At 32.3% G+C, this 144,179-nt stretch overlaps 2 protein-coding genes and 3 long non-coding RNA genes across 7 annotated transcripts; 2 read left to right on the top strand and 3 right to left on the bottom strand.

Moving 5' to 3' along the window:
• Positions 1 to 45,102: 45,102 nt before the first annotated feature.
• On the bottom strand, positions 45,103 to 51,615 carry LOC131179939 (uncharacterized). Its single transcript, XR_009148935.1, has 2 exons — positions 51,404 to 51,615; positions 45,103 to 47,089 (listed from the first exon to the last, which is right to left on the bottom strand). It is a non-coding gene; the product is annotated as an uncharacterized LOC131179939 (long non-coding RNA).
• On the top strand, positions 45,255 to 50,574 carry LOC110658267 (uncharacterized). Of its 2 annotated transcripts, none has more exons than XM_058147228.1 (8): positions 45,255 to 46,264; positions 46,351 to 46,483; positions 46,861 to 47,076; positions 47,372 to 47,527; positions 47,717 to 47,969; positions 49,046 to 49,446; positions 49,802 to 49,918; positions 50,016 to 50,574. In XM_058147228.1, the coding sequence occupies exons 1-8, from the start codon at positions 45,255 to 45,257 to the stop codon at positions 50,349 to 50,351; spliced, it is 2,622 nt and encodes an 873-aa protein (XP_058003211.1). In that variant the 3' UTR covers positions 50,352 to 50,574. The 2 variants fall into 2 exon arrangements, with proteins under 2 accessions (XP_058003211.1, XP_058003212.1); XM_058147229.1 differs by having other exon boundaries at positions 49,052 to 49,446.
• LOC131179940 (uncharacterized) lies at positions 49,703 to 50,539 on the bottom strand. The gene is made up of 2 exons (XR_009148936.1): positions 50,407 to 50,539; positions 49,703 to 50,327 (listed from the first exon to the last, which is right to left on the bottom strand). It is a non-coding gene; the product is annotated as an uncharacterized LOC131179940 (long non-coding RNA).
• Positions 51,616 to 53,980: 2,365 nt separating the features above from the next.
• Positions 53,981 to 88,923, bottom strand: LOC110658268 (microtubule-associated protein 70-1). Of its 2 annotated transcripts, XM_021815807.2 has the most exons (11): positions 88,546 to 88,923; positions 86,666 to 86,751; positions 73,256 to 73,321; positions 72,974 to 73,144; positions 72,591 to 72,761; positions 72,328 to 72,483; positions 72,074 to 72,220; positions 70,960 to 71,031; positions 70,345 to 70,863; positions 70,069 to 70,244; positions 53,981 to 54,274 (listed from the first exon to the last, which is right to left on the bottom strand). In XM_021815807.2, the coding sequence occupies exons 1-11, from the start codon at positions 88,778 to 88,780 to the stop codon at positions 54,256 to 54,258; spliced, it is 1,818 nt and encodes a 605-aa protein (XP_021671499.2). In that variant the 5' UTR covers positions 88,781 to 88,923; the 3' UTR covers positions 53,981 to 54,255. The 2 variants fall into 2 exon arrangements, with proteins under 2 accessions (XP_021671499.2, XP_058003213.1); XM_058147230.1 differs by lacking the exons at positions 86,666 to 86,751; positions 88,546 to 88,923 and adding an exon at positions 74,162 to 74,348.
• Positions 88,924 to 94,631: 5,708 nt separating this feature from the next.
• LOC131180249 (uncharacterized) lies at positions 94,632 to 96,584 on the top strand. Its single transcript, XR_009149048.1, has 3 exons — positions 94,632 to 95,017; positions 95,760 to 95,816; positions 96,385 to 96,584. It is a non-coding gene; the product is annotated as an uncharacterized LOC131180249 (long non-coding RNA).
• The last annotated feature ends 47,595 nt before the right edge of the window (positions 96,585 to 144,179 follow it).

Genomic DNA, 144,179 nt, shown 5'->3' on the forward strand with positions numbered 1-144,179 from the left:
AATGCTAGAGTTATGCCACCGATACCACCTCCACAGCAGAAGTCTCATCTGGAGAAGATCAGAAAATTTGGCGCTGTAGACTTTCTAGGAATGAAAGAAAATGACCCCGTGGCAGCTGAGAAATGGTTGGATAAAACCAGAAGGGTACTGAAGCAACTCTACTGCACCCAGAGTAGAACCTGGAGGGTGCTGTGTCCCTGCTCCAAGATGATGCATATCAGTAGTGGGACACAATATCCAATGAGGTGCAGCCAGATCAGATAACATGGGACTTCTTCCTTATAGAATTCAGAAAGAAGTATGTTAGCAGTCTATATTTGGAAGAGAGAAGAAGTGAATTTATCAGACTAAGACAGAGGCAGCTATTAGTGGCAGAATATGAGCTAGAATTTGTCAGACTGAGCCAGTATGGAAGGGAAATAGTACTTACAGAAGCTGAAAGATGCAGAAGGTTTAAAGAATGATTGAATGACAACATCAAAATTATGATAACAGCTTTAGGGACTTCAAATTTTGCAAAACTGGTGGAAACTGCACTGAAAGTAGAAAGAGTCAGAATTAATGAGCAGAGTAGAAGGGATAGACAGCAGAAGAGAGGTTCGGGTCAGACCAGTGCATCATCTACTCCTGGTAAGAAGTTCAGAGGTCCTCTTGCTCAGAGTACTAGTCAGCCACAAGGTCAAGGCCAGTCCCAAAGGCCCAGATCTCAATTCACACCGAGCAGAGGCCAGTCCACACCATCAGTGGGTAGCTTCCCAGGGATGGTGTTCAGGGGACTAGCCCCAGTAGTCTCTTCAATGTATCCACACTGCCAAAGGTGGCACAAGGGGGAATGTTGGCGAGTGACTGGGGGTTGCTTTCGGTGTGGGTCTACAGAGCATCAGATTAGAGATTGTCTAAGGAGTACTACTACAGCTACTCCAGTATTAGCAAATAGGCCTGCCCCTGCAGGTCCAAGGGGTAGAAGGCCTGGTAAAGCTGAGGCAACTGGTACATCACAGAAGCTGGCAATAGAGTCAGTTGAGAGGCCAGAGGCTAGGGCACCTGCAATGGCGTATGCCATAAGAGTTCAGGAGGAGCAGGACACTCTAGATATCATTAGGGGTATGTTCTCCCTCTACAACACATCTGTACATGTATTGGTGGATTCGGGATCCAACCACTCATACATATGCATTAAGCTACCAATAAAAACGAGAATCCAAGTAGAGGAAAGTGACCAAGACATTCTGGTCACTAATCCACTAAGCCACAGCATGGTAGTGAATAAGGCGTATAAAGGTTACTCATTGAGGATTCAGGGGTATGAGTTCTTGGTAGACCTAATTGAATTGCCTTTCTACGAGTTTAACGTGATCTTGGGAATGGATTGGCTATCGCGTCTTCAGGCAATAGTTGATTATAAATTAGAGAGGATTTTTCTGAAAACTTCTAAGAATGACGAGATAACAGTTGTAAGAGAAAGGACAAATTTTCTGTGTAATGTCATCTCAGCCACTGTTGCAAGGAGACTGATCAGGAAGGGTTGTGAAGCCTACCTGGCGAATGTGGTTGATACTAGAAAAGCTAGATCTAGTCTCCATGACATTTCCACTGTGAATGACTTCCCTGATGTCTTCCCTGAAGAATTGCGTAGTTTACCACCAGAAAGGGAAGTGGAATTTGCCATTGAGGTACTGTCGGGTATTGCGCCAATCTCCATTTCTCCTTATAGGATGGCACCCACTAAACTGAAGGAGCTAAAAATCCAGTTACAGGAGTTACTGGATAAGGGGTTCATACGCCCCAGTGTTTCACCATGGGGAGCTCCAATGCTATTTTTGAAGAAAAAAGATGGGACTTTGAGATTATGCATTGACTACTGGCAGTTAAATAAAGTAACTATGAAGAACAAGTATCTATTGCCAAGAATTGATTATCTGTTTGATCAATTGAAGGGAGCAGGCATATTTTCCAATATTGATCTCAGATCAGGGTATCATCAGCTATGGGTAAGGGATGCAGATGTGCCTAAGACTGCATTCAGGACTTAGTATGGGCACTATGAATTTCTGGTGATGCCGTTTAGTTTGACAAATGCACCAGCAGCTTTCATGGACCTTATGAATCGTATCTTCCATCCATACCTAGATCAGTTTATAGTGGTCTTTATTGATGATATACAGGTGTATTCTAAGAATAGAGAAGAAATAATGAGCATTTGAGGATTGTTCTGCAAACTCTAAGAGAGAAGAAGCTATATGTTAAGTTGTCCAAGTGTGACTTTTGGTTGAGTGAGATCTCCTTTCTTGGACACATAGTACAGCTGACGTAATTAGAGTAGATCCTAAGAAAATTAAAGCAGTGATGGAATGGAAGCCTCCTAGAAATGCAACTGAAGTCAAAAGTTTCTTAGAGCTAGCTGGGTATTACAAAAGGTTTATAAAGGGGTTTTCTTTGATAGTTGCTCTATTGACCAAGTTGCTACACAAGAATGTGAAATTTGATTGGGATGACAAGTGTTAAGCTAGTTTAAAAAGGTTGAAGGCTATGTTAACAGAGGCACCAGTGTTGACATAGCCAGTATCTGGAAAAAACTTCATGGTCTATAGTGATGCCTCACATAATGGGCTAGGGTGTGTATTGATGTAAGAAGGGAAAGTGGTTGCCTATGCTTTCAGGCAATTAAGGCCACATGAACAAAACTACCCTACTCATGATCTCGAGCTAGCAGCAATCATATTTGCACTGAAGATATGGAGGCACTACTTATATGGGAAAAAGTGTTATATTTACACAGACCACAAAAGTCTAAAATATTTGCCAACCTAGAAGAAGCTCAACCTTAGATAGTGAAGATGGATTGAGTTCCTGAAGGACTATAACTGTGTAATTGACTACCATCCTGGGAAGGCAAATATAGTTATTGATGCCTTGAGCAAAAAATCTATTACAGCACTGAGATCTTTGAATGCCTGTCTGTCATTGGCTCAAAATGGAGCTATCTTGGCTAAGTTGCAAGTAAGACCAAACCTGCTGCAGCAGATCCGGGAGGGACAAAAACAAGAAGAGAAACTAATGGCTATTTTGGGCAAAATCACAGAGGGGAAGGAGACAGAATATGGAGTAAGAGAGAATGGGTGTTTGTACTACAAAGGAATAGTGTGCGTACCAGATAATGAGGAACTGAAGATCAGCATTTTGAAAGAGGCACACACCAGTGTTTATGCTATGCACCCTGGAGCACAAAAATGTACCATGATCTGAAGCCTCACTACTGGTAGCCTGGTATAAAGAAGGACATAGTCAACTATGTGACAAGATGCTTGACATGTCAGCAAGTCAAGGTAGAACATCAAGTTCCATCAGGTTTGTTGCAGCCTATAAACATATCTGAATGGAAATGGGACCGGGTCACTATGGATTTTATCAGTGGTCTACCTCTCATTCAAAAGAAACATAATGCAGTATGGGTGATAGTGGGTAGGCTAACCAAATCAGCACATTTTCTGCAAGTTAGGACTGATTTCTCACTGGAGAAGCTAGCAGAATTGTATATCAGTGAGATAGTTAGACTGCATGGAATTCCACTTTCCATCATATCTGATAGAGACCCAAGGTTTACATCTAGATTTTGGAAGAAGTTCCAAGAAGCCTTGGGCACACAATTCCATTTTAGCACGGCTTTTCATCCTCAAACGAATGGACAATCATAATGAGTAATCCAGGTAAATTTTGAAACTCATTGAGTTATTGTAAATAACAAATTGAAATGATAATAATGACATGAAATATGTGATAGGTCCTTGACGACATGCTGAGAAGTTGTGTTATTGAGTTTGAGGGAAGTTGGGATAGATACCTCCCACTGGCAGAATTTACATACAATAATAGCTGCCAAGCTAGCCTTCAAATGGCTCTGTATGAGGCACTGTATGGGAAGAGATGTAAAACACCATTATGCTGGACTTAACTGGGCGAAGATAAACTTATGGGATCAGACCTGGTGAAACAGACTGAGGAGAAAGTGAAGCTAATCAAAGCCAATTTGACAGCTGCCTCAGATTGACAGAAGTCTTATGCTAACTTAAGGAGAAAAGACATAGAATATGAAGTTGGCGACAAGGTGTTTCTCAAAGTATCACCATGGAAGAAAATATTGAGGTTTGGGAGAAAGGGTAAGTTAAGCCCTAGGTTCATTGGCCCATATGAAGTCATTGAATGTGTGGGTCCAGTGGCCTATAGGCTAGCTTTACCGTCAGAGTTGGACAAGATCCACTATGTATTTCATGTATCCATGCTAAAAAGGTACAGATCAGACCCTTCACATGTCATCTCCATGGAAGAAATTGAAATCCAACCGGACTTGACATATGAAGAGGAACCAATACGGATCCTGGCCCGAGAAGTGAAGGAACTGAGAAACAACCAAATCCCACTGGTGAAAGTGCTTTGGAGGCACCACAACACTAAGGAGGCAACTTGGGAAAACGAAGAGACAATGAGGCAACAGTTCTCTCAACTGTTTGCATCAGGTAAATTTCGAGGATAAAATTTTAATTAGAGGGAAAGAGCTGTAACATCCTCACTTTAGCTAGTCTATACATTCTACTATTCCGATAACTAATATCGGTCTGAGCAGCCAGAATGTATGGAACTATATTTAGACTAGAGTGAGAAGTCATAAATAACCCAAATAGTGGTAAGAAAAATTTAGGAAAAATTTTAGAAATAAATGCACTAAGGTTAAATGAGTCGTAGCTCCAGCGATGGGTGACCTAACGAGAAGCTACTGTGAAGACAACTAGCAATCCTAAACCTCGAGGAAACCCTGTGAAATAATTTCTAGAACTCTAGAGAAAGATTATTGGGGTTTCGATGATAATAAATTGCTAAGAAAACATGAGGAAAATTAAATCAATCGGTACAGGAGATTTTGGCTCAATAAGCTAAACGAAGGACATTTTGGTCATTTCATCTTCAGAGATTATTTTTGACCAACTTTTCCAATTGAGTAAGTGAGATTTATGTCATAAAATATGAATAAATATTGATGAAAAATTAATTAAAAAAATAAGTAAAGAAAGAAGAAAGGAAAAGAAAAAAAAATGGAATTAAATTAGATTTATGACATGGGCATGATGTAATTAAAAATCCCTAACCAATCAAAGTTTGACAAACACATTAAAAGAGATAAAAAGAGAATTAAATTAAATAAAAATTGGTCATCTTCCTCATTTGGTTAATCTTGGCCGAACCATCTCTTGGGTTTTCCTCCATGGATGCTTCTTGAAGCTCCAATTTCCCATTAAAATTATTCATATTTTCCCAATTATCAAACACAAAAACTTGATTTTAGACCTAGCTTAAGAGATTAGAAGCAAAAGGGAGAAGAGAAATTGAAGTTGGCAAGCTTGGGATTGGTTCATTAAGAGGTTAGTGTCAAATCTTTCCTCTCTCTCTTCATTCTTAGTTAGATACTTGATTTAAGTTAGAATTTGTAAGAAAATGGAATGAAATTCATATGTATCTAAACCGTCAAATTTTGGCAGCCAAGAGAGGGTGAGGGTTTTGAGGGTTGAGTTGCAATTAAGCTTGTATATTAATGTCAATTAATGTGTATACATGAAGTAGAGTTGAAATTTTATGAGTTTTGCATGAGATTGAAACTTTGATCAATTAGGGTTTGTGATAAATTGGGGTTTGTTGTGTTTTGAAGCTTAATTGGAGTTCTAATGGTCAATTAGTGACCTTTTGATATGGTATGACCTAAAAAAAAAATGACTATGGCAATGCAAATTGATTTGGAATGCGGCCCCTATGGTGCCAGATTTTCTGGACTTGAGTCCAGTGTGGTTTGGTTGTAATATCTGGACTTGTGTAGCTCCAATTGGTGCAAGGCCAATTGGAGGTGAAACTAGACACATAATGGCACATTGTTTATTGAAAAAGCCCTGTCTAGAAAACCAACTTAGGATGACCTAAAATCTGCCTAAATCCGGGTAACTAACCTTCTGGACCTGGAAATTAACCAAATAAATAGTGTTTATTCAAATGGTCATAATTCAGTGTAGAAATGTCCCATTGACCTGATTTTTATGTTAATAAAAAGCTTAGACAATTTAGAACAACTTTCATGAGGAACATAAACCCAAATTCTGACCATAACCTAATGAAATTGTCCCCCAAAATCACGACACCAAAACTGCCAGAACCAATTTCTGCCCAGAAATTCTGGGTAATGGCCAATCCGGCCTACCATGGGAAAAATGACATAACTTGAGCTACAAAACTCCAAATGGAGTGATTCAAAAAGGGAATTAAATAAGACATAATAAGGAAAAACTTCGATGAAGATAATGTGGTCAAATTTCTACTATATAAATGTCCAATGGAATAGAAAACATAAGCCATGGAATCTGAAAATTTGAAATAACCTTTAATAAGCTTTGAAATGAAATTTACAATAAATGCCAACAATTGGAGAATTCAAAATGTGGTATATCGGTGTCATTAGAACAAATATACCTATTGTTAATGAAAAAGTCAATATTTTGGTTGACTAGTAAGGTGAATAGTAACTCCTAAATATCAAATACAATGAATTACACAATTAACTTTGTAATATGCCCTAGTATGCTTAGTATGATTGGTTTGGATAGGTTGGCATGCCAATAGGGTTCTAATAGCAGTACTGCATATGGTTTTATACCATTCCATGATTTATGGCATTTAGTGCCATTTTGTAATATTATGGTCTATAACCATTCTGCTATGCTTGATACACTTGGCCTTGTGCCCAATGATTATTACAACTTATTAGCTGTTCTGTTGCACACCTGGAGACACTTTGTGACCGATGGTGTGATGGCTCGAGGTACTTGGTACCCAGTGCCAGTTTACCCATTTATCCAATCCGATCAATTTTCATAAGTTACTTGGGCAACTAAATTAATTTTTAATAAATTATTACCAAATAATGAACATAAAAAGTATCAAATTGATAATATTATTGATAATTACCAAAATTTTAGGTTGCATAAAATATCAAAAAAAATACCTGCATATTTATTTATTTTAGTTTATTTTTATTTTATATTGGCACCACTAAGCCGTATTGCTTAGCGCATCACTGTTTGCCACGCATAGGTACTAAAGACACAGACAGAGAGCCCAGCAGACCTCAGACTGGGTGAGATTACAGATCTGCGTGAGTCCAGGCTCACCTCCATTATAGTGAATCCTTGGTAGGACCCTTAGGCATCTTTTGGATTTTTGTATTTTGCATTTTGTAACAAATATTAGTTTTTGTTATGTACATTATAAACTCATGTAATTATATGATGATGTTATTATCTATAAACTTTATTAATAATTAAAGTCTGAGTATTTCTTTATGAATTGGGCTTTAGTATGATATGAAATAAATTGGGTTTTGAAATATTGAGATGAATGAGAAATTATGAAATTGTGTTGGTGGTTGACTGGAATTAATGATATGATTATATTTGAAGTGTTCAACAGATTCAGAAGAACTGTTTTTCCAATTTATAGTCTGCACTCTGCCGGATTTTCTGTAAAATTTGCGAAAATCTCAAATTACTCAAAATTTCAACGTATGACATAAATGTTATAAATTTCACTTAAAAGCTTTTTAATCAATAATATAAGAACTGGAAATTGTAATAAATAAGATAAGGTGCTCCGGTAATCTATGTGACATGCCTTGCTCGGCTTCATTGTAGACAGGTGAAGGGTATCACATAATTTGCCAGATACCTCCCACTAACAGAATTTGTATACAATAATAAGTGTCAAGCTAGCATACAAGTGGCACCCTATGAAACATTGCAAGGGAACGGATAACTATGGATTTTGTGATGAGACTTTCGAGGACACAGAATAGTCATGATGCAGTATGGGTCATAATTGATAGACTAACCAACTCTGCTCACTTTTTGCCAGTCCGGATGGACTATAGTTGGAGAGATTGGCCAGGCTGTATATAAATGAGATTGTAAAACTGCATGGAGTGCCAATATCAATTGTATCAGACAGAGAGCCCTAGGAACTAGATTGAACTTCAGTACGGCATTCCACCCACAGATAGATGGCCAATCTGAGAGGGTAATTCAAATATTGGAGGATATGCTATGGGCTTATGCGATTGAGTTTGAAGGTAGTTGGGATATACGCTTGCCTTTGATTGAGTTTGCTTATAACAACAACTACCAATTAAGCATTGGGATGCCTCCATATGAAGCTTTATATGGCAGAAAGTGCAGAATTCCCCTATGTTGGGATGAAGTAGGTGAAAGGAAGATGATTGGGCTAGAAATTGTTTAGCAGACAGAGGAAAAGATCAGATTGATTAGAGATCGACTCAAGGCTGCGTTAGACCGTCAAAAGTCCTATGTTGATCTGAAGAGAAGAGATATTGAATATGCAGTGGGTAATAAGGTATTCCTTAAAGTTTTTCCTTAGAAGAGGACATGATGAGACAACATCCACAGCTGTTCAGAAACTGATGCTAGGTAAAATTTCGAGACGAAATTTATTTTAGTGGGGGGGGGGGGGGGGGGAGGGGAGAATTGCAACACCCCTATGTTCGGTAATGTGTTCTACTGTTCCGGTGACAGTGTCTGTCCGGACAGCTAGAATGCCTAGAACTACACTTAGATATGGGTGAGGAGACATAAATAATTAAATACAAGAAAAGAAAATACAAGAAAAACAAAGAAAAAATAATAGCAATGAAATGTAACCAAGTTAACGAGCCGAGAACCATAGCGATGGGTGACCGCACCGAGAAGTTGCGGCGTGGACCATTGACTAGCCCTGGACTGCGAGGAACCCTGAAAAATATTTTTAAGACTTAAATAAACATCTATTGAAGTATAAATGTCATTAGAAATATCAAAGAAAAATTAATTAATTAGTACAAAGAAAAACGAGAAATCGAGAAAATGATAAAACTCGGTGTTACCGAAAAATCGTGAATACAACCCGAACAGGGGCATTGTGATCATTTGACACCCCAAGTTGTCTTTTGACCTAAATTTCTATTAAAAATAAATGATATTATACTTGAAAAATGTCATGAAAAATTTAATTGGTGGTACATAATTTAAATAGCAAAAGATGGGAGTTAAGTGTGGGAATGTGAAAACTTTGATTAAACAAATATTAAACTTTTATTAGTGGTCCACTAACTCCACTTAAGTGGACATGTAATCAGCATATTGTAGACAGAAACTCATCTTCTTCAACATTGCAAAAACCAGCTGAAAATGGAAGAAAGGAATTCCTCCATGGCCGAATTGTCCCAAGCTTCATGTAAGCTTGTTTAAGCCATTTTTCCCCTAAGTTCCTTCATTAACCTTGCTCCCCACATCACAAGGAAGACTTAGATAGCAATTTTAAGAAGTTTAGTGAAGGTTTTGAAGAGTTTCAAAAGTGGTAAGTATGTATCTCTAATTATTGTTTCATTAAACTTTGTATGGATGTTATGGGTAGTTGAATTGTGGAAGGATTTTTGAAATTTGATGAGTTAAGGGAGAGGTATATTTTTGGCAGCCATGGAACTTCAATAAGGGCAGTTTATCCTTGCATGTAAATGGTAGATTAAAGTATTGATGTAAGTATTTATGTGTGTAGGAATAAATTGGATAATGTATATTAGATGTATGTGATAGTACACTTGATTTTGAAAGCTTGGAAGTTAATTGAAAGGGATGTACAATTCGGCAAACTTGAAGTGTGAACCAAAATGTGTTGTTTCATATTTTGGTTTATGGAATTATATTGTTGAATTATGGTGCTTGTTATGGCAGCATGTATATGTGTATTAAGGTTTGATTTTGGACATGTAAATGAGCTTGTCACGTGGTTAAATTGTTTGTAAATTGGACTTAGAAAATTCTGGACTATAATGTGCATATTGAGTGTGGTTATAAGCTGCCAAAATGACCAAAAATGAGTTGCTAAATGTGTTTATGTTATGGTACAAAATAGAAATGGCATGAAGGAAGTGACTTGGTAAGTGTTGAATGTGTCCTTTGGTATGTGATGAAAAGTATGTTGCAGGGCAGTGTATGTTTTGGCTTAGAACCTTAAGAGTGTGGCTCCAATTGGTATGAGACCAGTTGGAGGTGAAACTAGGCACAAAAAGTGCCAACTTTCATGAAGGAAGCTTACCAAAATTCTGCTTGGAAGATGACTTAAAAAATGACCAAATTCGGATTAGTGCATTGAAAGCCTGAAAATTGACCATTTGGGCAGCAATTAGTGTTTTGGCCATAACTCACTTAAAATAGGTCCAATTGACGTGAAATTTTTACCATGAATAGTTGAGACATATATCTAAAATTCTTATGAAGACGCCAAAGCCCAAAAATGACAAAACCAAGCCAAATAGCTTGCACAAGTTCGGGTCCAAAAACTGGCCGAACCAAAAGTGACCTAAAAATAACCTAAAATGACCATTTACAATTTACTTTTTTTTTAATTTTATTTTTACAATTTACTTTTTTTGTTATTAATCTCTGGGCTCAAGGCTCTTGTTGATTTTAATTTCTGTAATTTAATTTTCATATTATCAACCTCTAGACCCAAGGCCCATGTTAATTTTCTTTTTTGCAATTTACTTTTTCTATTATTAACCTCTAGACTCAAGGCTAATGTTGATTTTAATTTTTGTAACTTACTTGTCATGCAATCAACCTTTGAACTCGACGCCCACATTGATTTTATTTTTTCAATTTAATCTTATGCTATCAACCTGTGGACTCAAGGCCCATGTTGATTATATTTTCTACAACTTAATTTTTATGCTATCAACCTCTAGACTTAAGGTCTATATTGATTTAATTTTCTGTAATTCACTTTCATGTTTATCAAAGCAATTTGTTTTCCTGTTCATCAACCTCTCAAGCTTATTTCATATATCAAGTGTGAGTCACATTTTCTTTTTAAATTTCAACCTATTAACTTTTGCATTTCAAATGTTCTTGAATTTGACATAATTTTAGGTTTCACTCGTCTAAAATATGAGTCTATGTCTTTACATGTTTCTAATTTGGAGGAAACTCAAAATTTCTTTTCTCTTTTCCTCTAATAGAAAACATGCAAAAAAGGGCAACTATAGGCACCATATTTTGTCTAGGCCAATAAAAACTTTTTTTTAGACACTATCTTTTGTCTAGGCCTATAAAAAATTTTTAAAAATAATAATAAATAAAAAACTAAATTAATAGAAGAAATATATGCACAAAAATGCAATTTTATTAATTGGGTTGTTATTTTCACTATTACTTTAATTCTAATTTAATTTTCAATTTTATTTTATATTTTGACTTTAGTTTTAATTTTGATTTTAATTCTCTAGCTTATTTAAGTTTGTCTTTTTAATGGAATTCCACTTTCATTTTAATTCTAGTTTGTAACTTAATAATAATAATGAAAAAGTTTTGAACATCATTTTTATGAAGATTTAATTTCTTGCATTGGATTTATAATTTTTTATTTTTAGAAAAAATTGAAGAAAAAGAGTAAAATTGTTGCTTTTAATACATACTCTTAATTTTATTTGAACTTTATTTCTTAGCCATTAGATTTAGGAGAATAAAAACAAATTTGATACCTTTTAATCCCAATCTTTAATTTTTCTTAGGGTTTAATATCCACCCTTAGATTAATGAAGCATTTTGTACACTTTAATCCAAGCCCTTCATTTTTGTAAAGATAAATCTAAACCCTTAGATCAAAAACTAATAAAACAAAATAGTCCCTTAATGACAGCCATTAAATATTTAGGGAATTAATTTTAGACCATTAGATGAAGAGTTTGTTAAAAAGAGAAAAATGACAAAATTAATACTCTTTAATTTTAGCCCTTAATCTCTTTTTGTGGGGACAAATTTTCCACCATTGGATAAAAATTAGTTAAATAAATAAAAATAAAATGTACAATATAATCTTGGCCCCTACTTTTTGTAAGGATAATTCTTAACCTTTGGATCAAAGTAAATACAACAAAATAGTCATCAATTTAATCTTAGCCCTTAATTCTTTCTCTCTTTAATTTTGGATCATTAGATTTAAAAAATTAAAAATAAATGAATCAAAACTTTAGTACCTTTTAATCCCAACCCTCTATTTCTTTCTTAAAATCTTAACCCTATATTTTAGGGTTTTAGCTTCCTATAAATTCATAAGTTTTTTCTCTAAGGGGAGGTGGGGAATTAGGGAAGAATAGTTTAGAAAAGAAAAGAGAGAGAGAGAGAGAGAGAGAGAGAGAGAGAGAGAGAGAAAGAGAAAAATGGTCTTTTAAAGCTTTTACCCATAATTGAAGCTCCCTAGCTCTTGGCACTTAGTCTCTGAAATGAAACTTTTAACCATTTGAACCTCCTCTCTTCTCACAAAACCAATACCTCACTATACAAACCCATTAGCATCTCATCTCCTTATTCACATAGCCTGAAACCAAAATCATTTTTCATCAATACATCCATTTTTTCCACTAAACAGCTAGAACTGCATTCTCTTTTAGGCCACCCTCTATCGTAACACCTGTCAAGCACAACTCAGCCTTCACAGACCTAGCCTCACAATCATTTCTTCGAAGATGAATCCATACATGCCCATAATAGTCCCTGTATAAGCATACGCAGAGAAGATCCATTTCTCTTGATTTATTTACATGCCAATATTAGATTCAGCAACCTCATAGAATCTCTTCGTACATAGCAGCACAGCCCTTGCGTTGCCCAGACACTAATTTATAGATTAATAGCTCGACCTATTTCCCTTCTCGAAGTTATTTACCATAAGGTGGAGCTTTCTTCATTAATCTATTGTCTTTATTTTAAAAAAAAAAAAAAAAACAGCTGTTGTTGTGATAAATGATGTATGAATAATTTTGTTAAATAACCATTCTCTCATTATTATTGATGGGTATTGATTTCTCTATTTTGAACATTTTGGAGGATTTGCATTTTTCATGCCTTAATCTATTATGCCCTTATTTTTTCTCTTGTTGATTCAAATTGCTCTAGTTTGTTGTGGTTTAAAATCGAATGGATTCTAAGTTAATCATGTCATATACTTTCATTAATGTCTCTTAATGTTATTTATAATATAATATATTATTTAGTTGTAATTAGTTTTTAGTTATTGGGTGAAAATGTCTAATGAAATTGTCTTTTATCTCTTGGTTTTGTTTGGGGTGTAACTAATTTTGTTGCTTTTTCTCAAAAAGGATTTCTTATGCATTTTGTTATACTATTGGTGAGTTGAAACCTCTTTTTGATACTATAGTTTATACTTTATTGTGAAGAAAATTGTTGGTGTGGTAGCATTGTTGTTAATGTCTTGTTTAATTTAAAAATTAGTATTATGGGTGAGATGTTGAGGGATATCAAAGGATAATAAAGTGATTGATTAAAGCAGATTATATGTTTCTATATGCAGGTGTTTTCTTGTAAACAAGCTTGGTTAAGATTGTGGGGTGATAGTTGTGTTTTACAATACATATAATAAGGTGTTCTTCTTTTTGAGAACCTTGTAATGGTTTGGTATATTTAAAGAGCCTTTGGATGAAAACAACATCTAATGTATTAGTTAAAACCTTTTTTATGACATTCTACAGCATGTGAATGATGTTTATGATTTCATTAATTTTGAATTTTTATTCATTTATGCAAAAATATAATACAAGGATTTAACAAAAGATATAAAAAAATGAGGAGGGAAAGAGAAGAAAAGGTCAAAAGAGAGTCATTCTTTGAACCTTTCCTAAGATTTATTTAACAAGGAAAAACATTTTTATACTCTTTTATGCTCAAGGGATTGTTCTTCCTTAAACCCTTCCAAAAGTTTAATTTATTAAAGCATACACTTTTATGGTCTTAGTTTCAAGGAAGAGTCCTTGCTTGAACCCTTAAAATCCTATTTTCCTTTTTATACTCTTTTATGCTCAAGGAGAGTACTTCCTTGAACTCTTCCCAAAATCCTATTTATTATACCTTTTTTATGCTATTGGGTTTAAGGGAGAGTTCTTCCTTGAACCCTTCCCAAAATTCTATTTTTATATACTCTTTTTATGCTCTTGGGTTCAAGGAAGAGTCCTTCCTTGAACCCTCCCTAAATTTAGATTAAAAAAAAAAAAAGCACACAACCTTTTCATGTTCTTGGGTTCAAGGGAAATCCTTCCTTGAACCTTACTAAAGTTTTAATTTATTAAAATATAACTTTCTCTTATTTTCTTTGGTTCAAGGGAGTGTCCTTCCTTAAACCCATATAAAATTTTTTTCTAAGCATACCCTTTCTTCTATTCTCGGGCCAAAATTTTATTAAATATAACATTCTCCTATTTTTGGTTTAAGGGAGAGTTCTTCCTTGAACCTTTCCCTAAATTTTAATTTAAAGCATTTCTTTTTTATTTTGTTTTGGGAAAATTTCCATTAACCCATACCCACTATCCTTCAAAAATTGATTTTAAATTTTACCTTTTAATAATTTCTTATTTTTAGAATCATTCTACATAAATATCGATCTTAATTTTTTAAACATATATCGATCTTAATTTTGATTTAATTAACTCATACAGGAATGGTAGTACTTTAATTAGCATACTATAAATATTTAATTATTCTTTACTTGATACCTAACTTAGGATTTAGGACTTTGCTAGTAAAACTTTTTTTTATTATATATTCTGTTTGTGTTGAGAAATGAGATGTGTGAATAGATGTGCAGGCCAAGATGACAATTTTTTTGCAAGTTGAGTTTTACTGAAAATTAGAAAATATCCTATTTTTAAGGAAAACTCTGCCGGATTTTCAGGAAATCTGTGAGTAATAAATGTATGTGCGTATCAAATATGCTAATACTTTGTCAAAAGGAATTAATATAGATAAGGATTGACAGTCGATTATACCGATGATGGGACTTTGATTTGTTAGCTAAGAGTTCTTATTAATGAATCATGTAACACCCCTCACCCGTCTACAGTATAGCTGAGCAAGGCGTGCTACACGGCGTGCCGGAACACCTAGTCTGTGATTATTTCATTTCTTGAACTCAAATTGATTTTAAGAAGTCTTTTATGTAATATTCATATCATGCTGATACTATTGTCATACTTTGATAAAATCAGTGTTTCAAGATTGGTAATAAAAATTTGGCAAGGTGCCGTCTATATTTAGGACAAATCGTCTCATTCAAACTTGTTGAAATCAATTTAAAATGATGATATCAAAATCTCAAATATTTCACGCTTCTATTTCTCAGTAAAGTCAATAGACTTTTACAGTCATTAAACAGTTCCATAATACAGTCCATAATAATTTAAATATATATAGAAAATCTCCATGTCATTTAATATGTACAAAATATTACAAACTTTAGAGTTTTCATAACATTAGAAAATACATGGCTGAATTTCAAATATACAACAAAAGTACAAAATACAAGATATCCTAAGTCCTACCATGTATGCAATGCAGTGCAGATGACTCTGGACTCCTGTGCAGATCTGATGTCTCACTCGGTCGTAGGTCTGCTGGGCTCCCCAGCTGTATCTCCAATACCTACGCGTTACAAAAGCAACGCGCTCTTAGTGGTGCCAAATATAAAGAAATATACACTAAAATAAAGTAAATAAAGTGTTTACAAATTTTTGGTGGTGCTGTATGTCAGTAGACTGGATTTAGGTATTTGAATTTAATAGTACTTGAATTACTGCCCGTGTAGCCTATATACTGAACAGACTGGATAAACGGATATACTGGCACTGGGTACCTAGTACCTCGAGCCGTCACACCATCGGTCACAAAGTATCTCCCGGTGTGCAAATAGCGTGGCTAAAAAGCCATATAGTCAATGTGGCGATAAGCCAAAAATAAATACACAATATGTATAGCCGTAGGCTATTAAAGTCACAGTGCGGCATAATAAGCCGTAAAAACACAGTATGGCATAAAGCCATTTACAGAACAGCTGTTAGAATCCTATTGGCATGCCAACCTATCCATACTAGTCAACTAGGCAAACTAGGGCACATTATTAATTAATTATTTAATTCTTCAATTTTTGGAGTTTACTAACTATTATATATTTCACAAGTCAATGCATATGTTGACCTTTTTAGGTAATATGGATAAGTTGTTGTTAGTAGTATGCCCTAGAGCATATCATTTAGTATGTATCTTGTACATATTTTATTAATAAATGGCATTTCCACTTTTCTGTTTATATAATATATTTATGTGTAATAGAAAAGGTCCATTGATATTTTGTTAGAAATATTATTCTTAAGTTGTTAAGAATATGAGTGACAATATTTCTAGCACAAAGTATCATAAATAGGTTCACAATCGAGGATACTTCATAATAAGGACATGACTTATCCAGAAAGATTGTATTCATGTTTGTTCCCAAGTTATTTATATGAGATATAAATAAGATGGAATGGTGAGTCTCATGCCATATAACAAACATGATAGGCACTTATAAATGATAAGTAGGCCGAACCAGTGACATTTATGACAAGCACATGGAGTTTACTCTTGTCAATGTTTTGTCATAAATCATATCAGTGCATATAATCTTTAGACCTGAGATAGAACAGTTATCTTGTATATAGGTAGTTTGAGTTTGATACTGTTTTCATACTTGTACTATGTATGGGTATATGGGCATGTGTTGGCTCCTACTAGTTATATATGGAGGTAGGTGTTGATCAAGATGGAATCTGTTCCTCTAAGTAAATAGAGATAAAATCCTATGTTCATTTAATTGTTCTTGATGTTTCAAGTTCCTGCCCAGGACAGATAGATTTATTCAGAAAAGAGTTTCTGATGAGAAAATCTTTTAATCAAGAACTGGAATTAAAAGAGAACATAATATTCATAGCAAATGGAGTTTGACATAAACCATGACTCCAGCTTGAGTTGGGATTTTGTAACAGAGAGATTCTAGTGCATGGTAACATATGATTATAGGTTCATTTAAGGTAAACCTTATTACTAATTGGGTGGCCATGGCATGCTATGCTAGGTGTTAACCATGGTCTATGAGGTTCATAAAATGATTTAGAGAAATCATTTATGGTAAGAAAGAGTTCTAATGATATTAAGAGTTGATATCATGTCTCATTGCCAATTAGTGATGAGCCTAGTAAGTTATACACATACACAAGTTATCACCTATTTAAATATGATTTAATTAATTAATTAAAGAGTTTAATTGATTAATTAAATAGGTTTGGTTTGCAATTAGATTACAAAGTCCCTAGCATGACTTGAAACCAAATCTAGATTATTGGATGTATAATATAAATTAAATTTATATTTAAAGTGTTTAAATATGAATTTAATTGATGAGAAATTAATTAATAGAGATTAATTAATTAATTTATATTTGATATAAATTAATTAGAAGAAGAAAATAATTATTTTGGGTTAAGAACTCAAAATTAAGACACAGGGGCATTTTGGTCATTTCACAGTGTGACACGTGGCACCATGAGATGGTGACACATGGGATTACACATAAGCTTGCCAATTGTTTTTTTTTTAATCATGTAAGATGATTAAAATCAAGATTAAATATAGGTTTGACACTTGGCACAATGTGATTGGGTCACTTAAACCTAGAGCTAATCAAAAGGTGACATGTGGCTAGGGTTTAATGTGTTAACCTAGCTATTTAAGTGTGGTTATGAAAAGAAAAAATAACCAGCAGCCTCTCCTCTCATTTGTCACGCCACTTTGAGCCTCTCCAGCTATTTCTCTTCATCTCTCATCAATTCAAAGAGATTAGCCATCAATCTCTTGAATTAAGAACACTAGAAATTGTTTCTAGTGTCCTGTTTACATCTCTAATCTCTTAAAAGGCAGAACTTGAATTTCTAATTAATAGAAAAAGCTTTAGAGGCTGTTCAAGGGCTGCCATAGGTGTTCTTGGTGTGGACAAGCTAGAGGGACAACATTTGGTGTCCTGAAGACGAATCTCAAAGGCGCAGACTACGAGTGCATCAAGAGGTTAGTGTAATCGTTCTTGATTTAATCTAGGGTTCTAAAATTAATCTGATTAATTTTAAAATCTTAAATGGAAAATACAGATCCAAAAACATATTAAAAGAGTTTTAATATGTTGTTTATCATTGAAATCAAATAGATAAAAATAAATCTTGCATGGTGCATGTGACCCTAGGTGAAAATTTTTGAATTCAATGGTATAATCTTGTGTTTTTCACGCTTCCGTTCCTTCAGTTGTTTCTAGCATCAATATGTCACAATTTATATCTCAATCTGCTGCCAATATAGTGCAATTTACCATTTTTACAAGTTGGCATTCATTGCCAAAATGCTTCAAGCATCATTGTATGCAAAATGTCAAATTCTCAATTTTTTTGTGTGCTAGATTGGTCTAGCTTAAAGTCTAATTTCCCTTGGTTTTTAGCTTCTGGTCAAAGAAGCAAAATTGTAGCTCTATGTCTTATTGCATGCGGGGAAAAATTTCAGGTCATTCTGAGTTGTATAGACCAAGATATGGTCAATTTACTAAAGCTGGGCAGATTGCACCTTTAGTGCAAAATTTGATCAATTTTAGGTCACTTTTGGTTCGGCAGTTTTTGTACCCGAATTTTTGCAAGCCATTTGACTTGGTTCTGGCCATTTATGGTTTGGTGTCTTCATAAGAATTGTAGATCTATGTCTAAACTAACCATGGTAAAAATTTCAGGTCAATTGGACCTGTTTTGAGTGAGTTATTGTCATCCCAAGGACTACTGTTCATATGGTCAAAAATATGGGTTGCAAGGTTGCTAATTCGGATTTGGTCATTTTTAAGGTTAGTTTCTAGGCAGAATTTTGGCAACATTTCTGCATGAAAGTTGGCCTATTTGGTGTCTAGTTTCACCCCCCATTGGCCTCATACCAATTGGGTTCATAGTTTGGCACTTATGGCCTAATTTAGGTACTGCCTTCAATACACAACCTGCACAAAGCACATACACTTCCAATTTGGTATTCCTTCTCCTCCTCATTACTTCAATATTCAATCAATAACACTTCCATATCTATATTGTACACAATTCCAGCAACACTTTTGGGTAGAATATTCAAGTGCTCAATGCACACAATTCACCATTAAGTTCAACACTCACTTCCACCAAAATTCAACATATCTCAATATCAATATTACACATACACTTCAACATAATCATACTTCAATGTAACTTACACTTGCTGCCCACAATTTAACATTAGCATATATCATTAATAACTACATGTTCACACACAAATTCATGCTATTAGGGGCTGCCAAACATGGCAGTTTGCTCAAGGTATCAAAGTTCCATTTCACACCCTTAATTCAAACACTACATGCACATACTTAGATACAAACTTACTACAACTTTCATTTGAATTAATTAACCTTCATTTCCATTCATTAGAAGTAAAAATAACTCAAGCTCAACAAAGGTTCATGGCTGCCAAAAATGGACAAGTCCATTTCTCACTATTTCTTTCATTTCTCTTCACCAAAATACTCACCTCAACCTAAACACAAGGTTTACTAAAGCAAGGGAGAGGTTTTGGACACTTACCACTTGTGAGCTTCCTTCAAACTTCACCAAATCTTGTTTTTCTTGTTGCCAATATCTTCCCCAAGGTGAGTAGGCAAGCTTTAATGAAGGAACTAAGTAGAAAGGAGGGCTTGATCAATGGTGCATGGTGATGGAGGGAGTTTGGCCATGGTAGACTTCCATGGAAGTTCAATTCATCCAAAACTTTAAAGGTTGAAGATGAAGATGATAATGAGTGCAATCTGCTGTCCCAAAGCATATTTTAGTGTCCCAATATTCAAGTTAGTGGAGCACTAAGCTCATTTTAATATTTAATTAGTTAAAGTTTCCTTATTTGCTCATTTTGCACCATTCTTTTACTATTTACATATTGTATCCCATTTTAATTTTTTTCATGACATTTCCTAAGTGCAATATCATTTATTCTTAATGAACATTGAGGTCAAAAGGCAACACTAGGTGTCAAATGACCAAAATATCCCACTTCGGGTTATATTATTGATTTTTCGGTAACACCGATTTTTGTCTGTTTCTCGATTTTTCATTTTTCTTTATACTAATTTACTAATTTTTCTTTGATATTTCTAGTGTCAATTACATTTCAATAAATCTTTATTTATGTCTCAAAATTAGATTCAGAGGGTTCCCCGTGGTCTTGGGGTCGTCAACAGCCTTTCCAGTGCAGTCACCCATCGCTGCGGTGCTGGCTCGTTTAACTTAGCATCATTTTCTCTCTTTCATTTTTGTTTGATTTTTCTTGTATTTTCTTTTTATTTATTTCATCATTATATGTCTGTTCACTATCACCGAAGTGTAGTTCTAGACATCCTGACTTGCCTGGACTGTTATTTGACTACTGGAGCAATAGAACGTACAGAACACGTGCAATGGGGATGTTACAACTCTTCTCCTCTAAATAAAAATTTCGTCCTCAAAATTTACCTGATGTGAAGGGTTGAAGGAACTATTATCTCATTGTCTCCTCGCTCTCCCATGTTGCCTCTTCCGTGTTGTGGTGTCTCCATAGGATTTTCACGAGTGGAATTGTCTTGTTTCTGAGCTCTTTTACCTCTTGTGCCAAGATTTTAATTGGTTCTTCTTCATATGTCAGGTCAGGTTGTACCACAATTTCTTCTGCTGAAATGACATGTGAAGGATCTGATCTGTATCTTTTAAGCATCGAGACATGGAACACATTATGTATCTTGTCCAGCTCAGGTGGTAAGGCTAATCTGTAGGCTACTGGTCCCACACGTTCAATAACTTCATATGGGCCAATGAACCTAGGGCTTAATTTTCCCTTTTTCCCGAATCTCAACACTTTCTTCCACGGTGATACTCTGAGAAATACTTTCTCGCCAACTTCATATTCAATGTCCTTTCTTTTCAAGTCAGCATAAGATTTCTGTTGGTCTGAGGCAACTTTCAAATTGGCCTTTATCAGTTTCACCTTTTCCCCTGTCTGTTTTATCAAGTCTGGCCCCACTAGCTTATCTTCACCCAATTCAGTCCAACATACAAGTGTTCTGCATTTTTTCCCATACAGTGCTTCATAAGGTGCCATTTATATGCTAGCTTGATAGCTATTATTATATGCAAATTCTGCCAGTGGAAGGTATCTGTCCCAACTTCCTTCAAACTCAATAACACAACTTCTCAGCATATCCTCAAGGACCTATCACATATGTTCGGTTATTATTATCATTATCAATTTAATTATTGTTTACAATAACTCAATGAGTTTCAAAATTTACCTGGATTATTCTTTCTGACTGTCCATCTGTCTGAGGATGAAAAGCCATACTAAAATGGAGTTGTGTGCCCAAGGATTCTTGTAATTTCTTCCAAAATCTAGATGTAAACCTCGGGTCTCTATCAGATATAATGGAAAGTGGAATTCCATGTAGTCTAACTATCTCACTGATGTACAATTCTGCTAGCTTTTTTAATGAGTAGTCAGTTCTGATTGGTAGAAAATGTGCTGATTTGGTTAACCTATCCATAATCACCCATATTGCATCATGCTTCTTCTGAGTGAGAGGTAGACCACTGACAAAGTCCATAGTGACTCGGTCCCATTTCCATTCAGGTATGTTTATGGGCTGTAACAAACCTGATGGAACTTGATGTTCTGCTTTGACTTGCTGACATGTCAAGCATTTAGTTACATAGTCAACTATGTCCTTCTTCACACCTGGCCACCAGTATCGGAGTTTCAGGTCATGGTACATTTTTGTGCTTCCTGGGTGCATAGCATACACACTGTTATGTGCTTCTTTCAGAATACTGGTTTTCAATTCTTTATCATCTGAAACACACACTCTTTCTTTATAGTACAGCCACCCATTTTCTTTCACTTCATATTCAGTTTCCTTCCCCTCAGTGATTTTGCCCATAACAGCCATTAATTTCCCATCTATCTTCTGCCCATCCTGTATCTATTGTAACAGATTCGGCTTCACTTGCAACTCAGCCAAAATAACTCCATCATGAGTTAAGTATAGTTGGGCATTCAGAGATCTTAATGCTACAATAGATTTTCTGCTTAAAGCATCAGCGACTACATTTGCCTTCCCAGGGTGGTAGTCAATCACACAATCATAATCTTTCAGGAATTCAATCCATCGCCTCTGTCTCAAATTAAGTTCCTTCTGGGTTGGCAGATACTTCAAACTCTTATGGTCTGTGTATATGTAGCATTTTTCTCCATACAAGTAATGCCTCCATATCTTCAATGCGAAGATAATTGCTGCTAACTCTAAATCATGAGTAGGGTAATTCTTTTCATGTGGCCTTAACTGCCTGGAAGCATATGCGACCACTTTCCCATCTTGCATGAGTACACACCCTAACCCATTGTGTGAGGCATCACTGTAGACTACAAAGTCTTTTCCAGACATTGGCTATGTTAACACTGGTGCCTCTGTCAACATAGCCTTCAGCCTCTCAAAACTGGCTTGACACTTGTCATTCCAGTCAAATTTCATATTCTTGTGTAGTAATTTGGTCATTGGAGCAGCTATCAGGGAAAATCCCTTTACAAATCTTCTATAATATCCAGCTAACCCCAAGAAACTTATGATCTCAGTTGTATTTCTGGGAGGCTTCCATTCCATCACTGCTTCAATCTTCTTGGGATCCACTCTAATCCCTTCAGCTGATACTACATGTCCAAGGAATGCAATCTCATTCAACCAGAACTCACACTTGGACAATTTAGCATACAATTTTTTCTCTTTTAAAGTCTGCAGAATAATTCTCAAATGCTCATCATGTTCTGCTTTATCCTTGGAATACACCAGGATGTCATCAATGAAGACCACAACGAACCGATCTAAGTATGGATGGAAGATACGGTTCATAAGGTCCATGAATGCTGCTGGAGCGTTTGTTAACCCAAATGGCATCACCAGGAATTCATAATGCCCATACCGGGTTCTAAATGTAGTTTTAGGCACATCTGCATCCTTAACCCTTAGCTGATGATACCCTGATCTGAGATCAATCTTAGAAAACACACCGGCTCCCTTCAACTGATCAAACAGATCGTCAATTCTAGGCAACGGATACTTGTTCTTCATCATACTGCTTTATCGCCAGAGTCAACACATAACCTCAGTGTCCCATCTTTCTTCTTTACAAATAGTACTGGAGCTCCCCAAGGTGACACACTGGGGCGTATGAACCCCTTGTCTAGTAATTCTTGCAGCTGGATTTTTAACTCTTTCAATTCAGCAGGTGCCATCCTATACGGAGCAATTGAAATTGGACCTATACCCGGCATAATCTCAATAGTAAATTCAACTTCCCTTTCTGGTGGCAAACTAGGCAATTCCTCAGGAAATACCTCAGAGAAATCCCCTACTATGGGTATGTCTGACAAGTCAAGTTTACCCTGCCTAGTGTCAACCATGTGTGCCAGATAGGCTTCACACCCTTTTCTCAGCCATCTCCTTGCAACTGTAGCTGAGATGACATTGGACAAGAAATCTGTCCTTTCACCCACTACTATTATTTCTTCGTTCTCAGCAATTTTCAGAGAGATTCTCTTCAATTTACAATCTACTATTGCCTTATGATGGGATAACCAGTCCATTCCCAAAATCACATCAAACTCATGGAAAGGCAATTCGATTAAGTCTGCTGAGAACTTTTTCCCTTGAATCTTTAATGGACAGCCCTTATACACCTTGTTTACTACCACACTGTGGCCTTGCGGATTTGTGACCAGGATGTCTTGGTCACTTTCCTCCACTGGTATTCCCTTTTCTATGGGCGGCTTGATACAAATACATGAATGAGTAGATCCAGGATCCACTAATGCATGCACAGAAGTATAATAAAGGAGGAACGTACCCTTGATGACATCTGAAGCATCTTGTTCCTCCTGTGCCCTTATAGCATATGCTCTGGCTGGTTTTCTGCCTTCTGCTCTCTCCACAAATTCTCGATGTGTTTCGTGAAGTATCGCCGCCTTTCTTACCCTACTTCTACCCTTGAGCCGAGGGGCAGGCTTATCAGTTGATACTGGAGTGGATGTAGCAGTTCTGCGAGGACAATCTCGGACTAAGTGGTCTGTAGATCCACACCGTAAACAAGCACCTATCATCCTCCAACATTCACCCTTATGCCATTTTTGGCAATGTGGGCAAGCGATGACATCTTGGGGCTGGTCCTCAGTACTGCTTCTGGAGAGCTAGCCATTGAAGGTTTGGACTAGACTATCCTTGGTGCAAACTAAGATTTGGCCCTCTGTGGATCGACTCGACTTGGTGCTCTACTAAAACTCGAGTAGGCGAACCTCTCGAATTTCTTGCTAGGGCGTAAGATGTACCGGTCGACCTCGACCTCTTTTCTCGCTGTCCCTTCTGCTCGCTCATTCATTCTAACTTTTTCAAGCTTCAGTGCAGCTTCCACCAACTTTGCAAACTCTGTAATCCCCAAGGCTGTAATCATTACTTTAATGTTATCATTGAGTCCTTCCTCAAATCTCTTGCATCTTTCTGCCTCATTAGGGACTATTTCCTGCCCATAGCGGCTCACGACAAATTCTCTTTCATATTCAGCCATCACAATCGTCTCGCGTAGGGTAATAAACTCCCTTCTCTTCTCTTCTAGGTACACATCGCCCACATACTTCTTTCTCGAACTCGGAGAAAGAAATCCCAAGTTATCTGCTCGTGGCACCTCACTAGTTATCAGATCCCACCACCGGTATGCATCATCCTGCAGAGTGATACAAAGAACTTCCAAATTCTCGCTCGAGTACAATGAAGTTGTTTCAAGACTCTTCCGATTCTGGCCCAACCGGTTTTCACCGTGATGTAATCATCTTCTCTTTTACCCAGAAAGTCCACTGCTCCAAACTTCCTAAGTCTCTCCATATGAGATTTTTGATGTGGAGGTGGTGGTGGTGGCATAACTCCTGCCATCTATCTAAAGAACTCAGCTATTTGCTGAAATGTGGTTGGTGCATTTAGTACTGGTGGAGCAGGTTCCCTCCTGTCTCCTGGTTCAGTCATAGATGGAGCATGACTTTCCACTTCCTCATCGACCGCTCTCTGCGATGTGGAGTCCATATTCTGATCAAAATAACAAAACAAATCAAAAGATCTGCATTAGAGTCATCTTAACACTTACAATGCAATGCATGATGTGCAATCTATCTAGGTCTAGAAACGCCTAAACAGTGCTCTGATACCACTAAATGTAACACCCCTCACCCATCTACAGTATAGCCGAGCAAGGCGTGCTACACGGCGTGCCGGAACACCTAGTCTGTGATTATTTCATTTCTTGAACTCAATTTAATTTTAAGAAGTTTTTTATGTAATATTCATATCATGCTGATACTATTGTCATACTTTGATAAAATCAGTGTTTCAAGATTGGTAATAAAAATTTGGCAAGGTTCCGTCTATATTTAGGACAAACTGTCCTTCCAAACCTGTTGAAAACAGTTTAATATGATGATATCAAAATCTCAAATATTTCACAGTCTCTATTTCTCAGTAAAGTCAATAGACTTTTACAGTCATTAAACAGTTCTATAATACAGTCCATAATAATTTAAATATATATAGAAAATCTCCATGTCATTTAATATGTACAAAATATTACAAACTTTAGAGCTTTCATAACATTACAAAATACAGGGCTGAATTTCAAATATATAACAAAAGTACAAAATACAAGATATCCTAAGTCCTACCATGTATGCAATGCAGTGCAGATGACTCTGGACTCCTGTGCAGATCTGATGTCTCACCCGGTCGTAGGTCTGCTGGGCTCCCCAGCTGTATCTCCAATACCTAGGCGTTATAAAAGCAACGCGCTAATCAATTTTGCTTAGTGGTGCCAAATATAAAGAAATATACACTAAAATAAAGTAAATAAAGTGTTTACAAATTTTTGGTGGTGCTGTATGTCAGTAGACTGGATTTAGGTATTTGAATTTAATAGTACTTGAATTACTGCCCGTGTAGCCTATATACTGACCAGACTGGATAAACGGATATACTGGCACTGGGTACCTAGTACCTCGAGCCGTCACACCATCGGTCACAAAGTGTCTCCCGGTGTGCAAATAGCGTGGCTAAAAAGCCATATAGTCAATGTGGCGATAAGCCAAAATAAAATACACAATATGTATAGCCGTAGGCTATTAAAGTCACAGTGCGGCATAATAAGCCGTAAAAACACAGTATGGCATAAAGCCATTTACAGAACAGCTGTTAGAATCCTATTGGCATGCCAACCTATCCATACTAGTCAACTAGGCAAACTAGGGCACATTATTAATTAATTGTTTAATTCTTCAATTTTTGGAGTTTACTAACTATTATATAATTCACAAGTCGATGCATATGTTGACCTTTTTAGGTAATATGGATAAGTTGTTTCCAGCATCAATATGTCACGATTTATATCTCAATATGCTGCCAATATAGTGCAATTTACCATTTTTACAAGTTGACATTCATTGCCAAAATGCTTCAAGCATCATTATATGCAAAATGTCAAATTCTTAATTTTTTGTGTGCTAGATTGGTCTAGCTTAAAGTCCTATTTCCCTTGGTTTTTAGCTTCTGGTCAAAGAAGCAAAATTGTAGCTCTATGTCTTATTGCACGTGGGGAAAATTTTCAGGTCATTCTGAGTTGTATAGACCAAGATATGGTCAATTTACTAAAGCTGGGCAGATTGCACCTTTAGTGCAAAATTTAGTCAATTTTAGGTCACTTTTGGGTCGGCAGTTTTTGTACCCGAATTTGTGCAAGCCATTTGACTTGGTTCTGGCCATTTCTGAGCTTTGGTGTCTTCATAAGAATTGTAGATCTATGTCTAAACTAACCATGGTAAAAATTTCAGGTCAATTGGACCTGTTTTGAGTGAGTTATTGTCATTCCAAGGACTAATGTTCATATGGTCAAAAATCTGGGTTGCAAGGTTACTAATCCGGATTTGGTCATTTTTAAGGTCAGTTTCTAGGCAGAATTTTGGCAACATTTCTGCATGAAAGTTGGCCTATTTGGTGTCTAGTTTCACCCCCCATTGGCCTCATACCAATTGGGTTCATAGTTTGGCACTTATGGCCTAATTTAGGTACTGCCTTCAATACACAACCTGCACAAAGCACATACACTTCCAATTTGGTATTCCTTCTCCTCCTCATTACTTCAATATTCAATCAATAACACTTCCATATCTATATTGTACACAATTCCAGCAACACTTTTGGGTAGAATATTCAAGTGCTCAATGCACACAATTCACCATTAAGTTCAACACTCACTTCCACCAAAATTCAACATATCTCAATATCAATATTACACATACACTTCAACATAATCATACTTCAATGTAACTTACACTTGCTCCCCACAATTTAACATTAGAATATATCATTAATAACTACATGTTCACACACAAATTCATGCTATTAGGGGCTGCCAAACATGGCAGTTTGCTCAAGGCATCAAAGTTCCATTTCACACCCTTAATTCAAACACTACATGCACATACTTAGATACAAACTTACTACAACTTTCATTTGAATTAATTAACCTTCATTTCCATTCATTAGAAGTAAAAATAACTCAAGCTCAACAAAGGTTCATGGCTGCCAAAAATGGACAAGTCCATTTCTCACTATTTCTTTCATTTCTCTTCACCAAAATACTCACCTCAACCTAAACACAAGGTTTACTAAAGCAAGGGAGAGGTTTTGGACACTTACCACTTGTGAGCTTCCTTCAAACTTCACCAAATCTTGTTTTTCTTGTTGCCAATATCTTCCCCAAGGTGAGTAGGCAAGCTTTAATGAAGGAACTAAGTAGAAAGGAGGGCTTGATCAATGGTGCATGGTGATGGAGGGAGTTTGGCCATGGTAGACTTCCATGGAAGTTCAATTCGTCCAAAACTTTAAAGGTTGAAGATGAAGATTATAATGAGTGCAATCTGCTGTCCCAAAGCATATTTTAGTGTCCCAATATTCAAGTTAGTAGAGCACTAAGCTCATTTTAATATTTAATTAGTTAAAGTTTCCTTATTTGCTCATTTTGCACCATTCTTTTACTATTTACATATTGTATCCCATTTTAATTTTTTTCATGACATTTCCTAAGTACAATATCATTTATTCTTAATGGACATTGAGGTCAAAAGGCAACACTAGGTGTCAAATGACCAAAATACCCCACTTCGGGTTATATTCCCGATTTTTCGGTAACACCGATTTTTATCTGTTTCTCGATTTTTCATTTTTCTTTGTACTAATTTACTAATTTTTCTTTGATATTTCTAGTGTCAATTACATTTCAATAAACCTTTATTTATGTCTCAAAATTAGATTCAGAGGGTTCCCCGCGGTCTTGGGGTCGGCAACGGCCTTCCTAGTGCAGTCACCCATCGCTGTGGTGCCGGCTCGTTTAACTTAGCATCATTTTCTCTCTTTCATTTTTGTTTGATTTTTCTTGTATTTTCTTTTTATTTATTTCATCATTATATGTCTGTTCACTATCACCGAAGTGTAGTTCTAGACATCCTGACTTGCCTGGACAGTTATTTGACTACTGGAGCAATAGAACGTACAGAACACGTGCAATAGGGATGTTACAAATTGAACTCTTTAAGTATTAATTGACATACTTCTTTTGAACTGAAGTCTCAAATGAAGAGAGTGAAAATCTAAGGCCATGTTAATTTAATTTTAAATTATTTTTAATCATATAGGTAAGAGTATGTATTTTTTTTTGAAATGTTCACTTCACACATGACATTATCTGTTGTTTAGGCACCAATAATGAGATTAATGATAGGTAAGCTGAGAGTCCTCATTACTCATTAGAAATCTCTAGGAACCAAATAATACTTTTTTTTCGAAATTAGAGCCCTAATTTTGAAGAGAGAGGAATTTAATTAAAAGAAATAAATCATGCATGACATTACGATGTTACCTCCAACTCCTTTTAAACAAAAATAAATTTTAATAAATTTATTCCTTCTACTTTAAAAGAAAATTAATATAAAACTTTTGAATTATTTTCTATAAAAATGATACATAAATTTTGCTTGAAATCTATTTTATCACATATTTTCTCAATAAAATCTAAACACTTGTACTCATTAGAAATACCCATTTTCTTTAAGAAAAATGAAATGGCTTAATAAAATAAATCGAAGTAAAATGAAAAGACTTCTACTTTTAATAATGTGACAAAAATAATAAAGAAGAAAAAAAATTTTAATTTTTAGTAAAATTTAAATTGCAAGTTTATTTTCCTACCTCCCCTTTTATTTTCAAACAAGATTTAATTTAGAGTAATTTTTTTTTTTTTTTTAGTGAAGGACTCAAGGTCCACATTTTTTTTTTTGGCTTACTTTTAATACAAAATTTAATTTTCCTCAAATGATTCAAGATTTACATTTTAATTACCTTGTTTTTGCCTATAAATTGTTTTTATTATAATCATTTTTCATTAAAATTTGTCTATTCTCAAACTTGGAAGCCTCATTTTTTTTTAAAAGGACATTCTTTATTTGAAAATTAATAATTTCAAACTAAACATTTTTTTCTTTAAAATTACTTAAAACGTAAATTGTTTTAAGAAATATATATATATATATATATACACACACACACACACACACACACACACACACATATATATATGGAGTCAAAAATCACTTTTAGGGTCGTTTCACTTACTTTTGTATTTGATTTATCCTAATAATGAGACATTTATGTGTTTCTACATATATGCATTTTGTCTTTTATAGAGCAAACATAAGAAACAAATCTCATAATTTAAACTCCATTTTAAGATTATTGACATTAATTTATTGAGCACATACTTAAATCTACCTATCCTATTTAGGGATGAATGTGGGGTGCCTAATACCTTCTCTACACATATACGGACTCCGAACCCTGGATCTTGTTTGCTGGATTCTCAACCCCGCAAGTGCAAGAATTGCAAACAAGTAATAAAGTAGTGAGTAGAGTATCGTCCCATAAGGAATTTAACTAGTAAGTACCAGACTACACAGTGATTTTGGCTATCTAGGCTATCGAATAAAATGGGGAGTGAAATTTGTCTATTTTGAATACTGGGAATAAAAAGGGTAATGAATTTAAAAAGGAATAACCTATTTTGAAATAATTCCAGAATTAAGATTTCACATTTTAACCTTATTATGGATGTAATCTTGTCTATTTATTGGATTGAGAATCGTTTACCTTGATGGAAATTAATTCAGAAGTATCTTAGATCCTCTCTTAAGATATCTAAGGTGTATTTCAATTAGAGCCAAACACTACTTTCGTTGGTGATTAGTCCTAATCAAAATCCTTTAAGATCTATGATTAATTTTGAAACTCCACAAATGTTACCAGCCTATCTCTAGGTCAGATTTCCTAGGTCTAAAATCTTAATTTTCTAATATTAATCTTCACCTTTCAGTTCTTTAATTAATATCTATAATCAATACTAAGTGGGTACCAACACATAGCATGTATTAAGATTGCAAGAAATTAAATCAAGGAACAAATCTCAAATCCAATAAATAAAACTCAATATTTGTCCATGATAATGATTATAAGCGTTACTCTCCTAATTCCAGAATATGGAAATTACGCACTCATGGTGAGTTTAGCAAACATAATAAAAATAAAATAAAAGAACAATAAAAGTCCGCTTAAAGAAATAGAACAAAAGGACCGAAGAGAATCTGCAGCTTTGATCTTGTGGCACTTCAGCTGAAGGCTCCTCCTTGATACTGATACACTACTCTTCTAGGTGGCTGTGGGAAAATGATGACGGTGTTATTATCCGACTGTGGATCCCCCCTTTTTCTACTTTCTACTACTTCTATTTATATTCAGTGCCTAGGGTTAGGTTTTCAGAGTCCCAGCAGGATTAGAAGTCTCTTCTCTCTATTAAAAACTAGAGCTAGAGCTAAATCAGGAAACTGGTTATTGGCTGATACACAGCCAATGTGTCACTACACGGCCCAGGGCTGTGTAATTCACTTGAGCTTCAAAAACTGCATCTCATATTGGCACAGGAGATTACACAAGGTATTGCTAGTTACACGTGTCTAAGTACACGACCTGTGTTCTTTTTCTCTTCAGAGCATTCTTCAATCCGGGCCAAGCAGAGACTTACACAAGTCTCCATAGTTTACACGAGTTGTGGTACATGGCCTGTGTACTTCATTTCTTCCTTGGCTCTTTAGTTTTCTCTTGGCAGTATGTTACACGGGTCTGTGGCTTTGCTTACACGACCCGTGTAAAGTGTATCAGCAACACTTATCTTTCCTTTGGTCTTTCCAAGCTTTCTTTTGCACTCCTATGCCTTGGAACTTCATCCAAACACCTGAAATGATGTAAAAAATATGAAATTTAGAGCTTGATAATGGAATTTACAAAAGTTGATGAAATTAATGATTATGCATGAGATTTCTTATCTAAATGCTGTGAAATAATATACAAATGTGCTTAAAAACATCTGTATAATACAAGTATATCAGATCTCTAGATTACAAGTAGTAAATAATTTTTCTAAATTTCTTCAAAATTAAAAGGTTTCCTTTAATTTTTCCTCAAAATTAAAGTGGCGACTCCTCACTTTCCACTTCAGTGAGAATTGCTCGGCGATCGCAAAACCCTCACAACATATGTGAGTGAGAGATTAAAGAAATATGATCTAGGTCACCCATAAGGGTTAACACATATCCATTAATTTTATTTGTTAAATAAAAGAATGAAGGAGAACAATATAGTTGCATGAAACATTGCCTAGACAAAAGGCCAAAGGCAGGCCACACACAAACACACATATAAGGGGATAAAACCATGGCAAAAAAAGTTATCAACTGTAAGAACAAAATTTTTTTTATAGAAAGCAATAAAAGAAAAACAATGGCACCTAAAACTCAATAGAAAAAAAGTAACATTTTTAAGTTTATTGCAAGATCGGTTCATGGTCCTTAATCTTTCAACAGAAACTCTCAAAAACTTAGATTGTTTTTCTAACAATTTAAAGGTATACTTAGACTGTGAAATACTTGATTTAATTTGTGTTTAATATGTGATTATTTGAAAGACCAATGAAACAAATATGTTGAAGATCTTCGAGTTATATGAACATGGGTTAAGGTCCATATTTTTAGTTTTTCTTTAAGATCAATATCAAGTAGTACGAAATATAAGGTATTTTTCACAATTCAATTAATGCTAACCATTGAAATAAAGTGATTCTAATCAGATGGAAGAATCAACTAATAAATGTAACTAAATCTTAAGAGGCAATCTCTTAGAAAAAAAAAAAGAAAATAATATGGCCCTAACCATATTTGAACATGCATATATAACCCACAACCAACCTTATATCACTAGTCCATATTTAATCAATGTTACCAATGAATTAAACATAAAATCCACAGTGTAAGTGTACCTGGATTGCAAATAATTCCCAAAGAAATTGATGCGAAAGAAATCACAATGAATAAGAGCACCTTGTAGCACCAAAGTGTGCACCACCTTTGTTCCCTTATATTGTCTAAATCCACCCTTTTTCAACCATTTAATTATGCTAAATAATGCACCAAAGGAGAGCAAAATATTATGCCTTTCTTGAGAAATCTTTAGATTGGTTTTTTTAGTTTTATATATATTACCATTAAGTCATAAACTCCTTTACATAGCGGGAGTTATATTGCACTCATAATGCAATCATGATTACTCAAAAACTAAACGTTATAGGGCTTTAATTATTCGAGGCTCTAAACCTCTATTACTTGGGCCTTTATGTTATAGACTCTAAGCCCAACATGGGTGCACTTATTTCCAACATTTCCCTTTCACACATGATGGGATTGATTTTCTTTCTCAATTACTGCAATCTTCATATTCAATAAATAGACTAGTTAATCAGTGCATATTTCGAGAGTTCATGTGCTATATATTTCTTAGAATAATATAGCTTCTCGAATGGTGGAAATGGAGTAGATGCTGTACTTAGATCATTATATCACATTTACATCTCTTCCAGTCTCATTGTATGCATTTTAAGTTCATAATTATGTCATATCCATTAATAAACATAATTAATTGGTCTATTAATAAAAACTTAATGTGATATTACTTAATGATCTTCTTCTTCTCTCAATGCTCTCAACCATAATTTAACTCGCTTTTCTAGGAATGCCCCACCAAGCTGTATCTTTCATATTCATTTGGTAACACCCTAAGATAGTAAGCATCAAACTAAGTCTCAAGTAACAGATTAGAGTCATGAGGGTACAGACAAAGATTATTCATAATCTTTTAAGGTCTAACCTTTAACTTGCATTTTTAGGAATGCCCCACCAAACCGTATCTTTCATATTCCTTTGGTAACACCCTAAGGTAGTAAACATCAAACTAAGTCTCAAATAACATATTAGAGTCATGAGGGTATAGACAAAGATTATTCATAATCTTTTAAGCTCTCACATAATTACAAGTAATGATCTTTATTTATATTTCCCTAGCTGGATACAAGCACGTGTGGCATGAATCACATGTCATGGATTAACTCCTTTCTCACAGAGCGTATGTGTAATGCCCCAAAAATTTAAAGAAAATAAATAATTTATTAATTGCTTCATTTTAAGATTCATTTTATTATTTAAAGATGCTCTTATGAAATTATTTTGAAGTTCTAAATTCAAGTTTTGAATTTTAAATTTGAACATATTTAACTTAGAATTTTATTATAATATTATTTTATACTAATAGCATAAATGATAAATATATTGTTGTACTCTAAAAATAAATATTATCTTAACTATATGAAATTGATTTTAATTAAAGTTTTACTATTCTTGTATTAAATATATTTTATATTGTTCTAATATATTGTGTGTAGTATTATTGTTATTATTATTATTAAATTTAATTTAATTGTGCTATAGTATTTTGGACTACATCAAAAAGAACTTTGAACCTTATTGAAAGAATAAAAAAAAAATTAAGAATTTAAAAGTAAATAAATAAAAAAAAACGTGCAGCAACCAAACCCCTCCTCCCCCCCCCCCCTCTCTCTCTCTCTCTCTCTCTCTCTCTTCTTTCTTTTATTTTTCTTTTTCTAGCCACATCTTCCTTCTTTAGTCACTTTTTCCAACATTCTTGGTATCAAATTGCTCCTTTCCTCATGGCATTGCATAGGCACTAAGTTTACCCAGTATCATTTTTCGGTTTGCACGAATCGAGCTTTGAAAGTTTTAGCCCATTTTGACTCCCGAACAAATTTCTTCCAAACTAAAATTTTTCTCAAAAATCCAAGTATATCATTTCGTTGTACACTCCAAGAGTTTCGAAAAGATGCCAATTGGAGAATTTTTCAACACAAAAAAAATTTCAAGACCCATAAGCTTGATGGTGAGATTTCAGATCTATAAAGCTATTTTTTGGGTTAAATAAAATTATTTTCTGACTCCTTATGTTGTGAGCTTCGTGAAGGAACTTTCGTTTCGAAGAAATTCTACCAACGCCCGAGACTACAATTTAGTTAGAACGCATGGGCTCAGGGACCCATCTTGAAAGTAAGTCGATATTATAGTTGTTCCTACCATTTTCAGAAACCTCAAATATGTTCCAAGTGTTAGAATTAGCATAGGTAACCCCAAATACAAACTCACTCTTTTTGCCTTAAGTTGAGATATAGTTCGATAATTAATAAAATATCTAAGAGAGTCTAAAATGCAATAATTTCAATTGTAATATTAAGACAATATTATTAAGGACCTCTAGAAATATTTATAGAATTTTTGAAATTGAATTGAATATTTTTAAACAATAGTGAATTTTAGGCCCTAAGCTGAAGTTAAGCAATAATCCTAGTTAATCAATTTTGGCAAGCCTTGAATGGAGGTTAGGTGTTGTGTTGTAGTGTGAGCCTGAAGCCTTTGGGTTATTGAGATATAAATTGTATTTTCTTGCAAAAAGGTTAGGTCATTGGTATAGGGGAAACTCTGTCAAATTTTCAGCATAAACCTAGAAAGTCTTTCCTTTCTTTAATTAATTATTATTGGTCTATTCTTGATAGTTCTTTTGTATATTTGCTTAGATGATCCAAATCAACCATCTTCTTCTTCCCAGCAAAATCAGTAGGTGTTTGGTCTCACTATGAGTTAGATATTGGCTATTTTTATAATTTTAATATTATTCATATATCTAGCATGATCATGCTTTTTAATAAATATTTATTTATGAATATAATTAGATAAAATATATTAAAGGCATTCATGCTGCTATATATTTAATTAATGTTAATTACTTGTGTTTGTTTCCTTGAGGATAATTTGGAGTTATGTGTGTCTCTGTGTGTGTGTGTGAAGTACATTATGGATATGGATTGGATGGGTAAACAAGGCTTGAGCTGGTCTTGTTAGGACTCAATCCTTATGGATATGAAAAGTCAAGGTGAGGCATGGCTTTGAGCTGATCTCGTTGGCTTCTACATATGAATTTAAGCGAAAGTCCAGCTTGAGTTGAGCTCACTGGCAAGTTTTGGAATAAAAGAGCTGGATAGGTGATCAGCTTCCATAGTTTGTATGGAAATGTTGTTTTGGGTGCATGTGTAGCTCAAAATTATCTTCTTGTGTGAGAATTAGGTGATTCGCTTGATATAAGCGCTCAATGTGCATTTCATACTTAAGAATGAATTAGTTTTAGATAGCTATAGAAATTATATTTATAATTAATATTTAAACTCTCTAAGTCAAATGCTCACCCTTTTTAATTATTTTTTTTCCAAGTGACAAGTGAATATTATTTTAAAGTTAACTTGTCTTTTTTCTCTCTAGGAAATTGAAAATGGTTAATGTATTAATTGTTAATTCTATTATTTAAATCTAGAACTCTGCAGTGACTATAGTGGTATTCTTGTAATATAAAACTAATGTATTTGACTTAAGATGCTTGTATGATGTTAGATTTAGTGTGAGTTGAGCTCCCTATTTTGATATTGGATGTTGATGTAATTTGTGAGCGTAAGTTGAGCTCCCCAATTGTGGTTTTATTTATGATATAAGTCCGCTAAGTTTTCTTCTCATTGGATTGTCCATTTTATGGCCGGACTCTACCCATTTGTTTTCTTGAATTTGGATCCTCCATTTTGGGCTTAGTTGTTGGGTTGTGGTTATGTAGGCTTACTACAGGCTTCAGGGGCCTTATGCTGACCCAAGTCCTAATGCCGGTCTGGCCCAAAAGTCAGGTTATGATAGTATGTCTTTATTCTATACCATATAGATGATAACTTAGGCACTCTTAATGCCCAAATTTGAGTTCCTTTATCTACTCAATGTTCATCTAGAACTCGCATCTGGCATTTAAGATAAATAATGTAACACACTCACATGATGTCAATGTACTTATTACAATTTCAATCTCGACTTTTAATGTTATAAGTTTTGAGCTCTCAATTTTATCTCATAGATAATATAAAACTTATAACAATCTCATCTATATTTTCTCTTTAGTCAATAAAGGCAACTACTTATGTGAGAAGGAAAATCTTTTTATCTGTCTGACATACTACTTATAATAAAAATTTATTTTCTTAAACATAAATAAAATATGTATGTATATTTTACATCAAATTTCCATTAGGTGCTAATAACATTAGTATAATAACGTGTTTTATATGAACATATAAGAAATAATGTGCATTAATCCATTTAACATCTACGCAACATCTACACAATCCTAATGATTTTACATGCTTATTAAAAATAACTTTTGCTATGGGCTTAGTAAATGGATATGTTATCATCTAATGTGTAGAAATGTACTTCATGTTCACTTCTTTGTGTGCAACATATCTTTAACAAAGTTGTACTTTGATGTCAATGTGTTTGGTTTTTCCATGATACTTGGGATCTTTTTTATAAGCTATTACTGCTTGACTATCACAATAAACAGTCACAGGTTCACAGTAAAAAATTCTTAAGTGTACCAAAAATTGCTTCAACCAAATAGCTTCTTGCATAGTAGCTAAAAACACTATGAACTCAGCTTCTATTATTGATAGACCAATACATGATTGCTTTTTACTACATCAAAATATGATCCAATGTTTAGTAAGAAGGCATAGCTAGAGGTGGATTTTTTCTCATCTAAATCACCTCCCCAATCACTTATGTATAGCCTTTCAGTTGCAGACCACTTTCCTGATAACACAATGAGTAGTCAGCTATGCTCTTGAGATACCTTAATATCCTCTTTACTGCTTTCCTATGTGCTTGCCTAAGATTGGATTGATATTGACTCACCATGCAAACAACATAGCAAATATCAGGTCTTATACATATCATGGCATATATTAGACTTTTGATTGCACTGGTACAAGGAACATTTTTCATTTGCTCTTTCTCTTAAGGAATCTTAGAACATAGTCTTTGGCTTAGAGCTTTACCTTTAGAAATGGGAGTATATATGTGTTTACAATCTTGTGTATTGAATCATTCTAAAACCTTTTGGATGTATCTGTGAAAGTGATAATAATTTCTTTGCGCGATCTCTTGAAATCTTAACTTAAAGAATATTTGCAGCTTCACCCATGTCTTTCATATTAAAATTAGATGATAACCATTCTTTGATGGTTTTGAGATATTCACTATCATTTCCAGCTATTAATATGTTATCTAATATAATGATAAGATTACAAATTTATCTTTAGACCGTTTGATATATAAGCAATGGTCCTCATTAATCATATTGAAATCAAACAACATGATTGCAGTATGAAACTTAATATGCCATTGCCTTGAAGACTATTTAAGGCCTTAAATTAACTTTAAAAGTCGATACACTTTGTGTTCTTAGTCTTTTTTTCTAAAAAGGCAGTTTTCACATCCATTTGATGTAAATCAAGGTCTAAATTAACCAATAGAGCCAAAATTAATCTTATCAAGGTAAATCTTACAACAGGTGAAAAAGTTTCCTCATAATTAACTCCTTCCTGTTGTGTATACCCCTTAGCCAGTAGGTGAGCTTTGTATCTTTTGATACTACAATCAGCCTTATGCTTTATTAGGAGAACCCACTTGTTCCCAATTGCCCTACGTCTTTTAGGTAATTCAACTATTTCCCAAACTTGGTTGGATTTCATAGATTCCATTTCCTTCTCCATTGCCTTAATCAATTTTTCCTTAGCTAGACATGAAAAAGCCCTTTTTACATTCCTAGGCTCTTCTTCATTGGAAGTAACTATAAATGCTTCCCTTTCCATCTCAAAATGACAATGAGGAACACTTGTATACTCATTCATTGTAGTTGAGATTGATTCATTATTTCGTCAATGGGTATGTTACTCCCACTCTAACCAAGCATCAAAGTTGGACTCACTGCAAGGTGCAATGGCGAATCTAGATGAATATATTCATCGATATTCATATTACTTGCACTTGAAAGTGTATCCTTTCAAATTTTTATAGTAGAAGCATCTTGGTCATGAGTTTTAAATATAGATAAGTCTTGACCTATCTCACGTCGCTTTGGAAAATCATTCTCTACGAATGTGACATCTTATTATTCAAATTTAGTTATACTTCCATTTTCTTGCTTACCTATTTGAACATATCCTTTTAACTATTTAGAATATCTTATAAATATACATTTGCTTCCCCTTGGACCTAGTTTTCCAAATCTGTGGGAAGGATTATGCGTAAATGCAGCACATCCCAAAGGTTTCATAAAACTTAGGTCTAGTTTGCATTTTGTCCAAAGCACATATGGAGTGGAAGTAATTGATTTCATAGCCACACGGTTAAATACAAAAGTGGCAGTTAAAAGTGCATCACCTCAATAGGTAATTGGCAAATTAGCTTGAGCCATCATTGACCTAACCATTTTTAACAGGGTCCTATTTTGCCTTTCTATAATTCCATTTTATTGTGGAGGTCCAAGAATAGTCGATTATCTTTTTATTCCCCTCTCATCACACAATTCCTTGCATGGATCAAATAGATATTTTCTACCTCAATCGGTTCTTAAAGCCTTAAGTTTTTTTGTCTAATTGATCTCAACTAAATTCAGAAATTTAGTGAAGCAATTTAAACCCTCATATTTATGAGATATCAAATAGACATAACCATATCGAGTGAAGTCATCTATGAATGTGATAAAATAAATAGCCCCATGCCTAGCCCTTGCATTCATTAGACCACATATGTCAAAGTAGATTAATTGCAAAGGAAATTCAGCCCTAGTCCCCTTTTCCAAATGTTTTTGTAGATTTTTTTTTTCCATTAGGCAATACTCGCAATTGGACAATTATACTTATTAATACTACCTATATTAGACCCCCTTTAGCCAGTATTCTTTACATGAGTTGTCGACTTATGTGACCAATTCCAGCATGCCATGTGTTAACATCATTCATAGACTTATCAAAAGATGTAAATAAGGAAAAACTAATATTATTATTGGAATTATTTATAATATTCCAAACAATGAAACCATCTAAGAGATATCCAGAACCATAAAACTTGATCCTAAAAACAAGTTTTATTCCTAATTCATGAAAGTTTAGGGTAAAACCCAATTTTACTAAAACAAAAATATAAATTAAATTCTAACAAATTTTTGAAGTAAACATGACATCATGCAGGAGTAGGGTTACATATAAAAGATGCTCCAAATCATCAAAATTATCATTAGGATCCATCTCTGGGGTGATTAGCTCTCTAATCATCCTATCTACTCTAGCATTTTACTGAGCAACAAAGTTCCTGCGAAGGATTCTAACAAGATGAGTCATATTTCTATACATACAGAAAGAAATTTAAGGTCCAAAATAATATTTATTTTCTCAAAAATAAATAATATTAATAAAATAATGATTAAATATTGGAGGTCGGTGAAAAATAATTTAGAACAATATCCAAATAATTTTGTACATTCTAAAATGATTTTTAGATAATTGAAATACGTACATTTAAAGAAATAAAATTAAAATTATTATCAAAAATCCAAAATAATAAAATAAAAAATGTCCCAGAAATTAAAATTTTCATCACCAATATTTTAAAGTATTTTTAGGACGCAGGAATTTTTCCATTGAAAAAAGCCTTGGAAAAAAATTTTTCCAAAAAAAAAACTTTATTTTCTATTTTTTTATTTTCTAAAAAAATAATAAAAAACCATGATATTTCTGATTCATTTGGGTTAGGTATTTTCCAAAAATTAGGACTCTATCTTAAAGTTTTGGGGCACACTCACCCTTCCTTCGATTGAAAACTTGCTAAAAATGATCTCTTTCAACATTTCTTAATACCATATTTTTTATGACCATTTGATAACTTTGAAAAAAAAATAACCCTCTTGTCTTTTTTTTACATAATACAAATGATATACCTATGGAAAATTTAGCATATCTACCTTATAATAATATAAAAATCACACATAAAGGATAAATACACAAATAGATATAACTGCTCAAAATTAACGCATTGAACATGTTTCAATAAATTTATATTTACAAAATTAAATCCCAAATTTAATTTTAATCATCTTAGCACGTGTTTAACATGTTAACATAATTTAGACTAGAAAAATAAGAAAATAGCTCTGATACCAATATTAAAAAAATTAAATAATATAACCCTAACCATAGTTGAGCATACATATATAACCTACAATCAATCTTATATCACTATTATATATTTAATAGCATGTTACCCACGAATTAAACATAAAATCTACGTATACTTAGATTATAGATAATTCTCAAAGAAATTGATGAGAAAGAAATCACAATAAATAAGAACCTTGTAGCACCAAATTTGCACCACCTTTGTTCTCTGATTGGTATATTCTATGATTAATTAATTTAAGACAAATTAAATACAACTCAACTACTCAACTCAACTAAGCCTTTATCCCAAAAATTTGGGGTCGGCTTAAGACAAATTAAATATTGTAATAAAATAAGATAATTTAATAAAATTTATAATTCATCTCATTTTGTAAAATGGTGTTTTTTCAGTAAAATAATTAATTACGAAAAATTTATTAACTTAAAGAAAAAAATATATTAATTCTAATTGGAAAGTTGAAACGTCAAAATTTCCATTTTAGTATATTACAAAAAGGCAATAACGATGTCTATGAGGATTCATGAACTTTTAATGGGTCCATGAGGATGGCTAAAATCATTATCAAAAGCACGGTGGGGTATACAGAGGTTTCATTTGCATGAATGATCTCCATGATCAAGACTATGTGCAAGCAAGCAAATTAAATCTATTCATAAACATGGCTTGATACCTTGTAATGAATGTGTACCCGTATGGTGGAAAGATTCAAACTCACATGCACATGTTATAATGATGTGAAAGGCTGCTCCATTTTGGACATATTATTACCAACTTACATATGCATACAAGTAACAAGAGGGCATGAAGAAAAATAGAAGTTGAAACTTCTTCACCAAATGGCAAGAGTTTTAAGTTAAATAATGTTGATTAATCTCCTTTCACTAAATAATTTCTTTTAGTATCACTCATTACAATTAAGATTCAAACTCAAAATCTCACAGTCTTAGAAACGAATTTAATATTGCTGAATTAAATCACATTAATAATACCTTAATAACTTTTTATTTATTTATATTTAATGTCATGGATAAGCCTCTATAACTTGATATATAAAATTCCATTGCTACAAATATTTTATAGCATGTGAATATTGTTGATTATTAATTTTTAATATCAAATTTCTAATAATATTAAAATTAGTTTTATTAAATTCAATATATACTGTAGTAATTCAAGTTCTAAAAATTGAAAGAAGCATATTTCTATTAATATTGGAGTAATAATTTTATGAGCACTGATTAATTTGTTTAGATGTTTCACTTATCAAAATATATTTTCATATTATATTATAATATCGTTTTGGAGAATTCGTTCAATGTACAAAATATATATAATTTAATCATTGATTACGATGAAATTCATCACAATGAACAATCATAATATAATTATTGTACATACAATAGTTTTATTTTAAAATTTTAGTTTAGATAAAATGAGTTTTTAAAAAATAATTATTCACCTTTCTTTTTAGTCTGTTTTTCTTTCCTTTTTTTCCTTCTTAATTTTTCTCTCTAACCAAACAAAGCATAAAATGCTTGCCAATCTTCAAATTTCTTGCAAACTAATATCACAATTTAGCCTCTATTTATTTAATGAAAAATAATTTATATATAAAAATTATTTTTTAAAAATATTTTTATTAAAAATATTTTTTATTATTTGATTACAATGTTAAAGTTATACATATATTAATATTTTCATATTTTAATCAAATTATTAAAATTTAGAAAATGACTTTTTCTTTTTAAAATATGACCTTATTCTCCTTAAGATTGGTTTAACTTCTTTTTTACCAAAAAAATATTTTTCAATGATTCAATTTTTTAAATTCCACAAACACTAAAAAAAGACAAAAAATATTTTCTGCTAAAAAAACATATCCTTTTTGTTGCAATGCTTATGTGGAACCATGAGCGGCACATGTCTTACTTAAATAATTATTAACTTTTATCCTTATAAATAAATTTTAATTTAATAATATTAAAATAGTCTTAATTTTAAATTTTATAAAGAATAAAATTTAACAAATTTATTAAAAAATTAATTTTATCATTATTTTTTTAATTGTAAATTTTTAAAAAATTTAAAAAAAAAAACTATTATTTGACAACATTATGTGTACGCCTTTGTCTTGTATATTTTCTTTTAAAAAAATATTAAAATTTTAAGTTTTAATATATATATATATATATATATATATATATATATATATATATATATATATATATATATATATATATATATATATATATATATATATATATAAGAATAATAAAGAAATATGGATGTGCTCCTCAAAATGTAACTAACTCAAATTGCGGATTGGTGCGTTTCTTCTTTGTATTTTTGCCCCCTCACATGGGTCTCCCCATAATAAAGACTTGTAACCTAAAATCATCCTGCTTTAGTCTCTAGAAGAAGTAACGTGACGGAAAAAGAGTCTATGTACATTACGCTACGTTACCGTCATTCCAAGTAAAGCATGTACACAACGTTTATTGTAGAGCACTAGTTAAGAAGACTAAGTATTATTTGGTTCAAAATGAATAAATCGAATTGAATTATTTTAATGTAATAATTTAATTTAATTTTTAAGATAATTTAATTCGATTCGATTTTATATTATATAAATTTTAGTTATTTTGATTTAGTTTAATTTTAAAAAGAAAAAAATTGATTAATCTAGATCGAATCGAATAATTTTTTATTTTTGAATTGATTTATTTTTATGGAGAATTTATGAATTATATGTAATTTTATGTATATATTATTTAATTTCATTAATTAATGGTTATTAGGTTCAAACTAAAGTTAAAATCAGACCAAATAACTTGAAAATCAAGTCTAAATTAAAAAATCAATAAAAAAATAAAAATGATCGGTTTGAACCGAATTGAACCGAAATAGAACGGTTCGGTTCAATTCAATTTTTCATTCATTTTGGTTCGGTTCGATTTCTAAAATATATAATTTGGCTTTCATGATTTGATTCGGTTCAGTTCGATTTGAACCAAATGCTCACCCCTATCATTAGGGTAGAACCGGCCACTTCGGATCGAAATTGCTAATTCGGTAGCCTTATGGCACAAATCAATTTTGATTCATAATGATTACGATTCATAAAAATTTCAATGTGAAATGGCTCAATATGATTTTAGTCGAATTTTAATTTAGCTCTAATTCTAATAAAAAAAAATAAAAAGACACAATATAATTTTTTTTTTTAAAGAAAAAAGAAATAAACAATTTTTTGACTCTGAGTTAGTTTCCATTTAAGTTCAAGGAGTAGGACTAGAATATACACTCTATACCCTTGGTTTGAGTTGATTTATGAAACGAAATCATTGATTCAATTTAAGCTTAAGTTTGATTCGGATTAGTTTCAATTCAGTTCACAATTTGAATCGATTGATGTCCGAGTATGCATCAGACCATATTAATATTAAATAATTAATAATTAATGAGTTTTAGTTTAATTATATTAGAATTGTTTTCAAAGCTATAAAAAAAATGTTAGACTTAATTAGAGTTAATTATATAAAAATTATTAAATAACTAATAATCAACTTATTAAATTAAATTTTTTTTTAACATTTAAGTGATCCATTTTTTTAAAATTTTGCTTTTTATAAAAATATGAAATTTCATTAAAAACTTAAATTTCAGTACAAAATATGTATAATGGAGTTAATTGTAAGACGTGATTGATCTCGTCGCAAAAGAATTAATTAGTTAAATAAATTTTTTTTACTTAAATTTAATTTATCATATATTCGAGATATATATATATATATATATATATATATATATATATATATATATATATATATATAAAAAGTAACTCATTTATTAAATATATTAAATATATAAATCTTATAATTTTATATTTTGAATTAGAATATATCAAGTTTATACAAATATTTTTTTAATTAAATATTGTTTAAATAGTATAATTTAAGTTTTTGAATCATCATTAACGTGTTAATTTTATAAAAAAATAAAAAATAAAAAAAAAAGAAGAAGAAGAAGAAACATTTCATTATTAATATTTTTCTTTAATTGGAAATATAGATAACCGGAAAACAAATAAAGCGAAAGTAAAAATGGCCTCATGGAATGTGAGATAATATATCGACGGTCAACTTCCAGCGTCGTTTTTGACGGCCAATTTAAGGCAATTCAAAGGTCATCAGTCAACCCATAACACTTCTTCTCTACCAATTTGTATTTCTGAGATGATTGCGTGATATATTACTAGGGGAAAAAAAAAAGTTTGTCTGAATTTTATTTATTTATTTATTTATTTAAAAAATAATTAATTAATTAATTAAAAAATAAAATAAAATGTATTTAAGAAATTTAGAGTAAAAGAAAAAGGATAAAGTGCAATAAATGCTACGTACTAATTACATTACGATTTTAAGCAAAGAAATATAAGAATTTTCCAACAAAAAAAGTCACAAAATCTGAAAAAATGACGCGTTTCTAAATCTATAAATAAATTATAATAAACTAACAAGTTCTATTAACGCCAACATGGCAACCCTCAAGATCACCCAAAAGCACCACAGGCACCTAAACAACCCCTTCCCATCAACGCCAAGGTCTCTTCCCTTCATTCAAGGAAGCCTTTTTGCCAATTCCCGAACACTGCCTTCACACCAAATCTTCCCAGTTGGGAGAGATTTCCAGCTTCTTTGGAGCTCTAGAAATGGTGGGTATCTCTCAATTTCTCACCAGTCTCAACCAACAAGAGCCCTCTGGTCCACCATTCCTGGACAAGCTTTTGTCTCTGCAGCTTTGGCTGAGACAGAGATTGAAGAAAGCAGGGGATCCTTTGCTATAAAAGATGGGAACGTTCTTGTGGTTTGTGACCACCAAACGATTGAAGATATAAGAGTGATCAATAAGTTGGATGGTAACCATTTAGAGGAGGCTAGTGATCTTGATTCTTCATCTCGGTGTTCAAGTTTTGACCAGAGAAAAGATTTGAAAGATACCCAATTTCCTGTTTTGTTAATAACAGGCAAGTTATTCAGCAAAAGAAAGAAGAGACTTCCAGAATCTAGCATTTACAAGCATATAGATTTTGACACAACGGGCCCACCCACTTACGCAAGTTATTGGGTTCTCTTTGATCAGAAGAACCTTAACCAGATTGGTTTTCAAGTGAGAGTTGGAGAACCCAACTTTGAATTCCCACGAAGAGCTTCACCAACTCGTTTAGGAAAATACCAGAGGTTAAGGTTGAAGCTACGAAGGATTCGAAAACGAAAGCTTGGATGGTGTAGATTCTTTACAAGGCCTAGAGGGTTTGTTGCAGTTTCTTCATCGGAGGAAATAGAAACCAAGGTTCCAGAGTTTACACAGTTCAACAGAATCTGCCTTAGCTATTCAAGTGAAGCCAATGAGAGGTTCTATGGTTTTGGAGAGCAGTTTTCCCACATGGACTTCAAAGGGAAAAGGGTACCCATTTTTGTTCAAGAACAGGGGATTGGAAGAGGAGATCAACCTATTACTTTTGCAATCAACTTGGTTAGCTACAGGTAGATTTTCTTCTAACTATTACTCTTGTAGGTTTAGCTATAGGAATCTGAACAGTATTTTTTTCTTTTTATTTTTTATTTTGCAGAGCTGGCGGTAATTGGAGTACAACTTATGCTCCTTCACCATTCTACATGACATCCGAGATGAGGTCTCTTTATCTTGATGGATATGATTACTCTGTTTTTGATTTAACGAGACATGATAGAGTTCAAATACAGGTATTGCTTTGAGAACCACTGCACATTATATCAGAATTTGAGTATCTTTTAGACCAGATGTAATTTAGAAAAGCAATGATGATGGCTATAAAAAGAATTTCAAAGATGAGACAAAACAAATTGGGTATGTCGAATCATATTGCTGAGAAATATGTATATTTTTCTATCTAGATAAACTTGGTCTAATAAAATGAATTATTTACGCCACCTTCAGAATATACACAATAAATTTTAAAGAAACTAGGATTGGTCCTTGGTTATATATATTACCTAGACAATTGAAAGGAGTACAAAATATTCTGTAAGCTAAAAATAAATGGAAGCTCATTCAATTTTAAACTTGCACTTTCCTGTTTTCTGTATAATGGAGCTTGCAGATACACAGCAATTCAGCTCTAGGAAGAATATTGCATGGCAACTCACCTGCTGAGCTTATTGAACACTTCACAGAAACTATTGGGAGGCCTCCTGAGCTTCCTAAGTGGATTATATCTGGAGCTGTTGTCGGAATGCAGGGTGGAACAGATGTCGTACGGCGCATTTGGGATGAACTGCAGGCCTATAAGGTTCCCATCTCTGCATTTTGGTTGCAGGTACTCCCTGTACCTGTTCAAATGCAAATTGAAGCTCATCGAAATCCAAATAATCTTATCTTCAAATCCATAAATCTTTGCTTTGAGTTCTTTTATAAATTTACGAAACTTCTTCCCATTTACATCTGTTACTAGTTTAGGATAAACTTTGGTTGGTTGAACTACATTAACTGGTTTAATTGACAACCAGTTTGAGATAGTTTTAACATGTAAAAAATTTAAAGCTCTAACCTTCATCGCGTGTTTAGTTCAATACTCAGCATATCAGTGTATCATTAAAGCAATTCTTGTGTAGGATTGGGTAGGACAGAGGGAGACTTTGATTGGATCACAATTGTGGTGGAACTGGGAAGTGGATACAACAAGGTATAAGGGATGGAAGCAACTAGTTCAAGATCTTGGTGCTCAGCATATTAAAGTGATGACATATTGCAACCCTTGTCTAGCTCCGGTACCATTCTTTTCCCAAGCACATATGTTACCACCGTTGTAAACACTTCCATCATCAGTTTGTGTGCACAATATCACAATAGTAGGAATGAAGGATACCATCATTGCTTATAGAAAGAGGGGGGCAAAAAAAAAACATCTTTATACAGTGGCATTTCTTTTTCTTTGAAGCTCTCATTTGCTTTCACAGGCGGATGAGAAACCAAACAGAAGGAGAAATCATTTTGAGGAGGCCAAAAAGTTGGACATCTTAGTGAAAGACAAACATGGAAAACCATATATGGTTCCAAACACAGCTTTTAATGTGGGAATGTTGGATTTGACACACCCAGATACTGCAAGTTGGTTCAAGCAGGTTTTACAGGAAATGGCTGATGATGGCGTCAGAGGGTGGATGGCTGATTTTGGCGAAGGTCTGCCTGTAGATGCCAACCTTTATTCAGGTAAAAAAAAATTCCTAATTATTTCTTGATAAGAGTCATTATATCCTATTTAGTTATGTAGGAGCTAATATAACGTGTATTGATGAATTAGTAAACTAGCAACCTCTTCGCATGCATCCTGTTTCTATCCAAATAACCATATGATCAGAATGCAAAATGAAAGGTTTGTCACCATCAGTTCCTGATGTAGAACAAATAGCAAAGAACAAAGAGGAACGAGGAACTAATCCTTAAGGAAAAGAGAACTAATTCTCAAAAATTTTATTAATCTCAATAATAATCATAGTCAAAAGCTACTAAATATTAAAAAATTAGCTCTATTTATAAAGAGCTTACAACCCTGATCAAATTAGGATCAGGAACCTAATTCATATCTAATTAGGAATATAAGATAAATTAGAAAACAGTTGACCTAATAATAATAAACTTCCTAAATGATAAGAATAATTTCCTAAATAAAAAATTGATATAATTCTTAAACAATAACAATTCTTTAAATTTCCTAGTTCTTTAATAATTAAAATTACTAAATGGAATTCTGTTCCCATACTGCATTAGTACCCTAAGCTTAAATCAACGTTTTAATGAATTATTGAATTAGTTCTAATCGTTTCATCGAGTAGGATCAAGTATTACAGATTTCTAAATACTTAGATCTACGTTCTTAACAAGAGTTTCAATCATCTGCTATATAGTTCATTTTACATCTGTGGTAATTTTTGCATATTAAATTGATAATCCATCTCACATATCTCCTTCCACACACTGTTCACAAATTGTTGGTTTATCATGTCAAGCCTGTTTGTGTCAAAAGGCAGAAAAGGTACAAGATTTTTCCGAAAAAAAAATTTAGTAAAATTTCTTTGTTAGCGACAATAGTCCTAAAATTCATATTGCTTTCCTTTTACTGCCAAGAAATATTTACACATGAGAAAATAAAACCTATACAGCATTTTTTTTTTATTTCCTCAAATGTCACTCTACCTCCTGTGCATGTATGTGTCTGTGTGAGTGCCTAGGACTATATGCAATAATTTTACGTAGAATTATCGATAAATTTGGACTGACTATTTCAGGTGAAGATCCAATCTCTGCCCATAACAGATACCCAGAGCTATGGGCCCAAATAAACCGAGAGTTTGTGGAAGAATGGAAAGCAAACCGTGTGGGTAAGGAGAGAGAGGACCCAGAAGAGGCTTTGGTCTTCTTCATGAGAGCCGGTTTCAGGGATAGTCCCAAATGGGGGATGCTATTTTGGGAAGGAGACCAAATGGTTAGTTGGCAGGCTAATGATGGGATAAAAAGTGCTGTTGTTGGCCTACTGAGCAGTGGACTTTCTGGATATGCTTTCAATCACAGTGATATTGGAGGCTACTGTGCAGTAAACTTGCCTTTTATCAAGTATAACAGAAGTGAAGAGTTGCTCATTCGATGGATGGAACTAAATGCTTTCACCACTGTTTTCCGGACACATGAAGTAAGTTCAAACACTCATCTGTGATTCATAAAACACGCATCATAATCATCAAGTTGACAATAAGTGGAACATCTATTGTTTTAATCACTATATGTCTCCAGTAACATAAATTCCTACAATTTGTTTTTCTCTGTAATATGATGATTCCGTGATGCTACCAAAGCCTTAATATTTACAAATGTCTACTTAGCAATAAATACATTTACCGAATTGAATTAGAAAAAGAAAATTTTTAAAAATAATAATAGGATATGTCTTGCATTTCTGTATATCAAACTATTATTATTGCTTCACTAGAGGACAATGATTTATATGATCTTACAGTTTGCTCATTCCAATTATATTCACCAAGCAGGGAAACAAGCCAACTTGCAACAGCCAATTCTACTCGAATCAGAGAACTTTATCACTTTTTGCACGCTGTGCTAAAATGTATAAAGCTTGGTATTTCTACAGAAGCCAACTAGTGAAGGTAATATGTGAGATTAATTTGTCTAATTTTCACTTCAATTCAGTTAACTTGAATGGAGAATCTAACAAATCTCTCATTCCTTGTTCTTTGAAAACAGGAAGCATCCCAGAAAGGCCTCCCCATTTGCCGCCACCTTTTTCTCCACTATCCAAATGATAGGCATGTGCACAACTTGAGTTACCAGCAATTCTTAATTGGTACTGAAATACTAGTGGTGCCTGTTCTAGACAAGGGCAAGCAAAATGTCAAGGCCTATTTTCCAGAGGGTGAAACTTATCCCTGGAAACATATCTGGTCAGGAAAGCTATTCACGGAACAAGGTTCTGAAGCCTGGGTAGAAGCTCCACTTGGTTATCCTGCTGTATTCATTAAGGATGGCACTTCTGTGGGAGAAACATTTCTAGAAAACCTGAGAAATTTTGGCATCCTTTGATAAATTAGTCATCAAAGAGGGCTACAATTAACCTAAATGGAATTGAACTACTTACTAACAAATGATCATCCTTCATTCTTTGAAAGTTTGCTTCTGCATTTTGGTAACTGTACTTTGTACATCCTTTAGTCAACATCTGTTCAACTTTCGAACATATGTTTTGTTAACTGTTCTTTTGTCAACTTCAATTAATCAGGATCTGTCTAACATTCCTTTATCAAAATTGAATTTACAAGTCTTTTGTAAGTCGCCATGTACTCAACTAAGTACCGCCAGAATCTCCTTTCCAGATATAAAACTCAGAGGTGCTTTACAATGTGCTTTCTTTCCTAGTTACTGCCTCAATCTAACCACCGCGATCTTATCTATTCGAAGTGACTCAAACAAGTTCCTTTATATGTATGGTGCCCAAAAGTGGATTTCCCAGTTGACTGGCTAAATTTGCTAGGAAAAGCGAATTTTGGGCAGCATCTTGAGAATAAAATCAAACGAATAACCTCTTCGAATAATCTTTCCAGAGTGCTATTGCAGAAAAGGATTCTGCTCAAAAAATGATTTTGATTGCAGCGTATTTTTTTAGTTGATTAATTCTATGTATCAGCAGTAATTTAGTATCAGGCAAAATTCTATTTTCTCAATTTTCTTATTCAAAGAAAACTAATTTCCCTAAATTCTCCCAATATATAATGCTGGCATTCCCCCAACTAGACAAACACTACCCAAAGAAAAAAGAAAAGAATTAACCAGAACCCAATGTTGAAATGTGATGAATGCTTTAAACACTGCAGGAATAATAACACAGGAACATATCAATAACCATGCCCGGCTCCACATACCATGGCTTAACCAGTTGGCTGAAGGCAAAGCCAAGTGAAACAAAGCTTTCATATTCGAAGAAAAGGAGCCAATTCAAATAAAGCCAGTTTATGTAAAAAGATGATGGTCATATGCCTTAATTCCGACCGACGAAAATCCTCTTTCAGACTATTTATCAAACAAAGTCCTAGTCAGTTGAAAACTAACAGAAGCAGGAAAGAGAAGCCACAACTGACCTTAAAAAAGAAATGTTTACATTGCAGAATGATGGATGGGGCTGTTCTTGGTGGATTTGAATCTCGTAGAGAGAAGGCAGAAACCAGAGACCAAGTGGTTGCCTAACGAAATTCATTTGCAATCTTGAAAAGTTCAATTTCCAAAGCTGAAAAGCTACAACGGATTTTGTTTGTTGGATTCGGACACTTGCTTTGGATATTCTCTCTTGCGCGCGAATAATACTAGTCTATTCTGTGATGGCCCTTATACGTCATTGTTTCACAAAGAGCCCCTCATATTTTGATTTAATTGTATATTTCCCCCACAATCTTTTCATTATTATGTTTACTGGAATCATTTTAGCATACGCGATACCTATGCATTATCGATTTCATGGTTTATGAAAATTTTTTTTAAAAATATGGTATATTATTTTTAAATATATTGAATATATATTATAATTTATTCACTATTTCAATTTTGTAGAAATCTTTTGGAAGTAGAAAAATCAAAATTGAATCATAAATTAACTCGAATTGATTGTTGTCATTAATTAAATTAAATTAAAATATCAAAATTTTTGTTTGAATTCAGCTTATAATTTTTTTATAAAAAGGTTTTTATGTTTTTTTATATATAAATGTATAATTTATTTAATTATTTTTTTATTCTCTTATTTAAAAATTAAAATTTTATAAAAATTTAATTCAATTAAATTCTTTTTATCAATTTTCATATTTAAAATGAAAGAATTTATTTTTTTTAATTTTTAAAAAAATAAAAATAAATATAATTTTACAAAAATTCAATTAATTTTTTTCTTTTGCAAATAATTTATTTGAAAAAAGTCAATGAACTTCAAACAAAGCAACTCAAAATTTTGCAATTTAAAATCAAATTGAAAACTATTGTTGGTGATTGCTTTATTGACTCGATTGATTGATTGATTTTTTGGATTGATTAGCTGAATTATTTCCCGTGTTAACTTCCCATTAATTGATAGCCCAACAACTTCTCATTCCCATCCAGTAACTTTCAACACTATCACCCTCAAAATAATAATTAATAATTAATATTTAGGTTTTATAATTAAATTAATGTAAAAAAATTAATTTAATTAATAAAAAGCGTTTCCATTTAATCATAGTAATGCCAACTCTTACCTACTTAAGAAGTAGGACCATCGAAACTTTGTAATTATTGTGTCAATTTTTACTGCCTTATCTAATAGCTGATTTGAACATATTATAATTGAAAATCAATTTAAGATTTATTTTTTAATATTTTTAATTTCATTTAACATAGTTTATTGTTTTAGTGAAAATTCATAAAGCCTTTTTTTTCTATTTTTCTTCAATAACACAACATTAAATTTTAATAAAAATGATTTATATAGCTTTTAATCTCTTCTTCATAAATCTATCTAGACTGTTAAAAACCATAAAATGAAACAATTAAAATTACGTCTTTCACATTGTTTCAAACTCACACAATTATTAGTATAATTTTCAAAATAAATTAAAATTAAAAAAAAATCAAATTCATGCAATGCATGGACCAATAAAAAAAATAATTAAATTAAATTAATAAATTATTTCATAAATGTATTAATACATTGATAATTGCATGTGTTTATTTGCATAAATTTTAAAAAGATATATTCTCTTTATAATATGATGCAAATGAATTAAACTATTCATGAGTTATTAAAGATTTAAATTATTAAAAGCTTAATTTAATTCGATTCTTTTGATAAATAAACTAAATTCAAGCTCATTGATATTTGGTTCGTTAAACTTCGCAAGCTGACTTTTTTAATAGATTTACGAGTTGACTCGTAAATAAATTCTCGTAAATAAATTCACGAGCAGACTCCTTTAATTAAAATTATTTACTTTTAAATTTATGATTTTAAATTTAATCATAATTAAATAATTTCAAATCTAAAATCTAGTAGAGTTGTAAAGTGGAGCAAGATACTCGTAAGTTACTGGAGGCTTTACTTAATAAAAGTAGAACAAATTAAGATTAGGTTTATTAGTACACGACCTAGAAAATAACTCAACTTCAAACTCGAAAAAAGTTTTAACAAGTTAGAGCCCTAAACCTTTCGAAACTTAACTCCGCTCAGTCCATTTAACACTTCTACTTCATAAGTCTAATCACTAAGTTACTCTCTCTACTTTTGTTATTGATATATTACACTTCAAAATAAGCTTTCTAGTGAATTGGTTGAGTTTAAAAACAATTTTCTTATTTTTATATAATTATTTATTTGTATTTTATAAAAAACAATTTCTAATCTTGAACAGCTTAATTTAAAATGAAAATTTCAAATCAAGATAAAATTGTCAGAATTAAAAAAAAAAAAGTCCGAATTTTTTATTTTTTATTATTAGGCCTTTTCAATGGTCCAGATTCATCGCTCGCGTCAAGCATTTTCGTTCTTTACAATTCCATGTTGATGAATTGAAGGTCTATTGACTGAAAAAATAAACTTACGAAAGGATAAAACCTGAAGAGTTTCATAGAACGTACCATACAACTCTATACATTCGATTCTTCCGGAGTTTCCTCTATACCATCAAAAAGAAGAATTCATGACAAACCTTGTATATTAGTTTCGTGGCACACTTGATCATAATGATTCTTAATTTTAATAATTTTGATACAAAACATTTACACCATATGATTGATTAATTCTCTTGGAAAGCTAGAGTCAGTGCTTTACAAATAGGCTCTATTGGTGGAGACAATTGAAGCGGCAGAAGACAGGAAGAGTATAAATATGACAAACCACAAACTTGTTGGCTTCAAAATTAAATAATCAAACATGCTTTTGTCTGCTCATTTTTGCATTTACATCAGTTGCCTATGAATTTCTTGCATACCTGAAATATAGTAAAATGGATTAGTTATACGTAACAAATGATTGCATAACTATCCCATATAACTTCAATTCCCAGTGCTCTACGAGACTATGAAACAAAGTCAGGGGTGAGCGTATCAACATCAGAATCCAGAATATTTAGCACAAAAATGATTTCAGCAATTCACCTTCACTTGACCTAATATGGGCACTAACAGGTTAGTTCATCGTCCAAAGCTAAACAAATGCGAATTGTTCAACACAACCATATTGGCTAACCAGTTTTACCACCTTCATAAATGGCTGTTCATAATGTTTTTTGCTAAAAGGGAGATTGAAAATAACTAAATACATTTACTGTTATTTGATTAAAGTATTGCTTGATTAGACTAGTCTAGTGTAATGATACTTTGAAACATTCAAAATTATCTTCATTTCTTTGATTCACTTTAACCAAACAAATTACAATATTTCATCAGCCAATATAGCATCTCAAATGCTGCTTCTAATAAGCCAAACACATGTATCATTCATAACTTATACCACTGGCAAATGCAGTACAAACCTAAAATCAAATAATATAAACACATAATTTTCTACTTCATTTTTTTATATAACAAATTCAATTATCCATGCTCTGAATTCAAAAAACCAAATCAATGCTTGCTAGGGAAAAATAGTAGCCCAAAACCCACATCAACCATTGCAGCCTAAGGGATTTTTGGTATTATTTTTGTTCTGTTTTTGTTGTCTAATTTTCAATTTTTATTTTTTTGGAAAGCAAGTTTGATGAACCCAGGAAAACTAGGATTACGGTTTTCTTGTGTTACAACTAGGGGCATAAATGAACCAAGCCGCTTGCAAGTTGTTCAAGGTTTGGCTTGATAAAAGCTTGTCTCGGTTCAGCTCGTATCGGAAACAAGCCAAGCTCGAGCTCGAATTTTAGCATGTTTAATAAATGAGCCGAGTTCGAGCTCGACTCGTTAACTAGCTCACTATCTGGCTCGTTGAACAGGCTAATGAGCTAGCTTGTGGACAGACTCGTTAGGTGACTTATTTACAAAAACATTCATATTAGTAATTGTATTTTGTTTGTTTAGCAAATATATTTATTTTATTTATGATTATTGTAAAAATAATATATTATTTAAAATTATAATATAATCAATATATAAAATATAATTATTTGTACTTAATTATTTTTTGGAAAAAAAATAAAGTTAATTTGTATATGAAAAAATAAAATTAGAAAAATAAATAAATGCTTTAAATATAAAATAATATATTATTAAATATTATATTATTATATAAATTTATGATATAATCAAAATAAAAAGTGCATTTATAAAATATAATTATTTGTAATTTAAATATAATTTTTATGTAAGAAATAAATTTAGAATATTATATAATAAATAAATAAAAATTATTTTGAACTATTTTATCCATATTAAATTACTAAATAAATGAAAACTTAACAACGTAGTTTTGGTTGTGGCTGTATGACTTAAAACAGAAACTCATCTCTCTTCCCCTCTCTTCCTATTTCTCTCCAAATTTTAAAATTCAAAATATTAAACTTCAAATTTAACACTAATCTATATAATCACATTATTACTTTCTCTCTCGCGTCCCTGTGCAATCTCCCCTCCCCCTATTTATTTCTATTAACACTAACTAATCTCTCTCTCTCTCTCTCTCTCTCTCTCTCTCTCTCTCTCTCTCTCTCTCTCTCTCTCTCTCTCTCTATATATATATATATATATATATATATATATATATATATATATTCTCTTCTCGATTTAAATTTTTATTTTGCTAATTTTGCTATGATATTACATTTTGATATTGCTAATATTGATATTTTGTTGTGGCAAATCTTAAAGTTTGCATGGATGCAAAAAGCTGACTTGTTTCCTCACTTCAAATTTCAAGCCTTATGCAAGAACTATCCTATAATTGATTTATTATTTTATTGAACTAATTAATTTTATTTGAATTATATTATTGTTGTAATTTGTGTTATTTTAAAATTAGTTGCAATATGTTGTAAACTATTTTTCTTCTTATTAATTTGTATTATTAATGACTATGGACTCATCTAATAATGTATTGTAAAAATAATTGAGAGTTTCAAAAGGTACTACAAAAGTCGAGCTCGAGCTCGAGCTCGAGCTTATCGAATTGAATTCGAACTTATTAAACTCAAGCTCAAGAGCTTATCAAGCTCGCATTTGAGTTCGTTTTAATAAACTTATCGAGCTTGACTCGAACTGAGCTTGAGCTGGGATTGTTAATATAATAAACAAAATTAAAACGAACCGAAGTCGAATTTAACTTGAATTTAACATATTTTAAAATGAGCCAAGCTTGAGCTTTAATGTTAAAGCTCGAATCGAACTAGAGCTCAAGCCTGATTCAATACTTACAAGCAGAGCTTGAACAAGTCAAAGCTTAGCTTAGTTTGACTCGACTTGTTTATACCTCTAGTTACAACAAACATTATTATGTTTTACAACACAAAAGTAGAAGGCCTATTTACACCAAAATCCAAATATTTGCAGAAATTTGCATTCTAATCAAAATTTTTAATTTTGGCATTTTAGGCCAAATTCCTGAAATTGAATGAAAATTATCTAACTAAACAAATTGGTCATAATTAAGATTTAAAAAAAATTATTCTATTCATTAAAAATTTAAAAATTAATTTTAATTTCTCTCTCTCTCTTTGCCCCTTGCCCAACCTCCCCTCACCCTCTACTCTCATGACCATAGTTATTAAAGGCTCAAGGCGTGCTAAGACACCAAGGGTCTTGGAGCCTAGGTGCAAGACAAAAGAGCGCGCCTGAGAGAGATGAGGTGCAAAAAAAAATTTCAAAATAAAATAAATTTAAGTATTCCATCAAATTTCAAATAATATAAAACTAAAAATAATAATAACTAATAAGCATTCAAGTACTAATATATTAAAACTTGAATAGTCTTTTAATGTTTCATAATCAAAGCAATTATAAAATAACTACACTTCAATCTCCATCAAAAGTATCATCATAATCTTATTTTTCTTCTACACCTTCATCCTCTTAATACTTATCTTCAAAATCAATATCTTCATCATCTCCTTCGTCTTTAAGAACTAAAGGAGTATTATTTAGTTCTCACGTTAGATTGGCATAGATTATGAAATAGATGTAGATGCAACTTTTTTTTTTTTTTTGGAAAAAGATAATATGTTAATGTTGAAAATGAAAATATGAGAGGCTCGTGATTCTGAGTGTATTAGTTTGATGAGATTTTGGTGACTAGTTATCACCAACGATACTAATTTCGAAAACTTCTAAATCGACAAATTTCAAATTGAGTGGTAGTATTTTTTATCAATGAAAGTGCTCGTTTAATGTGAAAATAAAAAATGCGCACCTTTTTAGCCTTGCGCCTGAAACGCCTAAGCGCATAAGGCAAGGGCCTGATGCATATCGCTCGCCTTTCGCCTGTAGAGGCACTATGACTGGAGCTTGGTGAGCCTGGAGCCTAAGGCATGCCTTTATTAACAATGCTCATGACCCAACCCCCTTTGCATTATTCTTTCCCATAACCCAACCTCCCTTCCTAGACTCGAAAACCACACAAGTCCCCCTTCCCCCTCGTAGCCGCCCCCCACCCCCCCACCCCCATTCTCTCTCTCACTACAAGGGATTTTCAAACTAGCAATGGAATCACGACAAGGAGAACTATGAGTTTCAGACGACAATTTTGACATTCCGTGCATTGGATCCCCCAATAGACAGCGATGCTCAACTAATTGTCCCTAAAGCTTCCAAACAATGCTAACCTCACCAGATTTGGTTGAGTTTTTCACTAGATCAGCGATGGGTGATCCATGAGCATTTCAACGTGATTCCTATCAGTAAAAAAGAGAGAAGAAAAACATTTATTATGGAAAAGCTTGATTAATTCTATCAAGCTTGGTATGCTTTTACACACTTCAAAGAACACAAAATAGGAATATAACTAAAATTACAATGATTATAATTTCCTAAATACATAATTACAGCTGATTATAATCTATAACTATATCCTAAAATACAACAACTAAGTAGGAACTAATCAATACAGTATCTCAACACTCCCCCTCAAGCTGGAGCGTATAAGTCATATGCTCCAAGCTGGTTGTAAATATATTCAATTCGAGCACCTCGAAGGGACTTAGTAAGGATGTCTACTAATTGAGTATTTGAAATGACAAAACTAGTAGCAATGCATCCTAATTCAATCTTCTGTTTTGTTATGGAAAGTCAATCACTATATTATTTCACTGTATATTATGTATTATGTATTCCTATTTAGGATTTCTTCCTAATTAGTAAAACACAATTATAGGAATCAATTGTATATATATACACATGTACAGATTAATTGAAATCAAAGAGAATCATCTCTTTCTATATGGTATCAGAGCAAGTCATCAATCTAGGGTGACTATTTGTTCTCACTACCCATTCCAGAGAGACCTTGGCACGACCTACTGCTTCGACCCCGATCAACATTGCCGGCGTCGCCTCAACCCCCTCATTCCACCACTGTGTGCTGTTGTCTGATCCAGTACACCATTAAAGGACTTCTGAGATTTGGCTCTCAGATCCTATTTCGGTATTTGCTTGATTTGTGATTTTGGGTTATTTTGCTCCTATAAGCACTTTGGATTAGCGTTTTGATTAGTTTTCTTTGTCTCAACAAATGGCAGATAATAAGAATGTTATTTCTGATGTGATTCCGGTGATGACTAAGATCACAGAACACAAACTTAATGGTTCGAATTGCCTGGAATGGAGTAAGACTGTTAGGGTCTATTTGCGTAGCATTAATAAGGATGATCACCTTACTAAAGATCCACCCACTGATGATACACGACAAACTTGACTAAAGGAGGATGCCCGGTTATTTTTGCAGCTTCGGAACTCGATTCATAATGAGGTAATTAGTTTAATTAATCACTGTGAATTTGTTAAGGAATTAATGGATTACTTAGATTTTATGTATTCTGATAAAGGGAATATCTCCCATATTTATGATGTTTGTAAGGCATTATACAGTGCTGAAAAAGAGGATAAGTCTCTCACGGCTTATTTTATGGATTTTAAACAGGTATATGAGGAACTTAATGTATTGTTGCCTTTTAGTCCTGATGTGAAAGTTCAGCAGGCCCAACGGGAGCAACTGGCTGTTATGAGTTTTCTTGTAGGCCTTCCTTCTGAGTATGAGACTGCTAAATCTCATATTCTCTCCAGTCCTTCGTACAGAGAGTACTCAATCTTCACAGCCTGCCAGTAATGCTCTTATTAGCCGTAATCCAAATGAACAACAGGGTAATAGAAGAGGAAGTAGAGGAGGATTTACAGGCAACATAATTAATCAACATAATGGAGAGAATAGTTCTAATTAGGACTCAAGAGGAGTCATTTGTTATTATTGCCATGAGCCTGGCCATACAAAATATAATTGTCCGCAACTTCAGAGGAAAAATCAGCGATCACATATGGCAAATATGATAACAGAGAATTCTACAGTATCTTCCTCTGAAAAAACTATTTTGGTATCTGCAGAGGATTTTGCACAATTTTCCCAGTATCAGGCATCTCTAAAGCCTATCAGTTCCCCTGTCACTGTGATCGCTGAGTCAGGTAAATCCACTACATGCCTTGTGTCTTCCTCATCCAAATGGGTTATTGATTCTGGTGCGACAGATCACATGATAGGTAACTCTAGTCATCTATCTGCTTTTCAGTCTAATCTCACTTTCTCTATTGTTACTTTAGCAGATGGTTCTACTTCTTGTGTCATGGGTTTTGGAACTGCGAACCTGACTTCGTCAATTTCTTTGTCTTCTGTTTTGTGTCTACCAAAATTCTCTTTTAAGCTACTTTCTGTTAGTAAACTTACTCGTATCTTAAATTATTCTGTTTCCTTTTTTCCTGACCAGTGTTTGTTTCAGGATCTTACGACGAAACAGATTATTGGTAGAGGACGCGAGTCAGGTGGTCTCTACATTCTGGAAAATCATGTACCGCGATCGCTTGTTTGCTCCAGTACCTTAACACCTCTTGAAGCTCATTGTAGATTGGGTCATCCTTCTTTTTCTACCATGAAGAAGTTGTGTCCTCAATTTCAGTCTTTATCAGTACTAGAATGTGAGTCGTGTCAGTTTGTAAAACATCATTGTTTGCCTTCTGTGTCTAGAGTCAATAAACGAGCTTCATCCCCTTTTGAGTTAGTTCATTCTGATGTTTGGGGTCCTTGTTCTATTACTTCTAAAACTGGATTTCGTTATTTTGTTACTTTTGTTGATGAGTACTCTCGTGTTACCTGGTTATATTTAATGAAGAATCGTTCTTAGTTGTTTTCTATCTTTTGTGCCTTTTATAATGAAATCAAAACTCAATTTAATATTTCTGTGCGCATATTAAGAAGTGACAATGCCAAAGAATACTTTTTAGCATAATTTCAGTCTTATATGACAAAATGGCATTCTTCATCAGTCTTCCTGTGTGGATACCCCATCCAAAATGGCGTGGCCGAAAGAAAAAATCGACATCTTCTTGAGGTAACTCGTGCTCTTCTTTTTCAGATGAAAGTTCCTAAACACTTTTGGGCGGATGCAGTTTCTACGGCATATTTTTTGATCAATCGTATGCCATCTTCTGTCCTTAATGGAGATATACCTTATACTGCTTTGTTTCCTACAAAATCTTTGATCCCTATTAAATCCCGTATTTTTTGTTGTACCTGTTTTGTGCGTGATGTTCGTCCACAAGTTATTAAATTGGATCCAAAATCTCTCAAATGTGTCTTCCTTGGGTACTCACGGCTATAAAAAGGGTACTGTTGTTTCTCTCGTACTCTTAATCTGTATCTTGTTTCTGCAAATGTCACTTTTTTTGAGCCTACTCCATTTTTTCCTCAATCATCTGTGTATGAGAGTCAGGGGGAGGAGGATGATCTCTTAATATATACTGTCCAACCAATGTCTAGTCCTCACCCACAGCCTGTTCCTTCTGTCTCTAGACCTACTCGACCTCCAATTGTTCATGTTTATTCCAGGAGATTAGAGATTCCTGACTCAGATCCTCCACCAGCTACTTCGTTGGGAGATCCTGTACCTCATACTGATCATGATTCTGATCTAGACTTACCCATTGCTCTTCGTAAAGGTAAACGTTCATGTACTTACCCTATCTCTTCTTTTGTTTCTTATAATCAATTGTCTTCTTGTTCTCGGTGTTTTGTTACTTCTTTAGACTCTGTTCCTATCCCTAATACTGTTGGTGAGGCACTGTCTCATCCTGGCTGGTGTGATGCTATGAAAGAGGAAATGAAGGCTTTAGATGCTAATGGTACATGGGAATTGTTGCCTTTGCCCAGTGGTAAGAAAGCTATTAGTTGCAAATGGGTATTTACAGTAAAGGTAAATCCTGATGGTTCTATAGCTAAGTTAAAAGCACGCCTGGTAGCAAAAGGATATGCTCAGACATATGGGGTTGATTACTCTGACACTTTTTCTCCTGTAGCTAAACTTACTTTTATTTACTTGTTTATCTCTTTAGCAGCTACATATGATTGGCCCCTGCATCAATTGGATATCAAGAATGCTTTTCTTCATGGTGATCTTCAGGAGGAGGTGTATATGGAGCAACCACTTGGGTTTGTTGCTCAGGGAGAGTTGGGTAAAGTTTGTAGGCTTCGGAAGTCTCTTTATGGCTTGAAACAAAGTCCTAGGGCATGGTTTGGGAGATTCAGTGAAGCAGTACAGGAATTTGGTATGCAAAAGAGTAAGTGTGATCACTCAGTATTTTATAGACAATCTGAGGCTGGTCTAATTCTCCTGGTAGTCTATGTAGATGACATTGTCATCACTGGGAGTGACTCTGCAGGTATTTCATCTCTTAAAACCTTCCTCCAAACCCAGTTTCAGACCAAAGACTTGGGATTGTTAAAGTATTTCTTGGGTATCGAAGTTATGAGAAGTAAGAAGGGTATTTTCTTATCTCGAAGAAAATATGTCCTCGACCTATTGACAGAGACAGGAAAATTAGGTGCTAAGCCTTGTAGCGCACTAATGACTCCAACTTTACAACTGTTAGCAGAGGATGGTGAGTTGTTTGAAGATCCAGAGAGATACAGGAGATTGGTAGGAAAATTGAACTACCTTACAGTCACTCGTCCTGACATTGCTTATGCCGTTAGTGTGGTAAGTCAGTTTATGTCTTCTCCAACTGTTGCTCATTGGGAAGCCTTGGAACAAATCTTGTATTATCTGAAGGGCGCTCAAGGAAGAGTTTTGCTATATGGTAATCATAAGCATTTGAATGTTGAATGTTTTTCAGATGCCGACTGGGCTGGATCTAAGATTGACAGGAGGTCAACTACAGGATATTGCGTTTTTATTTGAGGAAATTTGGTGTCTTGAGAAGCAAGAAGCAGAGTGTAGTTTCTCGATCTAGTGCTGAATCCGAATACAGAGCCATGGCACAATCAGTATGTGAGGTAATGTGGATACTTCAATTACCAGATGAGACAGGTTTTAAGATCTCCCTGCCTGCGAAATTGTGGTGTGATAATCAAGCTGCTCTCCATATTGCTTCTAATCCGGTGTTTCATGAGCGGACCAAACATATTGAGATTGATTTTCACTTTATTCGTGAAAAGATTCAACAACAGATCATCTCAACAGGACACATCAAAACTGGAGAGCAGTTAGGAGATATTTTCACAAAAGCTCTGAATGAAGTTAGGATTAACTACATTTGTAACAAGTTGGGCATAATTAACATCTATGCTCCAACTTGAGGGGGAGTGTTATGGAAAGTCAATCACTATATTATTTCTCTGTATATTCTGTATTTAGGATTTCTTATTTAGGATTTCTTCCTAATTAGTAGAACACAATTATAGGAATCAATTGTATATATATACCATGTACAGATTAATTGAAATCAAGGAGAATCATCTCTTTCTACATGTTTAATAAAGTGACAATCTACCTCTATATGTTTGGTTCTTTCATGAAAAACTAGATTAGAGGAGATATGAAAGGCCGCTTGATTGTCACATATTAACTTCATTTGCTTAACTTTTCTATATCTCAATTCTTGAAGAAGATGTTTTAACCAGATAAGTTTACAAATACCTAAGGCCATGACTCGATATTCTGCTTCTACACTTGAACTAGCGACTACTTGTTTCTTACTTTTTCAGGATATTAAATTAGCACCAAGCAAGACACAGTATCCTGAAGTAGATCACCTATCTGCAGGAAAACCTACCCAATCTGCATCAGAGTATCAATTTGTGAGTGGCTCTTGTCCTCATACAACAAACCTTGTCCTAGAGCCCCTTTGATATATTTGAGAATTTGAATTATTGCATCCCAATTACTATTACATGAAGCCTAGAGAAATTGATTGACAACACTCATAGCAAATGAAATGTCTAGTTGTGTTGTTGTAAGATAATTTAACTTCCAACCAATCTTCGATATCTACCAAGATCCTCCAAATCCAATGGCTCCTCCTATCCAGAAACAAGTTTGACATTTGAATCCATAGGACTATTTACACATTTGCAATCTAACATTCTTGTCTCTTCTATCCAGAGCATCTCTTTTGAGAAATAGCAATGTCCATTTTGGATTGAGCTACCTCAATCCTCAGGAAATACTTCAATCTCCCTAGATCTTTAGTTTAAAAGTGGCTAAAAAAATGTTGTTTGAGCTGGGATATCCCATCAATGACATTACCATACACTAAAAGAATAATATTTTTACCATGCTCATAGTTCAATCTCCCTAGATCTTTAGTTTAAAGTGGCCGAGAAAATGTTGTTTGAGCTGGGATATCCCATCAGTGTCATTACTTGTTATGATAATGTCATCAATATACACTAGAAGAAAAATATTTTTACCATGCTCATCATGACAAAAGAACACTGAATGATTGACTTCACTCCGAAACATTCCAAACTATTGGACCAAAGCACTAAACCATCCAAACACACTCTTGGAGATTGTTTCCAACCATATGTTACATATCAGCTTGTACACTTACTAAAATAGAAGAATAGGGAGAGAGAGAGATAGAAATAGATAAAAAAAAGATTAGAAGTAGATGAGAAAAGAAGAGAGTAGATGAGAAAAGAGAAGAGAGTAGATGAGAAGAGAGAGAATATTTCAGAGATGAGAGATATCTTTGATTATTAATGATCTTGGATAGTCTCCTCTTTACAATTAAGTTCCTATTTATAGTTCTTTGGATCCTATAACTGCTCTCTACAATTACAATTGACAGGAGAGTAATTACAATAGACTAGTACAATAGAATCTTCCTATTTAACTACTGGACTAACACCCTAACTGCTCTACTCCTTACTCATAACATTCCCCACTACTTGACATCATTCTTGTCCTCAAGAATGAAGACAATGCTGGAAATTGAAATGAATTTTAAGAGCTGCCTTCTCATCAGCTGACAGAATGTGAAAATCCCACATAGTTTCTTTTGCTGGCCAGTTAATTCCTTGAATTTTGGAATACCAAATGTCAACTTCCATCATATGCTTTAGCTGAAATGTCCCATAGAATTGGCTAAAAGTTGTGGGTGATAGTATGAACAGTTAATGAACAAAGAATTTTTTTTTTTTTCTTTTCTTCTCCAAATTTTCCATGCTTGTTCCTTGAAGATCATAATACCAATTGATGGCTGAACTTTCTTCCTTTCCCTTCTTGATATTTCCCATTCGTCTTCTATGAGACTTATAGGATTACAACAGCTGAACTCACCATCTTGGCTCCTAAAATTCTGCCACTTGCTTTCAGTAACCACATTGTTTGTAGCTCCTTTATCTTTCTTGTTTTCAGGAAAATCCCCAAAAGTTTGTGCAGCAAGAATTTCAGGCTTAGCTTCTGCATTCCCCATTGTCAACTCTAGTTTACAATCATCACCATCTTTATCCTTCTCCTCATATTCCTCTCTTGCACTAGACAAATCAAAAACAAAATCCTAATCTTGTTCCATCTCAATGCACTTGTCTTTCTTATTGGAAGTTTCATCAGACATCTTGTTCTTCACTTGAATTTTCAAGAGGTGGATCATCATTATTAAAGACTGCAACATTCTCCTTTACCACTTGAATTGCTTCCACCACTTTGTCAATTTTCTCTTGAAATGACTTCTCATATTTCTCTAATTTTTGTAACAACAATTCTTCCTGCCTTTTTAATCCTCTTTCAACAACTTCCATAATCCTATCAAGTAATTTATGTTCCCAATGATGGTCTTCCATGATCATCTTGTAAAAGGTTGAGTAGGATATTGGAAAATTTTATTTCTTAGAGAAGAAAAATTATAGGGACTGGAGAAGAAAAGTTGATGCAGAAACAAGGATTTCAAGAATTTCAAGAAAGAATAAAGAGAAGAAATTAGGGAAAAGGTAGAGGAAGAAACAGGTTTCTAGAAATTCCAAGAATTTCAAGAAACAGGTTTCTTGAAATGCAGGAAGTGAAAAAATTAAAGAAAAGAAACAGAAGAAAGAACCAGAAATTGACAGAAGAAAGAAATTTGATTCAAGAATTCAAGAAAGAAAGAAGAATAGAAAAGAAATCTGAATAGAGGAAAGGGAAGAGAAATGGAAGAAAGGAGAGCAAGAGAGGAAGAGGATAGATCAGAAAAGTAAGAACAGAAGAAGAAGAATAGAGGGAAAGAAGGAAGGAATTTCAGAGAAGAAGAAGAATTAGAAGGAAGAAGAGAAGAATAGAAGAAACCTGGCATTTTGAGGAAAGTAATCTGCTATAGATGCAACTCCCATGAAAAAATTTTCAGTAATTGCCCACCAATCTAATAGCTCTGATACCAACTTGTTACATATCAGCCTGCACACTTACTAAAACAGAAGAATAGGGAGAGAGAGAGACAGAAATAGATAAGAAAAGAATAGAAATAGATGAGAAAAGAGGAGAGTAGATGAGAAAAGAGGAGAGTAGATGAGAAGAAAAAGAGAATATTTCAGAGATGAGAGATATCTTTGATTATTAATGATCTTGGATAGTCTCCTCTTTACAATTAAGTTCCTATTTATACTTCTTTGGATCCTATAACTGCTCTCTACAATTACAATTGACAAGAGAGTAATTACAATAGACTAGTACAATAGAATCTTCCTATTTAACTACTGGACTAACACCCTAACTGCTCTACTCCTTACTCATAACACCATATAATGACCATCATAGACGACAAGCCAGGCCAGACACCTCCTAAGCAATAAAGCCTAGGGGTTGCTCCATTACACTTCCTGAGCCAATTCTCCACGTAAGAAGACATTTTTAATATCCAACTGATGAAGAGTCTAATGATTGATTGTTGCTAAGGAGATTAGGAGATGTACTGATGCAATTTTGACCATTAGTGAAATTGTATTACCATAATTAAGTACGAAGATCAGGGTGTATCTTTTAGCAACCAATTGAGCTGGTCAATTTTGCCATTCAGGCCCATTTCACTGTGCAGTCCCAGCAACATCCAACAACAAATTTTCCTTTGGCAACGGAACCAACTCCCAAATACCACTTTGATGGGGAGCAATCATCTCCTTGATCATAGCATCACAGCACCCTGGAAGAGACAATGCTTCACAGACAAACTTAGGTATAGGGATATTAGACAAAGCGGAAACAAAAGAATAGTATGAAGGAGATAAACGGTGATAACTCAAGAAATTGTAAATTGGGTTTTGAGAGGAACGAATATCTTTCCGAATGGCAATAGATGGAGTGGCTACTTCTATTGGAGGCATGACCAGTGTAGGAGATGGTGGTGAAACAGGAGAGGAGTCACTTGGAAGAACACTTTTATCATTTGTAGAAACAGTATTTGGGTTAACAGAAGGATGAGTGTTGAAACAGAGATTTTGTGGGAAAATGGTTCTATTTCTGTACATTTGATTGAGTTATATAAGATTCTATTTAAGCAGAAAGTCTAAGACTAAAACGGAAAAAAATAAATCCTAATAATAACAATAAATCACCTAATTATCTCCTACTATATTTAGAAAATTACACAATCTTGGCTAATTTACAGGTTTCCAACAATGAGGACAACATGACTAGACTCGAAGAGAAGGTGAGGTGACCTGTGAAAGAGGAACAATTGGGATATGAAGGGAGTCAATGACAAAATGTTGGTTAGTTATGTTAGGTGAGAAATATGGAGACGTTTCAAAAAAAGGTTACATCTGTTGATATGTAGTGTTTATTTGTGGCTAGATCATAATATTTGTAACCCTTTTGAAGCGAATAACCTAAAAAGATACAATTAACTTATTTAGGTTGAAGTTTGTCTTTGCCAAGAGAAAGGTTATGGATGAAGCTTGTACAGCCAAACACACGAGGCGGGAGATGGTGAGGATTTTGGTCTGGACACGAGAAAATAAAAAGTCTGATGATACAAAGTTGAAGGCATGCGATTAATCAAATAACAAGCAGTAAGAGCAGCATCCCTCCAAAAACGAAGAGGAACATTATGATGTATGAGTAAAGTGCGAATTGTTTCAATGACGTGCCGATATTTTGGTTCGACAACTCCATTTTGTAATGAGTATGTACACGAGGACTGATAAGTAATGCTCTGGGAAGACAGAAATTGGTTAAAAGAATGAGAGAAATATTCTTTTGTATTGTCACTTTGTAACACTTTAATTGAAACATTAAACTGAGTACGAATTTCAGCATAGAAATTTCGAAAGATAAAAAATTAATCAAAATGATTTTTCACTATAAATAACCAAGTGCATATGGAATAATCATCAATAAAAGTCACAAAGTAATGAAAACCCAAAGTAGAACTAATACGACTTAGACCCCATATGTTTGAATGAATAGTTTCAAACATAGATGTAGCCCTATTATTGACTCGCTCAGGGATAGACACACGAGATTGTTTTCCAAGCTAACACGACTCACATTCAAAAGAAGATAATGTAGAGAGACTATGTATTATTTTCTTAAGTTTGGAGAGGCTCGAATGACCTATACAACAACAATGGAGGAGATCAATTGAAGCAGCGGAAGTGAAGGCAACTAACTAACTTGGACTGGATAGATGATACAATCCCTGTTACTCATGTCCTGAGCCAATCATCTTCCCGGACCCCAATGCAACAGAATTAGCAGTTACAATCACAGAACAATTGAAATGATTGGTTAATTTGCTAATGGAAATCAAATCATATGGGCATTCAAAGGCAAATAGGGCGGAGGTTAAAGAAACAGAAGGAAGAAGTTGTACTTTCCCTATTCCTTTAACCACAGTTTGTAAACCATTAGCTGAAGTCACTTTAGATGGAGTATGAGGAGAAGCAAGGGTGGAGAAAAGATTTTTTTTACTTAAGATATGATCAAAAACATTGGAATCTAGTATCCATGGGCTGATCAGTGAAGACTATGTCAAACAAGCAAAGAAATTAACAGAGTGGGAAATGCCCGAGGAAGAGGATTGTCGTTTTGTTGCTTAATACTGTAGGTACTCATCATAGTATGTTCTAATTAAGGTAATAGAACTGGACAATCCATCCTTTGCATCAGGTAAAGGAAGAATTCCATCTCCACCAATCTAGACCTTATCAACCATAGGTCGTCCAGAATTAGCAGTCTGATAATCGTGTGGTAGTCGATCATGCAACGACCAACAACTATCCATTGTGGGATCACCTTTATCCCTTCCCCTTTTCATTGTCCTCCTTGTCCCTACTAAGTTACATTATATACAGCACACACAAAATTCTCAATTTCATTAGTATCATTTGAACTAACAGAGATGCCCAATAGTCGCATAGAAATTTCTTCCAGTGTGGGAATAACAAAGCTTATCAAGATTTGATCCCTAATAGAAGCAAGATCAGATCGAAGTCCAATCAGAGCCAAGACCATATAGAATTTGTATTGTTGTTCTTGTGTAGTAATGCTATCAGAGAAGAGCACATCTTTTAGTGTCTCTACTTGTCTTAAATAACTTGCCATATCTTGCTAGTTTTGCTATAAAAGGACAATATTTGAGATAACTTTATATATACGTTGCACATCATTAGTGTATGTCTTGGTTTTGCTCCAGACCTTGCAATAGGTTTTACATGATTGAAATGAAGTAACTTGGCTTTAAGAGATTACCATAAAATACTGCACAATTGTGCATCAATCTTAGTCCAACTTGCCCTATCAGTAGCCACAATATCACTAGCATTCTTAGCTAAATGATCATCATAGCACTGACCAATAAACCATAGCTCTATAGAAGCAGCCCATAATATGTAAATTGTTACTACCCTATAGTTTCATAGCAGTAATAGTTGGAGAACTTGAAATAAAAGAGAAGAGTGTTATTCTTCTTTAATAATTGGACAAAAAAAACCAAAACCAAAAACAAAATGGATATCAAGCATGCCCTAAACATTTATCGGTTTAGTTTTTCTAGTTATCATGTTGGCATTCAGCTTTATATGAAAACCTCTAGATTAAGGACACCTCTCTCTCCCTCTCTCTCTCTCTCTCTCTCTCTCTCTCTCCCCCTCCCCCTTGTGTAGAGGCAGCCAAAGGAAAACAAAGAGTTAAAGGAAAAATCAAAACAATATATTAGAGCTAATCCAACCTAGACTGCAGACCAATTAACTTATGGGATGTTAATGGAATCGCTTTATCTCAGACGTGCAGCAAGGTTTTGTGTTTTGGGGCACAACTCCCATTTGTGACCAAAATAATAATGCAAGCAATAATACCTTGCAGAAAGTAACTGAGCAGCTCTGGGAGCACTGCTGCGTCGTGTTCTGTGATCATGCTCCTTGCTAACCTGCATAGCAGCAACTTCCTTTTCCATGGCAGCCACTTCCCTTCGCATCTTTTTTGCCTCAACCTCCATTGCTTTGTTTAATGTATCAACCTTCTTTGCCAACATCTGTTTTATTCCAAATTTGAAAAAACAAAGCCCATTACTAACAAAGGAGTAAAGGGGTGGGCTGCAGCCAGATATAAAACAAACGGGAATGTTTTCTAACCTCAATGGCATTATCCTTGTCCTTGAGGCTTTGATCTTTTTCGTGGCAAGCTTTTCTCAAAGTTATCACCTCTTTCTGTAACATATCATACAAAATTCCTGAAACATAATCCTCGTGCTGGGATTTTGATTTTTCCATTGGCATCCCATTAGCATGTTGCTCACAGACAATGGTTTCACTATTTTGGGTCTGATTGACAGCATTTTCTTTACTCATATTTTCTGGAATAATCTTAACTGCATCCACAGGCTCATTACCTCCATCAAATGATCTTGATGACTTGGCATGTCTTAATAATGTGGCAGTGTTATTGGAACGGAGAGAGCCAGCTTGTAAATGTGATGCTTTCCTTGACAAATAGCCATTGGAAGATGATCTGGAAAAATTCTCAGCTCCACCAAGAGACTGACGACGTGAAAGCCCACTGCATACATTTCTTCCTTCAGATGTAGCACGGGAATTACCATTAGGTGCTTTAAGCCTTTCCTCCAAAACCTTGAACCGTAATTGATATTTTTCCTAAGCAATCAATAAATCAATGTGCTATTTAGAGCTGGCTATAATAGAAGGCAACTAAAAAAAATTAAAAAGTGGATTGGCAGAATGGTAACTCACTTTCAATTGAGATTCTGTTTTTGCTGCGCGCTCAGCAACTGCCAATTTATCTCTAAGTTGCTGCATTTCCCCCTACAAGAGCACAGAAACTTGTATAAATTGAATCAAGTCCTGCATGATTTGCTCTTTTTATTTTTCTTCCCATTTTTCAGTTTTGAAAATGTAATACAAATTATAGAACATTAATATTCAGCTTCCTTAAGCACTTAATGAACTTGTAAGAAAATGTTCCATGTCATAGTATAGCCAGATATGAAAACTAACATGGGTTCCATTTAACTGTATGTCAGTATAAGCCTCTTCCCAAAAGACACTGCATTTGCTTTGAATGAAGAAAGAAAGGATTAATTTGAGTTCAAAATTACTTTCTCAAAAGAGATTATTAAAAAATATTACAGGAATTAAACTCAAATGCAATACTAAGAGTCCAAGACCATTTGCCTCCTACATTGGAGTCCTTTTCCCTTCTCTTTAACACAAATAACTCACTACTTTGGTTAGTGAATAAAATAAAATATTGTACAGACCACTGTAATTTGAAGTCCTTGAAATTTGATTATGCTTAAATTATTAAAAAAAACTGCAAAAAAGTTTTATTAAAAAAATAAAAACACACACACACGTGCCCTCTAACTTCAATTGGAATATGAGACCAAATGTTTAAAAGAGTGGGAGGTATGATAATTCTTAATTATTTCATATCGTAGGCTAATATTGGGATGTGAAATTATCAAATCCACAGAACTAAAACAATTTCATATGGTACATATCTTTTTCTTGCATCTGTTGCTGTTGTATCTTGTATGTGATAATTAGCAACGATGCACCATGTTAATATTTGTGTTGATTATTAAAAATAAAAATTTTAATATTTTACAGAACCATAAGACTTATGGCCTGTTATATTTGATACTGTTATCATTTATAGTAAACATATATATTCACAAGTTAAAAATTGTAGAGAAGCACATTCAACACACATGAGAATTGGCTAGTCCTATTCTAAAAAGAAAAATAAAAAACATTGATTTTGAAATTATCCACGTAGCGATTATTGTGATACAATATTACACATGAGAAAACTTCAGGGGAAAAATCACTAAAGTCAAGTTACCTGAAAAAATCTTCTTTCTTCAAGCCATTGCTTTACTGGCATAACTTTATCGTTTCCATCTTTCCACTCATTTGCAACTACAGTAGCAACTCTGTTTGCACTAACCTTTGCACGAGCTACTTCACGTTCCAATGTTTTTTTCTCCTCCTATGCAAGCTTAGAAGTCAGAAGCAGTTTGAAGCACCAGAAATAAACTCAGATAACCAGTAGTATTAAAAGAAATGAAGTTCCAAAAATAGCAGAGCAGGCATTACATTCATTTCTTGCACTTTTCTCTGGTAATCACGCACAGCATTAGCAGCAGCGCCTCCAGATAAGACAGCCTCCTCAAGCTCACGAACAGTTTGGGTCAGCTTTTCCACCTCAGCAACCTTTTGGCGATGCATTTTGTCGAGGATTTTATTCTCCTCCTGGTATTTGTACAAAGATAAGTCGAATAGTACAGGGTATGCCACTCACTGATAGCCAAAAACTGCTTTCTATGCATGGCCAACAAGATAGTTTTTAAAGGACAAACCTGGCATATTTCAATTTGCTTCATTAGCTCTTGGTTTTTGTTTTGCAAATCATCAACTAAGGATGCTTTTGCCAAAGCCATCTGAACAGTTCTCTCCGCCTCAAGTAGAGCAGCTTCCTTGGATTTCGTGAGGCGATCAAGTGCTCTATTGTCATCTTGCAACTTTGCTACCTAAAGAGGCCAAAACATCATGCATTAGAAGAAAATATTTACCTCATCTTGAGAACGAGATACAATATCCATGGCAACAGCTAGAAAGCCAGCATCCAAATTTAGTTCGTTAAACAATTCTCAGGAATTAGCAAGCATGCCATGCAAGTGCAACATTATGCCCATGGATAATGAAAGTTGCAAGATTAATAGGAAAAGTTCTAAAAATATACCTCCAGCCTGGCCAACTTTAGTTCAGCCTCCAGTGGAGTGATGATGGCTTCAATGGGAGGCATTTCATCATCTTTCTGAGCAGCATGCACTCTTCTAAGTGTTGCTTCTGCAGCAAATTGTGCAGCTAATGCTGCTTTTTTCTCATCATTTATTTTCTTAATGTCAAGGTTCTGCAAATCAAGACACACTAAATATTTTAAGCAGAAAATTGTATTGAAGCTTGGTGACAGACATTAACTTCTTATTCACTAGTCAAGTAAAACCAATAGCTTGAAACATACCCTGCTTTCTAAAAGAACTTCTGCAGCTTTTAGCTTTTCATCCACTTTATTTAGCTCATCTGTAAGCTGGGATTATAAGCACAATGAAAAGTGAGCATCCTAACCATGTGGCAGAAACTACGCATATTTCAACTATGGTTGTCAAATTGAGGGGGAAAATCCGAATTTATAATCAAGAATCAAATCAAATCACAATATTTGGTACAAATAATCAAAATCATATATATATATATATATATATATATATATATATAATGAAGTGAACATATGGCCAATTGGCAATGCACTTGCTTGGAAGCAAGAACTTTGTTCTAAGTCCCACTATGAGCAATTCTAAGTCCACTGTTAACTTGGGGAATACCAGAATGGGAGAAGAAAATGTAGTCTCATGCACGATAGCAAGATTGTTTTATTTTGTTTACTTTCTAGGTATGTGAAAAGTTTTATTTATTTTAATCTTTGTTGTGAAAATATTTTCTCATATTTCTCAAAGAAGGATTACAACATATTTATACAATTGTGATCCTAACTACGAAGGAAAGTAATCCTATAATTAAGCAAATACATATTTGCAATGCTATAAGTTAGGGATACAAACAAATATACAAAGTTGACATTCCATGACACTCCCCCTCAAGTTGGAGCGTAGATGTTAATTATGCTCAACTTGCTACAAATATAGTTAACTCGAGCTCCATTCAAAGCTTTTGTAAAAATATCTCTCAATTGCTCTCCTGTTTTGACATGCCCTGTTGAGACGACCTTCTGTTGAATCTTCTCTCAAATAAAGTGACAATCAATCTCGATATGTTTAGTTCGCTCATGATACACAGGATTAGAAGCAATATGGAGAGCCGCTTGATTATCACACTATAATTTTGCAAGTAATGGAACCTTAAAACCAACCTCATCCAATAACCGAAGCACCCACATAACTTCACGTACTGATTGTGCCATAGCCCGATATTCTGATTCAGCACTTGAACAAGAAATTACACTCTGCTTCTTACTCCTCCACGACACCAAGTTTCCTCCAACAAAAACACAATACCTTGTTGTTGATCTTCTGTCAATCTTTGATCCTGCCCAATCTGCATCTGAAAAACACTCAACATTTAAATGCTCATTATTGCTATACAAAAGACCACGACCCAGAGCACCTTTCAAATAGCACAATATCTGTCCCAAAGCTTCCTATGGAAAGAGATAATTCTTATTGATTTCAATTAATCTGTATATGGGTATATATATACAATTGATTCCTATAATTGTGTTCTACTAATTAGGAAGAAATCCTAAATAAGAAATCCTAAATAGGAATACAAAATACAGAATATACAGAGAAATAATATAGTGATTGACTTTCCATAATACTCCCCCTCAAGTTGGAGCATAGATGTTAATCATGCCCAACTTGTTACAAATGTAGTCAATCCTAGCTCCATTCAGAGCTTTTATGAAAATATCTCCTAACTGCTCTCCAATTTTGATGTGTCCTGTTGAGATGATCTGTTGTTGAATCTTTTCACGAATAAAGTGACAATCAATCTCAATATGTTTGGTCCGCTCATGAAACACCGGATTATAAGCAATATGAAGAGCAACTTGATTATCACACCACAATTTCGCAGGCAGGGAGGTCTTAAAACCTGTCTCATTTAGTAATTGAAGTATCCACATTACCTCACATACTGATTGTGCCATGGCTCTGTATTCGGATTCAGCACTAGATCGAGAAACTACACTCTGCTTCTTGCTTCTCCAAGACACCAAATTTCCTCCAATAAAAAACGCAATATCCAATAGTTGACCTTCTGTCAACCTTAGATCCAGCCCAATCGGCATCTGAAAAACATTCAACATTCAAATGCCCATGATTACCATATAGCAAACCTCTTCCTGGAGCGCCCTTCAGATAACACAAGATTTGTTCCAAGGCTTCCCAATGAGCAACAGTTGGGGAAGACATAAACTGACTTATCACACTAACAGCATAAGCAATGTCAGGACGAGTGACCGTAAGGTAATTCAATTTTCCTACCAATCTCCTGTATCTCTCTGGATCTTCAAACAACTCACTATCCCCTGCTAACAGTTGTAAAGTTGGAGTCATTGGTGCGCTATAAGGCTTAGCACCTAATTTTCCTGTCTCTGTCAATAGATCGAAGACATATTTTCTTTGAGACAAGAAAATACCCTTCTTACTTCTCATAACTTCAATACCCAAGAAATACTTTAACAATCCCAAATCTTTGGTCTGAAACTGAGTTTGGAGGAAGTTTTTAAGAGATGAAATACCTGCAAAGTCACTCCCAATGATGACAATGTCATCTACATAGACTACCAAGAGAATTAGACCAGCCTCAGATTGCCTATAAAATACTGAGTGATCACACTTACTCTTTTGCATACCAAATTCCTATACTGCTTCACTGAATCTCCCAAACCATGCCCTAAGACTTTGTTTCAAGCCATAAAGAGACTTCCGAAGCCTACAAACTTTACCCAACTCTCCCTGAGCAACAAACCCAGGTGATTGCTCCATATACACCTCCTCCGGAAGATCACCATGAAGGAAAGCATTCTTGATATCCAATTGATGCAGGGGCCAATCATATGTAGCTGCTAAAGAGATAAACAAGCGAATAGAAGTAAGTTTAGCCACAGGAGAAAAAGTATCAGAGTAATCAACCCCATATGTCTGAGCATATCCTTTTGCTACAATGCGTGCTTTTAACCTAGCCACAGAACCATCAGGATTTACCTTTACTGTAAATACCCATTTGCAACCAATAGCTTTCTTACCAGTGGGCAAAGGCAATAGTTCCCATGTACCATTAGCATCTAAACCTTCATTTCCTCTTTCATAGCATCACGCCAGCCAGGATGAGACAGTGCCTCACCAACAGTATTAGGGATAGGAACAGAGTCTAAAGAAGTAACAAAACACCGAGAACAAGAAGACAATTGATTATAAGAAACAAAAGAAGAGATAGGGTAAGTACATGAACGTTTACCTTTACGAAGAGCAATTGGTAAGTCTAGATCAGAATCATGATCAGTATAAAGTACAGGATCTCCCAACAAAGTAGCTAGTAGAGGATCTAAGTCAAGAATCTCCAATCTCCTAGAATAAACATGAACAACGGGAGGTCGAGTAGGTCTAGAGACAGAAGGAACAGGCTGTGGGAGAGGACTAGACATTGGTTGGACAGTATATATTAAGAGATCATCCTCCTCCCCCTGACTCTCATACACAGATGATGGAGGAAAAAATGGAGTGGACTCAAAAAATATGACATCTACAGAAACAAGATAACGATTAAGAGTAGGAGAGAAACAACGGTACCCTTTTTGGAGCCGGGAGTACCTAAGGAAAACACATTTGAGAGATTTTGGATCCAATTTAGTAACCTGTGGACGAACATCACGCACAAAACAGGTACAACCAAAAATACGGGGTTCAACAGGGAACAAAGATTTTGTAGAAAACAAAGCAGTATAAGGAATATTCCCATTAAGGACAGAAGACGGTATACGATTGATCAAAAAACATGCCGTAGAAACTGCATCCGCCCAAAAATGTTTAGGTACTTTCATCTGAAAAAGAAGAGCACGAGTTACCTCAAGAAGATGCCGATTTTTTCTTTCGACCACGCCATTTTGGGATGGGGTATCCACACAGGAAGACTGATAAAGAATGCCATTTTGTGTCATATAATGCTGAAATTGTGCTGAAAAGTATTCTTTGGCATTGTCACTTCTTAATATGCGCACAAAAATATTAAATTGAGTTTTGATTTCATTACAAAAGGCACAAAAGATAGAAAACAACTCAGAACGATTCTTCATTAAATATAACCAGGTAACACGAGAGTAATCATCAACAAAAATAATAAAATAACGAAATCTAGTTTTAGATGTAATAGAACAAGGACCCCAAACATCAAAATGAACTAACTCAAAAGGGGATGAAGCCCGTTTATTGACTCTAGACACAGAAGGCAAACAATGATGTTTTGCAAACTGACACGACTCACATTCTAGTACTGATAAAGACTGAAATTGAGGACATAGCTTCTTCATGGTAGACAAAGAAGGATGACCCAATCTACAATGAGCTTCAAGAGGTGTTAAGGTACTGGAGCAAACAAGCGACCGCGATACATGATTTTCCAGAATGTAGAGACCACTTGACTCGTGTCCTCTACCAATAATCTGCTTCATCATAAGATCCTAAAACAAACACTGGTAAGAAAAAAAGGAAACAGAACAATTTAAGGTACGAGTAAGTTTACTAATAGAAAGTAGATTAAAAGAGAATTTTGGTAGAAGACAAAGAAATTGACGAAGTCGAGTTCGCAGTTCCAGAACCCATGACACAAGAAGTAGAACCATCAGCTAAAGTAACAGTAGAGGAAGTGAGATTAGACTGAAAAGCAGATAGAAGACTTGAATTACCTGTCATGTGATCTGTCGCACCAGAATCAATAACCCATTTGGATGAAGAAGATACAAGGCATGTAGTAGATTTACCTGACTCAGCGATCGCAGTGACAGGGGAACTAGTAGGCTTTAGAGATGCCTGATACTGGGAAAATTGTGCAAAATCCTCTGCAGATACCAAAATAGTTTTCTCAGAGGAAGATACTGTAGAATTCTCTGCTGCCATATTTGCCATCTGTGATTGCTGATTTTTCCTCTGAAGTTGCGGACAATTATATTTTGTATAGCCAGGCTCATGTCAATAATAACAAATGACTCCTCTTGAGTCTTAATTAGAACTAGCCTCTTCATTACACTGATTATTTCTGTTGCCTGTAATTCCTCCTCTACTTCCTCTTCTATTACTCTGTTGTCCATTTGGATTACGGCTAATAAGAGCACTACTAGCAGACTGTGAAGATTGAGTACTCTCTATACGAAGGACCAGTGTGAACGTTTCATGCAAAGAGGAAATCTCGATCGGAGAGAATCGAGATTTAGCGATCTCATACTCAAGGAAGACTGCAAGAAAACTCATAATGACCATTGCTCCTGTTGGGCTCATGAACTTTCACATCAGGACTAAAAGGCAACAATATATTAAGTTCCTCATATACCCGTTTAAAATCCATAAAATAAGCCGTGAGAGACTTATCCTCTTTCTCAGCACGGTAGAATGCCTTACAAACATCATAAATACGGGAGATATTCCCTTTACGAATCTGAGAAAATCTAAGTAATCCATCAATTCCTTAACAAATTCACAGTGATTAATTAAACTAATTACCTCACTATGAATCGAGTTCCGAAGCTGCAAAAACAATCGAGCATCCTCCCTTAGCCAAGTTTGTCGTGTATCATCAATTGGTGGATCTTTAGTAAGGTGATCATCCTTATCAATGCTACGCAAATAGACCCTAACAGTCTTACTCCACTCCAGGTAATTCGAACCATTAAGTTTGAGTTCCGTAATCTTAGTCATCACCTAATCACATCGAAATAACATTTTTATTATGCCATTTGTTGAGACAAAGAAAACTAACCAAACGCTAATCCAAAGTGCTTATAGCGACAAAATAACCCAAAATCACAAATCAAGCAAATACGAAATAGGATCGAGAGCCAAACCTCGAAGTCCTTTAATGGTATCTTTGGATCGAACAACGACACGATGGTGGAATCGGTGTTATCAAGTGTTTTTTTTTTTTTAAATTAAAAATCGATAAATTTATCTCATTCCACCACCAGACCCTTTTCTTCTCAACCTCACGAAGCTCTCTCTCTCTCTCTCTCTCTCTCTCTCTCTTCTTCTTATTCTTCTTCTTCTTCTTCAATCTCTCTCTCCCTTTCTTTTTTTTTTTCTCCCTCTCGATCTCTCTCTCATCCTTTTTTTTTTTCTTTTCTCTCTCACGTCCCTTCTTTTTTTTTTTTTTTTCTCTCCCTCTCCACCGTCGATCTCACGCTCTCCTCTGCTCTCCTCTGTTGATCTCCACTCCTCTTGATCTCACGGTTTTATTTTTCTTTTTTTTTTTTTTTTTTCCTTATTTCTTTCTGCTCTGCTCCCTTCGATCTCCGTCCCTCTCTTGATCTCACGTTTATTTTTATTTTTTCTTTTTTTTTTTCTGTCCTCTCCTTATTTCTTTACTGCTCTGCCGATCTCACGTCCCTTTTTATTTTTTATTTTTCCTTCTCCTCCTTTTAATTAATTAGTTATTATTATTTATTTATTTATTTATTAATTTAATTATTTGATTTTTATTAATTAATTATTTAAATTTTATGAGTATTGGTGAATTTATTATTTTAATTTGTATTCTTATTTAATTAGTTGATTAATTAATATGGGTATTGTTGATTTGTTGGTATTTAGTTTAATTTTTATTTATTATTCTTGTTAATTTGATTAATTTTACTTTTTAATTAGACATTATTTATTAATTAATTAATTATTTTATATAGGTATTATTAATTTATTGTTAATTTAATTTTTTATATTCTTATTATTGTTAATTAATTATTTAATTTATATGGGTATTGTTAATTTATTATTAATTAGTTTACCTTTTACTTGTTATTATTATTAATTAGTTTTAATTTGATTAATTTTACTTTTTTCTTTTTAATTAGATATTAGATGTTTATTTTATATGGATATTATTAATTTATTGTTAATTTGATTATTTTTCTTTTTGTTCTTAGTAAGTAATTGTGTAATTTATATGAACATTATTACTTTGTTGTTAATTAGTTTACTTTTTACTTCTTATTATTGTTAATTAGTTGTTAGATTAATTAGTTTTACTTTTGTCTTGTTAATTAGACATTAGTTGTTTATTTTATATGGTATTATTAATTTATTATTAATTTGATGATTTTACTTTTTGTTCTTATTAATTAATTGTTTAATTTAAGTATATATATATATATATAATTTAAACAATTAAGGTTATGAAAGGCTAAGGCAATAGAATGCTCTATCGCCTTAGTGTCGCCTTTCGCCTTGATAACACTGGGTGGAATGAGGGGGTTGAGGCGACGCCGGCGATGTTGATCGGGGTCGAAACGGCCAGTCGGCGGCCAAGGTCTCTCCTGAGCTGGGTAGTGAGAACAAATAGTCACCCTAGATTGATGACCTGCTCTGATACCATGTAGAAAGAGATAATTCTTATTGATTTCAATTAATCTGTACATGGATATATATATACAATTGATTCCTATAATTGTGTTCTACTAATTAGGAAGAAATCCTAAATAAGAAATCCTAAATAGGAATACAGAATACAGAATATACAGAGAAATAATATAGTGATTGACTTTCCATAACACTTCCCAATGAGTTATAGTAGGGGAAGACATAAACTGACTCACAACACTAACAGAGTAAGCAATATCTGGACGAGTCACTATCAGATAATTTAGCTTTCCAACCAATCTCCTATGTCTCTCAGGATCATCAAATAGTTCACCATCTCCTACTGTAAGCTGAAAGTTAGGACTCATTGGTGCACTACATGGTTTAACACCTAATTTTTCAATCACTGCCAATAAATCAAGGACATACTTCCTTTGAGACAAGAAAATGCCTTTCTTACATCTTGAAACTTCAATGCCCAAAAAATATTTTAATAAACCCAAATCTTTTGTTTGAAATTGAGTCTGAAGAAATGACTTAAGCAATGAAATGCCAGCAGAGTCACTTTCAGTAATGACAATGTCATCAACATAAATCACAAGTAAGATTAGACCACTTTCAGAATGCTTAAAAAATACAGAATGATCAGAATTGCTCTTTTGTATACCAAACTGTTATACTACCTCACTAAATCTTCCAAACCAAGCTTGGAGACTTTGTTTGAAACCATAAAGAGATTTGCGAAGCCTGCAAACTTTGCCTGACTCCCCCTGAGCAACAAACCCAGGTGGTTGCTCCATATATACCTCTTCTTGAAGATTACCATGAAGAAAAGCATTCTTGATATCCAACTGGTGCAAGGGTCAACCATATATAGCTGCTAAAAAAATGAACAGGCGAACAGAAGCAAGTTTAGCTACAAGTGAAAAAGTATCAGAGTAATCAACTCCATATGTTTAAACATATCCTTTTGCCACAAAATGAGCTTTTAACCAAGTCACAGATCCATCAGGACTCACTTTCACTGTGAACACCCATTTACAACCTACAGCCTTCCCACTAGTGGGCAGAGATACCAAGTCCCATGAATCATTAGTCTCTAGAGCCTTCATCTCCTCTCTCATAGCATCACACCAGTCGGGATGGAATACTGCCTCACTAACAATTTTGGGAATATGGATAGAGTCTAAAGAAGTAACAAAACAGTGAGAACAAGAAGACAACTGATTATAAGAAACAAAAGATAAGATAGGATAAGTATATATGCGTTTACCTTTATGAAAAGCAGTTGGTAAATCAAGGTCGAAATCAGGACCAGAATCAGGAACTGGATCTCCCAATGAAGAAGCCGATAGAGAGTTTGAGTCTGAGTCTTGGATCTCTTCCATCCTCCTAGGAAAGGTCCTGGAATAAACATGAAGAACTGGTGGTTTAGGCTGAACTGGTACTGAGGCTGAAGGATCAAATGATGGGAGAGGCCTAGACATAGTATATATTAAGAGATCATCCTCCTCCCCCTAACTCTCATACACAGATGATTGAAAAAAAAATAGGGTAAACTCAAAATAATGTAATATCAGTAGATACAAGATATTTATTGAGAGTAGGAGAAAAACACCGATACCCCTTTTGAAGACGAGAGTACCCAAGAAAGACACACTTGAGAGACTTGGGATCCAATTTGGTAACCTGCGGACGAACATCACGGACAAAACAAGTGCATCCAAAAATATGAAGTTCAATAGGAAACAAAGACTTAGAGGAAAACAACACATTATAAAGAATGCAACCGTGAAGGACAGATGATGGCATACGGTTAATTAGAAAACAAGCCGTGGAGACTGCATCAACCCAAAAATGTTTACGTACCTCCATTTGGAAAAGAAGTGCTTTAGCTGCCTCTAGAAGGTGACGATTCTTTCTTTCGGCAACTCCATTTTGAGGATTGTCAACACAAGAGGTCTGATGGAGAATACCATTCTATGACATATAATTCTGAAAACTGTTGGAAAGGTATTCTTTTGCATTATCACTTCTCAAGGTACGAACACATGCATTAAAATGTGTTTTGATTTCAGCACAAAAGGCACAAAAGATAGAAAATAACTCTAAATGATTTTTCATTAAAAATAACTAAGTAACACGAGAGTAGTCATCAGCAAAGGTAACAAAATACTTAAACCTAGTTTTAGAAATGATAGAACATGACTCCATACATCAGAATGAACTAACTCAAAAGGAAACGAAGCCCGTTTCTTGACTCGAGACACTGTAGACAAACGATGGTGTTTGGCAAATTGACATGACTCACAATTTAAAACTGACAATGACTGAAACTGTGGACATAACTTCTTCATGACAGATAGGGAAGGATGGCCCAACCGACAATGAATTTCGAGAGGACTTAAAGCACTGGAGCACACAAGAGATCTTGGCACCTGCTTGTCAATGATGTACAGGCCTCCATACTCATACCCTTTACCAATAATCTGCTTCGTCGTAAGATCCTAAAAGAGACAATGATCGGGAAAAATGAGACACAACAATTAAGGGTACGAGTAAGTTGACTAACATAAAGTAAATTAAAAGCAAATTTAGGTAAGCATAAAACTGAAGACACAGAGATTGAGGGTGATATATTAGCTACACCAGTATCCATGACACAAGATTTGGACTCATCAGCTTGACAAAAGAAGAGGAGTAATGAGGTTGAAATTGAGACAAAAGACTAGAGTTACCTGTCATGTAGTCTATAGCCCCAGAATCAATGACTCACTTTGAAGAAGATGACACAAGACATGTAGTAGAATTATCTAACTCAGCAATAGCAGCGGCTAGTGAATTAGTGGGCTTTAGTGATGCCTGATACTGAGAGAATAGTGCATATTCTTCAGCAGAAACTAAATTGTTTTTTTCAGAAGGAAGAGCTATGGTAGACTCCTCGACTGCTATTTTCGCCATCTGAATCCGCTTATTCTTATTCTGAAGCTGTGGGCAGGTTCTTTTTGTATGTCCTGGCTCATGGCAATAATAGCACACAATGCCTCCTGAGTCACGGTTATGGGCAACTTCCCCACCTCACTGATTACCCCTATTGCCATTGAACCCCCCTCTATTAGCCTGCCTCCCACTATCAATGCGACCAACCAAGGCACTATTAACAGACTGTGGAGGTTGAAGAGATTTCAGAACCAGAAAGAATTTGAGATTTGGCAGTCTCAAACTCTGGAGGAAGACTTGCAAGAAAACTCCTCACAGCCATTTGCTCCCTTTGAGCCTGCTGGACTTTCACATCAGGATTAAATGGCATCAATACATTGAGTTCCTCACAAACTCGCTTAAAATCCATAAAATAAGTTGTAAGAGACCTATATTGCTTTTCTGCTCTATAGAATGCCTTGCATACTTCGTAAGTACGAGAAATATTTCTTTTGTTGGAGTACAAAAATTCTAAATAATCCATCATGTCTTTAACAAACTCACAGTGATTAATTAAACTAATTACCTCACTGCTAATGAAATTTCGAATCTGTAGGAATAACCAAGCATTTTCCCTCATCCAAGTCTACTTTGTATCATCATTAGGAGGATCTTTGGTAAAGTGATCATCCTTATCAATACTTCGCAAATAAATACGAACGATCTTGTTCCACTCTAAATAATTGGAACCATTAAGTTTGTGCTCCGTGATTTTGGTCATCACAGGAATACATCAGCAATCACATTTTCGGTATCTGCCATTCTAAGAAACTTAACACAACCAATTTATCAAGGAGCAAATTACCCAAAAATTTCTTCAAAACTACCAAGATGCACACCAAAGCACAGAAAGCAATATCAAAACAAATACGAGATAACTCAGAAACAAGACAACACGCTTGGGTTGTCAAAAAAATAGTGTAAACAGTACCGTTTTAAACCTCCGAACCACAAAAGGCACAAGAATCAAGGAGCTACACACCGGGTAACTTATCCCTATCCAAGAAGAGGCCGTTGGAAGTGCTCGGAAAAGAAACGGACGGCGACCGGACGACGCTCGTGCTCTGACGCGCTGGCGCGTGAAACTGAGTTAATCCTTCTATCGGCGCGTGCGGCTCCACTAGTGACCGAACCTCCTGGAAGCTGGTCACCGACGACCCATCTAGCGTTTGGGGTGGGAGGTGAGACAAGATGGCCACCCTTGATGGTGACCCAATTCTCCAGTAGCCAAAAAAAAAAAAAAAAAAAGGAATTTCCTTCACAATAGCTCTGATACCATGTTGTGAAAATATTTTCTCATATTTCTCAAAGAAGGATTATAACATATTTATACAATTGTGATCCTAACTAAGAAGGAAAGTAATCCTATAATTAAGCAAATACATATCTACAATGCTATAAGTTGGGGATACAAACAAATATACAAAGTTGACATTCCATAACAATCTTAATTCAAATTACTTGGGGATTGGTGTAGGGATTCTTTTCATGTTAAGAGTGAATTAAATTTTGAGTTTTAAACCTATTGAATCTTAAAACCTGATAAGGCAATACGAATGGGGTAACCGATATACTATCGATTCAGCCCTCATTTACGTTTATTTGTGATTCAACCTATAGATTTCAGTACCAGTAGCTAGGGTGGGGAATGGAATTGAATCATATCATTTGAATGTAGAATCATATCATTCTAACAACTATGTTTTCAACACGTCAAACTCCAAATCATTCATATTACAGTTATTGAAGATTGTGCTGATAAGCTTTTCAACAATAATATCAAGTGTTAAAAGAAAGAGCATAGGTATGTAATTATTTCCAGAAATCTTATCAATGAAAATAACAATTCCAATATTGCCAAAAATTGGAATTTATTGTTACCAAGCTCATTGAGAACTTAAAAACTGCCGAATCAAAAAATCATACACTTGATCCACTAAAACTTCTTTCTCATATTGAAGGGTGGATATTTGGAATTCTAAAAGGGCATCTATCCAAGAAAATTCCACTTGTTTACATATTAACAAAGTTTTGACTGCCAAAGCAAAGGTTAATTTGCACTCTGGCCAACTGCATGAAACTATTTCACCTTTGAGTCTTGTACCCAAATATGGAGGGAAAAAATTACTATGCTCATTTCACTTTTCACAAAAGAAGGCATTATTGAACTAGTTACAATGATAAAGAACATGCCACCAATTACACAAACAGATGAAAAGCAACAGCTGACAGTCTTATTTTCAAAAGGACAGTGGAGTGAAAAGGTCAAGAACTTTGATGAGAAAACACTGACACAGGCTATAGTCATTTCCTTCAAGAAATGCCAACCTGTATAGTATTTGTTCCCACTAGTTCAAGAAACAAAATCCTAAAATTAAGAAATATTTACCCATTATGAATTATTTCAATATTTACAACCTAAATTCCATGTCAACCAAGAACAGGGAAATAAATACAGGAATAGTAAAGTCTATAACAACAAAATCTAAATAGCACTGCTGCATTGGAATCTCATCTTTGTCAAAAGGAGTCTTTCCTGATAGCATAATTTCATGATAGAAATCCAAATTTTACAATATATATTAACAGTTTCTATATTATAATAATAAACAATTTTACATTCTTGAATATCTTATCTTCCGTCTAAAGTATGTACATAACATTTCATTGATCATCTAAAGTAAAATGTACACATTTGATGACTTGCATTGTACCAGGGCAAGCAGCCTGATTTTCTTACTAAAACAGTCATTCAACTTAAAGAGCAGAAGATATCAAATTCAAAAGTAAATTGAAGTTGTCAATGTATAGAAACTGAAAAAGTGATTTTCCTTATTAGATGTGAAGAGATTAAAACAAGAGTAGATATAGAAAATTATGTATAACAACTTGATAATTTTATATTTAAAAATATACAAATGACAACAATATCATTATCCACAACAGTCAATAAATAATACAAAACAAATTGTAGAGTTGAAGTACGTTCTCCCAAAACCCCTTTTACTTATTTTTTCAATGGATTAGCAAATCAACATCATATACACAGACAGGCACACAAGCACATGATGTGTGCACGTGCACTCTTTTTTTGCACAGTTTATTGCTGCTTGATCAGTCAAGTACATTCAACTCCAAATCTCAACCAAAAAATCTCAAAAGTCATTATTGGTCTAGTGTGGACTATGAAGCATTGGAATAAGCTATAAGCATCTTTATCAACAACTTTTGCAGTTGACGATGCTATAAGAAAATTAAACTGCAGGAAATTGAGGAAATAGACAAATTTTGCGGTTTATTTTTATTTGTATTACCTCTTCAACTGCCTTCTCTTTCAAGCGTTCTGAATTCTTCAAGGACTTGATTTCTGCAAGGGCTTCTCCCAGTTCCCTATCTTTATCTGCAAATGTAAGACAGTACATGTTTAATCACATCCCATAATTACTTAAATTCTGTATTTGACATCAAAAGAATTAAAAGCACAGGGACCACAGGGGTTATGTTTCCTTTACACATAAATATGTTTAAATAGTTTTATTCCATGTTTTCTTGACCAAAAGTAATTTCTTTCTATAAACATATTAGAATTAGCAAGCCAACCAAAATAAAAGAAGGCAAACCTCGAATCACTGGAAGAAACTAAAACAATTGCATCTCACGTGTAAATGGTTACTCAATGAATAGCAAGTAACCCTCTGTTTGGAAAAATGGAAAGTAGAAAGAAAATAAATTAAGGGGAAATACAAGAGGAAAGTGATTATCTCATGTTTAGAACAGAAGAAAAAAAAATTGTAAAGAAAAATTAACATAAATTTTCTAGTTTGAATCTCTCCAATTTGGAGAAAAATAAGAAAGAAAAGTGACAGCAAAATAAATGGAGGAATCCTTTCTTTTGTTTTCCTCCTATCCAAAAAAGAGGAAAGAAAATTAATTAAAATATCTTTATCTATATTTTCCCTTTTCATTTATTTCATCCCTTGGTTTTTTTTTTTTTTTTCCCAAACAGAGTGTAAGAGAAAGAAAACTTCCAAAAAGTAAACACATTATATAAGTAATGACAGCTCTTAAAATAAAATGGCAATTTTCTTAAAAATTTAACAGAAGGCTGGTTTTTATAAGTATTTTTACACCTCACCTTAAAAGTACAAAGGAAGTTGTAATTAATAGCAGTAGCAGCAGCATAGAATGCCATAGTCAAAATTTGGTATCTTCCTTGTCATTTCTTTTACTTGAGGGTCTACATGGATGGATTCACATTTGAAATGAAGGTGGATTCAAATTTGTGTTTCAAGTGAGAAACAAAACCAACATAATATCAAATTCAAATACCTCTTCATTTCAAATCCACATTCATTCAAATGAATCTCAAAAAAATTCCTCTTCTTTCATTTGCAAATCAGAAAGGTGTAACAAAGAATAAATAAGAACTTATGCCATCAAATGAGTTGACCAAATTCTAAAATCCAAAAATATTTCGTTCTTTCTTTACCCTGAGGGTAAAATTGCAAATAAGAGTTGCAATCTGATAATAACATGATTTAACAGATGGAATTCCTTTCTAAGCTTTTATCAATCAGGCAGGTAGATTCCTCATCCTCACCATTCACAACCCCTGCCCAAATAAACAACTCTAATCCCCCTTATACTTTTATGAAATTATACTGATCAACTTCCCCGAACATGCATTGAGCTTACATATAACTTCCTTCGTTGGGTACCATAGATCATTCCCGCAGTATGGCAGGCCACTCCATAAGATAACTTATATGCAAGGCCACTCCATAAGATAACTTATAGTACTTTTTGGAAGTTCTAGATGGGTCCGGTAATTCCATCAAATTCAATTGAAAGATGGAAAATTTTATCTTTTTTCTTTCAAAAAACTATTTATACAAATGAAATTTTTATTAGAACAAGATAAACAAATCAATAAAAGTGAAAGAAGACCAAACAATTGGCCATTTTAAAAATTTAGGGAAGGAAGATATTAATTATGAACATTTGCTTTATCAGCGGAGAAATTACTATGCTAACACATTTTTATTTCAATAATATCCTAACCAATTCTAATTTCTGGAGTAAGCTTACATAAGCCTTACCCATTATCTTTGTATACAACACTATTAGAAGAAAGTAAGCACATTTGATAAGTTTTCTCGACAAAACAAGATTTTTTTTTTCCAGGAAAAAGTACCTCGGACTTCATTTTCTAGGCGCTTAAGCTCAACGCGAACGGGATCAGAGCCGTGCAAAAGAGTAATAATATCATCGACATCTGAACCGGCACGGGAGATAGCTGCTGATGCGGCGGCGGCGGCGGCGGCGGCATTGGGCTTGGATTTGCGTGTCTTGAAGGAAGCCGACGAAGTAAGCACCGGCTTGGCCAGCTCGGCGTCGCCGTTGCTAGTAATGTAGTGGTTGCTGGCCATCGGAGAGAGAAAGAAAGAGAGGGGGAGCAAGATTCGGTGTTACCTAGCTCATACAACGTTACAGCGGAACTAGAAAAACCAGAGATATTTATGAACCCAACTGTGTCGAGAGAGAGAGACATAGAGATTTGAGCATTAATATAGGTTTAGGCGGGGGCTTAAATGAGAGAGAATGGTTTAAAGAAACTGTTGGGACCGTGAAGAGAGATAAAGATATAGTGTTATGTGTGTATGCTAATCACACGCATCCTTCTTATCAGTTTGCTTATCATCGTCGTCAGAATTCAATTCATATGGTATAAATTTTGTATAAATGTTCCATGAAAATAAACGGTCATAAGTCAATTATAAAATCTTTGGAGAGATCGATTTGGTTAAATTCAAATTTGTCATTCAAGCTAATCAAATAAAAATCAAATAAAGTGTTCAAATAGGATATAAGGTGTTTAAATAAAGCATAAAATATTTAAATAGGATATAAAAATATAAAATACTTAAATAAAAAAATTATTTTATAAATTAGACGTAAGTTATTATAATGTATTATATTTTTCATCAAAAATGTCATTAATATGAGGTGATAAGATTTCGAATATGACGAAAATATATTATTCTTTATCTTGTAAATAGGAATTATGATAATAATCAAGTGCACAATTTCATTTTTTTAATTTTCTTTTCAATATTTATTTTCTTTTGACATTTACTAACTCGAGCAAGTAGCTTTGTCCAAGCCCAACCTCACATGTTTTCCTATTTCAAAACATAAAAGAGTTGTTTGCTGATCCGAGAACTACATGTAACATTAGTAAATTTTTATAGTCATTAATATGATAAGAATTTTCAAATTATGATAAAATTAAAAAAGAGAATTATAGTTTTATTGTATTAAGATGTATTAATTTCAATTAAAATAAACATTAATATATTATTACTATTTTATTTTGTAATTAATAAGTATAAATATTAATTTTGTCATTAATAACTAAATAAATTATTAAATTTAATTCATTATAAAGTGATATATATATATATACATATATTAAGCATTATATTTAATAATTATTCAGCAATGCATTTGAAAAATTATATATTAGTTATAAAATTAAAAATTAAAGGGTAATATATATAAAAATAAAAAGTTGGGATATAATAAATAAAAATTTAAAATATGATATATTGAAAAAAAGAGTTGAGGGTTAATTTATATATTCTTCCTCAAGGCCGGATCTACCTTATACTGATCCACTCAATTTTTTTTTTTAAATTATATATATTTTATATAATCTTATTAAAATAATTTTTATACTCTATTAAAATTTTTAAAATATTATTATATTTAATAAATTTAAATTTATTTGATAACTATTGTATTTATTATATAATAATTGGCATTCAGATGAATAATTATTATACTTATTATTTTGACAATTTACCTGTAAAATCAAATTAGAGATTAATTAATGCTTGAATGATTCTTTAAGTATATTTATTAAAAGATATTTTTAATAGTTTTTGCATAATTAAATTTATAAAAAAATAATATAAATAATTTTTAAATATTAAATTTAATCATAAAAAGGTTTTAATTTTTTAAAAATTAAATTTGAAAGAAAATAATAATTTAAATTGTAATGTTAAAGTGATATTATAAAAAATAATGATAATTAAAAGAGAAATAAAAAAATTAAATAATAATTAGTATTTATAAAATAATATAAATAATTTTTAAATATTATATTTAAGTACAAAATATCTTAATTTTTAAAAATTAAATTTAAAAAAAATAATAATTTAAATCATAAATGTTAAGGTAGTATTATAAACAATAATGATGATTAAAAGAGATATAAATAAAATTAAATAATAATTAGTATAAAGGATAATATTGATGATTGATTATGAGATCACAAATTAATGGTTAATTTATTTTAAATTAATAGCCATTAATGACCATTTATTATTATTATTATTATGACGGTAATATATAGTAAATAATATTTTTATATAAATAAATTTATAAAAATAATATAAATAATTTTTAAATATTACATTTAATTATAAAATGTCTTAATTTTTTAAAAATCAAAATTTAAAGAAAATAATAATTTAAATTATAAATATTAAGGTATTATTATAAATAATAATAATAATTAAAAGAAAAAAAATTAAATAATAATTAGTATTTATAAAATAATATAAATAATTTTTAAATATTACATTTAATTATAAAAAAGTCTTAACTTTTAAAAATTAAATTTTAAAAAAATATAATTTAAATCATAAATATTAAGGTAGTATTGTAAATAATAATGATAATTAAAAGAGAACTAAAAAAAACTAAATAATAATTAGTATAAGAAATAGTATTTATAGAAGGTGATATATGGTAAACTTTTCAAAAAAAATACCATGTATCATTTTATTGGAAATGCCTCTTTACTTTATATATGTATTCATTAAGTATAATTAATAAATTAGTATAGCTAACTCTTAATTTTTTATATTTCTACTTAAATTGAGCTTTTTATGTATTTATAATAATTAAATAATAAGTAATTAATACTTTTTCATTATTTAAATTTGAAAGATCAAATTAATTAAAATTATATTTAAAAAATTAAATTATATATTATAACTATTTAGAAAATAAAGAAAAAAATTTAATATTGACATTTCTTTTAAATAAAAATTAAAAATCAGTGGATAGATATTACTTTTAATAATTATACTTTTTTTAAAAAAATTTAATTATTAATTTTTTGTAAAAATTCAAATATCCCCTGATTTTTTGTTATAATTTGGAGCATATATTTTAAAAAAATTAAATATAATTAATATTCTTTAAATTTTGATATTAAACATTTTGAGTTGATAAATTATCATCAATTATTTATTAATATAATTAAAGTAAATGTGTTTAAAATTAAAGGTAGCTATTTTCTAATTAAAAAAATAACTATTTTCTAATTAAAAAAAAAGCAACTTTTTTCTAATGCTTTGAAAAGTACACATTAAAAGTATTATGAAAATAAATTATTTAACTATAGTAAATAGAATTTCACTTATTATCTAAAATTAATAATAATGAATTGAATTATTTAATTTTAATAATAATAAAAATATATAACATTATTATGAACTCAAAAAAATATTTTATTATATTTAAAAAAAAAAATGCTATATCTTTATATTTTTTTTTAAAGTGCAACTATTTTTCTATTAATCTAATATATTTTTTATAAAATAATTTTTTCATAAAAATTATTGCCTCTTTGCAATGTTAAACTATATATATATATATATATATATATATATATATATATATATATATATATATATATATATATATATATATATATATAGCTTATGGTTGATTAATTTTAATAATAATAAAAATATATAACATTATTATGAACTCAAAAAAATATTTTATTATATTTTTAAAAAAAAAATGCTATATCTTTATATTTTTTTTAAAGTGCAACTATTTTTCTATTAATCTAATATATTTTTTATAAAATAATTTTTTCATAAAAATTATTGCCTCTTTGCAATGTTAAACTAAATATATATATATATATATATATATAGCTTATGGTTGATTAAATTATATAGTCATTTTCATCACTTTAAAATATCACATTATTTATATCTTCTTAATATATTAAAGAAATATAATATATCCAATATTCTTTATTTTATTAAAGAAATATATGTTTGTTAGCAAGCACATTTAATTTTGTTTTCATCTTTTTTTACTACTTTTATGTTTTTCTTATTATTAATATTATTTTATAGAGCAACGTAACATTACTCTAAACCCATCATGCTTTCTCTCTATAACCCTCTTGAGGGGGCTGGTTGTGAATCTTCGATAGAAGATGATCGTGCAACGAAGTAAGTTAAACATCGTGAGGGAGATCCAAATCTGGTGGAAGAAGGTATCTCTTACAGTGCTAAAGTTATTGCTAATGTGAGGATGGATGTTGATCATGAAGTAGAAGAATTGGCTAGTGACCTGGAGTTTGATGATTTAGATGTCTCTGTGGATAAATCTGGTCCTTTTCCTATTGTGAAGGTGTCGTCGAAACTACAGAACAATCTTGCTAAAAGGTGGAGGAAAGCAGTTGTGATGAGATTGCCTGGGCGAAGGGTTGGTTACAAGGCATTACTCAATAAACTTGATGCCCTTTGGAAGATGAATGACTTTCAATTGATTGATCTTGACAATGATTTTTTCGTAGTGAGATTTTTCTCCAAGGAAGATTTCCAAAAAGTTCTTCTCGAGGGACCCTGGGAGTTATTTTCTTATTCAGCCATGGGACCCTAGTTTTAATGTTATGAATGCATCCATTGATTCTAATGTGGTGTGGGCTCGTCTCCTTGGCCTGCCTCTTCACTATTATGACAAACGAGTCCTTAGAGCTATGGGCTCAGCGATTGGAATGTAGCCAAGATTGACTATAATACTAGTGATGCACTCAGGGGAAAATTTGCTTGTGTAGCAGTGGCAATGAACTTGAAAGATCCTTTGGTATCTAAGTTATGGATTAATGGGAATATGCAACTAATAGAATATGAGAGTTTACCAGCGGTCTGTTTTTCTTGTGGTAGGGTCGGTCACAAAGATAATTCTTATCCTTATAAGGAACCAGAGTCGAGAGGGGAGGAGGCTGCAAGGAAAGAGACAGAATCTTCCAATGTTGGCGCTGCTTCATTGATAGTAGAAACCGATTATGGTTCATGGATGGTGGTGACACGGAGGGCCAGGAAAGCACAAAATAGGAATGTAGGAATTAGAGATAATCAGGGATCCCATTTCCATGTTCTAGCTGATGATGATGGTACGGCAAGATCTCAGGGAACTCAGGATGACTTGCCTTCTAGGAAAGTTGACGCTTTGCCATCCCATGCAATGTTAAGTTGCTAAAGAAAATTTTCGTGGAACTTGGCACGTGATGAGCAGCCTGTTACGGGGAAAAATTTAAAGGGCAAGAAGGCTTTGATTACTATAGAGAAATCCAATCTTAAGGAAAATTTAATACCTTTAGTCAAAGAGACGGATGTGACGCCGCATTTTAAGCAGATGAAAAGGAAAGCTACGAGACTGCAGTGAAAGTGCTGTCTATGACTCTTAACCCTACTAAACATGCAGTGGTTCAGGTCCATAACATTACTTCTTCTCTTGCTAATCAATCTTCATTGGAAAATTCGGCGGAAACTAATAATTGGATGGTTAATTCTAATAGTACATCTTCCCATGGTTGACCTCCAGACCCTATATCACTGAATGTTTATAATGATGTAATTTCTCATTATAATATTAATGAGTATAACCAGAAAGATGACTCCTTAAAGGGTTTTGTTGAGTATGAAAACCCTGAATTTTCTCAAGGGAGTGACATAGATGTTGTTATAGAGGATGAGGAGGATAAGAAAGGAGAAGATATTGATGAGGACGGAAAAAAGGAGGATACTGATGAAGAAGGGGTGAGTGAGTTTGAGGAGGAAGAATTTAATGATTGTAACAACCCAGAAAATTAAAAAAAAAAAAATTTGAAAAATGGGATTGGCTTGTGACAGTGGGTTTCCCACTGTCACAGCAGCTTTTAAAAAAAAAAAAAAAATCAAAATCAAAAACGGGAGGAGGAAGCCCCCCCCCCCCCCCATTTTCTTCTCTCCCTTCCCTTCCCTCTCTTCTTCTTCTTCCTTTCTCCGGTGACCGGCCGGCGACATCCCAAGCAGCTCCCCACCGGCCTGCGACCCTGCGGCGTCCACCGTGACCACGAAACGGCAAGAGAGGGAGAGGAGAGAGAAATCACGCGCACAAAGGCGCGGCTTCGGCGCGATTTCGGCTTCATCCGACGTCCGATCGAGGCGATTCCGGTGGCGTTGGAAAGCTTGTTCCGAGAGCTTTCTTTTGATACCAATTTTGAAGCAAATGGAGGTCGGATGAGTGAGATATGGAGGAGAGAAGTTTCGGGTTTTTCAAGCTTTTTCGTCAGATCTACGACGATCCAACCGTTGGATCGACGATCCGAGACCACATATGGACTGAGGAAGAGGAGAGGAACATGGTGGTATGATCAGACCCGGCAAATGTCGCCGGCGACCGGCGGTCGGCCACCATGCGCGGTGGTACCGGCGGTGGCTCCGGTGAGCTATGGAGATGGTTCAACTTCCAGAGGCTTCCTCATAAATTTTTGGAATTTTTGAGACACAGATAAACTTCGGGTAAGACAATTTTCATTATTTCTCTGTCTGTGGAGCATAAATACAGTGTTTCTTAAACAGGAAAAATTAGAGAAAAATTCTAAGAAAAATATATGATAAAAGTAAAATTATTTGGAGATATTCTATAGTGTTTGTTGAATTTTTGAGTGATTGTAGAATATTTTTGAAAAATATAGATAGATTTTAGTTAGATTTTAGCATATGGGCATATAAGATTATTTGAAATTAAGATAATTAAATTTTATATAATTGGTTGAAGCTTGAGGATGGAAGTTTAAATATGTAAATATTTAATTGGGTTGGATTAAGAATACGTTAGATGTTGGAAACTTATGGAATCGAGTAAAATTCTTAAATAAAATAATCATGGGTGATTAGAAAATTATAATTCCTTTTGCAATAGCCTTATAATATTATTAAAGACCGCGGGGCAAAATTTTAAAATTTTTAGAGCTTGTTTGAGTGGGTTTTTGAAAAATATCAATTATAGGGACTAAAACGTAATTTTTAAGATTTTGAGTATAGTCTGATTTGGAGGGCCCAGGAGGGGCCATGTGATATTAATGAGATGTGATTGTGGAAATTGAGAATTTAGAAGTGTTATTTGAGCCTCTTTGCAGGTTGGGTAGGTCCCAGGTATAGGGGAAACTCTGCCGGATTTCCGGCATGAATTAGGCTGTCTATTGCCTCTTTAGAGTTTTATTTTGAGTTAGTACTAATAAATTTATAATTTAATTATTAGGTGATCGAGGTCAGCTATTTTTCTGCATCCAGCAGCCACAATAGTCATCGGTGTACTGTGAGTAAAATATTAATTTTAATTGTAATTTCACTATTATTATATGTTCAAGCATGCCCATGCATCACTTATATGCATATAATTATGTAGTTAAACTCTAGGCACGATTTATGTTGCATTGATAACTGTTAAAGTGCCATGAATGTTGTTGCGGTAATTTGGAGCAGCAGCGTGCGGCGTTGGCGTGCGTGATGTGGTGTGGACTATGGATAGGACGGGTAGTCACGCTTGAGTTCTTCATTGACCCGATCCTTCGAGGGGTAGTCACGGCTTGAGTTCTTCGTTGGGACCCTCGATTTGGTTATTAAGTGGAAGTCCGAAATGAGTTCTTCACGCACCAAAGTTGGATTTAAGAGAGTCAGATAGGATCGCCCCATATATTATGATTGATGTTACAGGGTGCGTGAGTGCTCCAAATTACCTTTTTGATGTTATGATGTGAGAATGATGTTGATGTTGCATTTCACTCTACAGGGTGCATTAGTTTTAGATAGTTATAGAGATTATGGTTAAAATTGATATTTTACTCTCTGAGTCGAACGCTCACTCCTGTTCAATATTTTTCCAGGCCACAAGAGGAGTTATTTTACAGAGCAACCTGTTTTCTTTCTCGCAGGTTTAACGTCGATTATTTAATTGTATTATTATTCTCTAAATTTGTAATTTAGAACTCCGCATGTACTAGTAGTAGCATTAAGCCTGTCAGGGACTATATGAATTCAAGTTTGCGTATTAATAAATGAAAAGAAAAATTTTATGAGTTTTAAATGGTTATGAATGAGGTAACAGGGTTGAGCTGGGCTCCCCTGATTTTAGTTTCTGAAAATTTCTGGGCTAAGTTGGCCCGAAATGAAATTATAACAGTTTGATTTAAATTATTTTATATGCATATTGGGCCTAAATTGTGGGCCTGGTTATGGATTTGAGGAATAGTTAGGCTTACTACGGGCCTCGGGGGCTTTAAGCTGGCCCAGGTCCTAGTGCCGGTCCGGCCCATAGGTTGGGTCGTGACAATGATCCCTACCTTCGGGATTAATTTCTCTTTGTTGCTTTTTCTTATGGCTTTCTTGACTTGGAATTGTCAAGGGGCTGACAGCCCTAAGTTCTTACGGTGTTTGAAATTGTTAATTAAGAAATATCAACCTCTGTTAGTTGCTTTGTTCGAACCCCGTATTAGTGGGGAAAAAGCTGATTCTATTATTCAAAAAATTGGTTATCACCGTTCTTTTCATTTGGAAGCTGATGGGTATTCGGGAGATATTTGGCTTCTTTGGAATGAGGATTGGATAGTTAACGTGTTGGAGAGTAATCAACAGTTTATCCACACTGCTATTATGGATGCTTCTGGTGTTCTTATGCATTTTATGGCAATTTATGGTAGTCCAATTCCAAGAGTTAGGGAGCAACTTTGGCTAAACTTGGACCGTATTCATTTGAGCTCTCATGTTCCATGGATCGCTACAGGGGATTTTAATGCTTTACTTACTTCTGATGAGAAGTTGGGAGGTTCTAGACGACAAACGGGTGTGTGCAGGAATTTTAGTTGGTGTGTGCAGGAATTTTAGTTCTTGGTTTTTTAATTCTAACTTAATTGATTTAGGCTTTAAAGGGCCTAAATTCACTTGGCAGAGGGGAAGATTATGGGAACGTCTTGACAGAGCTATTTGTAATTCTCTTTGGAAAAATAGATTCTCTAATGCTACTATTTTTCATCTTCCCAGAATTCAATTTGATCATAGGCCTCTGTTCATCAGGTTGAATAGTGCAACGTTAGATCATTCTAGAAATTGTTCCTTTCGTTTCCAAGCAGCTTGGCTTACGCATGAGGATTTTAGGAATTTCATGAAGGATAGCTGGCCTGCAGGAGGTAATTTTGTTGATTCCTTGGGTAATTTATCTTTGGCTCTTAAAGCTTAGAACATAAATGTTTTTGGGAATGTTTTTCATCATAAGAATAAATTGCTTGCTCATATTAATGGAATCCAAAGGAGATTAGAAGGTTCTAATTCTAATTACTTATGTAATTTGGAGACTGAATTAAGGAAGGATCTGGATGTTGTCTTGCAAAGTGAAGAACTAATTTGGCTCCAAAAGTCTAGGAATGATTGGATAAAGTAGGGGGACAAAAATACTGCTTTTTTTCACTCCAAAACCCTGAATAGAAGAAAAAGAAATAAGATTGAATTTCTAAAAGATGATAAGGGTAACTGGGTTGAGGATCAGAATATTCTTAAAATGATGGCTTGTAATTTCTTTATGAAGTTATATTCAGAAGATTCTACTTCTGATGATGTTGCTTATTTTCGAGGCAAGTTTCCTGTCTCTTCTTTGGAGGATTTATCTCTTCTCACTAAGTCTGTCATGCTTCCTAAGGTTAAGTCTGCTTTATTTGAGATGAAGCCTTGGAAAGCTCCTAGGTTGGATGGGTTCCATGCAAGCTTCTTCCAGAGTCAATGGCATATTGTTGGTGAGAAGGTTTATGAGCAGGTGAAATTAGCTTTTTCAGGTTACCCTTTGAATTGTAGTTTGAATGATACTTTTATCTCTCTTACTCCTAAGGTGCCCAATCCTGTCTCTATTGTGGATTTTCGGCCTATTAGCTTGTGTACTGTTATGTATAAGATCATTACTAAAATCTTAGCTAATAGATTAAAGAGATTGCTTCCTAATTTGATTGGGCCTCATCCGACTAGTTTCATTCCTGGAAGGAAAATTACTGACAATATTGTTATTGCTCAGGAGATAATGAATTCTATGAGGAATAAAAAAGGAAAAACTAGTTTTCTTGCTATTAAGGTAGACCTGGAGAAAGCTTATGATCGTATGAGATGGATATTTCTTCGTGACACCTTGGAGGATGCTGGTTTACCTTCTGATTTCATTGTTATTATTATGAACTGTGTCACTTCCACCAGTATGCAGGTCATTTGCAATGGAGCTGTTACTAAGAAATTCTCTCCATCATATGGTCTCAGACAGAGAGATTATAACACCTCGAGCCTCCGAGTTGTGAATAGTATCATTTTTGGCATGTGACTAGTACTATTCAAAGACACATTGAGGACCAAAAATAAATAGAAAATTAATGGAGATAGACACAATAAAAATTCAAATGACCCAAAAATATAAGGACTCACCGGGTATATTGAAAAAGAGGGATTATGACCCGATGAGCGGCATTTTGATCAATTCACCTTAAGAGTTGACTTTTGACCAAAATGTTAATTAATTTAAGTAAAATTAATGAATTTAATTATGAAATAATTTTTTTTTTAGGAAAAGAATTCAAGTATAAAGTGAAAGGAAAATAAAAGAAACAAAAATCTAGAATTTTAAGTCCATTTTGATCCAATTAAAATTTTAAGACCAATGGGCTTTGGACAACTTAATTAAAATTAATTAAATAAATCAAAAATTAGGATAAGTATAAAAGGAAGTCATCTTCCTCCCTCCCTCATTTAGTTGCCCTCCCACACACCTCCTCTCCCTCTCTTTTCTTTCTTCTCTCTTCATTCTTCCACTTACAACCTCTCTCAACCCTTAATTTTCTCCACTTTTTCTCCATGGGTTTTCTATCTAATTGGTAGAAAACATCATATTTATGTTTCATTGAGAGATTAGAAGCTAAGAGAACAAAAGAGTTAGAAGAAATTGAAGATTAGAAGTGGTCACTTGAGGTAAGTTTCTTTTCATGTTAGATTAGTTGTATAAGCCTTGAATGAAGTTAACTTATGATGAAATTTTATAAGAAATTGAAAGGAAACATGCATGGAACCTAAACTAGGGTTTTGGCCAACTTAGGGAAAATTAGGGTTTTTATGTATTTTAGTTAAATTAATGATAAATCTAAGTTAGATTGAGGTAGTATGCATGATTGGGGTAGTAAGATTTCATGGGATTGCATAAATTAAACTATGGAAGATTAGGGTTCATGGGAAAATTGGGTTTTGGTGCTAGAGAGTGAAATTGGTGTGTGTAGTGTTAAATTATGGTCATTTGAGGTTTATTTAGTTTGAATTGACATTGGGTTGATGAATTGAGGTAATGAAATGGTAGGATTAGGGAAATTGCAAACTTTAGTATTTGAAAATTGTAGGTTTTGTATTAGGAAGTGCCATTGATGTGTTAATGTTAAATTATAGTCATTTTGGGCGAATTAAATGTGAATTGAGATTGGTTAGTGGAAGTAATTGAAGAAATGAAAATTTTAACTTAGGGCAGAATTTTGGACACTGAATTCAGTGTGTTTGGAAGCCCATAACTTGAGCTACACAACTCCAATTTGTGTGAAACCAATTGGAAACGAAACTTAATACATAGGGCTAGAATTTTTATGAAGATACCCTGCCTCGAAAATGACCTTAAGCTATCCGAAATGAGCCTTGAACTTGGAGACAGAAATTTGGAACCTGCAGAATTTGACCATATGAACAGTAAATTTTGCATGGCCATAACTCTCTCTAAAAAACTCCGATTTAGGCGATTCTTGAACCGGTGGAAACCGTAAAACATTTCATATGAAGAACTTGAGGCCAAATTATGGACTTAACCTAATCAAATTGCTGAGCAAAGTTGAATCACTGAATCTGCAGAATTGCAGATTTACCATATGAATAGTAAAATTTGCATAGCCATAACTCTCTCTAGAAAACTCCAATTTAGGTGATTCTTGAACCGATGGAAACCTAAGACATAGTAGAACATTTAGTATGAAGAACATTAGACCTAATTATGGACTTAACTTAATCAAATTGCTTAACGAAGTTGGATCAATAAATCTGCCAAAACTAAATCTGCAGCATGAACAGTGACGTGAACAGTAATCGTGTTTTGGGCATAACTTGAGCTACACAGCTCCGAATTAAGCGATTCAAAAAGGAAAATAAAGTTAAGACCTAGATGAACAATTTTCATGAAGAACACCTCAGCAAATTATGATCGAAACTAGGTAAATATTGGATCCAAAGATTGGGGCACCAAGTTGTCCAAAACCAAAATTTTTAAAAAATTGCAAAGCTAATTTGGGATACATTAGATATTCATGTAATGAGTTCTTGGCAGCATTGAGATGCGTATTGAGACATTCTATTTGTGTATTTTTAGTAGAGAAAGAGATTGGGATGGACAAGGAATAGTGAGTAAAGAGAAAGGAGAGCATTGAAGGTTTGTGCACAAATAACATTTTCTTCGTTTTTAAACTTGTAAATTTTTTGAAATGTGTTTATTTGAATGAGTTTGCTTTGAACAAGTTTACTTTGACTAGAATATAGTTTTTCTCTTGCATTTGAGAAATTTAGGTGTTGCCACCTTTATTTGGATATTATGATGAATTTAAATGTATTTATTGATTTATAAATGTGATTGTTGAATGAAAAATTTTTGGAAACTGTTTTGAAACCACAGTTAGCATGACAGTCCCTTTTGGAACTCACCAGTAGTAACAACTACTTGGGGTTGATAATTGATATTGATTATATCTCCCATTAATAACGGTTAGTGGGGTAAGACTACATGAGTACTCATTAGCTAGCTAGCCCTTCCCTCATTAATAACGGTTAGTGAGGTTGAGATTGCTTTGTCGTGGTGTACAACACGGCACTGATCGTGAAATTTTGTGTCATGGCCTGAACTGTGTGTTAATGTTGGCAACACTAATGCTTTGTGAATTGCGATTTATGAAGTGTGATTTCTCTTTTGAAATGTTATTCCAATAAATGGCTCTTATGGACTTAGAACTATTGTGTAGTTTTTATGCTTGAGAAAAATGTGATTTATTATGTTTTGACAAATTGTGTTTTACCTTAAGTTTTAAAGTTATTAGTTGTGCACCACTGAGTGATATACTCAGCGATAGCTTCTTTATGCTGTCGCAGGTAAGAGAAAGGAGAAGGCTGCCGAGTGAGAGACTTGGAAGCAGCATTTTGGTATTGATTGTGGGTATTTACGTTAGGTATACCCTTGTGATTCCTTTGGATGTATTTTGTACCTATATGTATGGATGTACGGACATTGAGCAGTTTGTATTAAAAAGTACTGCATTACTAAAGTATTTTGCGTTTGTAACTATTTGTATTTTATTTTGAGACATATGAAAATGTAACTTTTGTAATATTTAGACTATCATTATTTCCAATGAATGTTTACATGGAATTTTAACTATTCTCATACAGTTTTCCGTAAAAGAATTGATAAGATAAAAAGTTATGATTTGTTTTAAAATCCTTTGTAACATAACTAATGGGTTATCGGTAGGTGAAGTTTGGTAATTCATTAGGTATGCTATGGGAACATGTCATGCCTTACTAGGGATAAGGTGTGACATCTTTTAGAGAAATTCCAGGATGGGTGACCTCCTGGGAAGTTCTCCATTCCACCTATGGGACAAAACTGTGAGGCTTATGGCCAAAGCGGATAATTCCTCTAGTGGTTGGAGCCCGATCGTTACAATTGGTATCAGAGCCGCTCGCGTGTCCTCTTGAGCGATGGTGGGGCAAACCTCAGTGAGGATGCTAAGTCCCGAAAGGGGGGGAGACAGGTCCCTTAGGTAAATCCCACATCGGCAAAGCACGAAGATGGTATTGGGTTCAAAAAGTAATGATATATAAAATGGGGGAACTAATCACTAGAGGCGACTTTTGGTGGAATGGCCTGGAGAGTTGGAAGAACTCTAGGGTTAAGCGTGCTCGCTTAAGAGAAATCCTAGGATGGGTGACCTCCTGGGAAGTTCTCCATTCCACCTATGGGACAAAACCGTGAGGCTTACAGCCAAAGCATAATTTATTGTAACGATCGGGCTCCAACCACTAGAGGAATTGTCCGCTTTGGCCATAAGCCTAACGATTTTGTCCCATAGGTGGAATGGAGAACTTCCTAGGAGGTCACCCATCCTAGGATTTCTCTCAAGCGAGCACGCTTAACCTTGGAGTTCTTCCAACACTCCAGGCTATTCTACTAAAAGGCGCCTCTAGTAATTAGTTCCCCCATTTTATATATCATTACTTTTTGAACCCAAGACCATCTCCGTGCTTTGCTGATGTGGGATTTGCCTAAGGTACCTTTCTCCCCCTCTTTCGGGACTCAGCGTCCTCGCTGAGGTTTGCCCCACCATCGCCCAAGAGGACACGCAAGTGGCTCTGATACCAATTGTAATGATCGGCCTCCAACCACTAGAGGAATTGTCCGCTTTGGCCATAAGCCTCACAGTTTTATCCCATAGGTGGAATGGAGAACTTTCCAGGAGGTCACCCATCTTGGGATTTCTCTCAAGCGAGCACGCTTAATCCTGGAGTTCTTCCAACACTCCAGGCCATTTCACCAAAAGGCGCCTCTAGTGATTAGTTCCCCCATTTTATATATCATTACTTTTTGAACCCAAGACCATCTCCATGCTTTGCCGATGTGGGATTTGCCTAAGGGACCTTTCTCCCCCCCTTTCTCCCCTGGAGATGCAGGGGAGAAAGGGGGGGAGAAAGGTCCCTTAGGCAAATCCCACATCGGCAAAGCACGGAGATGGTCTGGAGATGCAGGGGAGAAAGGGGGGGAGAAAGGTCCCTTAGGCAAATCCCACATCGGCAAAGCACGGAGATGGTCTTGGGTTCAACAAGTAATGATATATAAAATGGGGAAACTAATCACTAGAGGCGCCTTTTAGTGGAATGGCCTGGAGTGTTGGAAGAACTCCAGGATTAAGCGTGCTCGCTTGAGAGAAATCCCAGGATGGGTGACCTCCTAGGAAGTTCTCTATTCGACCTATGGGACAAAACTGTGAGGCTTATGGCAAAAGCGGACAATTCCTCTAGTGGTTGGAGCCCGATCGTTACAATTGGTATCAGAGCCGCTTGCGTGTCCTCTTGGGCGATGGTGGGGCAAACCTCAGCGAGGACGCTGAGTCCCGAAAGAGGGGGAGAAAGATCCCTTAGGCAAATCCCACATCGGCAAAGCATGAAGATGGTCTTGGGTTCAAAAAGTAATGATATATAAAATGGGAGAACTAATTACTAGAGGTGCCTTTTGGTGGAATGGCCTGGAGAGTTGGAAGAACTCCAGGGTTAAGCATGCTCGCTTAAGAGAAATCCTAGGATGGGTGACCTCCTGGGAAGTTCTCCATTCCACTTATGGGACAAAACCGTGAGGCTTACAGTCAAAGCAAACAATTCCTCTAGTGGTTGGAGCCCGATCGTTACAATTGGTATCAAAGCAGCTCGTATCTCCTCTTGAGCGATGGTCGGGCAAACCTCAGCGAGGATGTTGAGTCCCGAAAGGAGGGGGAGAAAGGTCCCTTAGGCAAATCCCACATCGGCAAAGCACGAAGATGGTCTTAGGTTCAAAAAGTAATGATATATAATATGGGAGAACTAATCACTAGAGGCGCCTTTTGGTGGAATGGCCCGGAGAGTTGGAAGAACTCCAGGGTTAAGCGTGCTCGCTTGAGAGAAATCCCGGGATGGGTGACCTCCTAGGAAGTTCTCCATTCCACCTATGGGACAAAACCGTGAGGCTTATGGCCAAAGCGGACAATTTCTCTAGTGGTTGGAGCCCGATCGTTACAGAGATCCCCTCTCACCTTATCTCTTTGTGCTATGTATGGAGAGATTTGCTCATGGGATTTCTGCAACTGTTTCTAAACGGGCTTGGAGTCCCATTTGTCTTAGTAGGGGTGGTCCAAAGCTGACTCATCTATTCTTTGCTGATGATTTAATCCTCTTTGCTATCGCTGTTCATGATCAAGCTAATATTATCAATGGAGTTTTGAAAGATTTCTGTGATGCTTCAGGTCAAAAAGTGAGTACTTCTAAGACTCATATAATTTTTTCTAGTAATGTATGTGGCAGAGATAGAAGAGCTTTAAGTTCCTCTTTGGGATTTAAGGAAGATAATAATCTTGGGAGATATTTAGGGGTACCTTTATTGCATTTTAAGGTTACTATCTCAATTTATTGGTATATTGTTGAGAAAGTGAGGAAGAAGTTGTTAAATTGGAATTCTAGCCGACTCTCTTTTGCGGGTAGAGTTACTCTTACCCAATCTATTCTCCTTTCTATTCCCATTTACACTATGCAAACCGCAAAGCTTCCTAAAAAAATTTGTAATGAAGTGGATAAGATTTGTAGACTATTCATTAGAGGCTCCAAGAATGGGAATCGAAAATTAGCCTTAGTTCCACAGCATCATATTCAACTTCCTAAGGAAGATGGTGGCCTTGGTTTCAGGGATCTCTCTACTTTAAACAATGCTTTCCTCATGAAGATGGGTTTGAACATGCTTGTGAATAAAGATGCTCTTTGTGTTCGAGTGTTGAAAGCTAAATATAAAGTTGAGGAGGATAGAGGACCCCTTAGTCTTAATTGTCAGGTAGGTTCTAATTTATGGTGTGGTATTTGTAGTGTTTGGAACATGATCATAAAAGGTGCAGCTAGGTCAGTTGGTAATGGTAATAAGGTCAGGTTTTGGCTAAACTCTTGGCTACCTGAGGGAATCATCCTCTGTAATGTTGCCACTTTAGATATCCCTCTATCTCTTTTAATGAATTCTCTGTCTTCTTTGTTAAAGACAATGGTGAATGGGACTGGGATAGGTTCAAGCATTTGTTACCCTCATCTATTTTGCTTATCATTTCTGCCATGCATCCCCCGTCAGCTACTTTAGGAGAAGACATAATTTTCTGGGAAAGATCCAGTTCAGGGTTTTTTTCTATCAAGTCTGCTTATTCTCTGTTGCTTAATAGATGTGATAGAGTGAGTAATCACATGTGGAATCTAGTGTGGAGTTGGCCTGGACCCCAAAGGGTGAGATCTTTTCTTTGGTTGGCTCTGCATAATAGGTTACTTACTAATCAGGAAAGAGCTCGACGACATCTTTGTAGTGTGGATACTTGTGACATCTGTTTGGGCCATGCAGAAACTGTGCTCCATGTTCTTAGAGACTGCACCATTGCCAGGAGAGTCTGGTCAGTTTTTCTTCCTTTGGACAAAAGGACTTCTTTCTTTGCCTATCATCGGTCCTTGCAGGGTTGGCTTCAGGTTAATCTTAAACCTAGTAATGGTTTGGTTAATAATCTTCTATGGCATTTTTTATTTGGTTTCATCTGCTGGTATCTTTGGGGAAGAAGAAATGCAATTTTATTTGGCTCAGTGGACATTAATCTTGACTCTCTTCAATATGCTATCAACTCTCAAGCTTTGGAGTATTTTAATGCTACTAGATTGATTCCCATGGAAGGATATTTACATGCTGATAGGGTTAAACATGATATCTGTTGGGTTTGTCCACCAAAGGGTCATGTGAATATCAATACAAATGGCTCTTTACGAAGCTCAGATAATTATGCTTTTGGAGGGGGGCTCTGTAGGGATGCTACTGGGAATTGGCTCTTTGGTTTTACAGCTTCATATGGCATCTCCTTTATTCTTGGAGTTGAGTTATGGTCTATGTATGAGGGGCTAAGATTGGCTTATGATAGAGGCTATAGGAAAGTTATTTTGGAATGTGATAACTTGACTGCGGTTAGTACTGTTTTGGGTGTCTCGAATAATCAATGCATTTTACGTTGTCTTGTGGACTCCATTCGCAGTCTTCTTTTTAAGGATTGAAATGTTCAAATTCGTCACATTTATAGGGAAGCAAATTTCAGCGCTTATTGGTTAGCTTCTATGGCTTACTCTTTGCCTCTTGGTCGGCACTTCTTAGAAGAATCTCTTGTTAGTATCCTGTCATGGTTGTTTTATGATATTGTAAGAGTTTCCTACAACCGTTCTGTTGTTGCTTAGCCTTTTGGCTTTTCTCATTCTCACCAAAGAGAAAATATATTTTATAGAGTAATATTAATATTATTAAAAAAGGGAATTAAATAAAAAATGCTATGTCACAACACCACAGAGAACATCATGCGGTAATATCATAAAAAACAATGTCACATGTCAACTCATTATAATATTTTTTCTGTTTTATATATATATATATATTTCATCTTTAAATTTAAATTTCATTAATAAATTAATCATTACATTTAATGTTTTTCAATTAAAATAATTTAATCTCTAAAATATATTTTATATAATATAATTATTTAAATAACTTAAATATAAAAATTAGTATTAATAGAATAAAATTTTATATATAAATTATATAACCATTTTAATAAGGGAATTAAAATTTGAGGGCGAAATCGTTATCTAAAAACAAATAAAAGATTAACCTCTAAATTTTGTTATATATCAGGGATTAAAATTGTAATTTATCAGATATCATATTATTATTTAGGGAATTTTTAAGTTAAAATTTCTTATCTCCCTTGATGATTATGTGACGTAAAATATTATTATATTTAATAAATTTAAATTTATTTGATAACTATTATATTTATTATATAATAATTGACATTTAGATGAATAATTATTGTACTTATTATTTTGATAATTTACCTGTAAAATGGAATTAGAGATTAATTAATTAATGAATGATTCTTTGATTATATTTATTAAAAAATATTTTTAATAGTAAAATAATAAGTAATATTTCCAGAAAATGAAAATTCACAATTATAAAGTTAAATTATATCAAGAATTTATTATTTTATGAATTATTTTCTACTTAATTATTGCTGCATATTAAAATTTATATGCATTATTATTTTTTTAGTAAATAATTTATTATTATATAAAATATTTTTTTTTTAATTTGAGTAAAATAAATTTTTTTACCCTTTAATTTAATTTTCTAGCTACGCTCCTATCCATCCTAATAATTTATACTTGATAATGGTAATCCAATCAATAATTAACCAATTGATTGATTATTAATAGTGAGGGACAAAATGATGAAGATATGCATGTCATTATTGAAGGTTGCTATCTTGATTAGTATGCTTAAATCATAAATTCAATGATTTACATGTAATTATCATAATAATGCAATCTGTTTTCAGTGTATGTGACAGAGAATAGTCACAGAATCATCAAGTGAAACATCACATAATCATCAAGTGAGACAAGAAATTCTAACTTAAAAATTCCCTAAATAATAATAGATATCTGATAAATTACAATTTTAATCCTTGATATATAACAAAATTTAGAGGTTAATCTTTTATTTGTTTTTAGATAAGCCCTCAAATTTTAATTCCCTTATTAAAATAGTTAAATAATTTATATATAAAATTTTATTTTATTAACAAAATAATTTTATATTTAAGTTATTTAAATAATTATATTATATAAAATATATTTTTAAAATTAAATTATTTTAAATTGAAAAACATTAGATGATAATAACTAATTTATTAATGAAATTTAAATTTAAAGATGAAATATATCTATCTATGTATATATATACATATATAAAGCAAAAAAATATTTCAATGAATTGATATGGCGTTTTCTATTTAATTTTCTTTTTTAATAATATTAATATTACTCTATAAAATAATATGAATAATAAGAAAAACATAAAAGAGTAAAAAAGAAAAAAAATAAAAACAAAATTATATGTACGCCCTAACAAATATACATTTTTTTAATAAAATAAAGAATATTTAGATATATTATATTTCTTTAATATATTAAAACGACATAAATAATGTGATATTTTAAAATGATGACAATGACTATATAATTTAATCATCCATAAACAATACTATAGCTTTAATAAATAAATATATATTTTTTTGTGTATATATATATATATATAGTTTTTATGAAATTATATATTTTATATCATTGCAAAGTGACGATTATTTTTATGAAAAATTATTTTTTTAAAAATATATTAAATTAATAGAAAAATAGTTACACTTTAAACAAATATTCAAATATAGCATTTTTAAAAAAATATATAATAAAATATTATTTTAGTTCATAATAATGTTATATATTTTTATTATTATTAAAATTAAGTAATTCAATTCATTATTATTAATTTTAGATTATATTTATTATAAAATTTTTAAAAATATTATATTTATATAAAATAAAATTATTTTTTATTGATCTATTATATTTTTGGTAAAATTATTATTTAAAAAAATAAATAACACTTTACATATATTTATAAGATAAAATATAAAAATTTCATAATGTTTAAATTATTTTCAAATTTAATAAAATAGTTTTTTTATATTTTAAACAAAAATCATAGAAATTATTAATTTATATATAAAAAAATTAAATAAAATATTTTAATTGATTATCCCTTCCAAGGCATGAGCGTTCCACTTATACTGTTATATATATATATATATATATATATAATTGTATCACAAGAGGGTGTTAGCTTAACTCTATAAGAATGCTTCAAAAATTGCCACGGTCTTTTTTTTTTAATAATAATAATAATTTAAAATTTCCTTTAAAGCTTCTTTTAAATATTTTAAAATTTTTAAATTTATAATTTTAAGTATTGTAAAACTCTATTCATCATATTATATATATTTATAAATAATAGTATTTTTTTTAATTTAAATTTTTAGTTATATTAGAAAAAGTGAACTCCTTTTTAAAACATGTATATATATATACTAGAAAATTATAAATAAAATTTAAATATCTATTTTCTTAAAAATATTTCATATATTTAAAGTTTCAAAATTTAGGTAAATTATACTAATTATCCCAATCTTATAAATAGCTTCACTGTAAAAGATGCTCTATTTTTTTATGATTAAATTAATTTATAATTATTAATAATAAAAAATAATCTAAAAACCTGCTAGTTAAAAGTATTTTTTATTAAATAAAGTTAAAATTAAGATATTTTATTTTAACAATTTAATATTAAATAACTAAAATAAAATAATCACTTAAATTAATAAATGTTAAGATAATTTACTCAAGAATTGTAATATTAATTAAATTTATAAATATTAAGATAATTTACTCAAAAATTGTAATATTAATACTTTAAAAACATCACGTTAAATATGTGTTTTTATATTTTATTTATCTTTTTATCAGTATATATCAATTAATTTAAAAATATTATAAAATATAATTTATTAATTATTTTATTTTAAAATTTTTATTAGATATAAAATTTTATTAATTGCTATAAAATAACAAAAATCGTGGCCAATTTGATTTGCGGAGGATTTGATTATAATTTATTATATAATATAAAAAAAAAATAAAAATAAAAAGTTTAAGAAGAAATGCAGAGGAGGTATCTGCATCTTGTAATTATTAGAAGCTTTGCAGGAAGTCTTATTGTTTTATGTTACGTCCAGAAAAGAATGGGACCCATGTTACGGTTAGACCTGCTCCACTGGACCACCACCACATCCACTATGCATATATCCAACGGCTAGATTTGTATTAGCTTTTGATCTAGGGGTTCAAAATTAGATGCTCTGCTACCAAACAGCATCTGGAATTTATCGTTTCAGTGATCGCATGTGCCACACTCATCCTTCCCATCCCAACAAAGCCCAGTGCCTGCGAAGCGAAGTATATATATTCCAAAAGATGGAAATACTTCATTAAGCCACACCGTGGGCAATCTGTAACATTATCGTTAGTTGGATGGAAGGAAAATAAAAGGGAAATGGAAATTTTCTATTTTTTTTTCATTACTTTCCTTTCTTCGATCCAAACAACAAACATCAATGGTAAGGAAGGGCTACATCTAAAATTTATATCATGCAGAAACTTGGCTACTAAACAATGAGCAGCTTCATTCCCTTCTCTGTTAACAAAATTAAAGGAAATGTCATGAACTGAATTAGCTAAAAAAGAGATATTAAAGATGATCCCTTGGATCGACAAAGGGTAAGCTTCCATTGATAGCATTTATAACAGTGGATGAGTCCCCTTCAATCCACTATTAGGAAAGTGGATTGTGGAGACTTTTTTATATTATTTTTCTATTGTTTATTAGGAGGTTAAATGACTATTAATTTATTTTTCATATAAATCCATATTAAATTCATTGGGATATTCAAAGGATTTTTTATTGTGATTTTAATAAAAAGTATGGCTGCGGAAAAATTCAACTCATATAAAATTAGTTTAATAATTATTAAATTAAATATTTATATATAAATTTATATATTTATTATATTTTTTAATTAATTTTATATAAATTTTAATATAAATATTTTATGTAACGGTTATTAAAATTAATTTTATATAAGATTGGGCTTGTATTAAATATGAAATTTAATAAACTAATGATTTTTTAAATCAGTGCAATATTACACTGGTTAAGATTTATTAAATATATTTACTTATGATAATTAATTTTTTAATTAATGATGTTAAATTTATTTTTGAAATTATGAAATATTAAATTTAAATTTTAAATAAAATTAAATTGAAAAAAAATTTCACTCATTAATTAAGTATATTGATTTTATATTATTAATAAAATGAAAATAAAAGAAGGAAAATCAGAAGCCAATGAAGAAGAATATGATAGGTGAAGGGACAAAATACAAGTAACATGGTGTGGGTGGCAAAGAATGCTTATCGTACAGGGTAGAAAAGAGGGGGAATGGGACAACCGCACATGCGACCACACCACGTGACAAGCTAGGCCTCATTATCTCTAACCAATTGCTGGGGACCACCCCTGTTTGATATCCCTTTTTTTTCATTCATATGCCCGTCATTGTCATGCACTCATGGCTGGGACCATCCCACACGCGCCCATACGAGCGTTGCATTAGACTTGTCGTTTTTATAGCTTGTAGGTTGTAACTTTAACTTCCAACCTAAATATCTGGCCACGGACCCATTTCGGTTCCTGGCCAGAGAAGAGATCTGCGCGATTTTGATTCCGTTTAAAAGCGGTTTCAATTTCATTTTCGATGATTGAAATTAATTTTTTATTTTAAAATTAAACTGTCGGATCAACTGCTCAATTTAGGTTTAGAAAGGAATGAGGGAATCTTTACTTTCAATTTCACTTTAAATATGAAAATATGTATATTGAGTTTATATAAAAATAAAAATTTTATTAAAATTATTATAATTTTATTAACGATTCATTTTTATTATTAAATTAAGTGGGCATGTGTTTCTTATCTATTTACAGGAAAAAAATTTATATTTTTGTAAGTTTTATTTGACAAAAAGTATATTTTGTGGTATAAAAAGTGAGAAATAAAAAATTGATATTTTGTCAAATAAGAAAAATTAGTATTATAAAATTATAAAACTAAATATTATTTTTTATAAAAAAAATAAAACATTTTAACTTGCAAATTTACTTAATAATTTAAATAATTCAAGTTATTGAAATAACAAACATTTGAATTCCATTTGCATTGTTACATAGTTGTGCGGAAATGGAGATTTATAGCGACAATCAGGGAGAAAGCCAGAAAATTAAGTCAATTGATTAAAAAAATATTATTTTATTTACTATATACAGTAATAAACTATCAACTAAAAGAAAAACAATATAATAATGCATACAAAATTTTAATATGTAACTATAATTGACTATGAAAAATAATTTCTTAAAGCAATAAATTTTCACAATAATCTTAAATTTATAATTACATTTAACAAGTTTTTTTTTTAATTTTTTAAAAGTGTTCTATGATATATATATATATATATATATATATATATATATATATATATATATATATATATATATATATATATATATATAAAATCAAAGAATCATTTTATAACTGGTTTCCCATTTGATTTTATTAACGAGTCTTTATAATTTTTATTGCAGAAAATGTCCTTTCAATAGAATAATAGAATATGAATTATAAAATAAAAATAAAATTTAACTTATAAAATTAAATTTATTTAATATAGTTTTGTTAACATAAAAATGAAAAAGAAAAAGAATGAAAGATAATGCATGTCGAATACTCTAATTAAAAATACTCTACTTAAACTACTTATATATAGGGTAAGTAGATGTCAATCCCACAGGAAATTAGTAAGTGCAAATAAGAAAATAGATGCTAGAGATACAAATAAACAAAAGGAACTTAATAAACACTTAATCTATCAAACTAAATATGCAAAGTAAAATAAAAGAGGGGGGGGGGGGGGTGTTATGATTTGTATTCGCTAAACTACTAAAGCTAAATAAGAATGCTAGAATATAAATTAAGGCTAATGACACTTATGAAAACTCAACACAACCAGATTGCAACAAAATTAGTAGAGATGACATATTCACCATGTAACATATATCAATTATTGACTAAAGATGTCACACCTTACCCCTCTGTAAAGTATAAACATGATCCCGTAGAATACCTAATGAACTACCGAACTTCACATGCCGATAACTCATTAAGTATCCTACAAGGGATTTTAAAACTATTTTCTTGCTTTTTGGAAATGGTGAGCATTTTAGTAGGAATTAAAAATATTTAATTGAAGTTTCAAAACTAGTAAAAATTTTTGTCCATTTTCATTTTTCCACTATTTAGTAAAAATTTTAGCAGAATGCTGTTTGTATTTTAAGAAAACAGTTATTTAAAAACTTATAAAAAGCACTTCCAATATTTATTTTCACAACTCTCAACCACCAAAATAACTTAGTTCATCATAATGCAATTCAAGTCCACAATTCAATCAAAATTTGTCATTTCAAAATATCTCATCAATTGATTCACATTGCATTTAATATTTAATTTACAAATACATAACTTAATTTACAAAAAGAAAATCCAAATTACTATATTACAATTTACTATACAACTGCTCAACTTTACATTAATACATATGACATTACAATATTTATATCAAAATAACTACAAGGGTATAAATAAATACCCGCACCAAAAAGATCAATGTAGTCCTTTATCTCAATAGCAGCTCACTCTGCTGCTTTCTCCTTGTCCTTAACTGTAACAGCAAAATAAGCTATCGCTGAGTATAAAAATACTCAGTGGTGCACAATAAAAATTAGAAATGCAGTACATAAAACATTAATTGATAAATCACAATTTAAATATTTCACAAGTTATCAAAACTCATTATAGCACAATTTTGATCAAATAATTTAATAAACATAGTGTTGTTAATTCATATACAACTTAAGCCATGACAAAAAATTTCTGATCAATGCCACGTTGAACACAACGACAAAGCAATCTACAACCCCACTAATCGAAATCAATGAGAGAGGTGACTGGCTAGCTAATGAGTACTCATCCGATCTACAACCTCAACTGGTAAGCCAGAGAGAGAGAAAAATAAATGATCTCAACCCTATAGATGGAGGAGGAATAATATGATACTGTCATGCTAAGTGTGAATACAAAATCAATTCAAAACAAAGTACTCAAATAATTTAGAAAAGATCCCAAACAATTTCCAAAGTCATTTTTGCAGTCACAAAATGGCAACACAATTTATAAACAGCACAGCAATTTCATATAGCATAATAATTCAACTTTTCACGTAGAAAATAATTGCATAAATTTATTGTGTACAAACCTGACGTGAGTCGCCTCTAAGCCTTGACTCAGTCCTTTAGACTTTCCGAGTCATTTTCAGCTGAAACACACAATTGACAGTGTTTTAGTATCTTGTCTCACAATAAATCTAATAATTAAATTCATATATGCTCAATTATTGCCCCAATATGCTTAAACTTATGTTCTTGAAAATTTTCATGTCAGGTTACTATTCATAGCACTATTCAAGTCTATTTATTAACTTTCTAATACTTAATAGGTATGAAAATTTCAATTTCACCCACATACCACATTTTGGTTACCTAACTTGTTGGTTTTGATTGTTTTCCTCAAATCTTAAGTCTCTTAGGTGAAATTTCAAAATTTTATATTTGGTGTCCTGTTTTGTACTGTTCTATTGGTCATGTTGCTGTGGTAATTTGGCTAAGTTCTCTTCATAGAAGTTATTCCTTATTGTCTTAACTTTATTTCCCTTTTGAATCACTCTATTTGGAGTTTTGTAGCCTAAGTTATGGCTATTTGAACATGGCTGGCCGGATTTGGTTTTACCCAGAATTCTGGGTAAATTTCGGATAATGGCAGTTTTTATGGGTTGACTGTAAGTGGCTTCTCAAATAGGTTATGGTCAAAATTTGAGTTTATTTTCTTCATGAAAGTTGTATGGCTATGTCTCAGCTTTCCATCGGTATAAAATTCAGGTCATTTGGATCTTCCTAGGCCAAGTTATGGCCATTTACGTAACTACTATTTATTTGTTCATTTTTGTACAGGCCAGTTTGCCAATTTTGGATTTGGCCTAATTGTTCACTAAGTTATGGTCACTTTCTGGGCATGATTCCTGAATGAAAAATGTGCCATTTTGTGTCTAGTTTCATTCTCAATTGGCTTCACACTAACTGGGTTGGTAAATTTTCAGTTTTGATCCCTGAAAGGGACCTAGGTCAAGCTTTCTGTAGATTGACCCTCACTAATCCGAATTGAAACTTGGTTTCAACAATTCATACACACTACAAATAGTCACAATTGACCATTTCTCAACTCAAATAAGGTCAATAACATCATTTAGCCAATTTCTATAATTTTTCTTTTCCAAACCCTAAGTCAAGAACCCTAATTTTCTAAGTAACACAATTCACTCAATTTCAACTACCTAAATCACGCATATATTTCATACAATACTAGAATTTATATTTGATTAAACCAAACCACTCAATTCATCATCCACCCAAACTAGCCGAATTCCATACTCTCCCACTCATATAATTTCCTCTATTTCTCATGGCATTTCATCACCATTAAACTTAAATTCATGAACTTAATAAGAATTTAAGCTTGAAGTTGGACTTATCTCACTTGATCAATTTTCTCAACCTTCCAAACTTCAAGGTTTCTTCTTTCTTTTTGTCCTCAATAAGCTTGCCAGAATCCAACAATAAGATTTATACAAGAAATTTGTAGGATTTATGGGGTTGATTCAAGCTTTGAAAGTCTGAATTTTTATGGCTATGGAGGAACTAAGGAGAGAAGAGAGAGAGAGAGAGTGTGGACGGGAAAGTGGGAAATGGAAGATGACCAATTTTTTCTTTTCTTTTTGTGTATTTATCTCTTAATTTGACTTAGTCAAATTAAGTAATTAAATTAAAATTAAATATGAAGTCATGCATGATGTCATCTTGATGAGGTCATTAATTTATTTTATTTTCTTTTCTTTTTCTCTTGTCACACCTTACCCCTTCGTAAGGCATAACATGATCCCGTAGAATACTTAATAAACTACCGAACTTCACCTACCGATAACTCATTAAGTACCCTACAAGGGATTTTAAAACAATTTTCTTATATTTTGGAAGTGGTGAGCATTTTGATAAGAATTTAAAATCATTTATTCAAGTTTAAATACTAATAAAAATTTTTGTCCATTTTAATTTTGCCGCAAATTTTACAAAAATTTTGACAGAGTTCCCTCTGTATTTTGAGAAACCAGTTCTTCAAAGACCTGAGAAAAACACTCCCAAAAATGTTTCACAACTCCCAACCTCCAATAATTCACAATTCAACTCAAATCAATTCATTCCAAAACAGTTCCACAATCCAAATCAAATTTGTCAATTCAAAATATTTAATAATTCAATTCACAAAACATAAAGCAGAAAATCCATATGAACAAATATTAAATTTACAGAAGAGAATCCAAAATAATATTATTACAATTTATTTACAACTGCTCAACTACATTGATACAAATAACATTTCTATATTTACATCAAGATTATCTATAAGGGTATAAAATAATACCCGTACAAAATGATCAGAGTAGTCCTCGATTTAACAGCAGCTCACTCTGCTGCTTTCTCCTTGCTCTTATCTGCGACAGTAAAATAAGCTATCGCTGAGTATAAAAATACTCAGTGGTGCACAATAAAAATTTAAAATGCAATAAATAAATCATTCATTGCCAAACACAATTTAAATGTTTTTCAATCACATTTCACAAATATTAAAGTTCATAATAATATCATTTTGTCAAATAATCTATTAAACACCTTTTAGTCAAACAATTTCATAAACAAAGTGTTGCCAAAGTCATACACAACTTAAGCAATGACACAAAATTTCCGATCAATGCCGCGTTGTACACCACGATAAAGCAATCTCAACCCCATTAATCGAAATCAATAAGGGAGGTGGCTAGCTAGCTAATGAGTACTCATCCGATCTCAACCTCAACTGGCAAGCCAAAGAGGGAGGAAAATAAACGATCTCAACCCCATAAATGGAGGAGGAATAATAAGTAACTGTCATGCTAAGTGTGAATCAAAAATCCATTTCAAACATTTCATTCAAATATTGCATACAAAAATCAAATCAATTTCCAAAGTTACAATTTGATCACAAGGTGGCAACACAAAAGTTCATAAATTTATAATGCGTATTAAATCAAATTTTCAAGGATAAAATGCTTAAATAGGGTTTATTGTGCACAAACCTCAAGCGAGTCGTCCCTTATCCTCGACTCGGTTCCTCGGGTTCCTTCCCGATATTCTTTTCAACTGAAACACACAATTTTACAATGTTTCAGTACTAGAACTTAACATAAATCCAAAATAAATTTCACTTCATTTTTACCTAGCTTTAATGTACTAATTTCGACGTTCTCAAAGTTTTTGTGTTTCGGGTTACTATTCACTACACTATTCAAGTCAAATTATTGACTTTTTAAGGCTTAATAGGTATGGGAACTCCAACTTCACCTACATACCACATTTTGGTCATTAAATTTGTTGGTTTTGGTTATTTTCTCAAAGCTTAGGTCTTTTTAGCAAAATTGCCAATTTTCGGTTTTTGTGTTCCGAAGTTGCACTGTTCCATTGGTCAATCTACTATTGGAATTTGGCAAAACTTCCTTCATAGAAAATGTTCCTTATTGTCTCAAGTGTATTCTCATTTTTGGATCACCCCAATCGGAGTTTTGTAGCTCAAGTTATAGCCAAAATACGATTCTCGCTCACGCAATCGCTCATACTACAACTATGGTTCTGGCAGATTTTTAGTCCAACTTCATTCAATAATTTGATCAAGTTAAGTCTATAATTTAGTCTAATTTCCTTCATACGAAATGTTCTACTATGTCTTAGGTTTTCATCGGTTCAAGATTCACCTAAATCGGAGTTTTCTAGAGAGAGTTATAGCCATTGGAACTTTACTGCTCAATGGTAATTCTGCAGAGTTGCAGGTTTAATAACTCAACTTTGCTCAATAATTTGACTAGGTTAATGTCATAATTTGGGGTGGTGTTCTTTATGAAAGTTTTATATCTATATCTTATCTAATTACTGGTAAAATTTCAGGTCAATTTGACCTGTCTAGCTGAATTATGACCAAATGAGCGATTCTTGCTCATTTGGTCGATTTAATGCGATGCGACTGCTCTCATTTCACTTTGGTCAATTGGTTCACCAAGTTTTAGTTAGTTTTTTGCCATGGTTCCTTAATGAAAATTGTGCTATTTTATGTCTATTTTCATCTCCAATTGGTGGCATATCAATTGGACTTGTAAAATTTTCGTTTTTGTCCTTCAAAGTTGGTTTGGTCATGCTGCCAGCAGCATGACCATTTGACCTACGAATTTAACTTTCATTCTCACAATTTCCACACATTTCCTTTGGTCATTATTGACCATTTTTCAGTCCACAATTGGTCAAAGATATCATTTATGCATTTCTCCAAAATTTGGTTCACAAACCCTAACATTCAAACCCTAATCTCACTAATTCATTGTATTTAACTACATTAATGGTTTTAATGCTAATCATTCAACTAATTAAGGTTTTTACACTCATTCAAACTCATTAAATTCATGCAATTCATACTCCCTTCAACCAGACCAAAATTTCAGCAATGGTCCTTCCCCCATATTTGTTTCATTTAATCAAGTTCCAAGCTCATTTCAAACACTAATTATGCATTTAAATGGAAAAATAAGGAGTTAACATACTAACCTTAACTTAAAGCTTCAATCTCTAGCTTTAGCTCTTCTTTCTTCTTATACTCTTCTTCCTAAGTTGAGATTACAAGTTCTAGTGAGGTATTTAAGGGAGTTATGTTGATTAAGTGGAGAAAATCAAGCTTAATTGTAAGCTTAAATGGAAGAATTCCATCGAGATGAGAGGGAGAAGGTGGGGCGGCAAACCAAGGGAAGAAGAAGACACTTTTCTAATTTTTTTTTTGTTTTATTTTCTTTCGTCTTATCCCCTTTTTGAAGACCAAAAATACCAAATTAATTAAAATAAATTAATTAATCCTTTATGACATCATGCATGATGTCATCACCTTTGACTTTTCCATCTTCTTCTTTTCTTTTTTTTTTCTATTTATTTTTTTCTATCAGTTCTTTAATTTAATTCTCGATCCCGAAGTTTTCTTTTCTCTGATTTTATTTGTGATTCGATCAGAGTCACTCTCAGGTCAATTGACCAAATTGCCCCTCGCCGGTTGATCCCGGTTTGCAAATAATTCCATATTTCTTCCGGCTCCCTGACCTAATTATTTGACTGGCTTAACAGTTCTTTTTTGTGATTTTCTTTTTTCCACTGTGTTCATAAGGGTCCTAAGGGCCGCAGCATCACTTTTTACTGTTCAAAATTTGAGTTTAAAACGACTTCGCAGTCGTTCCCGAGGAGGTCACCCATCGCTGTGACTCTCGGCTCGTTTAACTTTTTATGTTCTGTTTTTCTTATTTATACTTAACTAATTGGCAATCACTAATTATTTGTGTTTATGGTTTCTCTAGTTGTCTTAAGCGTGGTTCTAATCCCCTTAATTGTCCGGATCGACACCGGTCACCGAAACAGTGAAATCTACCAGGCTATGCAAACGGGAGTGTTACATCTCTTGTTTTTTCCATGATTCTTTAATTTAATTCTATATTTCAAAATTTTTATTTCTCAAATTTTATTGGACAGTTAGGTCAGGAGTCAGCTCTAGGGGTAAATTGACCAAATTGCCCCTTCGCTAGTTCAATCCGGTTTGCAAGTTATTTGATATTTCTTTTGGATTCCTAACTTAATTATTTGACCTACTTAACAATTCTTTTTCATGATTTTTTCTTTTCCATTGTGTTGGCAATAGTCCTAAGGATCACGGCGTCATATTTTACAGTTCGAAATTTGAGTTTAGACTAACCTCGTAGTCACTTCCCGGGAAGGTCACCCATCACTGTGACTCCCGGCTCATTTAACTTTTTGTGCTCTATTTTTCTTATTTATACTTAACTATTTGGCAATTACTAATTATTTGTGTTAAGGGCTTAACTAGGTGTCTTAGACGTGGTTCTAATTCTCTTAATTGTTCGGACCGATATCGGTCACCGAAACAGTAAAATATACCAGGCTATGCAAATAGAGATATTACAAAAGATGTAAATTTATTTAATCCAAGACTAGAGCAACTTATAATTAAGTTTAGTGGTAGCATTAATCATTAGAAAAGACATCCCAATTTAAGGTAACAAACTCATTCAACATGGTTCATTTAACATAGACACTCATCTTTATAATAAAATAAATCATTATGTGCTACTTGTAGTTAGATTATTCGAGCTATTATGTACTCAAATTATCTTAATTTAACAATAAATTTTTATGTACCATTAATTAGTTGGCCACCATAACAAACTATACATTCAACATTCATAACATAGAACAAAAGATAAGTGATACTCAATATAGAACAAATCTGGATTTTATTAAACTCAAATCAAAGTCTCATGGCAACATATTCCATGGCTTCAACTATCTCCCTACTGAATTACAAAACTACTCACACATAACTAAGAACATTAAATATAAATAAATTAATAAAAGAAGAGAGAAAAGCATGTTGCCTCTTTTAGAAGTAATTCAAACAACTTGGATCTGATGTTGATAATGATGCTACACACTCCAAAGGATGTAGAAGTGCTCCACAAGCCAAAAGAAGAAGAAAAAATCACACCAGCAACTAGATCAAACAATTGATACTTTTGAATGCACAAAAAGGGAATTTAGCCACCATGAGTATAAGAGAATTCAAAAGCTCTAGATTTATATTTTGAACCATTTTTATATAGAAAAATAGCTTAACTAAGACTCCATATCTGATTTGAAAGTTCTAGTTGCATTCTGACTTAAAACTCTCACAATAATCCTTGTTAAAGTAGGAAAACAAGTTAAAAACAAGTCTCCATATACAGATCTACCATTTGCATGACCTTGGGGACCTGCACACCTCTATTTTATTTATTTTGAGTCTTAAAAAATAATTAAACCTATCAATTAAGACCCTAACTCTTAATTCCACTTAACTAGCCATAAAGAGCCCAAACACACTCAACATGTGACCCTTAACGTTATCTAACCCAGTTGCTCTCATTTTTTATATATCACCTTAATATATATCAATTAAAGTCCATTTAAGCCCACAAGGTCAGGTCACACTCTAAATAGTGGATCACATACAAGTTCCATTAAGGCTATCCAAAGAAGCTCATCATGGATTGTTATCCGAATCTGTTCATTTTTCACCATTAGCCTCCAAATACCATGAATAAGATATCTTTAAGCCCATTTTGTCATTGGCTAAGTCCTAATCAAAATCGTATCTCCTTTTTAAAATGTTTGATGTGTATTTTGCTTATTTTTTTGCTCAATTCACCTCTTTATGCTTCATAAGCTCTTACATGCTCTTGTAAACATCTAATAACATAAAAATAAGCATTAATAAACTAATTGAACAAGAAACAAATTCAAAAGACTAAGTATGCTATGATAAAGATATGACATTTTAAGCAACTATCAAATTCCCTCATATTTAGCTTTTGGTCGTACTCGATCAAAACTAACTAAACTTAAAACTTTGACTCTATCTATCTTCCCATAAATATCTAAACCATACACACTGTAAGCATGAACAAAAGCTCTTAAAGTGTCATAAATATCATAAACATATTTACTTAATGAATATTAGAACTTAACTTAATATAGCAATCTCATAAAAAAGCTAAGCATGCCATAACGGTAGATCCTCAGATGGTAGAATATTCACTCTATCATTCATGTGTTTGGGCATTATGTTTACTCTCAAATTCAATTCGATGAAAATACACTACTGTAAGCTTGCTTGTCCATCTAATCTCTACTATTTTGATCATATGCATATAATAAATTAGATGGTCTTTCATTTTGCTGTAATGGGGTAAGGGACAAGAGACAATGTATAGAACAAAGGATATATTAAGTTAAAGAACCAAAGAGACTAGTAAAGTATCAAAAACTCATGAATTCACAACATTAAACGAATACCAACAAGAATTCATCACATTATAAATAAGCTCTTCTCTAACTTCAACTTTCTTGTTCACACCTTCTTAACAACAAAATTATAACAGTTGATGTCCTTTTAGCATAGGAATCAATGCAAATTCACCTTTTTATTTCTTTTTTGTTTTTTGGAATTTTTTGCATTTCGATCCATACTTTTCACTTTACTTTTTAAGTCACAAGAATATCAACCGTATACTTTTAAACTCATATCCCCAATTCACTATCACTTTTACAAACATTCCAACCAAAACCCATTTAAAAAATTTCAAATACTCTACTAATCCTATGGTTAGCGTAGAAACACTTGTTTTATAGGCTAAGGCTTATAATGTGGCTCAATCACAAAGAATCGGAATAATGTAGGCACAAAATTTGCATATATTTATTTTAAATTTTTATAATTTAAAATAATATTTGCTTGCATGATGAGGTCGTATAGTTAGATAGTTAGAATAATGTGAAAAAAATTATTTATAAAATTAGAAAACATAATAATTTTTAAAATGTATTTTTGTTAGTTTAGTGCTTATTATAAAATTTTTATTTTAATTGTATTGGTATCTTAAAATTTTATATGGTCATATTGTTTAATATAAATGATTTTAAAACCTATTTAATATATTTAATAAGTATTTTTATTTTATAAATTATATTATATATATTATAAATACATTATTGATTAAAATATAAATATAAATTTAATCATGTATTTTTAATTATTTCATAATAATCATATAAGAATACTCTCAAATAGTCAATTTATTTTCTCATTTTTCTTTTCGTACTTTCCTCTTGTTTTCATTATTTTAAAAATCTAAAACATAATAATTTAAAATTAATATAAAGATGAGCATAGCTTCCCTTATAAATATATACAAAAATATAATTAGACTTTCTTATAATTTCATAGTCAAAATTAACAATCTAGATAAAATTAACTAATATATTAAAAAATAAAAAAATATATGTTCATGCACATAAGGATATTAACAAATTATAATTAATTTATATTTAAACTTAGTAGATCCAATAAAATTAAAATATCATATAATCACATCTAAAATGCATATTTTTTTAATATAAAAATGATATTAATCATTCTAAATATTATTGAAAATATTAAATATGAAAAAATAGAAAAATCAATCTATTTTAATATATATAAATATTATTGAATTTGTAAAGATATTGGTTTTATCAGGAATGGTAACATATCAGATATTTGCAGGTACCAAATTCGACTGAATTCTAATATAATATATTTTGATAGAATATAATCGAGTTTAAGATAGATTTAGTTTAGAAAATAATACCCATATCTGATTTGTGTTGGGTTCAGGTTTTGTATATGTTGGGTATCTGTTAATTGAATACGTTTGTATAAATAATTAATTGAATATAAAATATATATTTTTATAATAATATTCATAAATTATATATATATATATAATATGTTAATTTTCAATAATTAATTAATTTAGTTTTCATTGTCATAATATCAAATTATCAGAATTGAATTTTTCTCTAATTAAAATGAATTTAAAAAGTTATAAAAAAATAAAATTAATAAGATATATTAATTTAATCAATTAAAATATTATAACTAAAATGCTATAAATATGGTTTGAGAATATAAACTTGTAACCAATAAAATAGTTGTGATTAAAAAGTCAACTTAAAATTTATTCGTTACTAACATATATTTATGTATCTAATTAAAATGAATTTAAAAAGTTATAAAAAAAATAAGATTAATAAGATATATTAATTTAATCAATTAAAATATTATAACTAAAATGCTATAAATATGGTTTGAGAATATAAACTTGTAACCAATAAAATAGTTGTGATTAAAAAGTCAACTTAAAATTTATTCGTTACTAATATATATTTATGTATCTAAAATGGCTATGAATCTTTAATAAATAAAATAATTATCATTATATAGGATTAGAATTTCATATTTACTTATATAAATGTAAAGTTTTTATTCAATTAAATATTTAATTTTTTAATAATAAGTAATTAAGTTAATTAGATAATTAATTTTTTAATAATAGTTTTATAATTATTATAAAATCTACTCAAAACCTTTCATTCTTTAAGAAAAAAAGAACCTTTTGTTTCTTTATTTTTAATTAACAAAAAAGAAATGAATATATATATATAGAGAGAGACATATAAAATCATTAATATTTAACATAACTTATAATTTTAAGCAAGTAAAAATCTAATCATTCTATAATTTAAAAGTATACAGAAAAATCTTAACAAAATCGAAAGTAACAAAGAATCGAGGAGCAGAATTTTTATGATCCTACAATGTCTTAACAGTATGATCAGGACAATATAATCATGGTGCACCAATGGTTTAATTGAATTAAAAAAATTAATAACAGAATTATATTTCTTAATGAAATAAAATTTGGACCTAAATAGAAAATCGATAAAATCAATAAAATTAAAGATTTCTATAAATTCAAATTAAAATAAAATAAAATAAAATAAAATAAAAATAATTATTTCCAAATTAAAAAAAATATTCTAAAAGTGTTTTCTTAGAATACTTAAAATATATTCTAAAAGTATTTTCTTAGAATACTTATTTGATTTCATTTTGAATTTTTGAATATAAATATAAACTCTTTTTCAAATATGTAGCTATAATGTAAGAGTACTTTTATTTATTCTTTTTGGAAATTTTTGAAATATTGGTGAATACTATATGTAAGTATTTTTAGAATAAGATATATAAAAAATTTTAATTTATGTTAATTAATTTTTTTTAAATAATATAAATTTATAAGAATATTTTAACTAGTTCAAAAGTTCCCCCTTATTTGTACATTTATATACAATAGTTTTTTTTTTAAATATGAATTATATGTTTTCTATACTCCTTGTATATATTTACAATTTAATATTTTTATATATAATTTTTTTATTATGTATATAATATACTATTATTATAATATATTGATTATTATTATGATAAGGAAAGATGAAGGGAAATGGCAAGAGAAACATGAATGGATTGTTTCTTTTTTTTAATATTTACTTTTTTTTTTATATATGTATAACCCAATCAATTTTATTGAAATTAAAAAAATAAAAAATACAGAGGAGGGGAAAAATCAGCAGTGGAGCAACTCCAGACCTCAAGTCCACCCAATCATGCTCACCTATAACTAAGCTCCACAGCTAATGGAAAAACCTTCCCCCTAAACAAAATAAAAACAATGAGATGCAATAAGAGTTGAAGCCAACAATAGATAGCTAAAGCAGCTAAACAAGAGCTATGAAATCTTCATGCCTTAAAGGAGCCTGCTCTAGCAAGATAATTTGCAAATTGGTTTGCTTCACGCCTTATGTGGGTTGTATAAATATTTGGGAAAGAGGCCACCAAATTCAGCACATCCTTAGTGCACTCTGTCAAACCCCATGGCTCCAAAGAAGTCCCATTGATCCACGACACTGCATTATAAGAATCACATACAATAATTATACCTTGAACATCATTAAAAGAGGATAACGTCTGCTTGGATACGAAAGTGCTATAAGAGTAGCCATTACTCGTAAGACATGAAAAGAGGCACCTAATACAACCCTTGTGATCCCTTAAAACTCCTCCAATTCCACAACGCTTAGGACCTTGAGAAAAGGAGCTCTATGTATTCCATTTCATCAAATTGACTTGTGAAGGACACCACTCTAATTCAGAAGAAATTATATAATACATTTGCTATTCCATATAGGATTAATACATATAATGGCAACATAATTACTAAATGACACGTAAATGAAAAACCAGTTATAATTTAAAGAAAAAAAAAAAGTTTTTGACACATGGGTGAAAATGAATTTTATGAAACCCATTTATACGAGAAATTTTAGAGTGAATCCGTTATTCCATGTAAGTATGTGACTTGAAATAACTAGCCAACTATAAATTGACACATATAAATATAGTTATTGATTTTTTTAAAATAATAGTTGGTATTTATAATTTTTTGAGACCCACCCTTATTTGTTTATTTACAATTGATTTATCATTTCATATGGGCTATTATACATAGAATATCTACAATAATATATAATTTATCCATTTATACAAAGATGTAATATTGTTATTGACTTACCATTCCATATAGGCACATCTACATAGAGAATCACTGCTTTATTATCACCCATATCTTATACAATCTGCTTCCTGTAGGAGTTTCAACCAAGTACATAGAAAGCCCACCTCTATTCACTTGTTTGCCGATATTCACTTGCTTATTTGCCCGTGCACATGGTGCGTTTTATTAACCAAATAAATTTAGGTTTAAATATTATAAAAATAACAGTTAAGTTGTATAATAGGTTCCATTGGAATTTTAGAACCACAATGACTTAAGTTCAAATAATTCAAGAATACAGATATTTATTTAGCTTATATTTATAATTAGTATTTTGAAAAAAAAAAAACAAAGCAATTTTACTAAAATGTACATAATTTTTTTTAATCAAGCCTTTATTTTCTAACCAATTTCTAATCAGATAATCAATGAATCGTATATAAGGAGATTGAGAAAGTGATTTCATTATGAGAATTGGAAAGATTAATTGATGGGAGAAGAGCGTGTCTATGATAGGAAGGGAGAGCTTTGTTGGTAAGCATTGATAACAAAGACAATAAATTCCGAACGAAATCTATTAGAATTAATTAAAAAAAGATTTATATAAATAAAATGACTTTTTACTTTTGTAAATAATATAAATTATGAAAGTATTATTATAAAATTTTATTTTAGATTATATTATAATAAAAATTTAATTGAATAAAATTTAAATATAAATAAAACTAAGAAATTTATATCTATGTAAACTTCAAAATTATAGACATAATTAAATTTTAAGTTTTAAAAATTTTAAATTTATATAAATTCTGAAATTAAATTAAATAATAAAAACTAATTATAAATACTATAAATTGGCAATTTAGGCAAGTGATATAGTGTGGTGTGAACAATTTGACCTCCTCTCCCAAGAATTTTCGGTTGACCTTTGAAACTCTCCACAAAATTCATCCATTCAATGTGAGTCCCATATTCATCGATGTTGTTTGTCCAAAGCTCGTACTCAACTTTCCGGTCAAGATGGGGCAATGACTTTTACTAGTACAATTTTATTTTATTTTATTTTATTTTTTTTTTTTCATTCTTCAAAACCTTTTTTCAAGCTCTCACAAAAAATCTATCCATAGACATCAATCTTACTCATTTATTATATTTTTAATATGATTACTTTCTACCACCAATGATAATAAATAATAATGATATATTAAAGTGTTATTGAATATGAAGGATGACGTATTAATAATTACTTTTCTAATTTGATTACATATATATGGCATAATAAACAAGATGGAAGAATGAGATAATTATGATTATCTTAATTTTTACAGTATTAATTTTTAGGAAATTGTAAGCGTAAAATAATTATAATAATATAGATATGTAATTAACAAATTAGGTTTAGTTTTAATGCCTCATTAGTATGATATAATTGTAATGTAAAGAAAAGAATGTTTAGTTTATTTCTATTGAATCTTTGTTCAATTACACACCATTAGTTTAATTACATTCAATCGAATATATATATATATATAAACAAAATTCTATTTAGTTTAAAACTTCTTTTATAGTTAAATTAAAATATAATTATATATATATTTTTCTTCTTGGGTGATTGTAAGATGACTTTATTTTTAATAAAATAAATGTTAATTTGTCAGTAATTTATCTATAATATATATAAATATGGGAAGGAAAAATATTGGCCTCATGGTGATTTATTCATATGAAAATAAAAAATAAAATTTAATTAGCCATTAAAAATTAATTCATTTTAAATTTTTATTATTTAAATTAATGTTAGAATTTATATAAATTTGAAATTTTTAATTTTATTTGTACTTAAATTTTATTTAATTAAGTTTTTTTTTAATTATAATTTAAAATAACATTAAGAATTTCATGCTGGATGGCGTGAAAGCCCTAGGAGAAACGGCATTTTAAACTGAAAATCGACTTGGAATCCCCTCAATGGTTATGTGTATATTATAAACATATAACCAAATTCGCTCCATAATAATACATGAAATCTTATTAAAAAAAGCCACAAAAACACACTATTCTTAAAATGCACGCAATATGTTTTAACAAAACATTTCGAACAGTTAAATTATATTTTAGAGTTATTTCAATAGTCTAAAATAAAAAATTTTAAATTTATATAAATATTAAAATTAATTTAAATAATAAAAATATAATTATAATTAATTTAAATAATAAAGGTATTTTTGATAAAACTAATGTCCTTCTTCCTATCTTTGTATATAATATAGATAGTAAATTATATATTAATTATATTTTTTTTATTTTTACTTATTAATTTTTTATTTTAGTTAATTACTTTTTATATAATTTTATATTTTTACTTATTAATTTTTTATTTTAGTTAATTATTTTTTATATAATTTTATATTTAATTAAAGTATAAGTAGGATTAAGAATTTTAAATTTATATAAATATTAAAATTATTTAAATAATAAAAATAAAATTGTAATTAATTTAAAAAATGAAGGGCATTTTTGGAAGAGCAAATATTTCTCTGTTCCCACATTTGTCTATAGTATATATATTGATATTATAGATTAATTATATCTTTTATTTTTCACTTATTAAATTTTTATTTTAATTAATTATTTTTTTATTAAATTTTATATTTAATTAAAATTAAATATAAATAGAGTTAAAAATTTTAAATTTATATAAATATTAAAATTAATTTAAATAATAAAAATATAATTATAATTAATTTTAAGAACACCTAACATTTTTGATATATATATATATATATATTTTAAAGTTGAGATAATATTTTCATAATTTTAAAGTTTTAATTAAATTAGTTCAATATTTTTTCATATATATGCTGATAACATTTAATTATGTATTTAGAAAATAATTAGTATTAAATAAAATTTAAATTAAAATATTAAATAATATTATAAAATTAAACCTTACAAATCAGGCTTGTGACTTATTTTATTTATTGTATGATCCATTAGAAATATTATGAAGTATGTTTTTTGTTTTTTTTTTTATTTTATAAATTATAAAGTAGTTTCCGGAAAATTATAAAAAAAAATTAAAAAAAAATTTAAATTCTAGACACATTTCTTTGATTAATTAAATTTTAATAGAAGGTTTCTTTCATTATTAAATCTCAAGACAAGATTCGCCTACCCATATATTCTAAATACATCGAACTTCTTCCATATTTTTCCAATTTTGTTGTTTTCTTCTTGGCCTTTGAAATAATTGTCAGATTCTGTTTACCCGAGAATAAGATTAAGAAACGAGCAATAGCTAGTCCAGTTTATTATTTATTATTTAATTGACCACAATATAAAGTGACGAGAAAAAAAAAAGTTAGATTAGAAACTAACCGAATCGATTGTTAATACATTAAAATCAGTTGCTAATCGATCTAACAATCGATTCAATCAGTTTGTAATGATATTTGTTAAAAATAGAAATCGACAATCAAATCGATTGTTAAATTAATTAAATTTAAATAAATAAAACTTTTAATAAAAAATTATTATTTGCTAATAGCAATCAGTTTAGCAACCGAAATATAATGAGTTGTAAAGAATTTAGTGTCTTTAATTTTATAATAATTTTAAAAATCGATTATTATTTGTAACTAATTTAGCAATTTAAAAGTCACTTATTCATTTAAAAAAATTAAATTTTCAAATATCGAATAAAAATTTAAATAACTAAATTTTCAAAAAATTACTAAAATAATAAATTATTAATAAAAAATTAGTTCTAAAAAATTAATAATAATAACTGTTGTAAAAATTTTTAAAAAATTAAATATAAAAAAATATTTAAAAGGCAAATTACAAAAAAAAAAATTACCATCTATATTATAACCAAAAAATTACTTAAAATTAATATTACAAATAATTTACTAATGAAAAAATATATTTGTACAAAAGTTTTAATTTTATGCTAAAGAAAAATAAATTAAATAAAAAAAATGAGAAAGAAAAAGATGATGAAAAAAATATATGAAAAAAATGATGACAAAGAAAATAGATAAGAATAAAAAATATGATGAAGGAGAAAATATATGAGAAAGAAAAAGATAGAGAAAATAGGTGAGAAAAAAAAGAAGAAATAAAATAGATAAAAATGAAAAAAATAATAAAAAAATGAGAGAAAAAAGAAGAAAGAGAGAAAAAAAGAGTAGTTTTGAAAGAAAGTGAATAGTAAAAAAGTGTTGTGATTTATATAAGCGAATTAGTAATGGATTTTAGTAATTGATTGTCGGTTGCTAATTTCTTTTCAAATTTGGGTGAGAATTCTTGAGAGAAAAATTTTGTAACCGAATCACTAATAATAACCAATTTTAATCGGTTGTGAACGCAAATTGGCTGCAAATCAAAATAAAAAAAATAAAAAACTAAGCGAAAATTTTTTTGGGAGAAAAAATATGTTAGCTAATAGTAACCGATTAATTGTAAAAATTGATTTTTGTTAGCAATTAATTCGTAAATCAGTTGTAAATAAAAAAAGAAAATGAAAAATCAAGAATTTTGAGGGAAAAAAATTAGTTGCAAAATTAGTTACTGTTAGTAACTAATTCGCAAATCGATTGCAAATAAAAAAATAAAAAATTGAGTAAGAATTTTTGGGAGGAAAAATTTAGCAAATAATTTACAATTGGTTGCAAAAATGAGTTGCTATTAGCAACTGGCAAGAAATTAGTTGTAAATAACAATTGATTTTAGCAACCAATTGTAAATCGATTACTAATTTTAGAGCTAATTAAAATAATTTTTTAATTTAGCAGTTGATTCACTAAAAAGGTTGCTAACAACAATTGATTTTATTAGCAATAGATTTTAGCAACTGATTTCTTAATCGGTTACTAATAGCAATTGATTTTAAAATTTGTAACTAATCGTATATTTAAAGTTTCCTAATGCCTATTAACAATCGATTTAATAAACAATCATAAATTGGTTGCTAATAGAAATCAATTCTTGAATCAATTGCTAAATTTTTAAAAATTAACTATTTTACTTAAAAAAATCAAATCACAAATTAATTACAAAATCAGTTGTTGCAAAAGTCGACTACAAAACTGATTGTTTTTTGTAGTGAAACTAAAATTTGTTCATTTTTCTTATTAAATTGCCTTGTGAGATGAGAAATAAATAAATAAATAAATATATATATATATATATATATATATATTACTCATTTAATTTTATTTTTATTTAAAAAATGTAATAATTAAATTTATTAAGAGTCAATTCAAATAATTAAAAGTATTAATTTTTTTTAAAATAGGGTTCAATTAATTTTTCATTATAAAAACATATTCTCCACAAAAAATAGGTTCAGTGTTTAAATTTAAGAGCGCTCAACTTATAAAACATATTTATGCACAAAGTAAATTCAAGATAAATGACGGGTTGATTAATCCCTTATTTATTGTAATGAATCCGCCATTGGAAAGGAGTCACTCGAATGTCATTTGACATTTTTTTGTCGACTTTATTACCAAGAAAAAAAAAACTTAATGAAACATTTATAAATCACAGTTAGTTAAATTCAGTTTATTCAATCTAGAAATTTAAAAAAAGGAAAAAGTTTTAGTAATATGGGCTTAATTTCGCTTATTGTCCCTTAATTTAGGAGTTATAATTGTGCAATCTATCATTTTTAATTTGTATTACAAAAACCTCTCAAAGTTATTATTTTTTTTTATTCATTTGATTCCAACTAATACTTGAATTCGAGACCTCATAACTCTAAATATGACTCCAATATATACCACTAAAGTTCATTGGTATGTAAACATTAATTTATGAAGGAGTTTATCTCATTTGTTTGTTGATAACTCAGTTTTTGGTGCTTGTAGTGAATTTTAATGCTCCTCTTCACTCTTTGAGCAATAGAGTGGTTCTTCATATAGGATTAGTATTTACAATTCATTTAAGTCTCGGTTTATGTCTTCTTATTTTTATGTTACGGGTTCAAAGGTCCTATTTTAACACGGCATAGGGGAGGCTTGTGAGAGAGGCTAGATAAGGTTCTAGCTAACACAAGTTGGTGTCTAAGGTTTCTTGAAGCTTTGGTTTCGCACTTTACTATGGTGAAGTCTCATCACAATCTCCTTTTAATGTAATTTCAAAATGGTTCGAGCTATTAAGCTTATGCTCGTCCTTTCCCCTTCATAGCAGCCTAGCTAGTTCTTGAGGATTTTGCACATTTCATGTACTACTCTTAGAGAACTAGTTCTTCCTTTATAAATATGATTGGTTGAATTATTGGCAAAATTGAGGGATTTGAATACAAAATATTTTACGAATATTTTCTTATAAAAGTGTTGTTTGTTGGCTTGCATTTTTATTCAAATCGCTTTAAAGATCCATTATTTTTGACGTCTTCTCTCTTTAAAAGCTGTTTGTGTTAAGATTTAAAGACCATTTTGTATTGAGAGAAACTTTTTTGGTTTCAAAAGTCAAGATGTGAGTGGGTTTAATAGGGAAACCATAATATTGCTTACTTTCACTTACAGGCTATGAAAATGAGTAAGCATGATAAAAATTAAGCATGATAAAAATTAATGTTTTGAAATCTAGCATTAGTGTGTGGATTGATGGACTTGATTAATTGAACGCTATGGTAGTTGACTTCTATAAGGTTTTATATATTGAGGATTGCCACAGTCCTCCAGACTATCCCATTAGAGGTATATTTCCTTGATGTCTTGATGATATTCTGGCTTCTCTTTGTGCTTTTATTGATTTTACAGAAGTTTGGGCAACTCTTTTTGAGATGAAACCATGATAGGCTTCAAGTCATAATGGTTAGCGTATGGGATTCTATCAACATTAGTGGCATATTGTAACACCCTCACTTTAGCCTGACCGTATATTCTACTGTTCCGGTGATCGGTGTCGGCTTGGATAGCTAAAACGTTTGGAACAATCTTCAGACTAGAGTGAGGAGTCATAAATAACTCAAATAATGGTAAGAAAATCAAGGAAAAATTTTAGAAATAAAATAAAATCAAGTTAAATGACCTGGTGCCCTAGAGATGGGTAACCTAATGGGAAGTTGCTGTTTTCATAGCTAGAAGCCCTAAACCCAGGGAAAAATTCATGAAATAATTTTTGAGACTTCAGAGAAGAGTCATTGAGGTTTCGATGGCATTAGAATTCCAAGAAAATGCTTAGAAAATTTTTTAGATTGATATAGACAATTTTAGTATGTTAAGCAAAATGAAGGGCATTTTGGTCATTTCGTCTTCAGAGATGATTTTTGGCCAACTTCTCCAGTTAAATAAATAATTATTATGACATAAAATATGAATAAATATTGCCAAAAATTTAATTAAAAATGAGTAGAAAAGAAAAAGGGAAGAAAATGAAGTAAAGAGGAAATTTGACATCACTATGGTGTCATTAAGCACTTCCATCCAATCACATTGTGACACCTACTTATAAACCTAATTAAAATAGATAAAAATGAGTAAAATTAGAACACAATTTCTGTACTTATCTTCCTCATTCAGCTGGCCTCCCTTCTCTCACTACTTCCACCATTTTTGATCAAAAATTCTCACTAGAATCCCTTGATAAATCACCATAAACTTTTGACCTTTCTTCATTAAAACTTCTCCTCACACCCTAACTCACCTTCAGGCAGAGGCTGAAGGCTATGTTGACAGAGGCTGAAGGCTATGTTGACAGAGGCACCAGTGTTGACACAACCAGTATCTGGGAAAGACTTTGTGGTCTACAGTGATGCCTCACATAATGGGTTAGGATGTGTATTGATGCAAGAGGGGAAGGTGATCGCCTATGCTTCCAGGCAGCTACAGCCACATGAGCAGAACTACCTACCCATGATCTAGAACTTACAGCAATTATCTTTGCACTGAAGATATGGAGGCACTACATGTATAGGGAAAAGTGCTATATTTACACAGACCACAAAAGTTTGAAATACTTGCCAACCCAGAAGGAGCTCAACCTTAGACAGAGGCGATGGATTGAGTTCCTAAAGGACTATAACTGTCTAATAGATTATCATCCTGGGAAGGCAAATGTAGTTGTTGATGGCTTGAGCAGAAAGTCCATCACAGCTTTGAGATCATTGAATGCCCGTCTGTCCTTCGCTCGAGATGGAGCTATTTTAGCTGAGTTGCAAGTGAAGCCAAACCTGCTACACTAGATACAAGATGAGCAGAAGGCAGATAATAAATTTATGGCTATTGTGGGTAAAATCTCAGAAGGAAAGGAAATCGACTATGAGGTGAAAGCATATGGATGTCTGTACTACAAAGGAAGAGTGTGTGTACTAGATGATAGAAAATCGAAGACCAGTATTCTGAAAGAGGCACACACTAGTGCTTATGCTATGCACCCAGGAAGCACAAAAATATACCACGATCTAAAACCTCACTATTGGTGGCCTGGTATGAAAAAGGATATAGCTGACTATGTAACTAAATGTTTAGCATGTCAGCAAGTCAAAGCAGAACATCAAGTTCAATCGGGTTTGCTACAACCTATAAGCATACTTGAATGAAAATGGGACTGGGTCACTATAGATTTCATCAGTGGTTTACTTCTCACCCAGAAGAAGCATGATGCAGTATGGGTGATAGTAGATAGATTGATGAAGTCAGCATACTTTTTACCGGTTAAGACTGACTACTCACTAGAGAAGCTAGCAGAGTTATATATCAGTGAGATAGTTAGACTGTATGGAATCCCACTTTCCATCATATCTGATCGAGACCCAAGGTTTACATCAAGATTTTGGAAAAAGTTGTAAGATTCCTTAGTCACACAACTCCACTTTAGCACAGCTTTTCATCCTCAGACGGATGGGCAATCAGAAAGAGTAATCCAGGTAAACATTGAAACCAATTGAATTAGTACAAATATTGAACTAAAATGATAATAATAACATGAAATGTATGTTAGGTCCTTAAAGATATGCTGAGGAGTTGTGTCATCGAGTTTGAGGGAAGTTGGGATAGATACCTCCCACTGGCAGAATTCGCATACAATAATAGCAATCATGCTAGCATTCAAATGGCCCCGTATGAAGTACTGTATGGGAGGAAGTGTAGAACTCCACTGTGTTGGACTGAATTGGGTGAAGATAAGCTGGTAGGACCAGACCTAGTGGAATAAACTGAGGAGAAGGTTAAATTGATAAAAGCTAATTTGAAGGTTGTCTCAGACAGACAAAAATCCTATGCCGACTTGAAGAGAAAAGAGATAGAATATGCAGTTGGAGATAAAGTGTTCCTCAAAGAGTCACTGTGGAAGAAAGTACTGAGGTTTAGAAGAAAGGGTAAGTTAAGCCCTAGGTTCATTGACCCATATGAAGTCAATGAGCATGTGGGTCCAGTGGCCTACAGGCTAGTTTTACCACTAGAGCTGGATAAGATCCACAATGTGTTTTATGTATCTATGTTGAGAAGGTATAGATCAGGCCCTTCACATGTCATTTCCATATAAAAGATTGAAATTCAACCGGATTTGACATATAAAGAAGAACCAATCAGGATCCTAGCTTGGGAAGTGAAAGAACTGAGGAACAAGCAGATTCCACAGGTGAAAGTGCTTTGGAGGCACCACAACACTAAGGAAGAAACTTGGGAAAGCAAAGAGACGATGAGGCAACAGTTCCCTAAACTGTTCGCATTAGGTAAATTTCGAGGACGAAATTTCAATTAGAAGAGAAGAGTTGTAACACCCTCACTTTAGCCTGACTGTACATTCTACTGTTCCGATGACCGGTGTCAGTCCAGACAGCTAGAACATCTAGAACAATCTCTAGACTAGAGTGAGGAGTCATAAATAACTCGAATAATGGTAAGAAAAATCAAGGAAAAATTTTAGAAATAAAATACAACCAAGTTAAATGAGTCAGTGCCCTAGAGATGGGTAACCTAATGGGAAGTTACTGTTTTCACAGCTAGAAGCCCTAAATCCAGGGAAAAATTCATGAAATAATTTTTGGGACTCCAGAGAAGAGTCATTGAGGTTTCGATAGCATTAGAATGTCAAGAAAATGCTGAAAAATTTTTTTAGATTAGTACATACAATTTTAGTCTATTAAGCAAAATGAAGGGCATTTTGGTCATTTCGTCTTCAGAGATGATTTTTGGCCAACTTCTCCAGTTAAATAAATAATTATTATGACATAAAATATGAATAAATATTGCTAAAAATTTAATTGAAAATGAATAGAAAAGAAAAAGGGAAGAAAATGAAGTAAATAGGAATTTTGACATCACTATGGTGTCATTAAGCACTTCCATCCAATCATATCGTGACACCTACTTATAAACCTTATTAAAATAGATAAAAATGATTAAAATTAGATCACAATTTCTGCACTCATCTTCCTTATTCAGCCGACCTCCATTCTCTCACTACTTCCACCATTTTTGATCAAAAATTCTCACTAGAATCCCTTGATAAATCACCATAAACTTTTGACCTTTCTTCATTAAAACTTCTCCTTACACCTTAACTCACCTTCAGGCAGCCATTAGAGGGAGAAATCTTGAAGATTAGCAAGTTCAAGTGGGAGCTCTAACAAGGTTAGTGTCCAACCACTTCTCTTTTTCCTTGAATTCATGTTTATGGGGTTGAAATAAATTGATATTTATAAGAAAAATTGCATGAGAAGCCCTTGTATGCTTCCCCCCAAATTTCAGCAGCCATGGTTATCTTAAGGTTGTGATGTTTTCTTTGAATTAAATGAGTGTGTAAGATGCCCTTAACATGAATTCCATAATTAGCATAACCATTGGGAGTGAATTGCATGAATCGAAGACTTTGGAAATTTAGGGCTAGGGTTTGAAACTCAAAAATTTGGGGGTTGATGCAATTGAACACAAATTGATGTTGTAATGGTCAATTAGTGACCATTTGGGGTATTTTGAACAAGAATTTGAATGAATTGTGACATTAATTAAGGTAAAGATTAGGTTGCCCTAAGTGTGCATTCTGGACCCTTTGAGTCCAGTGTGCTCTTGGGGTTATAACTCAAGCTAGGTAACTCCAATTGGTGTAAGGCCAATTGGAGGTTAAACTAAATACAAAATGCAACAATTTTGATGGAGGAACCTATCCTAGAAAACCAAACTAAGTTGCCCTAAAAATTGACCTAATCCAGGTAACACACATTCTGCCCTGGGCAAAATGACAAATGAATAATATTAATTCATTTGGTCATACCTCAGTGTAGAAAGATCCAATTGACCTGAAATTTATATCAATGGAAAGCTTAGACAATTTAGAACAACTTTTATGAAGAACACAACTTCAAATTTTGACCATAACTTAGTGAAATTGCCCAAAATCAGGACACCAAGCTGGCAGAATTTCAACTTCTGGACAGATACCAATCCGGCCAGTCTTACTAAAATTAGCATATTTTGAGCTAGAAAACTCCAAATGAAGTGATTCAAAAAGGGAATTAAAGATGACACATAAAGGAACAACTTTCACGAAGAGAATTTTATCAAATTCCTACTGTACAAATAACCAATGGAACAGTAAACTTAGTGCTTGAAATCTAAAAATTTTAAATAACCAACAATAAGTTTTGAAAAGGTATTGGCAACCAATGCCAACAATTTTAGAATATAAAATGTGGTATGTTGGTGATATTAGAACTAATATACCTATTGTCTATAAAAAAATTCAATATTTTAGTTGACTAATGGAATGAATAGTAACAAAAGAACTTCAATTGCAAAGAATTGCATAATTAAAAGTGTAATATGCCCTAGTAGGCCTAGTGTGATTGGTTTGGATAGATTGGCATGCCAATAGGGTTCTGATAGCAGTACTGCACATGGCATCATGCCATTATGTGATTCATGGCTTAAATGGCCATTCTGTGATTTTATGGCTTTTAGCCATTCTGACCTTATTGTGATACTTGGCCTTATGTCTAATATATATTACAGCTTATTAGCTGTTTTGTTACGCACCGGGAGACATTATGTGACTGATGGTGTGACGGCTCGAGGTAATTGTTACCTAGTGCTAGTTTACCCATTTATCCAATCCAGTCAACTGGTATAGGTTGCTTGAACAACCAAAAATAAATATTAATGAATTTTAATCAATTATTGATATAAAAAGTACCAAAATAATAATACTACAAATAATTACCAGAAACTTGTCCGTATGAAAAATCAACATACATTCTATATGTTTATTTCTTTTTAGCTCTTTTTATTTTATTATTGGCACCACTAAGCAGTATTGCTTAGCGCATTGCTTTTGCCACGCGTAGGTACGCGTACATGATCCTAGTAGACCCCAGTCTGGGTGAGATTCAGATCTGCTAGTGTCCTGTGTCACCTCTCAGCTACAGTGCATTTGGTAGGACATCAGGTTATATTTTGTATTTGGTAACTTTTATAAACTTTGTAATTAAACTTTTATTTTATCATGTATATTTGAAACTTCTGTAATGTAATTTTGTATTAATGTGATTATCTGTAAATTTGAGTATTTATTTATAATCTGAGTATGAATATGATGTGAATTGACTGATTGAAAGTTTGAGAAGTTGATGAGAATTTATTGAGAAATGATGATATATTTGGAGTTATGGATTTGTGAAAATATTGGGAGTGTCTTTTTAACAGGTTCAGAAGATTTTCTTTTTCCAATTTACAGCTGGCACTCTGCCAGATTTTCTACAAAATTTACAAAAATTTAAATTAATCAAAAAATTTTTTAAAGGACTTAAATATTTGAATTTTACATAGAAGGCATTTTAATTAATACAATCAAGATTGGTAATAAAATAAGATAAAGGAAGTACTCCGACATACTGTGTGGCATGTTTTGCTTGGCTACACTGTAGACGGGTAAGGGGTGTCACACATATTGTCAGCTTTATGGTCTTTAAAGAGGCTCAAAAGGTATTCCATGGTGGTCTCATACAACCAGAAATGAATAAAAAATTCTTAACTCTCATCCCTAGAAGGGAGCATTCCAAATGTATTTCTTAGTTTAGGCCCATCAATTTATGCACAATTGTGTGCAAAATTTTTAAAAAGCTAATAGCCAATAGGTTGAAGCAAGTTTCAAAGTGTAAAATAGTAGATAACATTGTCATTAACCAAGAAATAGTTCATACTGTAACAAAAAAAGGTGGAGTTTATAGCAATCAAAGTTGACTTGAAAAAGGCATATGACTGTGTTCAGGGGAACTTTTTGTTTGATTCTTTGTTTAATTATGGCTTGCCTTTTGTTCTAACTCATATGATCATGAATTAGGTATCTTCCATTTCTCTATATATTCTTTGGAACAATGACTTAACGAAATCCTTCTACTCATTGAAAGGCATATGTCAAGGGGATCCTTTATCACTCTAACTTTATGTTCTTCGTATAGAGCACTTAGCTCTAAATTTATCACTCTAACTTTATCATCATAATATCTTTTTATACTTTATGCTCCATCCTTTTTTTTTTTTTTGCTTTTATCCAAGTTAAAAGATCATTTCATTACTAGGAGTGGTAGAAATACAACAAAGATCTCACTCTTTCTCTAACTAAAAACATGAATAACTGCATAACAATTACCTATGAAAAGATAAAATTAAAAAAAAAGCCTTAAACATGTAGAAAACTTATACGGTTATTGAAGGTATGAACACCCATGATGGGCTTTATTTAAGTAAGCCCAAAATATAGGGCTTAGAACTTTATTGTTATAAGAGCCCATTATGAGTAGATTTTTTTATTGAAATGAGAATTGCATAAATCAATTCTCTGTACTTCTACTGCGTGAATTATTACAATAGAATAATACAAGTTGACACCAAATAGGAGAATAAAGCCATATATGAACCATATATGAACCAAAGAAAAAGAGAAAAAAAAAGATCTGTATTCTTTGGCATAATTTTAGCGACACAATGGAGAGAAAAAATATATTTTCTTTGTGATTCTATATTGGTGTTTTTTCTTGTTGTGATTTTTGTCCTATCAAGGTACTTTCATTAGGTGCTTATTCTCTATATTTTCTTTAGGTATTATCTGCAATCCAGGTACATTTAGACTTTGAATTTTATGTTTAATTTGTGAGTAACATGTAATTAAATATGGACTAGTGATACAAGAATGATTATGGATTAATATACTTGATCTAACATGGTTAAGGCCGTATTGATTTTTCTAACATTAGTATCAGAGCTATTTTCTTGTTTTCCTAGTCGAAATATGCTAATTGACAAGTTAAATACACGCTAGGGTGATTAGAATTAAATCTAGGATTTAATTTTGCAAAATGTAAATTTATTGAAATATGTTCAATATGCCTATTTTGAGCAGTTATATCTCTTTGTGTTCTTATCCATTATGCATGATTTTTATACCATTGTAAAGTAGACATGACAAGCTTTTCATAGGTATATTATTTGTATTTTTTTTTGGATAAAAGATGAGAGAGTTAAGTTTGTTCAAAGTTATTAGAAGGACACTCTAAATCTAGTATTAGGAAAGGTTGAAGGAGACCATTTCTAGTGAGTTTTTTAATCGCGGTGAGGGTATGTGTATCCAAAATCTTATGATAGAGTCTTTATTTATTTTGGAAAATACCCGATCCAAACAAATCACAAATATCATATTTTTTTATTATTTATTTAATAAAAATAGAAAAATATAAAATAGATTTTTTTAGAAAAATAGTTTTCCAAGGGTTTTTTTAGTAAAAAAAAAATTCCTACAAGGTCCTAAAAATTGTAACACTCCTATTTGTATAGCCTAGTATATTTCACTATTTCGGTGACCAGTGTCGGTCCGGACAATTAAGAGAAGTAGAACCACATCTAAAACACCTAGATAAGCCATGAATGCAAATAATTAGTAATTGCCAAATAGTTAAGTATAAAGAAAAAAAACAAAGCATAAAAAGTTAAATGAGCTGGGAGTCACAGTGATGGGTGACCTTCTCGGGAAATGACTACGAGGTCAGTCTTAACTCAAATTTCGAACCGGAAAATATGACGCCATGGTCCTTAGTACTATTGCGAACACAGTGAAAAAGAGAAAATCACAGAAAAGAATTGTTAAGCAGGTCAAATAATTAGGTCAGAGATCCGGAGGAAATATCGAATAGCTTACAAACCGGATTGAACTAGCGAGGGGCAATTTGGTCAATTCACCCCTAGAGCTGACTGCTGACCTAACTGTCCAATAAAATTGGAGAAATAAAAATTTCAGAATGTAGAATTAAATTAAAGAAGAATGGAAAAATGGAGGAAATAGAAAAAGAAATGAAAAAGTGAATTATTACATCATCCAACCACACCATGACATCATTAAATGATTTTAATTTATTTAAAATTTTGACTAAGTAAAAATCAAGATAAAAGAGCATAAAACAAAAATAAAGAAAAAAAGAAAATTCATTGTCTTCTTCCATCAAAAGGAGCCGGCCACCCTCATTCTTTCTCTCTCTCTCCATGGTTTTCACCATTAAAGCTCGATCTCAAGCTTTTGAACCCATCAATTAACCCTAAATTCTCCAAAATTTTCCATCAAACCTTATTATCCCAACTAGAAAATAAGATTGAAGGAGAAAGAAATGGAAGAAATTGAAGATTTGGAGAAATTGAAGATTTGGAGAAATTGAAAATCAAAGTTTGAGGTTAGTAATCTAAACTTGGAAATTGTAGTTAAATGTTTATGTTCTAGTTTAATTAACTTAGAAATTAACTTAAAATCAAAATAAAACAATTATTAGGGGAGTAATATGGAATTTGGCCAGCAGTAGGTGGGGTTGGGATAGAATGAATTTGGTGGATTTGAATGGTTATTTGAGGTGAATTAGGTGTATAGATCATGAATGTGCATTTTGAATGCATTACATTGAACTTTATGTAATTAGGGTTTTGAGCATGTGAAAAATTGGAAAAAAATTTGAAAATTGGTCAATTGATATAGTTGACCTTACTTGAGTTGAGAAATGGTCAATTGTAACCATTTGTGGTGTGTAAAAATTGTTGGAACCAAGTTTCAATTCGGATAGGTTAGGGTTAGTATGTAGGCAGCTTGACCTAGGTCCCTTTCAGGGATCAAAACTAAAAATTTACCAACCCAATTGGTGTAAGGCTAATTGGGAATGAAACTAGACACAAAATAGACCATTTTTCATTCAGGAATTATGTAACACCCCTCACCTGACTACAGTGTAGCCGAGCAAGGCGTGCTACAATCAGTGCCGGAGCACCCTATTTTATCTTACTTTATTCCTTTCATATTTTGATCTCGATATATTTTAATATTAATTATTTTTCGACGGAGAAACCAGCGGAGTTTCCCCTATTTTATTACCAGTTGACGTAATTTACTATTTACCTGTTTGAAAGTTTCAATAATATTTTACAAATAAAATCTCATCAATTATTTTCATAACCATCTCATTCATACTCAAATCACATAAATAAAATTTTCAAATTTCTTAAATTTACATAATTTCATAATTTACATGATATATAAATTAATTACATATGAAAAAGCTAATTTATTAAATTACATTACATTTCTATTAATTACCTGCTCATAATCTACATTATAATACAATATCTAGCATTTTATACTAAATACAAAATATGATCTATATGGGCCCTATCTACATGCATTACTGAGGAGGTGACAACCTTGAATACTTTAGGCACTTCTGCAGATCTGGACTCCAAAAATCTTAGTCAAAGTACCTGCGCGAGGAAACAAATCCATCGCGCTAAGCATTGCTGCTTAGTGGTGCAATAATAGAACAAGAAAATAAAATATACAAATAAAGAAAGAACGAAGCTTAATTTGAATATTTAAGAATCTGTTTAATTTAATACAATGTGTCTAATATTAATTATCTTTTGTTCTCATTTGTTTCGCTTTGGAAGCGTTTAATTCCGAAATTCACAGTGATAATGTACAACATACAGAATTAATAAAAATACTCAGTTTATATTTATATGGCAATAGAAGGTACATTTAAAATATTTAGTTAAGTTATACCTATTTCTGCAACTCTTTTATCATTTTACTTAACAATTTTTTTTTTATGTAGTTTGGATCATTTCATAATTCTAACTAATCTTTTGAAGTCTTATTAACTCATTTATTTGATTTCTAATATTTTTAATTACTAATAGTCTTAATTTATTTCAATAGATTACACTGCCCAAGTAACCTACGACAGGCTGACTAAACTGGATAACGGGTCGTTGGCACTGGACACCGCGGTGCCTCGGGCCGTCATACCATGGGACGCAGAACGTCAACCACGTATGCAGTCAGTATGGCTAAAAAGCCATGATAACACATAATGGGGCATAAAAGCCATGAATGTTGGCATAAAGCCATGAATACGGGCATAAAGCCATGAATACGGACATAAAGCCATGAATACAGGCATAAAGCCTTTCGCAGTACTGCTAAAACAATACCCTATTGGCATGCCAAACTATCCAATTTGACACACATGTCTAGGCAATACAAGGGCACATAATATCATTAAATATTATTATATTGTGTTTTATGAGTTTATTATTTCATGATAAATTTCAATTATAATTCATACATTCATTTGATCATTTATATGATCACAATTCACATTAATTATCCTTTTATATCATTGTGCTCAAAATACTTCTCCTCTCTACAATAATGAGAACTAATGTCTCATTCATACATTAATATGGTTCATTTATTCATTCATTATGTTATTCATATTGATCACAATTCTAAACAATGGTTCACATGTTCCATTGTATTCAAAATATTTTTCCTTTCTCATTTATACATTCAAGAATCTACTTATGTAATTACAAATTTTATATTTCAAGTTGAGTTACTAATATTTTATGAATTCCATTTGTGATGGGCATATAAGCCCTAACTATCTATTCACATCAATTAGGTGACTTATTTTTCATGTTTCAAGTAATCCATGAATATTTCATGGATTTCAAAT

This window comes from Hevea brasiliensis, chromosome 5, assembly GCF_030052815.1.
Source record: "Hevea brasiliensis isolate MT/VB/25A 57/8 chromosome 5, ASM3005281v1, whole genome shotgun sequence".
In the NCBI taxonomy this organism is placed as follows: domain Eukaryota; kingdom Viridiplantae; phylum Streptophyta; class Magnoliopsida; order Malpighiales; family Euphorbiaceae; genus Hevea; species Hevea brasiliensis.

What these genes read in the sequence shown, in the direction of transcription:
- LOC110658267 (XM_058147228.1), top strand. Translation starts at nt 45,255, where the DNA reads ATGGCAACCCTCAAGATCACCCAAAAGCACCACAGGCACCTAAACAAC. An exon ending in ATGATAGAGTTCAAATACAG is followed by an intron (nt 46,484 to 46,860) that starts GTATTGCTTTGA and finishes TGGAGCTTGCAG; the next exon opens with ATACACAGCAATTCAGCTCT. An exon ending in GCAACCCTTGTCTAGCTCCG is followed by an intron (nt 47,528 to 47,716) that starts GTACCATTCTTT and finishes TTGCTTTCACAG; the next exon opens with GCGGATGAGAAACCAAACAG.
- LOC110658268 (XM_021815807.2), bottom strand. Translation starts at nt 88,780, where the DNA reads ATGGCCAGCAACCACTACATTACTAGCAACGGCGACGCCGAGCTGGCC. An exon ending in CCTAGAAAATGAAGTCCGAG is followed by an intron (nt 86,752 to 88,545) that starts GTACTTTTTCCT and finishes TTACATTTGCAG; the next exon opens with ATAAAGATAGGGAACTGGGA. An exon ending in GAAAAGTGCAAGAAATGAAT is followed by an intron (nt 72,221 to 72,327) that starts GTAATGCCTGCT and finishes AAGCTTGCATAG; the next exon opens with GAGGAGAAAAAAACATTGGA.